The sequence below is a fragment of the Bufo bufo genome, chromosome 1, assembly GCF_905171765.1.
Source record: "Bufo bufo chromosome 1, aBufBuf1.1, whole genome shotgun sequence".
Lineage (NCBI taxonomy): Eukaryota > Metazoa > Chordata > Amphibia > Anura > Bufonidae > Bufo > Bufo bufo.
In genome coordinates this window covers 83433882-83542323 of record NC_053389.1, presented here as the reverse complement: position 1 = coordinate 83542323, position 108442 = coordinate 83433882, and the positions used below count along the sequence as shown (strand labels likewise).

At 44.8% G+C, this 108442-nt stretch overlaps 1 protein-coding gene across 1 annotated transcript; it reads right to left on the bottom strand.

Annotated features, from left to right (window-relative positions):
• Window positions 1-21840: 21840 nt before the first annotated feature.
• On the bottom strand, window positions 21841-95909 carry LOC120990033. Its single transcript, XM_040418574.1, has 3 exons — window positions 95180-95909; window positions 60123-61265; window positions 21841-22199 (listed from the first exon to the last, which is right to left on the bottom strand). The coding sequence occupies exons 1-3, from the start codon at window positions 95907-95909 to the stop codon at window positions 21841-21843; spliced, it is 2232 nt and encodes a 743-aa protein (XP_040274508.1).
• Between the last annotated feature and the right edge of the window lie 12533 nt (window positions 95910-108442).

Sequence of the window (108442 nt, the reverse complement as noted above, 5' to 3'; positions counted from 1 at the left end):
TAGTAACTAGCAGAAGCACACGGGTATACTTCATTTAATGTTTGTGTGTGTCTTTAAAAGATATCTACAGTATCCACTATAACAGTGACCTCCACAGTACCCCGCCCCCTTAACAGTGACCTCCCCAGCGGCCTGCCCCCTTAACAGTAACATCCACAGCGCCCTCCCTTTTAACGGTGAGCTCCACAGCGCCCCCCCTTTAGTAGTGGCCTCCACAGTACCCCGTCTCGTTAAGTGATTTCCACAATAACCATCCCCCTTAACAGTGACCTCCACAGAGCTCCGTTCCTTTAAAATGTGACCTCCACAACACCCTGCCCACTTAACAGTGACCTCTACAGCACCCCGCCCCTTAACACTGACCTCCATAGCGGACCGTCCCCTTAACTGTGACCACCGTTCCCTGCCCCCTTAACAGAGACCTCTGCAGTGCCTGTTTCTTTAACAGTGACCTCCACAGCATCCTGCCCCTTTATTAGTGACCTCCACAGTACCCCATCTCCTTAACAGTGAGTTTCACAACACCCCGTCCCCTTAACAGTGGCCTCTAGAGCAATCTGCCCCTTAACGCTGACCTCCATAGCGGACTGTCCCATTAACTGTGATCTCCACTGCATCTTGCCCCTAGGGTGGCCAGAGGTCTGGTTTTAGGCCAAAGAATCCGGATTTCAGACTCCCTGTCCTCCGTCAGGCGCAGGGCCTGGACAGACACAGGGATGTTCTTTTGAACAGCTCACTCTCAGACAGCAGCACTGTGCTGTCTGAGCATGAGCTGCAGGGAGAAAGTCACCCACCCTCCCACCCCTGCAGTGGACAGAAGTAGATTTTTACCTTAATTTTCTCTTTCGCCTATGACAGCACCCCTGGAGAGACCACCTCCTCCTCTGGACAGGAAACAGGATCCAGAACGCCTTTTTAATAGAGGGATCCTCCCCTCTACCTCCAGTTCTGCTTCCTGTCCTAAGAGGCAGGAGGGAATCTGATCGCCAATACAATCCTAGAGCTGCGGGGCGTAAGTCTCCATGGGGGATCCACTGCTGCAGTCTCTGTCCCTCACCTTCCGTCCCCTTCCCTGGACCTGGGGAGGTTTTTACCTCTGAGTCTCCTGTGAACCTCTGCGGCCGTGTTCGCATGTTCGGCCGCCGGCCCGCATGTCGACAGTCTACTTCTGGGTTCAGCGGTGGGAGGAATCCGGTGCTTCGGACCGGAAGGGGAGGGAGCCGGCAGCGCGCGCCGAGGAAAAAATGCCCAACCAGCTCACTGCCATGCCGAGTAAAGAGCTGGCAGTTTCCCATTTCGGCTGATTGTGCTGCTAAAGGAATGGAGCAGTTTCAGAACGCTGAGACCAGCAATGATAGTCATTCCCCAGCAGATTTTACATTTTAGTATTGCTAATTGGGGTCATGTTTGTTTATGCCTAGGTGTCTAAGGAGTCTTCCAGGAAGACATCCAGAGCTAAAGAAAGGGGGTGTGCAGTCTGTAAAAAGAAGCTACCCTCTGCATGGGCTAAACCCCTTTGTCAAGGATGTGTCAGCAAGTTAATGGAGGAGGAAGCTCTATCCTTAAGTGTTAAACAAATTCAGGCTGGGAATGTTGCAATGCCACTGCCACAGAGTCCCCCTAGAAATTGAAGATGGGTTACTGCAGGTTCTGGTAGACTGAGAGTGGTTGATAGAAGACATGTCCCACAGTCTGTGGCTCTCCATAATTCATTTGCAGCACTTTCAGATTGCAAGAGCAACATGGAGAATGGCTCAGGCACAGTGGGTGAGGAACAATCATCTCCTATGCCTAAGGTATGCAAGACTGCAGCCAAAGACAAGAAGGATAAGGATAATAGTAAGCAGCTGTTGGTGGGCGATTCTATCATAAGAGGTGAGAAGTTTGAGGAAAATGGTTTTGTGAGATGTCTCCCTGGTGCTACCGCAAGCAGGAACAGACGACGTATCCTTAATATTGTTAAGCAAGCAAAGCAGGAAAGGGAGGTGGATGTTATTGTCCATCTTGGGACAAATGATCTGGCCTACAATGAGGTTTCAAAGGTGAAGGAAGCTTTTCACACACTTGGTAATGATATACGGGAGGTTGCATCGACTGTTTCATTCTCTGCAGTTTTGCCTGTGCATAAACTTCAGCATGACAGGCAAATGCGCATTAAGGAATTCAATGTATGCCTTGGTGAATGGTGTCTGAACCAAGGGTTTGGCTTTGTGTCTCATGTTAGCTCTAGTTGGAATGGAAAAGAACTGTACAAGAAAGATGGTTTGCATCTTTCTCTAAAGGGAACAAATGTCCTCAGTGAACAGTTCAAAGTATTTGCTAAGGAACATTTAAACTAGGAAAGGGGGGCAAAAGAGTGATAAAACAGCAGTCCGACTGCCCCCCAGAACAATGCTAGAAGATGCTAGTAGCACATAGGTTACGAAATGACAAGCTCAGAGTCTTGTCTACAAATGCTCGCATTTTAGGGAATAAGATCAATGAACTTGAGTCTATAATGGCATCTGAGAATATAGATTTAGTGGCTGTTACTGAGACATGGTTCAATAAGAGTAATAACTGGGATATAACAATACCAGGGTTCTCTCTATTTAGGAAAGACGGAGAAGGCAAGAAAGGGGGAGGGGTGGCCCTGTATGTGAAAGATAGCATAAAGTCTAATACAAGTTAGCGAGACCAATTTAGAGTCAGTTTAGGTTACGTTGCAGCTTGATAATTAGGGGTGCACCGAAATTCCGGCAGCCGAAAATATCGGCCGAAAATGTACCTAATCCATTTCGGCCGATTATTGTTACATATCGGCCGAAAATATGGGGTGTAGGATTTGTCACCCACCATCTGCGGGCGGGCGCCGGGCGGGCGGTTTACTGCACCTTTATTTTACCTTACAATCGTGACGCTCCAGTAAGAACTCTGCAGGCAGAGCGGAGGGCGGCGTAACGTCACTTACTCACGTGACGCGCCTGCTCCGCCTCCTTCATTCATAAAGTGGGCGGAGCAGGTGCGTCACGTGAGTAAGTGCCGTTACGCCGCCCTCCGCTCTGCCTGCAGAGTTCTTACTGGAGCGTCACGATTGTAAGGTAAAATAAAGATGCAGTGAGTGATGCTGTGAGCAGCAGGGCCGGGGCTGTTATGGGTAGGGGGATCTGTCTATGGCACTGCTATGGGGAGGGGGGATCTGTGCACTGCTATGGGGAGGGGGGATCTGTGCACTGCTATGGGGAGGGGGGATCTGTGCACTGCTATGGGGAGGGGGGATCTGTGCACTGTTATGGGGAAAGGGATCTGTGCACTGTTATGGGGAAAGGGATCTGTGCACTGTTATGGGGAAAGGGATCTGTGCACTGTTATGGGGAAAGGGATCTGTGCACTGTTATGGGGAAAGGGATCTGTGCACTGTTATGGGGAAAGGGATCTGTGCACTGTTATGGGGAAAGGGATCTGTGCACTGTTATGGGGAAAGGGATCTGTGCACTGTTATGGGGAAAGGGATCTGTGCACTGTTATGCCCATAACAGTGCACATATCCCCCCCCCTCCATAACAGCGCCACCCACAGATCCCCCTCTCCATAACAGAGCCACCCACAGATCCCCCTCTCCATAACAGCGCCACCCACAGATCCCCCTCTCCATAACAGAGCCACCCACAGATCCCCCTCTCCATAACAGCGCCACCCACAGATCCCCCTCTCCATAACAGCGCCACCCACAGATCCCCCTCTCCATAACAGCGCCACCCACAGATCCCCCTCTCCATAACAGCGCCACCCACAGATCCCCCTCTCCATAACAGCGCCACCCACAGATCCCCCTCTCCATAACAGCGCCACCCACAGATCCCCCTCTCCATAACAGCGCCACCCACAGATCCCCCTCTCCATAACAGCGCCACCCACAGATCCCCCCTCTCCATAACAGCGCCACCCACAGATACCCCTCTCCATAACAGCGCCACCCACAGATCCCCCTCTCCATAACAGCGCCACCCACAGATCCCCCTCTCCATAACAGCGCCACCCACAGATCCCCCCCTCTCCATAACAGCGCCACCCACAGATACCCCTCTCCATAACAGCGCCACCCACAGATCCCCCTCTCCATAACAGCGCCACCCACAGATCCCCCTCTCCATAACAGCGCCACCCACAGATCCCCCCTCTATAACAGAGCCAACCACAGATCCCCCTCTCCATAACAGCGCCACCCACAGATCCCTCTCTCCATAACAGCGCCACCCACAGATCCCCCTCTCCATAACAGCGCCAATCATTAAAAAAAAAGTATTTTAAAAGTATTTGGGCAAAAAGGCAGTTTCGGTTTTCGGTCAAGGGCATCCTGAATTTTCGGTTTCGGACCAGAATTTTCATTTCGGTGCACCCCTATTGATAATCATAAGGTAACTCGTGTAGGTGTGATATATAGACCACCTGGCCAAGTCAAAGAATTAGATGATCTACTAGTTGAGGAAATAGCTAAAATGACATTGAAAGGGGAAGTTATCATTATGGGAGACTTTAATCTTCCTGATGTAAACTGGAAAATCAAAATAGCTAGTTCTGCCAGGAGTACAGATATTCTAAATTCCCTACTGGGATTATCTCTACAGCAAGTAGTTGAGGAGCCAACCCGGAAGGAGGCCATTTTAGATTTAGTATTCACAAATGGGATTTTGGTATCTGATATTACTGTAGGGGAAAGCTTGAGATCTAGTGATCACCAGTCAGTGTGGTTTACTATAAGTACAGTGACTGAGTCACACCGCACAAAAACAAAAGTTTTAGATTTTAGAAAAACTGACTCTTCTAAAATTAGATTAGTGGTATACGAGTCCCTATCAGACTGGAACAGTTTTAATGGAGTCCAGGAGAAATGGGACTACTTAAAAGTAGCACTATTGAAGGCAACAGATAATTGCATTAGGCTTGTCAGTAAAAGCAAAAAAAAGGAAGAGACCACTGTGGTACCCAGCAGAAGTGGCCAAAATCATTAAAAACAAAAAGATAGCATTTAGTAATTATTAAAAAAAAAAGAGGATGACAGGGAAATTCATAAGATTAGGCAAAGAGAGGGCAAGTTATAAGAGCTAAAGCACAGGCAGAAGAGAAATTAGCTCAGTAAGTGAAAAAAGGTGATAAGATACATAAGATACATAAATGAAAAAAGGAAATTAAAACAAGGAATTACCAAATTAAAAACAAAAGAAGGAAGGTATATGGAAGAAGATAAAGAACTAGCTGACTCAATGAATACTTCTGTTCAGTTTTTAGAAAGGAAAAGGAAGGAAAATGAAGGAAAAGGACCTCAGGGAGGAAGACTAATGAATCTTTTGATGCATGTGTCTTTACAGAGGAAGAGGTTCTAAGTCAGCTGTCTAAAATTAATACAAATAAGTCACAGGGGCCTGATGGGATACACCCAAAGCTATTAAAAGAACTTAGCGGTGTACTAGCAAAACCATTAACAGATTTATTTAACCAATCACTGGTAACAGGAGTCGTCCCAGAAGATTGGAAATTAGCAAATGTTGTGCCTATTTACAAGAAAGGTAGTAGGGAGGAATCGGCAACTATAGGCCAGTAAGCCTGACATCAATAGTGGGGAAATTAATGGAAACCATACTTAAGGAAAGGATTGTGGAACATCTAAAATCCCATGGATTGAAAGATGAAAAACAGCATGGGTTTACTTCAGGGAGATCATGTCAAACTAATCTTATTGATTTTTTTTGATTGGGTGACTAAAATAATAGATGGCGGAGGTGCAGTAGACATCGCTTATCTAGACTTTAGTAAGGCTTTTGATACTGTCCCACATAGAAGGCTTATCAATAAATTGCAGTCTTTGTGCTTGGACATCTATATTGTTGAGATTAGGCAGTGGCTGAGGGACAGACAACAGAGGGTTGTAGTCAATGGAGTATATTCAGACCATGGTCTTGTTACCAGTGGGGTACCTCAGGGATCTGTTCTGGGACCCATATTGTTTAATATCTTTATCAGTGAAATTGCAGAAGGCCCCGATGGAAGGTGTGTCTTTTTGCTGATGACACAAAGATTTGTAACAGGGTTGATGTTCCTGGAGGGATACACCAAATGGAAAAGGATTTAGGAAAACTAGAGGAATGGTCAAAAATCTGGCAACTAAAATTTAATGTTGATAAGTGCAAGATAATGCACCTGGGGCGTAAAAACCCAAGAGCAGAATAGAAAATCAGTGATACAGTCCTAACCTCAGTATCTGAGGAAAGGGATTTAGGAGTCATTATTTCAGAAGACTTAAAGGTAGGCAGACAATGTCATAGAGCAGCAGGAAATGCTAGCAGAATGCTTGGGTGTATAGGGAGAGGCATTACCAGTAGAAAGAGGGAGGTGCTCATGCCGCTCTACAGAGCACTAGTGAGACCTCATTTGGAGTATTGTGCGCAGTTCTGGAGACCATATCTTCAGAAGGATATTGATACTTTGGAGAGAGTTCAGAGAAGAGCTACTAAATTAGTACATGGATTGCAGGATAAACTTACCAGGAATGGTTAAAGGACCTTAACATGTATAGCTTGGAAGAAAGACGAGACAGAGGGGATATGATAGAAACTTTTAAATACATAAAGGGAATCCACACGGTAAAAGAGGAGAGAATATTTAAAAGAAGAAAAACTGCTACAACAGGACATCGTTTTAAATTAGAGGGGCAAATGTTTAAAAGTAATATCAGGAAGTATTACTTTACTGAGAGAGTAGTGGATGCATGGAATAGCCTTCCTGCAGAAGTGGTAGCTGCAAATACATAAAAGGGGGTACCCCTAGGGAGCAGTTGCTCACCTCCTTACCCATTATAAATAATACCCTAAATTTCTTGGCTGATGCCTTTGCGGATTCCTTAAGATTCTCCACTGGGGCTTCGGCCTTATCTAATTCTGCCCGTAGGGCGATTTGGTTAAAGGGCTGGAACAGGGACGCTTCCTCTAAGGCAAAGCTTTGCGCTATCCTGTGTCGGGGTGAATTTTTGTTTGGTCCTGTCCTTGACTACCTTCTAGAAAAAGCTTTGGACAGGAAAAAAGGTTTTCCCTCTGCTAGTTAACCCCCTAGCAGGTCTTTCTGTCCTAGATTTAATAAAGAAAGATTTAAAGAGAACCTGTCACCGGGATTTTGGGTATAGAGCTGACTCATCTCAGGTTACTTTGCATATGTAAAAAACCGATTTTGATACATATGCAAAGTAACCTGAGATGAGTCAGAGCTTGAAAATATGACTCTTCTCTGGTCACACAAGTAAGATATGACTCTTATGTTAATTTGCATATGTATCAAATCGTTTTTTTTTACACAATAAAAGCACACAGAGCTTTGGAGACTGGGTATTGCGGATGTGCTAGTGGCCATCTAGCAACCCATGTCCTCAGCTCTATACACAAAATCCCGGTGACAGGTTCCCTTTAAGGGGAAGGAGAAAGCAAAGCAGTTTTCTGGTGCCACTAAGAAAAATAAGGGGTTTCTTTCATTCCAGGTCAGATGCCTCAAAAAAACAATCCCAATGACACCAGGCACCCTGTTGGCAGGAGATCTCAGACAGCACCTGGATAAACTCGGTGATAAGGGAAGGTCTAAAATTGAACTTTTAGGGCATTCCAGAGGGGAGGTTTGTGGTCACAGATTACCGGTCAGATAGCAGTCAGCTATCATTACAGAGGTCTTTTCCCTAATAGAGAAAAGAGTGTTGATAAAGGTCCCAGAGCAGGAAGTGACAAAAGGGTTTTACTCTCCCCTGTTCCTTGTCAAAAAACAAAATGGTTTATTCCGTTCCATAATTAACTTAAAATGCTTAAATCAGTATCTGGTGTGCGAGAGGTTTCGTATGGAGTCTATCAGGTCAGCAGTGAGCAATCTTTTTCCGGACTGCTTTATGGCCACAGTAGACCTGAGGGATGCTTATTACCATGTCCCTATCCATCCCAGCCATCAAAAATTTCTGAGGGTAGCAGTACAATCAGGGCAGGAGGTTCTTCAGTTTCAGGCCCTACCCTTTGGGCTTTCACAGGCTCCGAGGGTGTTCACGAAGATCGTTTCAGAGATGATGGACCACGTGAGAGAGAAAGAGATAGTCAGTCATTATACTTTCTTCTTGTGTCTCAATCGTATCAGGCTCTTCAGAGGCAGATTGCCTGGTTGAAGGAGGTTCTAAAAAAACTAGGTTGGGAAATAAATTTAGAAAAGTCCAGTTTACGTCTAAGCCAGAGCTGCAGCTTCCTAGGGATGATTCTAGACTCCAGAGTCCTGAAATGTCTATTGCCCCTTCAGAAGGTCTTACTAATCAAGTCCAGAGTCCAACAGATTCACTCGCACCCATCTGTCACCCTAAGAGAAGCCATGTCTGTTTTGGGTCTCATGACGGCTGTGATTCCCAGAGTAGAATGGGCCCAATATCATTCAAGAAGTCTACAGCTTCAGATTCTGCAGGAATGGGACAGATGTATACTCTCTCTAGATTCCGAGATCTCTCTATCCCCTCGGAATCTGAGCTCCTTGAGGTGGTGGATGGATTTACAAAATCCTCAAAAAGGGGTTCCGTGGATCAGAGAATCGGTTCTTCCTTTGACTACGGATGCAAGTCCATCCGGTTCCGGTTGGGGAGCCCATGTGGAGTCCCTTCTGTTGCAGGGGAGCTGCAGTGAGTTTTAAGCCGGTCTCACAATTTCATTGAGTTTAATGCGATCAGGCTAGCCCTGAAACAGAGCCTTCCCGTTATCAGGGGCTGAAATGTAAAGATCTACTCGGACAACACGACAGCTGTAGCCTATATCAATCGGCAGGGAGGTACAAGGGCTAAGGGCCTCCTGTCTCTCACCCATCAGATATTCTATCTGGCAGAAGCTTCTCTATCTTCTCTTGCTGCGGTGCATCTAAAGGGCTCGGACAATATGAAAGCGGACTTCCTTAGTCGTCATCATCTAAGCCAGGGAGAGTGGTCCCTAGATCAGAGGGTTTTCAACCAGGTCACAGCATTATGGGGGTTTCCGGAGATAGATCTCTTTGCCACCAGATCAAACAGAAAGGTAGAAGTTTTCTATTCCCTATCTCCGGGAGAACATCCGAAAGCAGTGGATGCATTGACACAATCTTGGAGGCAGGGACTTCTCTATGCCTTTCCCCCCCTAAAGAGGTTACCGAGGGTGCTCAAAAAGATCAGAGAGGAGGAAGCCACGGTAATAGTTCTAGCCCCCTTCTGGCCGAAAAGAGTTTGGTTCTCCTGGCTCCGCTCAATGTCAATTGCAACCCCATGGGTGCTTCCGGAGTCTCAGGAGCTTCTCTCTCAGGGTCCAGTCTTTCACCCAGAAGTAAGAAATCTACATCTGACTGCTTGGCTCTTGAAAGGGAGATTTTAAAAAGAAGAGGTCTTTCTGATGAGGTAGTTAACACGCTGTTGGCCAGTCGAAAGAGGGTTACTTCTGAAATCTATCTTAGATTCTAGAAGACCTTTTTAAGATTCGCCAATAGACCTGTGGATGTGTTAAAGTTTCCCTTACATTCTGCTAGTGCTAGAATTCTTACCGGAAGGTTGGAAGAGAAAGCTCAGGCCTAGTACTTTAAAGGTCCAAATATCTGCTTTAAGTGCCTTGTTTGAGTTTAGACTAGCGGAGCATCCCTGGATCAATAGATTTGTTACAGCTGTGTCCAATTTATCCCTGGTCTCTAAGGTCAGAACCCCTCCTTGGGATTTAAGCTTGGTCCTTTCTCCTATCTCTTCTAAACCCTTTGAGCCGATTGATGGCATCTCTTCAAAGATGCTCTCCCTAAAGCTTGCTTTCCTGCTTGCTATTACCTCTGCTAGAAGAGTTAGTGAGATCAGTGCACTCTCTGCTGATCCCTCCCTATTTGGTAATCTTGGAGGATCGGGTAGTGATTTCTCCTGATCCTTCTTTTTTACAAAAAGTCTCTTCTCATTTTCACTGCTCTCAGGAGATATTGCTACCTTCCTTCTGTGCCTCCCCTAAGAATGAGAAAAAATCTGAATTCCATTGCTGTTAGAAGGTGTATTTTACAATTTCTGAAGGTTACTCAGCCTTGGAGGGCCTCCTCTCATCTGCTTTTATTTCAGGGAGCTAGGAAGGGTTCCGCTGCCTCTTCTCAGTCTATTGCTACTCCACGTCATGGGTAGAGATAGCTTCAGCTTCAATTGAGCAGATTTGTAGAGCAGCTATCTGGAGTTCTCCTCGTACTTTTTTTAGGCACTATAAGCTACAGCTACCTTCCAATGAAGGTCTTTCCTTTGGCCATAAGGTGCTGCAGGCTGTGGTCCCGCGAAAGAGAAATATTGGATTACACTTACCGGTAATCGTTTTACTTTGAGTCTATGATGGCACCCGGTTAATTTCCATCCCAAAAAGAAAAAAAAGAGGAAGCATTAGTTTTTAAGATGTTATGTTTCCTAGTTCTTGAGAGAGAGGACTGGAGGTAGAGGGGAGGATCCCTCTTTAAAAAAAGGCACTCTGGTTCCTGTTTCCTCTCCAGAGGAGGCGGCGGTCTTTCCAGGGGTGCTGTCATAGGCTGAAAGAAAAACGATTACTAGTAAGTGTAATCCAATATTTTTCAATCCCCATCGGCTGTGGAGTAGGAGGGGCGTGGCCTAACTGGATCGGGCGTGGCTTAACAGGTCATGGGGCAGAGTTTTTAAGTCTGTCTTTTGAGGGTGGCTGAATGGCCTCCATACCTACCCCCTGAACTGTGACCTCCACAGCACTCTGCTCCCTTAACAGTGTCATCCACAGAACCCTGCCCCTTTAAAGCTGACCTACAGCAGTGAAGAAATATGGCTGGGTTTTTATGAAAGGCCTGGGCTGCAATGATTATGATGCTGGTTCTCTGCAACCTCTTACTTTTAGCTCATGAGTGACACACCGCTGAAATCAGCATTTCTGTCACTATTTTCTGCTGCCCACAGTGAGTGAGGTCAGCATAAAGTTGATGACAGGTTCCCTTTAAAGTGGAACTACAGCAGTGAATAAAAATGGTTGGGGTGTTATGGAAACCTGGTGTAAAACTGTGTGTATGTGGAGAATAAGGCATGCGAGCTTCTATTGGCTGAAAAGGGTCATGTGACCAGGCTTCTATAGGCTAATGCATTTTTTGGTAATATCTCAGGAACAGCATGTTCTAGAGACCCTAAAACCTTCCCGGACACCTGATGTACCTGTGTGCCAAATTTCGTGATTGTAAATGCAACGGTGCGGATTCTTTTAGCGGACATACATACACTCAGCTTGATATATTAGGTCACAAAAAAATGTAAGAGCTAAAATACGTTTATTGTAATTTTCTTTTTTTTGCTTAATTACATTTTTGCCATTACTAAATACATTAAACTTTTGCTGCTATCCCAATGCCCTGATATATAGATATGTACACTGCTCAAAAAAATAAAGGGAACACAAAAATAACACATCCTAGATCTGAATTAATTAAATATTCTTCTGAAATACTTTGTTCTTTACATAGTTGAATGTGCTGACAACAAAATCACACAAAAATAAAAAATGGAAATCAAATTTTTTAACCCATGGAGGTCTGGATTTGGAGTCACACTCAAAATTAAAGTGGAAAAACACACTACAGGCTGATCCAACTTTGATGTAATGTCCTTAAAACAAGTCAAAATGAGGCTCAGTAGTGTGTGTGGCCTCCACGTGCCTGTATGACCTCCCTACAACGCCTGTGCATGCTCCTGATGAGGTGGCGGACGGTCTCCTGAAGGATCTCCTCCCAGACCTGGACTAAAGCATCTGCCAACTCCTGGACAGTCTGTGGTGCAACGTGACGTTGGTGGATAGAGCGAGACATGATGTCCCAGATGTGCTCAATTGGATTCAGGTCTGGGGAACGGGCGGGCCAGTCCATAGCATCAATGCCTTCGTCTTGCAGGAACTTCTGACACACTCCAGCCACATGAGGTCTAGCATTGTCTTGCATTAGGAGGAACCCAGGGCCAACCGCACCAGCATATGGTCTCACAAGGGGTCTGAGGATCTCATTTCGGTACCTAATGGCAGTCAGGCTACCTCTGGCGAGCACATGGAGGGCTGTGCGGCCCTCCAAAGAAATGCCACCCCACACCATTACTGACCTAATGCCAAACCGGTCATGCTGGAGGATGTTGCAGGCAGCAGAACGTTCTCCACAGCGTTTCCAGACACGGTCACGTCTGTCACATGTGCTCAGTGTGAACCTGCTTTCTTCTGTGAAGAGCACAGGGCGCCAGTGGCGAATTTGCCAATCTTGGTGTTCTCTGGCAAATGCCAAACGTCCTGCACGGTGTTGGGCTGTAAGCACAACCCCCACCTGTGGACGTCGGGCCCTCATATCACCATATCACCCTCATGGAGTTTGTTTCTGACCGTTTGAGCAGACACATGCACATTTGTGGCCTGCTGGAGGTCATTTTGCAGGGCTCTGGCAGTGCTCCTCCTGTTCCTCCTTGCACAAAGGCGGAGGTAGTAGTCCTGCTGCTAGGTTGTTGCCCTCCTACAGGCCTCCTCCACATCTCCTGATGTACTGGCCTGTCTCTTGGTAGCGCCTCCATGCTCTGGACACTACGCTGACAGACACAGCAAACCTTCTTGCCACAGCTCGCATTGATGTGCCATCCTGGATGAGCTGCACTACATGAGCCACTTGTGTGGGTTGTAGACTCCGTCTCATGCTACCACTAGAGTGAAAGCACCGCCAGCATTCAAAAGTGACCAAAACATCAGCCAGGAAGCATAGGAACTGAGAAGTGGTCTGTGATCACCACCTGCAGAACCACTTCTTTATTGGGGGTGTCTTGCTAATTGCCTATAATTTCCACCTGTTGTCTATCCCATTTGCACAACAGCATGTGAAATTGATTGTCACTCAGTGTTGCTTCCTAAATGGACAGTTTGATTTCACAGAAGTGTGATTGACTTGGAGTTACATTGTGTTGTTTAAGTGTTCCCTTTATTTTTTTGAGCAGTTTAGATACTAGTGCATTGTACATTAAAACTAGTGAAATGTTTTAGTTAAATTCCATCAATTTACAACAGGGTGCCCTGAAGCACACTGGTAAGGTGTCTGTCTTCCATACAGAAATCATGAGTTCAAGTCCCAGCAAAAGACCAATTATTTTAAGTCACAAAAATGTAATATAACAAAATAAATATAATATAAAATGTGTTTATTGTAATTTATTTTGCTCCATTACATTTTGTGATTACTAAATAAATTAGAATTTTGCTGTCTCTCAATGTCCTGATATACAGAGATGTATCTATAGATATCCGTGCAGTGTGCTAGTGAAGGTTCTTAGTGAGAGAAATTCCTCTCACTCAAGACAGAAGGTCCTGGGTTTGAGACACAGTAATGACAATTTGGATAAAAGGGGAATAAAAGTTGTTAAATACACAGGGATGTTCTTAAGCGCTATTATAATGATGACAGTCCTTGTTATATTGGGTACTTACATTTATTTTAATGACTTTCGTTATACATGTACAGTGGAAGCTGGGACTTTAAACATGGCGCCTGCTCAGAACCTGAGCATGTGCCATATCTACTGGATGCCAGACACCAAGAGGCATTGTCTGCGATCTGCAATAACGCCGATCATGGATATTTAACCCCTCACATACTGTGGTCAATTGTGACCACGGCAAATGAGACATCTTTTCCTGGAGCTCTGCTCTTCTGGGGCCCTAACGGGTCTCCCATGCCAAGATCAAGGTTGCTATGTCAGCGTTGGGCATTTGGAAGACTCCGAGGTCTGCCACAGTGATGTTTCTAAGCAGGCCTGCCTGCATGTTAAAGTTTTATGAAAAAGGTTTTTAAAACGATAAAAAAAAAATTGAAAAATACAAATCAGCCCTTTTCCTCATATTAAAAACAAAAATAAACAATGAAAAATAAAGATCATTGTTATTGTTGCGCACAAAACGTACTATTAAAATATAAACATTCATTCTGTACGGTGAATGCCGTAATGGAAAATAATCATAATAAAATAAAAAGTTATATAGAATGAAGCTATCAAAAAGGCATATGCATTCCAAAATGGTATCAATAAAAACTACAGATTCACCACAAAAAAAACTGCCTACTTGACTTGGCCACATCTTCTACCAGTTTGGTTTCCCCTTCAACATGGGGGCCACTTTGAGTTCCAAATACGCCCCTGGTTCCATGGATTAATTCTCTGTCTGTCCATTACTCTGTGGGTGATATGCTGAAGTAAAGTTCTGAGAAATCTTCAGTAATTTACATAGCGAGCTCTAGACCTTGGAGACCAACAGAACTCCATGACCAGAAACAATAAGAATAGGGAAGGATATGGAAATAAAAACCTTTTTTTTTTTAAAAAGGCCTGGGACCTGGTAATGGAATGAAGTGTGCCATCTTGGAGAATTGGTCCTCTGCTACCCAGATAGTAGTGAAAGCTTGGGCTGCGATTAGATCTGTCACTAAGTCCATCGATAACTTGGGTAGTTGTGGGTTGTATAGAACCAAGAGGTGTCTGATGGGAGGCTTTGAAAAGAGCACATTAAGTACATTTAGCAACAAAGTAAAAGTCCTTTACATTTAGTTTGATCTGCCAGGTCGGGCTACTTTCACATATGCATTAAAACTATCTAGCAGGCTGTTCAGCCGGAGTTCATTGTATCCATAGCCGGATAGGACCGGAGCACCGCCAGACTCCATTGACTGTTTCCAGCATTAGGGCTGGGATTTGGACTGACTATAAACGGTGCTTGCACTATTATTTGTCTGCCCAAATCCTGGCACTTATGACAGAACCCGGCGTGGTCCCATTATAGTCAATGGGCTCAGGCGGTGAGCTCTGGCAGGCTGTTCCTCTGCCAGATAACTTTTAACGCATATGTGAAACTAGCCTTACCATGGTCTGTGTGACCCTTGTCTGTCTCTGTACCCTGTCTGCCTGTGATCCTGAGCTATTTGTCTGCCTGTTGCCTGTATTCTGGCCTAGTTTCATCTGCCCTGGCCCCGGGACTTTTCCTTGTATTTGCATGTACTCTGTCTGCTTGATCTCAGCCTGGTTCTGTTCTGGTGCTTTGCGCTGGTGTCTCTGACCTCCGTGGGTCAGCTTTCAACTACACTAGTAGTATTCCAAGAGACAGCAACCTGGTGGATCCCCTGCAGCATAGACCAGGGGATAAAAAAGGGTGAAAACCAGGGGACCGCCAGGATAACAACCTAAGCAATAGCCCAAAGTCAATCCTGTTAGTTGGCACATTGGTTTAACAACCATTGTCCATAACAGTATGTATTCACGCTTAAACAAGAAAGGCTGTCAATGATTATGACCAGCTACTGGACTCCTAGACCCAGAGTGAGTATGGAAAAACAATAAATGCTGAGAGTAACATACCTAACAGCGTGCTCTTGAAGGCCTACTATAGGCACATCTAACACAAGCATTGAACATGCATGTACTTTTCAATACATTGAGATGTTTTGAGTTGTTAATGAGCCAATGAGAAAGGCAAGGTACTAAATAAAGTGAGGAGGATCCGCGGCTCCTAGGTCGCAAAGTGCAACCAGCAGAACAGGTAAGGCAAACGTAATAAAACAATCCTAGCTTGTGTATTTGCTGACTGCATAAGAAATGTTTCGGCAAAGGTGGAACTTCACATAATGGATAATCGGGAGACACCAATTATACTATATATTATTTCGTTTTTAAATGCTATGTCAACCTATGCAAGGAATGTTGTTTTTTGTTCTAAATGCATTTAAGTTAATATAATTCCGATTATTTTGTTCAGTTCTATATGTTTCCTTGGTAACCGACCACAAACAAGCCCGAAGTAGACTGGTCCTACAGTGCATACTACGTTCCGTTGTCCCCTATGTCTTAAAGGGAATCTCTCACCCCAAAAATATCTACAGTAATACATGCATAGTACTTCAGATAAAGACTCCAGATCGCTATTTTTTTATTTTCCTACTGCCTCCAGATTCTCCACTGTCTGCACTCAAAGCTGCACTGAAATAGACATTCCGGACTGCATAATGGAGAGGACTCCTGTGCGCACAGCAGTCCTGACAATATATTTCAACGCAGCTCTGAGCACTGACAGCAAGGGAACGGTAGGGAGGGGAAAAAAAAAATATGTAGACCCCATGACAGATTCCCTTTAACATATATATGGTAAGTTAAGAAGCAGTAAGGGACAGATAAATGGAAGTATGACTATAGGATCTGACTGCGTGCATCTAGTCTGTTAACATGTAGGCACAGGAGCTATGGACGGGGGAATTGAAACTATTAAAAAAATTATATATAATTGCTCATGAAGGTGGGCAAGCCATTTAAGCTTCATAAAAAGGTCAAACTGTAATACACATTTGTACAGACAACTTTATTGTTTTTGAAACCGCATATATATCTTTAACTTGTACCATTTTACATGTCATCATCTGCATCCTGGCCCCTCTGGTAAAATAGCAATCACGTGAATAGATCCACATTGAAATGTTGCAGATGATAGAAATGTCTAAAGAATGCCTTATTATATATTATATACATAACATCAAAACCACCAGCCTAATAATTTGTAGGTCTCTCTTGTGCTGCTGAAACAGCTGTGAGCCATCAAGGTTTGGACTCTGAAGGTGTCCTGTGGTATTTGGCACCAAGATGTCAGCAGCTGGATATACTGGAAAACAAGTCTGATTCATGGAAGCTTCCCCTTGTACCTTCAGGAAAAGGAACCTGCCAGAGGGTTTAGATTTGTAGCTGGGGGTCAACAAAGAGAGTGGGGTAACAGATACAAGGTCTGTGTGGGCCCCCAACCCAGGTAATGTCAAACTATGACCAATACCACTAAATGGTGACTTAAAGACCATTATTACAAATATTACCTCTATGCTGTGCTATGTTCACCTCTTTGGTAACCTGATCCGGCAGGCTGTTCTGCAGAGAACATCCTGTTGGAGTTCACATGCAGCCAGAACCTGGTACTCATGCTGGAAAGTGGTCAGATCCCATTATAGTCTATGGGGTGGAGCGGTGAACGGCAATGATCAGCCTGCCAGATTAGGTTACAGGAAATGTGAACTTAGCCTTACTGAATAAAAAAAAACTGCAGATGGCATAAACCAATGCAGTACATTCAAACCCAATGACTTATAGTTGATGTGTTCTTTTCCAGTCTGTTCCATCTAGCTGAGACCACCCATAATGACTTCTTTCAGCCATCATTTTTGTCTGCCGTGTGTGCAACAGAGACATCTTGGGCTCATCACTTTTCCAGCATCTCCCGACTGTCCCCCATACTATAGAAACTCACAAATTCTGGGACAGTTTTTTTCTGTCCCATCTGCCCCTAGAACTATGCTTTATTGTGTGGCACAGAGCCTCCAAATACTGTACTGCAGAAATAATGTCATAATTACCCCTCAAAAATTAGTGACCGTACCCCTGAAAAAAATTGTGTCCCCAAAAATAATATTGGCATACATAGTGCCCGGACTGTTTTAGCACACCACATAGTAAAAGTGTCCCCTTTAGTTCCCCAGACAGTAATAAATAATTCCCTGTGTGCCCCCTTAAAAAGTACTGATGTCCCAAAAATGACCACACACACAATGAAAATTGCAACCTTTATGCCCCAAAAGTAGATAAAACCTCAACTTATCCCAGACAAGTGTCAGGAGATTACATGGCAAAAAGTCTATGCATGGCTGTGCTGGAGGGGTTGTCAAGATTCAGCTGGCTGTCCAGTCCCAGAACTAAGTGGGTATTTAAGTCTCTTGCCCAGCCATGGAAGCTGCTGTTGATTATGTACAGGTTCTTCTCAAAAAATTAGCATATTGTGATAAAGTTCATTATTTTCTGTAATGTACTGATAAACATTAGACTTTCATATATTTTAGATTCATTACACACAACTGAAGTAGTTCAAGCCTTTTCTTGTTTTAATATTGATGATTTTGGCATACAGCTCGTGAAAATCCCAAATTCCTATCTAAAAAAATTAGCATATTTCATCTGACCAATAAAAGAAAAGTGTTTTTAATACAAAAAAAGTCAACCTTCAAATAATTAAGTTCAGTTATGCACTCAATACTTGGTCGGGAATCCTTTTGCATAAATGACTGGCGTGGCATGGAGGCAATCAGCCTGTGGCACTGCTGAGGTGTTATGGAGGCCCAGGATGCTTCGATAGCGGCCTTAAGCTCATCCAGAGTGTTGGGTCTTGCGTCTCTCAACTTTCTCTTCCCAATATCCCACAGATTCTCTATGGGGTTCAGGTCAGGAGAGTTGGCAGGCCAATTGAGCACAGTAATACCATGGTCAGTAAACCATTTACCAGTGGTTTTGGCACTGTGAGCAGGTGCCAGGTCGTGCTGAAAAATGAAATCTTCATCTCCATAAAGCTTTTCAGCAGATGGAAGCATGAAGTGCTCCAAAATCTCCTGATAGCTAGCTGCATTGACCCTGCCCTTGATAAAACACAGTGGACCAACACCAGCAGCTGACATGGCACCCCAGACCATCACTGACTGTGGGTACTTGACACTGGACTTCAGGCATTTTGGCATTTCCCTCTCCCCAGTCTTCCTCCAGACTCTGGCACCTTGATTTCCGAATGACATGCAAAATTTGCTTTCATCTGAAAAAAGTACTTTGGACCACTGAGCAACAGTCCAGTGCTGCTTCTCTGTAGCCCAGGTCAGGCGCTTCTGCCGCTGTTTCTGGTTCAAAAGTGGCTTGACCTGGGGAATGCGGCACCTGTAGCCCATTTCCTGCACACGCCTGTACATGGTGGCTCTGGATGTTTCTACTCCAGACTCAGTCCACTGCTTCCGCAGGTCCCCCAAGGTCTGGAATCGGTCCTTCTCCACAATCTTCCTCAGGGTCCGGTCACCTCTTCTCGTTGTGCAGCGTTTTCTGCCACACTTTTTCCTTTCCACAGACTTCCCACTGAGGTGCCTTGATACAGCACTCTGGGAACAGCCTATTCGTTCAGAAATTTCTTTCTGTGTCTTACCCTCTTGCTTGAGGGTGTCAATGATGGCCTTCTGGACAGCAGTCAGGTCGGCAGTCTTACCCATGATTGCGGTCTTGAGTAAGGAACCAGGCTGGGAGTTTTTAAAAGCCTCAAGAATCTTTTGCAGGTGTTTAGAGTTAATTAGTTGATTCAGATGATTAGGTTAATAGCTCGTTTAGAGAACCTTTTCATGATATGCTAATTTTTTGAGATAGGAATTTTGGGTTTTCATGAGCTGTATGCCAAAATCATCAATATTAAAACAAGAAAAGGCTTGAACTACTTCAGTTGTGTGTAATGAATCTGAAATATATGAAAGTCTAATGTTTTATCAGTACATTACAGAAAATAATGAACTTTATCACAATATGCTATTTTTTTTTTTAGAAGAACCTGTATATGTATCCTGGCTCTGAACCCCTGTGCTTTGTGCCTGAACTTTAGTCCTGTTTGTCAACCCTCTGTGTACCAACCCTCGTCTGCTGAATTGGCTTCTACTGACGTTCTTGATATTTTTCTGGGTTAACTCCTTGTCTGCTTTTTGAGCCCTATCCATCTCTCCTGGTTTTGAGCAAGCTTGTCTACTACTCTTTTCAACCCGGTCATTCTGGTTAGTCTGCTTGTAGTGAGCTTGAACCCATTTTCTGCTACCTTACTCCACAGATGTAACCTGGGTCCTCAGCAGCCAAGTTCATCCAGCCTTGTGGCAGGCTCTGGTGAAAGACCTAGGGGTAGCCTTAGTTTTCTACCATCCAGAGTGGTTAAGGATGAGTGGTAGCAGTTTCTCAGTTTACTGGCTGTAGTTCTGGATAATGACAATAGTATTTATTTACAGTAAGTGCTCCTTTTGTCTGCACAGTTAGTGTCCTGGAACAGGTGGCACAGTTCTGTAACATCATTGTGCCAACTGCATGGGGATATAATATGTCTGATCCCTGTGTTCTGTAGGCCGCAGGCCAAAAGTGGAGAATGGTAGGGAAGAGTGCCTTTTGCCCTACAGATGCTAAACTAGTTGAGGATGGAGCATGTTCAGGGATCACTAATTCACACATGGTGGGCTACACCATGTACAAGAACCCAGAGCCTTGACCTCTCCTACCCACAGCTATACTCTGAGTAGATTGATGCTGACTTAACCAAAGAAAGCATGAAAACCTAATAGGCTCTCTTATTACAATGAATTGTGTTTTGTAAGGGCCAGACAGTGAGAATATTTCTCCTTTTTGATTTCTCCCAACCTGATTCAGCTTGATTGACAGGACTCTCCTATAGAAAAAAAATTACCCCAAACCTGGCACTTTTTAAAGCTGTGTTTTTTTCTGGAAATAGTATTACAAACTAAAACAAAGTTCCTTGTAGTGAGGGAGTCTGTCAGTATATCATGGTGTCCGTGGTTACGGCAGCATGAATCTACTAACAGTTGCCCCCATAAGTCAGACTTATTTTTCCAGCACATCCCATAAATGTTTGATTATATTGAAATCTGAGGAATGACAGCACCTTAAACTCTGTCGTGTTCCTCAAACTACTTCTGAGCCATTTTTGTGCATTATCCTGCTGAGAGCGGACACCAAAAATAGGGACTACCGCTGCCTTGGAGGTTCAGTGAACCCTGGACCTTATCGCCCCGATGCTAGTTCTAATCTACCTGGAACACCCCACAAGGCCCATCATTTTGGAGATACTCTGACCTAGTCTTCTGGCCATCACTATTTGGCCTTTGTCAAAGTAGCTCAGATTCTCATACTTACACATTTTCCCTGCTTCCAAAGATGAAGTTCAAGAAATGACCATTTACCTGCTGCCTAATGTCTCCCACTCCTTGACAGGTGTCATTGTAATGAGAAAATCTATGTATTTCACCTGTGGTTTTAACGTAATTACTGATCGGTGTATACTGTATGAGGTTGTGGGGGGGAGGTGACTGCAGAACATGGCAATGAAGTTCTTAGTTCCTTCTCCTCATTTTACTCAGAAGGTATTAGATAATACTAAATGGGTGAGATTTATCAAAAGTGGTGTAAAGAAAAACTGGCTTAGTTGACCATAGCAACCAATCAGATTGATCCTTTCATTTTCCAAAGGTGGAATCTGATTGGTTGCTATGGTCAACTAAGCCAGTTTTCCTTCACCCCAGTTTTGATAATTCTCCCCAATGTGTCTGAAAATTGGGTTAAAGGGTTATTTCAGACAGCAAAATGTATTGCCTATTCCCTGGATGGGAAATACATGTTAGATCGGTGTGGGTGCAACTGCTGGAACCTCCACAGATTACTGAAATGGGACACCTTGTTCCTAGGCCCTCCTTAGACTGCAATGAGGAGGAGTGGAATGGAGAGGTGGCTGGCCCTCGTTCTAGGGATTGTGAGGATCCCAGTGGTCAGATTGGTAGCAATGTAATAAGTTCACCTATACAGAATACTCCTTTTTATTACCTTTGTGGTGAAAAGAAACAGATAATGGAGTAGAATTGCCACCGCATCTTGGAAGTTGTGAATATATTGCTACTGATATGTGTGATCTGCTGATATGATGGAGGATTGGAGACAAAATGGCAGACGTTACTTGAAAAGGCATAACTGAATGAACAGATAGGGGAACATCGAAATGAATAAGAGGATATTACACAGCCTTCACTTTGGAATATGAGTTCACTTACCCATGTAACAATAAAAGACACTTGGAATGAGAATGTAATGACACAATAATCAAGTTCTGGTGAGAACAATTTCATTAGAGGACTTCTTACTATAGAACCACAGTTATTTATAATGCCTCCCTCCCGTCAATAGTCAAACATTGGCAACTGAGCAGTCTTCTATCAAACATGAAGATCATTGCTGTCACACTCTCGGCTTCCTTCAGCAATGCTGGGAAAGTCCATTCTGTTGTGGTTCTCCTGTGAACCATCCGCAGATTCCATATTTGGATCCTCTGGGATACCGGTCTGAAACATATTGTCCCAGCAGAGGCTGAGAGTAGACCTGTCATTCTGTTCATTCTCCTTGAGTTCATGCATCTCCTTAGCACTTGCCCATGGCGTTTGGACATCAAATGTCTTATCAAAATGGCTGTAGTCAACACGGAATGCTCCTTTCTCCAGGGTCATGCAAGGCTCGAACCTGTGACCCCACAGAATCTCATCTTCCGTGTAAGAAGTCTTGGCTTGACATGTCATACCTTGTTTAAATGAGACATTAAAGAATTGGTTAATGCAGCGCTCAAAAACATTTTTAAATGGTGAAAAACATTTATTTCATTTGTAGATGGCAATTATGAGCCGTTTGTGAGTTATAGAACATACTGGATCATATTCATATATTTAGGTGGAAATTGGCTGTTGTTGGCCTGCTGAGCCTAAACTTCAACCGAGCAGCATTTTTTAAACTTTTCAAGCGATGTTTCACATCAACCTACAAATAGGCGACATCTCTTGAAAATAATTCAATTCATGGTTCTAGATTTAATGAATCGTCCACAGAAAACTTGATGGTTTTTGGTTCACCTTCTGATATTACTTGCTTCCTCACATTCTCGCCTTGCTCCACAGTATTTTAGATTTTTCCAACTCCACCAGCTGTCCCTATAGTCTATACTGTTGGCTGTGTACTGCAGTAGCATAGTAACATTATAGTTAGTAGCATTTTTATTTGCCCACAATAGACTTTTCTATGAGTAATGTAAGTCATCAGTATTACAGACCCGGAAAACCCTTTAACGTCCTTACAAATAAGACCAGTACCTGCCGTTACTTCCCGCTGTGTAGCTGGAGAATGAAAAAAAGGTCTGTGCGCTATTCTTATAAATGTTTTTTATGGATAATAACATAACATGTTTCAGAGCTGCACCAGCTCCTTCATCAGATCACATTTGTAACCGTTACTACATACTGACACTTTTTAAAAAACCATGGAGCGTCCAGGCATTTAAATTTGTACATTTACATTGAGTTAAAAAAGTGGATACAGCCAACATATTAAAACAGACCATAGTCAGTTGGGTTAGCCAGGACTGCATTAAAGTAGCCCATAACATAAAAACATAGAATTACTTACATATAGTTATATGAAAATTAAGATGAAGTTCATAAAGTTGGCCACAAGATGGTGCCATATTTCCTAGAATATCTACAGAAGGAGATTCGTAATTATAAAAAGTCAAGACATGATGGTGAATAATAATGCGTAAAATTACAGTTAATCTTAAATTATTAAATAGTAAACTAAAGGTAAATATTTCTGTGTAACACTGGAAGTATCAGAAAATATGAATGGACCTGCAGACATATTATGCGATTGTTTCAGTGATTTCATTTAGGCCCCGCGGACTAACAGTTTGAAGTTTATAAATCTAGAACACTTCCTTCCTTCTCAGCGCGTCAAATCTATGATGTGTTCACTATAATTAGAGATGAGTGAATTTCTAAATAAATTAATTTGGCCGGTTCGCTGAATTTTCCGAAAAGATTCAATTCGATCCAAATTTATTTGCCACGAATTGCGTTAAAAAAACAGCTATTTTGTGGCTGCAGAGAGCCTGTATAGTGGTGTAGAACACTGTGCCTTGCAGTAACATGCATACGGAGTCTGCTGTGGTAGTGAAATAATACTGTGAGTCAGTATGACATGCAGATGACAGGCGTCGCTCTTAGAATCTCTGCACACTTCACTTATTTGGGCAGTCACGGGGCCAAAACTGACCAAATAACTCAAGTGTGAACTCAGCCTTACAGGTCGATGTTAGCGCAAGGTATAAAGAAACGTGCAGAGGCCCAAGATCCTACTGTAGCGTGAAAGCGCACTCCTTTTAAATTGTCGTCAGCTGATTCCACATAGATGTCTACAGAACTTGTTCTATTAAACACTTATACAAGTAGAGCCCCCCGACAGAGTGGAGAGGGTGTCAGCAGTTAGTTTGTGTTGACGTCACTGATTATTTTGCCCTTCCTTTGATCCGTCAGAACAATAACCCCCAAAAAAACGGATCCTGTCTGTTGAGCATCCGCCTTTACTCAGTCAGCATTTGGTTAGTAATCCATCAGTATTGCTAAAGCCCAAAAAAGGAGTGGATCCAAAACAGAGATGACACGTGAATGGAATATTTGCATGTCTTCTTTGTTTTGTACCCACTCCTGCTTTTGGCTACCAAATCCTAAGCAAATTCTGATAGGACCATACAGGCCTTACAGCTGCTACACAGACAGGATCCGTTGTGCATCTCCTTTTTCCTTCCTTCTGACAGATCAACAGTAGGATCATATAAATGATGATATCAATCAGGCCAAAAAGGCAAAACAGTGGCCCAGTCATGGAGTGGGAAGGGTGGGAGAACAGCTTAAGAAGTCCACAGTGTGGCCCAATGACATAGTGTTTAGGTAGCAGCATGAGGAGACCACAGAGTGGCCCAGTGACAAAGTGTTGATTTAGCAGCAGCATGAGGAGACCACAGAGTGGCAAGGGGACAGTGTGGAGGTGGCATCAGCAGCATGAGGAGACCTGAGTGTTGAGGTGGCAGCAGCATCAGGAGAGACCGAGTGACCCGGTGACAGAGTGGGGAGGTGGGTGGCAATAACAGTACCCACTGGCGATGGTGGGTATAAGAAAGAGCACTTAGCATCAGGCGGGTGGCAGCATCAGAATAGTAGCTGAGGCAGGTAGCCAGAAGAAAACGGTCTCTTTTGTCAAGGTTTGGGTTAGGCAGCATAGATGATGATCTAATCTGATGCATCAGGCGTTGGGTTGAAATTCTGGCTGATCCACGCCTGATTCATCTTGACAAAGGTCAGTCTCCACATTTTGCGTGGACAGGCAAGTTCTTCATGGGTTAACTATGGCCCCTGCCACATTAAACACCCGCTCTGATGCCACACTACTGGCCAGGCAAACTCGTCAGTTGCGCCACAAATCGAGTTTGGCTGCACAGTAGTCCAGCGGATCTTAATGACGGCTGGCAGGGTGCTCTCCAAGTATGCCACCACCCTGCTGGTTCAAAAAGCTGCTAATCATCGACTCTAGACTCAAGCTGCTGCTGATGAGCTGGTACTGCTCCTACCAAACCAACCCCCCCCCCCCCCCCCCTCACAGCAGCAGCCATGGCAGTGGAAAGAGAGCGCAGAGAGCCCCCCTCGTCAGACCTGCGAGAGGATGGACGATGGCGCAGATAGGCAGCGGCCAACTGACTACATAGGATGTCTCTATAGTAGTTCAGTTTGTCCTCCCTCTCAGCGGATGTAAAAAAAAAGGCCCCCATTTTGGACCGGTAGTGAGGGTCCAACAAGGTGGAGAGCCAGAAGTCATCCCTCTGCTGAATGGTGACAATTCGGCTGTCACTAGCCAAGCAAGTGAGCATGCAGCAGGCCATTTGTGCAAGTGACTCGTAGGGACTCCCTGCCTCTATCCACTGCATACTGCTACAGTGTGTCTGGGTCCTCTGCCTCCTCTTCCTTATCGCCCTGTAGCTCCTCTGGCTGCTTCTGCTCTTCCTCTCCTGTCACCTGTGTTATAAAAAACACCCATTTCGCTACACATTGCTTGTGCTCTCAATCTCCTCCTCTCCAGTTCAGCACCCGACCGTGCTCATGGGCCGTAAGATCTAGGCGCCACATCTTCCAGTCCCCTGACCAGGCAGGTGGCATGCATCAGAATAGTAGCTGAGGCAGGTTAGTCAGAAGAAACCTGTCTCTTTGTCAGTGTTGGTGTGGCACCATGGATGATCTAGTCTGAAGCATCAGGCATTGGTGGGTGGAAATCCTGGACTGATCCACACCTGATTCATCTTGACAAAGTCAGTCTCCACATTTTGGGTGGACAGTGCGTGTTCTCATTGGAGTAACTATGGCCCTCGCCACACTAAATGCCCACTCTGATGACACACTACTGCTGGACAGGACAGCTTTTTGAGGGCAAATTCGGCCAGTTGCTGCCACAAATCCAGTTTGGCTGCTCAGTAGTCCAGCAGATCTTCAATTGGGGGTGGCAGGTGCTGTCCAAGTATGCCACCTGCTGGTTCAGGTTCTGCTCCAGGTCTAGCTGCTGCTGGTGAGTAGTTTCTTCACTAGGCGGGTGAAGAAAGCTGCTCATCATCGACTCTAGACTCAAGCTGCTGCTGATGGAGCTGGTACTGCTCCTACCCCCCCTCCAATTTGTCCTCCATCTCAGCGGGTGTAAAAAAAGGCCCCCATTTTGGACCACTAGCGAGGGTCCAACAAGGTAGAGAGCCAGAAATCATCCCTCTGCCGAATGGTGACAATTTGGCTGTCACTGCTCAAGCAAGTGAGCATGCAGCAGGCCATTTGCGCAAGTGACTCGTAGGGACTCCCTGCCTCCATCTCCACTGTATACTGCCACGGTGTGCCTGGGTCATCTGCCTCGTCTTCCTCATCTCCCTCTTGCTCCTCTGGCTGCTCCTGCGCCTCCTCTCCTATCACCTGTGTATAAAAACAACCCATTTCGCTACACATTGCTTGTGCTCCAATGTCCTCCTCCAGGTCAGCCCCCAAAGGGCTCATGTGGCCGTGAGATGTGGGCGCCACGTCTCCAGTCCTCTGACCAGCCAGATGTACCAGCATCTGTTCCAGGACATGAAGCAGTGGAATGAATTTGTTCATCCCGTAGTCCTGGCGACTGACAAATAATGTGGCATCCTCAAAGGGCCTGAGCAAATGGCAGGTGTCACGCATGAGCTGCCACTGGCTGACATCGAAGTTACACAGGGGAGTACTTCTGTCCGCTTGGATCATCAAGAAATTGTTTATGGCCTTTCTCTGTTCGTATAGTCAGTCCAACATATGGAGGGTGGAATTCCAATGGGTGGAAACGTCGCATATCAGTCTATGTTGGGGGACTCTGTTCTGCTGCAGCTTAAGGAGGGTGTGCTTGGTGGTGTACGAGTGGCTGAAGTGCATGCAAAGTTTCCTAGCCATTCTTAGGATGTCTTGCAGATGGGTGGAAGACTTAAGGAACAGCTTGACAACCATATTTAACACATGCGCCATGCAGGGTGCATGGCTCAGCCCTCCTTGACGCAGCGCCGACACCATGTTCTTCCCGTTGTGGGACACCATGGTTCCGATTTTGAGTTGTTGCAGAGAAATCCAGGATTTGATTATTTTTTTTAGGAAGGACACAGAGCAGTTCCTCCCCTGTGTGACTCAGTTCGCCCAGGCAAACGAGGTGTAGAACAGCATGACACCGCCGTGCCCTGCACATGTGGTATGCCGAGGAGCACTGTGAATTGTCCCTGCAGTGGAGGATGAGGAGGAGGATTGTCGCAGGCCAACGGCGTGAGAACGTGGAGGCGGAAGCAGCTCACCTGGCCAAGTTGCTAGTTTGGCTGGGCAGCAACCACATTTACTCAGTGGGCCATAAAGGACATATATTGTCCTAGACCGTAGTTACAGCTCCACACGTCGGCGCTGCCGTGCACTTTGGCAGACACCTACAGGCTCAAGGACTGGTCCACCTTCTGTTCTACATACAGTTGTGTTCAAAATAATAGCAGTGGTGTTTAAAAAAGTGAGTAAAGCTCAAAATCCTTCTAATAGCTTTTATTTCCATACACACAAATGCATTGGGAACACTACACATTCTATTCCAAATCAAAACATGAAAAAAAATATATCAAATTTATGTTGTTCCTCAAAAACAATTGAAGAAAAGTGAATATTCAAAAAAATAGCAGTTTGTATTCTTCTTTACAAACTCAAACAATCACTATATAAACTGAAAAATGTTTGAAGATGTTGCTTTCCTTTGAATCACCTAACTAATATTTAGTTGTATAACCACTGTTTCTGAGAACTGCTGTACATCTGTGTTGCATGGAGTCAACCAACTTCTGGCACCTGTGAACAGGAATTCCAGCCCAGGATGATTGGACTACATTCCACAGTTCTTCTCTGTTTCTTGGTTTTGCCTCAGAAACTGCATTTTTATGTCACCCCACAAGTTTTCTATTACAGTCGTGGCCAAAAGTTTTGAGAAGTACATAAATATTGGAAATTGGAAAAGTTGCTGCTTAAGTTTTTATAATAGCAATTTGCATATACTCCAGAATGTTATGAAGAGTGATCGGATTAATTGCATAGTCCTTCTTTGCCATGAAAATTAACTTAATCCCAAAAAAAACCTTTCCACTGCATTTCATTGCTGTCATTAAAGGACCTGCTGAGATCATTTCAGTAATCGTCTTGTTAACTCAGGTGAGAATGTTGACGAGCACAAGGCTGGAGATCATTATGTCAGGCTGATTGGGTTAAAATGGCAGACTTGACATGTTAAAAGGAGGGTGATGCTTGAAATCATTGTTCTTCCATTGTTAACCATGGTGACTTGCAAAGAAACGCGTGCAGCCATCATTGCGTTGCATAAAAATGGCTTCACAGGCAAAGGATATTGTGGCTACTAAGATTGTACCTCAATCAACAATTTATAGGATCATCAAGAACTTCAAGGAAAGAGGTTCAATTCTTGTTAAGAAGGCTTCAGGGCGTCCAAGAAAGTCCAGCAAGCTCCAGGATCGTCTCCTAAAGAGGATTCAGCTGCGGGATTGGAGTGCTACCAGTGCAGAGCTTGCTCAGGAATGGCAGCAGGCTGGTGTGAGCGCATCTGCACGCACAGTGAGGCGAAGACTTTTGGAAGATGGCCTGGTGTCAAGAAGGGCAGCAAAGAAGCCACTTCTCTCCAAAAAAAACATCAGGGACAGATTGATCTTCTGCAGAAAGTATGGTGAATGGACTGCTGAGGACTGGGGCAAAGTCATATTCTCCGATGAAGCCTCTTTCCGATTGTTTGGGGCATCTGGGAAAAGGCTTGTCCGGAGAAGAAAAGGTGAGCGCTACCATCAGTCCTGTGTCATGCCAACAGTAAAGCATCCTGAGACCATTCATGTGTGGGGTTGGCTTCTCATCCAGGGAGTGGGCTCACTCACAATTTTGCCCAAAAACACAGCCATGAATAAAGAATGGTACCAAAACACCCTCCAACAGCAACTTCTTCCAACAATCCAACAACAGTTTGGTGAAGAACAATGCATTTTCCAGCACGATGGAGCACCGTGCCATAAGGCAAAAGTGATAACTAAGTGGCTCGGGGACCAAAACGTTGACATTTTGGGTCCATGGCCTGGAAACTCCCCAGATCTTAATCCCATTGAGAACTTGTGGTCAATCCTCAAGAGGCGGGTGGACAAACAAAAACCCACTAATTCTGACAAACTTGATTATGAAAGAATGGGTTGCTATCAGTCAGGAATTGGCCCAGAAGTTGATTGAGAGCATGCCCAGTGGAATTGCAGAGGTCCTGAAAAAGAAGGGCCAACACTGCAGATACTGACTCTTTGCATAAATGTCATGTAATTGTCGATAAAAAGCCTTTGAAATGTATGAAGTGCGTGAAATTCTATTTCACTACATCACATAAACAACTGAAACAAAGATCTAAAAGCAGTTTAGCAGCAAACTTTGTGAAAACTAATATTTGTGTCATTCTCAAAACTTTTGGCCACGACTGTAGATTAAGATGCGGGGATTGGGCTGGCCACTCCATAACGTCAATCTTGTTGGTCTGGAACCAAAATGTTGCACGTTACTGGTGTGTTTTGGGTCGTTGACTTGTTGGAACACCCATTTCAAGGGCATTTCCTCTTCAACATAAGGCAGCATGACCTCTTCAAGTATTCTGATGTATTCAAACTGATCCATGATCCCTGGTTTACGATAAATAGGCCCAACACCTTAGTATGAGAAACATCCCTATATTATGATGCTTTCGCCACCATGCTTCACTGTCTTCACAGTGTACTGTGGCTTGAATTTAGTGTTTGGGGGTCATCTGACAAACTGTCTCGGCCACTAGACCCAAAAAGAGCAATCTTACTTTCATCAGTCCACAAAATGTCTCTTTAGGCCAGTCAATGTGCTCTTTGGCAAATTCTAACCTCTTGGGTTGCTGGTCATGACACGACTGCTAGATTATACTGGGAGATCAGGCCTCTGGAAGTGACCCCTGTTGTCACGCCCCCTTACTCTGCTGCGACCTGTGTCTGAGCCAGAAACATTTTTGCCTCTGCCCCTCCCCTGTGCAGTGCCTGTCACTTATCTGTCTGACATACTGTTAGATCAAATAAGTAAATAAAAAGGAAATTATTGGCACCCCAAAAAAGGCAGTAATTTTGTCACTTCACCACACAATGGCAATAATACTTTTTTTTGCCACTAATACATGACAAAAAAGCTTTAGAACATATAACTGCACCGCAGAACGGCCAAAAAAAGCTTTAGAACATATAACTGCACCACTGAACGGCAAATAATACTTTTTTTTGTGCCACTAATACACTCCAAAAAGGGCTATAATTTTCTCTTTTCACGACACAATGGCTAATAAGCCATTTTTTTACCACACTTATACACACCAAAAAAGGCTTTAGAACATATAACTTCACCGCTGAACAGCAAATAAGCCCTTTTTTTCCCCACTTATACACGCCTCAAAAAAGCTTTAGAACATATAACTGCCCCACACAGGGCAAATAAGACATATAAATATTTCCTAGTAATACACCCTGTTAATGGCTATATCACACAACACTTGCACCCAATAAAAAGAACGGTTTGCTGGAATTACAAAAGTATCATTTATTGCAAACCTGAAAGCAGCAGTATAATGGCAATTTGGATCCCCAGTCAGTGCAGCAAGGTGTAATAGGATGTTCCTATTACCTAGGCTGTACACTCCCCTATTGCACCCTGTTCTGCTTCAATACTGTGGAATAATTCCTCCCTATCCTTTCCTACACTTCTAATGATCTTTCCCTGAACATGGTTATAACGGAAAATCCATAAGTCGGAAGTCAAAACGGAAGCCTTTAAGAGGCATTCCGTTTTGATCCGTCATAATAGAAGTCTATGGGAATCATAACGGATCCGTCTGGTTCCTGTTATGCAAGACTGGAAACAAAGTCCTGTTGACAGGACTTTTTTCCATTCTGCATAATGGAAACCAGATGGATCCGTTATGATTCCTACAGACTTCTATTATAACGGAAAACAAAAACGGAATCCATAACGGTGATGTGAACCCACCCTTTGTCTGATCTGCAGGCAGCATGGGAGAGAGCTGGAGGAACTGAGCAGCTTAATATAGAGACTTATGGGAAAACATTCAGTAGGTGGACTCTTGAGCATAGAAAGAGCAAAGTTTTATATAAATTTTTTAAAAAAGTAGTACTGAATCTTTTCCTAGTAAACCATACATAAATATCAGCTCCTCAGATTTGTATATGTTCAATGTGACAGGTTCCCTTTAAAGCAAGTTAGGGAATGGCGGCCATAAAAAGCAGTTGCCACCATAGGATCCAATGCAGGGCTCTCCTATTCAGTGGTAGTTCTTAATCTCACCTTGACTTTGGCCTGTCTAATGTCACCCCAAGAAATAGGCATATTTCCTCCCTGTTGAATTAGTCAGCTAAGCGCATCGAGGCCCGAAGGGTAAGACTGCGTGTACACAAGGCTATACATCATCATCATCATCATATATTTGTATCAGTCCTCAGTGGACTTTTATAATACCACTTGTTTTCTTCAGGATGACTCTAAATAGTTAATAATTCTTCCTCCACTGCCTACTCCCAGGTGACTCTTCTCTTAATTTAGCTACCATCCGGGAGACTCTTCTTATCCCTGAGCAGTCCATGGTCATAGCTATACCTATAGCAAGCATGACACTCTTTAGAGACTCAGGGACCAGTCTTAGGCTACTTTCACATCTGCGTTTTTCTTTTACGTTATTCTTTTAACGGCTTCCGTTTTGTCTCCATTCATTGTCAATGGGGACAAAACTGAACGGAATGCACCAGAATACATTCCGTTCCGTTTTGTTGCGTTCCCACACCAGGCACAAGATCGCTGCAAGCAGCCTTTTTCTGTCCTGAATGGGATGCGGAGCATGACATACAATGTAAGTTGGTGCCGGATCCGTTTTCTCTGACACAATGGAAAACGGACCTGGCGCCCATTGACTTACAATGGTGTTAATGCTGAATTCGTCAATGCTACGTATTTCAAAGCTAATACAACCGATCCATTCATAATGGATGCAGCTGGTTGTGTTATCAAAACTAAAGCGTTTTTGCTGATCCCTGCCTGATCAGACAAAAACGCAAGTGTGAAAGTAGCCTTAGATTTGTATTACATGTGTATAAAACCTGATCTGTTACACTACTATCTATTCCTTAATTGCTACAAGTTATGCTGGTGACTGTAGTAAAATTTAGTATCAACTAGATGGTGGGGGACTATCCTGCCTTTGCTATGTGGTCCTATGAATTCTAGTTTCATCCTTGAGAGCACCCTTTCCCTCAAGGACACATTTCCCACCAATTCCACTCAATCCATTTTGTGCATGTGTATGATCCATAGTTGTCTCCTGATAGTTATTGGGGGGTGACTGGCACCTGCCAAAATCTGCAGCAAAACTGCACCAAGAAACACATAAATCCACACTATTTATTGCAGTTTTGGCATGTTTTTGTGCGTTTTTTTTAGATGTTTTTGGTTCAGATCTCATGAAGTTTTGCTGCAGATCTCACCCTTCCATTCAAAAGCAAAAAAAAAAAGCAAAGTCTACATGAGATTTGTACCCTAAAGGGACATTATAGTCCAGAACCCTGGTGATAATCTGCAATGATACATGAGTAATACTGCAGGTAAGGAGTGGCAGAACTAAATATATATATATTTTTTCTTGCTGAGCCCCCCTGTTCACGTGCTTTCTGCACTCAAAGCTGCGTTGAAATACACAGCCCAGACTGCTGTGGCAGCTAACACAATTTACAAGACTCTTGTACACATCCACACCAGTCCTAAAATTATACACTGCTCAAAAAAATAAAGGGAACACAAAAATAACACATCCTAGATCTGAATTAATTAAATATTCTTCTGAAATACTTTGTTCTTTACATAGTTGAATGTGCTGACAACAAAATCACACAAAAAAAAAAAATGGAAATCAAATTTTTCAACCTGTGGAGGTCTGGATTTGGAGTCAAAATTAAAGTGGAAAAACACACTACAGGCTGATCCAACTTTGATGTAATGTCCTTAAAACAAGTCAAAATGAGGTTCAGTAGTGTGTGTGGCCTCCACGTGCCTGTATGACCTCCCTTCAACGCCTGTGCATGCTCCTGATGAGGTGGCGGACGGTCTCCTGAGGGATCTCCTCCCAGACCTGGACTTAAGCATCTGCCAACTCCTGGACAGTCTGTGGTGCAACGTGACGTTGGTGGATAGAGCGAGACATGATGTCCAGATCAATTGGATTCAGGTCTGGGGAACGGGCGGGCCAGTCCAGAGCATCAATGCCTTCGTCTTGCAGGAACTGCTGACACACTCCAGCCACATGAGGTCTAGCATTGTCTTGCATTAGGAGGAACCCAGGGCCAACCGCACCAGCATATGGTCTCACAAGGGTTCTGAGGATCTTATCTCGGTACCTAATGGCAGTCAGGCTACCTCTGGCGAGCACATGGAGGGCTGTGCGGCCCTCCAAAGAAATGCCACCCCACACCATTACTGACCCAATGCCAAACCGGTCATGCTGGAGGATGTTGCAGGCAGCAGAACGTTCTCCACGGCGTCGCCAAACTCTGTCACGTCTGTCACATGTGCTCAGTGTGAACCTGCTTTCATCTGTATAGAGCACAGGGCGCCAGTGGCGAATTTGCCAATCTTGGTGTTCTCTGGCAAATGCCAAACGTCCTGCACGTGTTGGGCTGTAAGCACAACCCCCACCTGTGGACGTCGGGCCCTCATATCACCCTCATGGAGTCTGTTTCTGACCATTTGAGCAGACACATGCACATTTGTGGCCTGCTGGAGGTCATTTTGCAGGGCTCTGGCAGTGCTCTTCCTGTTCCTCCTTGCACAAAGGCGGAGGTAGCGGTCCTGCTGCTGGGTTGTTGCCCTCCTACGGCCTCCTCCACGTCTCCTGATGTACTGGCCTGTCTCCTGGTAGCGCCTCCATGCTCTGGACACTACGCTGACAGACACAGCAAACCTTCTTGCCACAGCTCGCATTAATGTGCCATCCTGGATAAGCTGCACTACCTGAGCCACTTGTGTGGGTTGTAGACTCCGTCTCATGCTACCACTAGAGTGAAAGCACCGCCAGCATTCAAAAGTGACCAAAACATCAGCCAGGAAGCATAGGAACTGAGAAGTGGTCTGTGGTCACCACCTGCAGATCCACTCCTTCATTGGGGGTGTCTTGCTAATTGCCTATAATTTCCACCTGTTGTCTATCCCATTTGTACAACAGCATGTGAAATTGATTGTCACTCAGTGTTGCTTCCTAAGTGGACAGTTTGATTTCACAGAAGTTTGATTGACTTGGAGTTACATTGTGTTGTTTAAGTGTTCCCTTTATTTTTTTGAGCAGTGTATTTCAGCGCAGATCTAAACTCTGACAAGGGGCAATAGGAAAATAAAAAATGTATTACAGCAGATAATATCCGAGATCTTTTCAAAATTTTCTAGATTGTAAAGTTCTAAATTTTGTATCACACATGTAAGCAACCTCCAAGTATTCAACCAGTCACAATATCGCTAGGATATGCCACCATTGTCTTATAGCTACTGTCCCACCGCTCGACACCAACACCTATATTGAGAATGGAGCCCCAAAAGTGGTGGAGGGTGTACTGCACATCGCAGCCACCCTCCATTCATTTCTATAGGGCTGCCGCAAATAGCAGAGTGCTGCTCTGCTATTTCCATCCGGCCCATAGAAGTGAATGGAAGCGGTGGCCAGTCATGTGCATTGTGCTCCCATTCACTTCTATGGGGAGAGCGCTTTGTGGCAGTGGGACCCACACCTATAAGATAATGGGGGCATATCCTAGTGATTGTCCCCATTGTCTGAGATGAGACAACCCCTTTAAGGGTCTAATAGACGGAGTGATTATAATTAACATTTTCATATATTTGAGGATGAAAAATTATCGCCACATGTAATAGTGTGGAGCGATCGATAAAATATTCATTTTCTGTGGATTGTAAAAATCTGTACAAATCTGCTTGAAGGGGTTTCTCTGGGAATTACTATAAATATCTTGCCAAATACCTTTCATTTTTTATAATGGCATGTATTGTCTAGGGAAAAATCATTAGGAGAAATAAAATGGCTGGCGTCCTATTAGTACACACGAAACCTGTCCTAATCACACAGCAGGACATGTTACTTCACAGTACTGAGCTAAAGAGCTGCCTCATCCTCCTCTCTGCTCTGCTTGTCAGGGATTATGGTCCTAAATACAGATAAAAAGAACTTCAGGTGAGTCTCTGTATGTTTTAAAATGTGAATTCAAAAGATTTGAGATTAATAAGCTTACGCAGGCTAAGTGAATAAATATGTTTACTAAGTGTGATTAAATATAAGGGTAAAACAGACAAATCACATACAGAGTAGTAAAAAGTAAATAATCATCACAGGCCTATACATAGAGTAGTGGCCAAAAGTTTTGAGAATTACATAAATATTGGAAATTGGAAAGTTGCTGCTTAAGTTTTTATAATAGCAATTTGCATATACTCCAGAATGTTATGAAGAGTGATCAGATGAATTGCATAGTCCTTCTTTGCCATGAAAATTAACTTAATCCCAAAAAAACCTTTCCACTGCATTTCATTGCTGTCATTAAAGGAGCTGCTGAGATCATTTCAGTAATCATCTTGTTAACTCAGGTGAGAATGTTGACGAGCACAAGGCTGGAGATCATTATGTCAGGCTGATTGGGTTAAAATGGCAGACTTGACATGTTAAAAGGGGGTGATGCTTGAAATCATTGTTCTTCCATTGTTAACCATGGTGACCTGCAAAGAAACGCGTGCAGCCATCGTTGCGTTGCATAAAAATGGCTTCACAGGCAAGGATATTGTGGGCTACTAAGATTGCACCTCAAACAACAATTTATAGGATCATCAAGAACTTCAAGGAAAGAGGTTCAATTCTTGTTAAGAAGGCTTCAGGGCGTCCAATAAAGTCCAGCAAGCGCCAGGATCATCTCCGGGATCGGAGTGCCACCAGTGCAGAGCTTGCTCAGGAATGGCAGCAGGCAGGTGTGAGGCGAAGACTTTTGGAAGATGGCCTGGTGTCAAGAAGGGCAGCAAAGAAGCCACTTCTCTCCAAAAAAAACCATCAGGGACAGATTGATCTTCTGCAGAAAGTATGGTGAATGGACTGCTGAGGACTGGGGCAAAGTCATATTCTCCGATGAAGCCTCTTTCCGATTGTTTGGGGCATCTGGAAAAAGGCTTGTCCGGAGAAGAAAAGGTGAGCGCTACCATCAGTCCTGTGTCATGCCAACAGTAAAGCATCCTGAGACCATTCATGTGTGGGGTTGCTTCTCATCCAAGGGAGTGGGCTCACTCACAATTTTGCCCAAAAACACAGCCATGAATAAAGAATGGTACCAAAACACCCTCCAACAGCAACTTCTTCCAACAATCCAACAACAGTTTGTGAAGAACAATGCATTTTCCAGCACGATGAGCACCGTGCCATAAGGCAAAAGTGATAACTAAGTGGCCTCGGGGACCAAAACGTTGACATTTTGGGTCCATGGCCTGGAAACTCCCCAGATCTTAATCCCATTGAGAACTTGTGGTCAATCCTCAAGAGGCGGGTGGACAAACAAAAACCCACTAATTCTGACAAACTCCAAGAAGTGATTATGAAAGAATGGGTTGCTATCAGTCAGGAATTGGCCCAGAAGTTGATTGAGAGCATGCCCAGTCGAATTGCAGAGGTCCTGAAAAAGAAGGGCCAGCACTGCAAATACTGACTCTTTGCATAAATGTCATGTAATTGTCGATAAAAGCCTTTGAAACGTATGAAGTGCGTGTAATTATATTTCACTACATCACAGAAACAACTGAAACAAAGATCTAAAAGCAGTTTAGCAGCAAACTTTGTGAAAACTAATATTTTTGTCATTCTCAAAACTTTTGGCCACGACTGTACAAGGGGGGGGGGGGGGGGGAATTCGAGTTGCAATGTCGTAGCACATGGCCAACACCCCATGGTGATACAACAGATAAGGTTATCAATTCATCCAACCTGGATGATTTCTTCAATGGAGTGCCAAATAAATGTCTTTGCCAGATTTACACCTTTCAGTCCCTCCTCCAGTGTGCAGCATGCATGTCTCTGAGATAACCAAACAGGAATTTCTATTTCTCAGCACAATTGGGGTTGGGTTGGGGGGGTTGTGTATGTTCAAGGAATATCATTACACAGAATATAGAAAATAATATAAAGGGACAAAACCAATCAGTACTTAAAAAACCCTTACAAAACACATTGTGGGAATGGAGTTCATGAGGAGACATGAAGTACAGAGGACGGACAGAACAGACTGTGGTAATGTGGGGCTGTGGTAATGGAGACTTCGTACAAGTGCTGCTGCTCATCAGCCACATCCCCACCTTTCTTTCCGTACTTCTCCTCATGAACTCCTTTCCTACAGAGATTCATCTGAAGATCATATCATCTGTACTCAGGATCATAATCCCTGACAAGCAGAGCGGAGGATGAGGCAGCTCTTTAGCTCAGTGTTGTGAAGTAACTTGTCCTGCTGTGTGATTAGGACAGGTTTTATGTCTACAAATAGGACGGCGGCCATTTTATTTCTCCTAATGATTGCACTGTAGACAAAACAGGCCATTATAACTGATGAAAGGTATTTGGCAATATATTTATAATAAAGTAATTAATTTATAATTAAAGTATTTTCATTTTCTTAATTCCCACAGAACTTTTTAAGGATGTAAATGGGCACTAATTTTACAAACAACTTATTCTCAATGGTCACTTTAGGTGAAAAATAGCAAATTACTTTGATTAAAACTTTTCATGCTATTCACCCTAAAAGTTTTTTAAATCCCTGCCACTAGTGCTGTCCATTCACTGTTACTAAGTGAATCCCATCCTTAGCAGCAGAGAGAGAATTAGACGGACTGAAGTGGTTTTGTCTTTCTTCACTGGCTCGCTCCTGAGCTCAATGAGAGTCTGCTTATCTGCAGTTAGGTCCATATATATTTGGACACCGACATAAATTTTGTTTTTATTGCCTGTTTTCTAAAACATATTCAAGTTATAGTTATATAATTGACATGAACATAAAGTCCAGACACTAGCTTTCATTTGAGGGTATCCACATTTAAATTGGATGAAGGTTTAGGAGTTTCAGCTCCTTTACATGTGGCACCCTGTTTTTAAAGGGACCAAAAGTAATTGGACAATTGACTCAAAGGCTGTTTCATGGGCAGGTGTGGCAATTCCTTCATTATTTCATTCTCAATTAGGCACATAAATGGCCTGGAGTTGATTTGAGGTGTGGTGCTTGCATTTTGAAGATTTTGCTGAGAAGTAAACATGTGGTCAAAGGAGCTCTCCATGCAGGTGAAACAAGCCATCCTTCATCTGCGAAAACAGAAAAAACCCTTCCGAGAAATTGCTACACCATTAGAGTTTCAAAATCTACAGTTTAGTAAATCCTGAGAAAGAAAGAAAGCACTGGTGACCTCAACAATGCAAAAAGACCTGGATGCCCACGGAAGACAACAGTGGTGGATGATCTCAGAATAATTACCATGGTGAAGAGAAACCCTTCACAACAGCCAACCAAGTGAACATCACTCTCCAGGATATAGGCGTATCAATATCCAAATCTATCATAAAGAGAAGACTGCACAAAAATAAATACAGAGGGTTCACTGCACGGTGCAAGCCACTGATAAGCCTCAAGAATAAGAAGGCTAGATTGGACTTTGCTAAAAAAAAAAAAAAAAATCTTAAAAAACCAACACACTTCTGGAAGAATATTCTTTGGACATATGAAACCAAGATCAACCTCTACCAGAATGATAGAAAGAAAAAAGTATGGCGAAGGCATGGTAGAGCTCATGATCCAAAGCATACCATATTAATCTGTAAAACACAGCGGAGGCAGTGTGATGGCTTGGGCATGCATGGCTGCCAGTGGCACTGGGTTCCTAGTGTTTATTGATGATGTGACACAGGACAGAAGCAGCCGGATGAATTCAGGGGGTTTTCAGAGAAATACTGTGTTCTCAAATGCAGCCAAACTGATTGGTCAGCGTTTCATAATACAGATGACAATGACCCAAAACATAAAGCCAAAGCAACCCAGGAGTTTATTAAAGCAAAGAAGTGGAATATTCTTGAATGGTCGAGTCAGTCACCGGATCTGAACCCATAGAGCGTTTCACTTGTTAAAGACTTAACTTCAGACAGAAAGGCTCACAAACAAGCAGCAAATGAAAACTGCTGCAGTAGAGGCAGAGCATTAAAAAGGAGGAAACACAGCGTCTGGTGATGTCCATGAGTTCAAGGCAGTCATTGCCAACAAAGGGTTTTCAACCAAGTATTAGAAATTAACATTTTATTTTCAATTATTTAATTTGTCCAATTACTTTTGAGCCCCTGAAATGAAGGGATTGCGTTGAAAAAAGGCTTTAGTTCCTCACATTTTTATGCAATCATGTTGTTCAACCCACTGAATTAAAGCTGAAAGTGTGAACGTCAACTGCATCTGAATTGTTCAAAATCCATTGTGGTAATGTACAGAACAAACATTTGAAATTTTTTGTCTATGTCCAAATATATATGGACCTAACTGTATACACACACACACACAGGCTGATTATAACTGGATATACCGGAGGGAAGAAATGTACTTTATTTATGAACCACTTGTGCCTGGGATTCTATCTGTGCTCTCCTCAGGCTGGTTATGTCACGGAACCATGAACCAGACGTACAACAAGAGATAAGTGAAAATAGAAGGCTTTATTGAAAATAAAGCTGTAAAGCAAAAGTCCAAACGGATGGTGAAACCGAGCAGAGTCTTTGCGAAGCCAGAGGTCAGGGAACCAGAAGGGTAGTCAGACGAAGCCAGGATCAGGAACCAGCAGGTAGTCAGACGAAGCCAGGATCAGGAACCAGCAGGGTAGTCAGACGAAGCCAGGATCAGGAACCAGCAGGGTAGTCAGACGAAGCCAGGATCAGGAACCAGAAGCAGCAGCAGTCTTAGAAGCATGTGAACACAAGAGGACCAAGCAAGGAACTGAAGCCACAGACCTCCTATATTATATGAGCTAGGCATCCAGCTCCTCCCAGGGGAAGGAGGAGCCGCAGGGTGGAAGGCTACAAGAAACCCAGGACCCAAGATGGCCGCCAGCACATGTCAAACGAAGGAGAGCAGCAAGCAGGTAAGACCATGACAGTACCTCCCCCTCAAGGGCCCCTCCTCCGCGGAGCACAAAACGGTTTCTGAGGGAAGCGTGCGTGAAGGCTCGGAGCAAGGCAGGAGCATGGACATCTGCGGAGGGAACCCAGGAACGCTCCTCTGGACCATAACCACGCCAATGGACCAAAACTGCAACCGACCGCGGACCAGGCGTGAGTCCAGGATATTGCTCACCTCATATTCCTCACGATTGCCCACTTGGACCGGACGAGGCCGAGGAACCGAGGAGTGAAACGATTACACACCAGTGGCTTCAACAGGGAGACATGAAACACGTTGGAGATCCGCATGCCAGGAGGAAGCGCAAGGGCATAGGCTACCGGGTTTACCCTGCGAAGCACTCGGAAGGGACCAACAAAGCGAGGCGCCAGCTTGGGAGTGGGCACTCGAAGGTTGAGGTTGCGGGTGGACAACCATACACGGTCTCCGACCTGGTAGGAAGGAGGCAGGCGCTCGTCTTGCGATCAGCCCTGGAATCTCTGGCGCTGCGCAGAGACCTCAAGGGACTTCTGGATCTGTACCCAAGAAGCACGTAGGACGGAAAGGTGATCCTCCACAGCCGAATATCCTGGGGAGAGAATACCTCCGGTAACACGGCAGGTTGGAACCCATAATTGGCCATGAAGGGAGACGTCCCAGAGGAAGAGTTCACCGCCGTGTTCCTGGCAAACTCAGCCCAAGGCAGGAGGTCAACCCAATTGCTTGGTGATCGAGACATAGCAACGAAGGAATTGCTCCAAGGCCTGATTGGATCGTTCTGCGGCCCCATTGGACTGAGGGTGGTAGGCCGAGGAGAAGGAGAGATGAATCCCCAACTGGGAGCAAAAGGCGCGCCAGAACCTGGACACAAACTGACTCCCCCGATCCGACACAATCTCCTTAGGCAAACCGTGCAAACCGGAAGACCTCCCTGCAAAAAATCGTGGCCAACTCTTGTGGCAGAGGGTAACTTCTTGAGAGGAACACAGTGGCACATTTTGGAAAACCGATCCACAATCATGAGAATGACCGTATGGCCTCGGGACGCAGGGAGGTCCACAATGAAAATCCATCCCCAGGTGTGACCATGGGCGCTCCCGGTGGCTATGGGTTGCAGAAGGCCCAACGGAAGGTGCCGAGGGACTTACTCTGGGCACAAACGGAGCATGCCGCTACATATGCGGCGATGTCGGAACGTAGGGAAGGCCACCAGAACAGACGTGAAACAGCCCAGGACAGCTGATTCTTTCCAGGATGCCCCGCGGTCTTGGAGTTATGGTAGGTCGCAACAACCGAGTGCGCAACTCCTCAGGCACAAAACATCTGCCGTTGGGTCTCCCAGAGGGAGCACCAGATTGAGCCGCCAAAATCTGCTCACCCAGGGGAGAGGTCAGGCTGGTGCGAATGGCGGCCAGGATCTGATTCGGAGGTATGACCGAAGTCGAATCGACTCCTCCCTGGACAGCTCGGAGTACTGCCGTGATAAGGCATCCGCCCTGATGTCTTGGAACCGGGTAGGTAGGAGACCACGTAATTAAAACGTGACAAGAACAGAGCCCATCTGGCCTGACGTGGTGTCAATCTCTTGGCCTCTAGAAAGGTAGGTCAGATTCTTGTGGTCCGTCAGGATGAGAAACCGGAACCTACCGAACCCTCGAGCAAGTGCCTCCATTCTTTAAGGGCCTGCACGATGGCCAATAACTCCCTGTCACCATCTGATAGTTGCACTCCGCGGAAGACAGTTTCCGGGAGTAAAACCCACAAGGAAGCAGAGGACCCTCTGGTGTTCTACGCTGAGACAGAAGGGCGCCTACTTCCCGTCTCAGACGCGTCCAGCCTCGAGGACAAAGGGCAACCGCAGGGTTGGGATGCGACAGAATCGGAGCCGACACAAAGGCGGACTTTAGGGCCTCAAAAGCTCGGATGGCCTCGAGCGGCCCAGACCTGGGAATTACTGCCCTTCCTGGTCAGATCCGTGAGAGGCTTGGCCAGCATGGAAAAGTCCTGATGAACTTCCGATAATAATTGGCGAAGCCCAAAAAGCGCTGCAGGGAACGAAGACCACTGGGCTGGGGCCACTGTAAGACAGCCGAAACCTTCTCAGGATCCATGGAGAACCCCTCAGCGGAAATGATGTAACCTAAGAAGGTTACCTGGGATCGGTGAAATTCGCATTTCTCAAGCTTACCGAACAGCTTGTTCTCTCGTAACCGTTGCAACACTCGTCTGACATCCAGAATGTGGGCCTCCATGGATTCAGAATATACCAAGATGTCATCCAAATAGACCTACCACACACTGCTGCAACAGGTCACGGAAAACATCGTGATGAATTCCTGAAAGACTGCGGGCGCATTGCACAACCCAAAGGGCATAACCAAGGATTCATAATGACCGGTCCTGGTGTTAAACGCGGTCTTCCACTCATCGCCCGCCTTGATCCTTACCAGGTTATATGCCGCCCTCAGGTCGAGTTTGGTAAAGACCGTGGCCCCTTTAAGGCGATCGAACAGCTCGGAAATCAAGGGTATCGGGTAAGCGTTCTTGATCGTGATGCGATTGAGACCCCTGTAATCGATGCAAGGCCTCAACTCACCGCCCTTCTTTTTCACAAAGAAAAATCCAGCCCCTGCGGGACGAAGATTTGCGAATGTGTCCGCGTGAAAGCGCCTCCCTCACGTACTCCTCCATGGCCTCATTCTCCGCTACCGACAGTGGATAGACTTTGCCACGAGGAGGAACGGCACCAGATTGTAACTCTATGGCACAATCGTATGGGCGGTGCGGAGGTAGGGCAACCGCGCGCACCTTATCGAATACATCCCGGTACTCCTCGTATTCAGGAGGCAACAGAGAGTCCGAGGAAGTACACAGCAACTTGACAGACCCATGGATGCAACTAGCCCCACACTGCGGTGACCACGAGAGGATCTCGACCGATCTCCAATCGAAAGTCGGATTATCTTCTTGAGCCAGGGTACCCCAAGACCACCGAGTAGTGTGGAGACGAAATAACCTGGAGGCAGACCGACTCTCTGTGACGGCACCAATGGCTATCCCCACTGGAAGGGTCTCATGAGTCACGTGTGGCGGCAGAAGGGGTCTGCCGTCTATCGCCTCAAGAGCCAGTGGGGAACCTCGAGCCCTGCAGAGGAATGGAATTGGCGGCAGCGAACACACTATCAATGAACAAACCACCAGCACCAGAGTCCACCAACGCCTGGGTCGTCACCGAGCCCCCGACCCAGGAGAGGACAACAGTGATCAGTGGTTTGTCAACACGGGAAACCGGGGACGAGGAGACTCCACCCAAGATCTGCCCCCGACAGGATCTCAGGGTACGAGCGTTTCCCCGGACGGTTCGGACATGCCAACCGAAAATGCCCACCGAGACCACAGTACATGCATCGGCCCCTCGCGTCTCCGGAGTGCCCTCTCCCCCTCGGACAGGCGAGCAAACCCCAGCTGCATGGTTTCACCCCCAGACAAGTCATCCCCAGGAGGCGTGGGAGGAGAGGGAGGCACGGGTGGGACAGCAAACGTAGGCACCAATCTGTTAGAAGACCTCCGCAGGTTCTCCTTAAAGAAGGTCTCTCCCTGAGTCTGGTGTCAATCAAAATCAGGAAAGAAATAAGAGACTCGAGCTCAATTGTAGGTCCTTAGCTGCAACCTCATCCTTCAAGGCATCCGAGAGACCATGAGAGAAAGCAGCGACCAGAGCCTCATTATTCCAGCCCACCTCTGCTGCCAGGGTACGAAACTCAATGGCGTATTCAGCTACGGATCGTGAACCCTGTCTGATGGACATAAGGAGCTTCGCAGCAGAGGCAGCACGAGCCGGCACATCGAATACCTTCCGAAGAGAAGCAACAAAACCGGAAAACTCGGCAACCACCGGATTGTTGTTCTCCCATAAAGGGCTGGCCCAGGCCAAGGCCTTGTCCGAGAGCAGCGAGATCAAGAAGCCCACCTTTGATCTCTCAGTAGGAAAGGCATGTGGCAGCAACTCGAAATAAATGCCCACCTGGTTAAGGAAACCTCGGCACTGAGTTGGCTCTCCCCCAAAGCGCTGTGGAAGAGGGGCAGAACTGGTCATACCCCGAAACACCGCAGGCGCAACAACAGGTGTCGGGGTAGACTCTGGCGCAACAACCGGAGCGGCAGTAGGAGCGAGCCCAGGAGCGACAACCGACCCATCGGCAACGGGAGCGAAATGAGCCGTGCGTCAAGCAGGGTTTGCAACGCCACAGCGAACCGACCCAACAGGTGATCCTGCTGATCAAGTCTGGCAACCAGCGTGGGTAGCGAGGATGGCCCTGTACCGTCAGAATTCATGGCTTGGTCCTAATGTCACGGAACCATGAACCAGACGTACAACAAGAGATAAGTGAAATAGAAGGCTTTATTGAAAATAAAGCTGTAAAGCAAAAGTCCAAACGGATGGTGAAACCGAGCAGAGTCTTTGCGAAGCCAGAGGTCAGGAACCAGAAGGGTAGTCAGACGAAGCCAGGATCAGGAACCAGCAGGGTAGGCCAGACGAAGCCAGGATCAGGAACCAGCAGGGGTAGTCAGACGAAGCCAGGATCAGGAACCAGCAGGGTAGTCAGACGAAGCCAGGATCAGGAACCAGAAGCAGCAGCAGTCTTAGAAGCATGTGAACACAAGAGGACCAAGCAAGGAACAGAAGCCACAGACCTCCTATATATATGAGCTAGGCATCCAGCTCCTCCCAGGGGAAGGAGGAGCCGCAGGGTGGAAGGCTACAAGAAACCCAGGACCCAAGATGGCCGCGCCAGCACATGTCAAACGAAGGAGAGCAGCAAGCAGGTAAGACCATGACAGGTTACAAGTTTCTGAAGGGAAGTCTAGACCAGTATAGTACTGGCAGACTGCCTGCATGTGGACACACCCACCAGCTCTGAGAGGAAAGCAGAATGCTGCTTTACAACAGCAGAGCAATTAGCAGCCAAAAACACAGCCCCTGGAGAGGCTTGACTATAAACCAACCATGTCCCCAGTCAGAACATATATATTTTTTTGATATTTTTGAAAAGTCTGTTACCTTTTAAAGATTATTGTTAGTCACTAACACATCCCCTTGTCTAATAAGAAATCTGCCAGTCAATGCTGGTTGGTTCACTTGCTGCTTGGGAGATGTCATTGTGCAATGAAGAGAGGTGGAGACTCACAGATCTGGAATTTAGCTGCGGGGAGCAGGTAAGTATGCTCCCCTTCACAAATCATGGTAATCATGATTAAGTGTAAAATTTAGTAATTGTATCTGCGCTATCAAGATATGTCCTTTCTCTGTGGACAGCTGTGCACAGAGCCGCTGCTGAATACCTAAAAGAAATCGGTTGCCTCGATCCACAAAATATATATATATCAAATACAAAGGTATGGTATCCGCGCTGAAAAAAAAGAGACATGGGGCACAATCGAATAATAAATACCTGTTCAGCTGAATGTAGGTTTGGAGATGCTCCTAGTGCAGGTTCAATCTTCATAGCACTAAACAGTGCGAGATGGGTAGCAGTTCTTCGTGCTCAACTTCAAAAAACGCGCGCGCCGCTCCGGACGGCAGCTGGCGCGCGCACGAAGGAGCGTGTTGGTAAGGGAATCCGAAATCGTAGCGTGTGACGTCACAGCTGTCGTACGGATACTTCTGAGTACCAAAAAAATAAGCCTACGCGTTTCAAAGTCAGCGGACTTCTTCGTCAGGGACGGTTATTGTACTCAGTCCTATGGAGTAAATAGGATCCCGGTTCCCATGGTAATTGCTATCCATTCTAGCACTATTGTTCCAAATCTGCATGTCCGAAGGAGATATGAGGTGTATTCCGATAGTTTAAGGGTTCCTTTTCCTTCTCTGTGAGAGGTATGTTTTTTTAGGGGTATTCTATTAGGGGTGTTTTATTATTAGAAAGCAAATTATTCCATTTCTTGATTCAAACCCCTTGGGGCTAGGCTGTTCAGTCTGAAAATTCACTTGCTCTCACAACGTGATATATGTTGGATAAAGTCTCCGCCTCTTATATTAGGTTTAACCTTTTCGATACCCCCAAATGTCGAGCCAGAAAAGGTTCCTCCGTGATATTCAGTGTAGTGGCGGGACAGGGGGTGGCCATCATATTTTTTATTTATGTTATTTAGATGTTCACCCATTCTGATTTTAAGTTCCCGTTTAGTTCTACCTACATATAGTTTCTGGCAAGGACATTTAATGAAATATACTACTCCCCTGGTGGTGCAAGAGATATATTGGTTGATTTTATAGGTGTGATGGGTATCACCGATCTCTGTTATAGGATATTTGATTAGACCGGGTTTTTTTCTTTTTGCAATTCTTGCATAGTTTTACAGGGAAAAAAAACCTCTGTCCTATCTGGGTAGTTTTAATATTTTTCAGATGGCTGGATGATTTACATGAGGGTGCTATCATGTTAGCTAGGTTCGATGCCTTCTTAAAAATAAATATCGGATGTGTCGAAATTTTCTCCCCTATCATTTTGTCTTGGCGTAGCATTTCTCAATGCTTCTTGACGATCTTTTTCAGGATAAATGATCCTTCACTATATGTTGAGATGATAGGGATTTTAATGAGGATATTGGTTGGGTCAGTCTCCTCACTAATTTGTTTTTTCTCTCTAGCGTCCTGCAGGAGTGCATTGCGGTCAACTTCTCTAATCTGGTCCACAATTGTTTCTAGGTCTTTACTATTGTATCCTTTTCCATAAATTTATTATTTAGGCTCTCTAGTCTCTTCTTCAAAATGAGTGATCTCAGAGCAATTCCTGCGTATCCTTATATACTGACTCCGGGGAATATTTGTCAGCCAGATGGGCAGGTGGCAGCTGTTCAGTGGGATAAAACTCTTACAGTCAGTAGGTTTATGGTATGTTTTTTGTTTGAATGATTCCTTCGTTAATAAATATTGTTAGGTCCAAAAAATTTACTTGTTCCTTACTGTAGTGCGGCGTAAAATGTAAGTGAAACTCATTTTTATTTAAATAATTTCAAAACTTCTTAAGTTCCGTTTCTCCATCTTTCCAAATAAAAACAATATCATCCAATAAAACGTTTCCAGAGGACCAGACCCGCACCAAGCCCGCCACAGGGGAAGATGGCTGACTCTTCCCATCGACCCATGTATAAATTTGCGAAGCTTGGTGCGAATCTGGTCCCCATCGCTGTACCCCATGTCTGCAGATAAAAATCATGATTATATTTAAAATAATTATGGGTGAGGATAAACATGATGCAGTCCCCAATAAAAGTGATTTGATTTTTTGGCATCTTTCCATCTTTTTCCAAGAAGTATTCACTTGCGGATCTTCCTTTGGAATTTTCTATAACGGTATACAGTGAAGTTACGTCTAGGGTACCCAGGATATAGCCGTCCTTCCATTCAATGTTTCCCAATAGTTGCAGAATATGTTTTGTGTCCTTAAGATAGGCTGTGTCATGGTCTTACCTTCTTGCTGTTCTCCTTCGTTTGACATGTGCTGGCGGCCATCTTGGTTTCTGGGTTTCTTGTAGCCTCCCACCCTGCGGCTCCTCCTTCCACCGGGAGGAGCTGGATGCCCAGCTCATATATATTAGGAGGTCTGTGGCTTCAGTTCCTTGCTTGGTCCTCCTGTGTTCACATGCTTCTAGACTGCTGCTGCTTCTGGTTCCCCTGATCCTGGTTTCGTCCGACTACCCTGCTGGTTCCTGATCCTGGTTCGTCCGACTACCCTGCTGGTTCCTGATCCTGGCTTCGTCTGACTACCCTGCTGGTTCCTGATCCTGGCTTCGTCTGACTACCCTTCTGGTTCCTGACCTCTGGCTTCGCAAAGACTCTGCTTCGGTTTCGCCATCCGTTTTGACTTTTGCTTTACCAGCTTTATTTTCAATAAAGCCTTCTATTTTCACTTATCCCTTGTTGTACGTCTGGTTCATGTTCCGTGACATTAGGACCAAGCCATGAATTCTGACGGTACAGGGCCATCCTCGCTACCCACGCTGGTTGCCAGACTTGATCAGCAGGATCACCTGTTGGGTCGGTTCGCTGTGCGTTGCAAACCCTGCTAGAACGCACGGGCTCATTTCGCGCTCCCGTTGCGATGGGTCGGTTGTCGCTCCTGCCCGCTCCTACTGCCGCTCCGGTTGTTGCGCCCAGAGTCTACACCCCGACACCTGTTGTTGCACCTGCGGTGTTTCGGGGTATGACCGGTTCTGCCCCTCTTTCCACAGCGCTTTGGGGAGAGCCAACCTCAGTGCCGAGGTTTTCCTTAACCAGGTTGGGCATTTATTTTCGAGTTGCTGCCACATGCCTTTCCCACTGAGAGGATCAAAGGTGGGCTTCTTGATCTCGCTGCTCTCGGACAAGGCCTTGGCCTGGGCCAGCCCTTTATGGGAGAACAACAATCCGGTGTTGCCAGTTTTCCGGGTTTTGTTGCTTCTCTTCGGAAGGTTATTCGATGTGCCGGCTCGTGCTGCCTCTGCTGCGAAGCTCCTTATGTCCATCAGACAGGGTTCACGATCCGTAGCTGAATACGCCATTGAGTTTCGTACCCTGGGCAGCAGAGGTGGGCTGAATAATGAGGCTCTGGTCGCTGCTTTCTCTCATGGTCTCTCGATGCCTTGAAGGATGAGGTTGCAGCTAAGGACCTACCAGTGGAGCTCGAGTCTCTTATTTCTTTCCTGATTTTGATTGACACCAGACTCAGGGAGAGACCTTCCTTTAAGGAGAGCCTGCGGAGGTTTTTCTAACAGATTGGCGCCTAGCGTTGCTGGTCCCACCCGTGCCTCCCTCTCCTCCCACGCCTCCTGGGGATGACTTGTCTGGGGGAGAACCCATGCAGCTGGGTTTGCTCGCCTGTCCGAGGGGAGAGGGTACTCCGGAGACGCGAGGGCCGATGCATGTACTGTGGTCTCGGTGGGCATTTTCGGTTGGCATGTCCGAACCGTCCGGGAAACGCTCGCACCTGAGATCCTGTCGGGGGCAGATCTTGGGTGGAGTCTCCTCGTCCCCGGTTTCCCGTGTTGACAAACCACTGATCACTGTTGTCCTCTCCTGGGTCGGGGGGCTCGGTGACGACCCAGGGCGTTGGTGGACTCTGGTGCTGGTGGTTTGTTCATTGATAATGTGTTCGCTGCCGCCAATTCATTCCTCTGCAGGCTCGAGGTTCCCCACTGGCTCTTGAGGCGATAGACGGCAGACCCCTTCCTGCCCACACGTGACTCATGAGACCCTTCCAGTGGGGATAGCCATTGGTGCCGTTCACAGAGAGTCGGTCTGCCTCCAGGTTATTTCGTCTCCACACTACTCGGTGGTCTTGGGGTACCCCTGGCTCCGGAAGCATAATCTGACTTTCGATTGGAGATCGGCCGAGATCCTCTCGTGGTCAACCGCAGTGTGGGGCTAGTTGCATCCATGGTCTGTCAAGTTTGCTGTGTACTTTCCTCGGACTCTCTGTTGCCTCCTGAATACGAGGAGTACCGGGATGTATTCGATAAGGTGCGCGCGGTTGCCCTACCTCCGCACCGCCCATACGATTGTGCCATAGAGTTACAATCTGGTGCCATTCCTCCTCGTGGCAAAGTCTATCCACTGTCGTAGCGGAGAATGAGGCCATGGAGGAGTACGTGAGGGAGGCGCTTTCACGCGGACACATTCGCAAATCCTCGTCCCCGGCAGGGGCTGATTTTTTCTTTGTGAAAAGAGAAGGGCGTGAGTTGAGGCCTTGCATCGATTACAGGGTCTCAATCGCATCACGATCAAGAACGCTTACTCCCGATACCCTTGATTTCCGAGCTGTTCGATCGCCTTAAAGGGGCCACGGTCCTTTACCAAACTCGACCTGAGGGCGGCATATAACCTGGTAAGGATCAAGGTGGGCGATGAGTGGAAGACCGCGTTTAACCACCAGGACCGTCATTATGAATCCTTGTTATGCCCTTTGGGTTGTGCAATGCGCCCGCAGTCTTTCAGGAATTCATCAACGATGTTTTCCGTGACCTGTTGCAGCAGTGTGTTGGTGGTCTATTTGGATGACATCTTGGTATATTCTGAATCCATGGAGGCCCACATTCTGGATGTCAGACGAGGTGTTGCAACTGTTACGAGAGAACAAGCTGTTCGGTAAGCTTGAGAAATGGCGAATTTCATTCACCGATCCCAGGTAACCTTCTTAGGTTACATCATTTCCGCTGAGGGGTTCTCCATGGATCCTGAGAAGGTTTCGGCTGTCTTACAGTGGCCCCAGCCAGTGGTCTTCGTTCCCTGCAGCGCTTTGGGCTTCGCCAATTATTATCGGAAGTTCATCAGGGACTTTTCCATGCTAGCCAAGCCTCTCACGGATCTGACCAGGAAGGGCAGTAGTTCCCAGGTCTGGCCGCTCAGGCCATCCGAGCTTTTGAGGCCCTCTAAAGTCCGCCTTTGTGTCGGCTCCGATTCTGTCGCAATCCCAACCCTGGGTTGCCCTTTGTCCTCGAGGTGGACGCGTCTGAGACGGGAGTAGGCGCCCTTCTGTCTCAGCGTAGAACACCAGAGGGTCCTCTTGCTTCCTTGTGGGTTTTGTACTCCCGAAACTGTCTTCCGCGGAGTGCAACTATCAGATTGGTGACAGGGAGTTATTGGCCATCGTGCAGGCCCTTAAAGAATGGAGGCACTTGCTCGAGGGTTCGGTGGGTTCCGGTCCTCATCCTGACGGACCACAAGAATCTGACCTACCTTTCTGAGGCCAAGAGATTGACACCACGTCAGGCCAGATGGGCTCTGTTCTTGTCACGTTTTAATTACGTGTCTCCTACCTACCCGGTTCCAAGAACATCAGGGCGGATGCCTTATCACGGCAGTACTCCGAGCTGTCCAGGGAGGAGTCGATTCCGACTTCGGTCATACCTCCGAATCAGATCTTGGCCGCCATTCGCACCAGCCTGACCTCTCCCCTGGGTGAGCAGATTTTGGCGGCTCAATCTGGTGCTCCCGCTGGGAGACCCAACGGCAGATGTTTTGTGCCTGAGGAGTTGCGCACTTCGGTTGTTGCGAACCTACCATAACTCCAAGACCGCGGGGCATCCTGGAAGAGAATCAGCTGTCCTGGGCTGTTTCAACGTCTGTTCTGGTGGCCTTCCCTACGTTCCGACATCGCCGCATATGTAGCGGCATGCTCCGTTTGTGCCCAGAGTAAGTCCCCTCGGCACCTTCCGTTGGGCCTTCTGCAACCCATAGCCACCGGGGAGCGCCCATGGTCACACCTGGGGGGTGGATTTCATTGTAGACGTCCCTGCATCCCGAGGCCATACGGTCATTCTCATGATTGTGGATCGGTTTTCCAAAATGTGCCACTGTGTTCCTCTCAAGAAGTTACCCTCTGCACAAGAGTTGGCCACGATTTTTGCCAGGGAGGTCTTCCGGTTGCAACGGTTTTGCCCAAGGAGATTGTGTCGGATCGGGGGAGTCAGTTGGTGGCCAGGTTCTGGCGCGCCTTTTGCTCCCAGTTGGGGATTCATCTCTCCTTCTCCTCGGCCTTCCACCCTCATCCAATGGGGCCGCAGAACGATCCAATCAGGCCTTGGAGCAATTCCTTCGTTGCTATGTCTCCGATCACCAAGACAATTGGGTTGACCTCCTGCCTTGGGCTGAGTTTGCCAGGAACACGGCGGTGAACTCTTCCTCTGGGACGTCTTCCCTTCATGGCCAATTATGGTTTCCAACCTGCCGTGTTACCGGAGGTATTCTCTCCCCAGGATATTCCGGCTGTGGAGGATCACCTTTCCGTCCTACGTGCTTCTTGGGTACTGATCCAGAAGTCCTTGAGGTCTCTGCGCAGCGCCAGAGACTCCAGGCTGATCGCAGACGAGCGCCTGCTCTTCCTACCAGGTCGGAGACCGTGTATGGTTGTCCACTCCGCAACCTCAACCTTCGAGTGCCCACTCCCAAGCTGGCGCCTCGCTTTGTTGGTCCCTTCCGAGTGCTTCGCAGGGTAAACCCGGTAGCCTATGCCCTTGCGCTTCCTCCTGGCATGCGGATCTCCAACGTGTTTCATGTCTCCCTGTTGAAGCCACTGGTGTGTAATCGTTTCACTTCCTCGGTCCTCGGCCTCGTCCGGTCCAAGTGGTAATCGTGAGGAGTATGAGGTGAGCAATATCCTGGACTCACGCCTGGTCCGCGGTCGGGTGCAGTTTTTGGTCCATTGGCGGTGGTTATGGTCCAGAGGAGCGTTCCTGGTTCCCTCCGCAGATGTCCATGCTCCTGCCTTGCTCCGAGCCTTCCACTCATGCTTCCCTCAGAAACCGTTCTTTACTCCGCGGAGGAGGGGCCCTTGAGGGGGAGGTACTGTCATGGTCTTACCTTCTTGCTGTTCTCCTTCGTTTGACATGTGCTGGCGGCCATCTTGGTTTCTGGGTTTCTTGTAGCCTCCCACCCTGCGGCTCCTCCTTCCACCGGGAGGAGCTGGATGCCCAGCTCATATATATTAGGAGGTCTGTGGCTTCAGTTCCTTGCTTGGTCCTCCAGTGTTTCACATGCTTCTAGACTGCTGCTGCTTCTGGTTCCTGATCCTGGTTTCGTCCGACTACCCTGCTGGTTCCTGATCCTGGTTTCGTCCGACTACCCTGCTGGTTCCTGATCCTGGCTTCGTCTGACTACCCTGCTGGTTCCTGATCCTGGCTTCGTCTGACTACCCTTCTGGTTCCTGACCTCTGGCTTGCAAAGACTCTGCTTCGGTTTCGCCATCCGTTTGGACTTTTGCTTTACAGCTTTATTTTCAATAAAGCCTTCCTATTTTCACTTATCCCTTGTTGTACGTCTGGTTCATGGTTCCGTGACAGGCTGGTAGTTTTTGTACGTGACTTTGTAATAGGGTGTCGACATATTTGGGATAAGTTCGCTGTTAGACTGTCGATACCCGAAAATGATGGGGCGTCCAGGGGATTGGTTTGATGTTTGTGGGATTTTCGGCAAGTAATAAAAAAATGGGGATTTTTAGGGCATTGATTGTTCATGTATGATACCTTCTTCCATGTTTAGTATACCTTTCAATTTTCCCTTTTTCATTAGTTGGTTCAATTGGTTTTTGTAGTTATTAGTTGGATCCAAGTCCAATTTTTTGTATGTTTTTTTTCTCACTCAGGTGTCGATAGATTCTTATGGTAGGACTCCTCATCCAAAATACTATTCCCCCTCTTTGTCCGCAGGTCTGATTACTATATCGTTATCGGTTTGAAGTGAGCGAATAGCCTTTATTTCTTCTGGTGATAAATATTCTGCGCCACCCTGCGTTTCTTGTTTGGGTTGATCTTACTAGGGTCGCGTATACTAAGGTCTGGAATGCTGTGAAGGCATTAGAATATTCGCTCAGAGAGGGTTAAAATGGGACTTGGGTTTAAGGTCCTGTGTGTATGGGAGCTTCTGTCATAATATTAGGACCAGTGACATTGATTTGTGTAGTGTATATCTGTGAGGCAAATGGTTGCTCAGTTGGAGTTTTGTAGAGACTATTTGTGTCACTATCCTTTTTATTTTTTATTTTTATGTTTTTCTTTGGGGCTAATTACTTTATTAAGTTTTTGAGTATTTTGAAGATGGTTCGGGTTACATAATGTCTTTTCTTTTTCATAATTTTTTTTTAAAGCAAGGTTTCTCAAAACTTTTTACCCCTATAAAGGCATTAAAAGGGCAAAATTTAGAGGTGGGGGCAAATTTCAGCCCCTTCTCCAGGAGATCAAGCTCATTCTCTTTTAGGTTATACCTACTGAGATTATGAATACCCTGTCCTTTGGTTGTACAATGAATAGCTTTTTTCTTTTTAGTTAGTCCTTTCCCTCTGGACCCTCTTTTGGTTTTTTTCTGGACGGTCGTGCCTGAAAAAATTCCTTTTTTTACTAACTTTTTTGTTATTGTTCTTTTGGCCATTTTTTGTGGTATCACCCTTTGGACGTGGAAGGATTTTTGGTTACCGCACTGTAGCTGATATTTTTATCCAGATTTCCAGAGGTCATAGAGTGTGGGTCGGTCTGTGGAAGCATTGTGATCTATGCTCTCTGTATCATATGAATATGAAGATTGAACCTGCACTAGGAGCATCTCCAAACCTACATTCAGCTGAACAGGTATTTATATTCGATTGTGCCCCATGTCTCTTTTTTTCCAGCGCTGATACCATACCTTTGTATTGGATATATAATCATGATTAAGATCTGATAGATCGAAACGCATTGGTAGCGTTACCACTGTCCATGTGAAGAAGTGTATTCTTTTAAATTTATGGAATAAAGATTGAAGACTTTTATTCATCTCAGTGCTGGACATTTTTCATTGTTTTCCTGTATTTGAAGACACCCTGAGGTACCCCTACAGTGGACACCTCCAAAAAGTGACCCCATTTTGGAAACTACTCGCTCCTTTGAATTTTAAAGAGGTGTAGTGAGTACTATGGCCCAACTGGCATTTCATGAAATTTAGGCACACTTGGCTGTGAAAATGAAAATGATGCTTTTAGGCCCAAGTTTTTCATTTTCACAAGGAGTAAGAAGAGAAAATGCACCCCAAAATGTGTTACTCATTTTCTCCTGAATATGGCAACACCCCATATTTGGTCAAACTGCTGTATGGGCACACAGCAGGGCTCAGAAGGGAAGGAGCACCATATGGCTTTTGGAGTGCAGATTTCAACTGGAATTTTCAGCCAACATGTTGCATTGTATAGATTTTGAGGTACCCGCTTCAGGTCAGACGTCATTTCGGAAACTAAACCCCCAAAGAATTTTTAAAGGGGTGCAGTAAGCACCTCAGTCCAACAAGCATTTCATAGATTTTAGAACCGGTGGCTGTGAAAAATGAAAAATTATTTAAAAAAAATTGCAAGAAAATATAACTTTAGGACCCAATTTTTTATTTCTGATAGGGGTAACTTTCACCTGAATACAACAACACTCCGTAAGCGATCGTAAAGTGCTGTATGGAGGGGGTTCAGAAGAGAAATAGTATAATGTACACTTAAGGCCTAGTTTGCTGATTCATACAGTACTTGGCCGACAACTGCTGAGCTCTGAGGTTAAATATAAAAAAGATACCCCCAATTCTCATACACATGAGATTTATACAGCGGATCTCTCCTTGCAGATTTCACCCCTGTTCAATGTAGGGTGAAATCCGCTAGCCTTTACATGGCAAAAAACTACATGTAATTGCGATTTTTGCTGAGGAAATGCAACAAAAACCTGATTCGATTTTTCATAGAATTTTCAGTCACTTGCGAACCCAGCCTTAAAGGAACACTCCAGGTAAAACCTATATAATATACACTTTGTTATGCCCAGTGCAGGGCCTAAGGGGGCCGAGCATGACACAGATAAAGAACTCCAGAAAGATAAAATCCTGTACAGAAGAAAGCAGCATTTTTCTGGGTGTTCTCTGCACACCGTGTGATTGCCCACTAGTGTTTTCTTCATGGCAAAGATGTGAAAAACTTGAAAAAACACCAAAAGCTCCAGCATGCCGTTTTTGAAAAATAGCAAAACAAAAAAAAAACTCCACCTAATGATCAAATATGTCAGTAGCAACAAAAAGTTTGCATGTCCTATGATTAAGATTTTCCATAGACCTTCAGCTAACTACTGGAGCTGGTATTTTTGCAGCAAAAATAAATGCACCAAATACCACAGGTGCGGAAAAACACAAAAAAAAAGTGTGAAAGCAGCCTTAATCCCATCCTGACCAGGTCCTCCTCACAGCCGATGAATTTGTTGCAATTCATAAATGTACATAATGCTTGTCTCACATAGAAAAGCTATTTAAAAGAAACAACAGTTTTTGACCCCAAAGCTAGAAATGGATCCAATAGGAAAGAGACGTAGGAGTTCTTCATTTATATTTCCCATTCCTTTTCAATCCACTTCTGGCTTTGTCAAAAAGAAAATGAATAAAAACTGCTACAAAAACTATGGCGTTTAAAAAATAAAATAAAAAAAATTGCTCTGTGTAAACCCTAAGGCCTCTTTCACACGGGCGTCATGGATTTGGGCCGGATAAGATGCGGGTGTGTCGCGCGAGTGCAAAACATTTTAATGCGTTTTGCACGCGTGTGAGAAAAATCGGCATGTTTGGTACCCAAACCCGAACTTCTTCACAGAAGTTCGGGTTTGGGTTAGGTGTTGTGTAGATTGTATTATTTTCCCTTATAACATGGTTATAAGGGAAAATAATAGCATTCTTAATACAGAATGCATAGTACAATAGGGCTGGAGGGGTTAAAAAATATATTTTTTAACTCACCTTAATCCACTTGTTCGCGCAGCCCGGCTTCTCTTTCTTCTTTCTTCAGGACCTGGGTAAAGGACCTTTTGATGACATCACTGCGCTCATCACATGGTCCATCACATGATCCATCACCATGGTGATGGATCATGTGATGAGCGCAGTGACGTCACCACAGGTCCTTATCCTCCTGCACAGCAAAGAAGAAAGAAGACGAGCTAGGCTGCGCGAACAAGTGGATTAAGGCGAGTTAAATTATTTATTTTTTTAACCCCTCCAGCCCTATTTTACTAAGCATTCTGTATTAAGAATGCTATTATTTTCCCTTATAACCATGTTATAAGGGAAAATACAAATGATCGGGTCCCCATCCCGATCATCTCCTAGCAACCATGCGTGAAAATTGCACCGCATCAGCACTTGCTTGCGGATGCTTGCGATTTTCACGCAGCCCCATTCACTTCTATGGGGCCTGCGTTGCGTGAAAAACGCACAATATAGAGCATGCTGCGATTTTCACGCAACGCACAAGTGATGCGTAAAATCACTGCTCATGTGCACAGCCCTATAGAAATGAATGGGTCCGGATTCAGTGCGGGTGCAATGCGTTCACCTCACGCATTGCACCCGCACGGAAATCTCGCCCGTGTGAAAGAGGCCTAAGGGTATGTTCATATGTCCGCTAAAGGTAATCTGGTAGTCTGTTCCGGCAGAGGAACAGACTACCAGAGTTACTGTATCTAGCATAGCTGCACACCGCCAGATCCCCAGAAGTTTCAAGCTAAATTATGGCATTTATGCCAGAAACCGACCAGATCCTAATTGGATCCCATTATAATCAATAGGGATCCTGGTGTGTAGTGGGCAGCGCTATGCTGGATGCGGTAACACCGCTAGTGTGTTCCTGTGCCAGAACATATTACCAGATAAGGGTAGTTTCATACTAGCGATTGTTACATCCAGCAGACTATTCCGGCACCCCTGCCAGCTCTGTCTGTATCTGGCATTGCCGGAAGCTACAATGTTGACGTCTGACCCGATTAAATATTATGTGGACTGGCAGAGATCTGGCCGCAGCCCGGCAAATATTCTGAGAATCGGCCGGACGAATACTGCTGCACGAAGAACGGCAGCACTCCAAAAATAGAAAACCATGTTTCTATATTCACCGATTGTTGCAATAATGGGTGAATAAAGGGATACATTTTTTCTATTTTTGGAGTGGTACAAGTTTTCATTTTTAATGATGGATGAAATGTAATAAATATAGTCGTGATTTCATTTTGCTAGTTTTGGGCTAAAAATAAATTTTTAAATTGGTCTTCATTAAAAAATTTCTGTAGTTTTTGTGATATACTGATTTTAAATCACATATACAGTGCTGCCCATAATTATTCATACCCCTGGCAAATTTTGACTTAAAGTTACTTTTATTCAACCAGCAAGTAATTTTTTGATGGGAAATGACATAGGTGTCTCCCAAAAGATAATAAGACGATGTACAAGAGGCATTATTGTGGAAGAAAAACATTTCTCAGCTTTTATTTACACATGTTCCGCACTGTGGAAAATCTCAGAGGACGTGGTCGGAAGCCAAAAGTGACACCTGTGCTGGCCAGGAGGATATTTAGAGAGGTAAAAAAGAATCCAAGGATCACCACCAAGGCCATCCTGGTGAATCTGGGCTCTGCTGGTGGCAATGTCTCAAGGCAGACAATACAACGTTCACTGCACAATGCAGACCAAGGAGGACGCCACTTCTCCAGATAAGGCACACTAAAGCTCGCTTGGCCTTTGCCAAACTCATCTGGACAAAGAAGATGAGTTCTGGTCTTCTGTGTTATGGTCAGATGAAACAAAAATTTAATTGTTTGGTCACAATGATGTTTCCTTCATTTGGCGTAAAAAAGGAGAAGCCTTCAACCCAAAGAACACCATCCCCACTGTCAAACATGGTGGTGGGAACCTAATGCTTTGGGGGTGTTTTTCAGCCAATGGACCAGGGAACCTAATCACAGTAAATGGCACCATGAAAAAAGAGTAATACATGAGGATTCTCAACGACATCAGGCAGTCTGTAGAGAAACTTGGCCTTGGGCACCAGTGGACATTTCAGCATGACAATGACCCAAAACATACAAAAATTTGTTCGCAAACAGTCGGTTGCTGCTGTATATAGGGTTCCCACCCCAAGTAATATTTTTTCAAAGATAACAGCAGATAAACAAGGTATTCTCTGTGTTTTTCTTTTATTTTGTTTTCAATTAGAAGCAAAGTAACATACAGCAGTGCGTGTTAACGTTTTCGGCTATGCAAAGCCTTCCTCAGACACTGTGAAGTTGTAGTAAAGAAAGTAGTGAAGTCACGCCAGGACCCAAAATGACCCAAAACACACAGCAAAAGTGGTGAAGAAATGGTTAGCAGACAATAACATTAACGTTTTGGAGTGGCCTAGCCAGAGTCCAGACTTGAATCCAATTGAGAATCTGTGGAGGGAGCTAAAGATCAGGGTGATGGCAAGAAGACCCTCCAACCTGAAAGATTTGGAGCTCATTGCTAAAGATGAATGGGCAAAAATACCTGTGGAGACATGCAAAAAGCTGGTCTGCAATTATAGGAAGCATTTGATTGCTGTTATAGCCAATAAAGGCTTTTCTATTGATTATTGAGAAGGGTATGAATAATTTTGGACTGGACACTTTTTGCTCAAATGTAAATAAAAGCTGAGAAATGTTTTTTTTCCACAATAATGCCTCTTGTACATTGTCTTATCTTTTGGGAGACACCTATGTCATTTCCCGTCAAAAAATTACTTGCTGGTTGAATAAAAGTAACTTTAAGTCAAAATTTGCCAGGGGTATGAATAATTATGGGCAGCACTGTATATTTTGCAGATTGTCCTTACTGAGCCTTATCTCTGATTTCCTGACCTCATAAACACTCATTTAAGCCATGTTCTTATCATATGCTATAATGAGGGTTTGTGAGTTCAGGAGATCAGAGATAAGACTCAGGAGGGACAGTCCGCAAAAAGACTGATTTTTAACCGCATATCACAAAAACTTGAAAATATTTACTAACTAATTGAAAAAAAGATTTTTAGCCCAAAGTGGGTAAATAAAATCCTATAAAAATTTTTAATACAATAAAAAAAAACAACAACACGACAATAGGCATTCAGTCTAGAGAGGCAGCAGTGTCAAATTTGTACCGCAACATAAATTTAAAGTGGTTTTCTAGGGCCTATCTTTAGGATAGGTCATCAATATCAAATAAATTGATCGGAACCTGAACCCCAGCACAGCCACCTATTAGCTCTTTTTAAGTGAATGGGAGAAACGTTGCAGTAACCCAGCAGGGAAAGTGTACGTAGCTGTGTAGTTTGGGAGCCTGTTTCCAGCTCCACAGTTAGTGAACACAGCTGTTTGGTCAGAGTTAGTCAAACCCTTGCCAATCTGATATTGATGAGTTGTCCTATCCTAAAGATAGGTCATCAAGTGGTAAGTTGGGGAAAAACCCCTCTAACCTCTTTTTAACTTGTTTCTTACCTGTGGCTTCAACAATGCCTTCAAGTATTACAATAATTTCAAACTCCTCCCGCTTCAGTGCTTCTGCAGACATCTCCCAGAATGGACTGTGATCATTGATAAAATGACAGATTATCTGAGGTTCAACCAGGAAAAGTCGGTCCTCTCCAGTATCATAACCAAGGTTGATTTCCGACTGCTCCAGTGGAATAAACTCCCCTTCTTTTGTCTGTCGAGATTTGATGAGTTTAGCTCTTATTTTGGCATCAACCATGTGGCTGTCTCGTAGATCTCCAATTCTGAACATCAAGCAAAGCTTTTCATCTCTATGGGACACCACACATTTCTTACTGAAAATTAGCGTCTCGGCTCTCTTTTTAGGGCGAGAAATTTTAACGAACATGCAGCCTACCATGAGGGCATCAATCACTGAACCTATTATTGACTGAGCCATAAGCAAAATTATACCCTCTGGGCAATATGCAGTTACCATCCTGGTGCCATAGCCAATTGTCCGTTGGCTTTCCACAGAGAAGAGTAAGGCCGAAAGGAAGGAGTCAACATTGTCAATGCAAGGCTTCCACTCAGGATCCCCAACGTGATTTACGTCATCTCTGATCAAGGCGTCCACAAAATAAATAACTCCAAATCCAACCCAGGTGACAAGATAACACAGCATAAATACAAATATGAACCAACGATACTTTAGATCCACAACAGTGGTGAAAATGTCTGACAAAAACCTCTTCTTCTCGTGAATGCGTCCAAGGTTGACCCTACACTTGCCATCCTTAGTGACATATCTCTGACGTGTCTGTCGATTAGTTAGATTGAAGAGCTGACGGTCATCGTACATGAGCTTACATCGAGCTCTGTTGGATTTTGTGGTAACTGGAGCAGAGACAACACTCCGGGTTGGGGTTTTACTTCGCATTGGGATATTTGGAACACTTAGGGCATGTTTTGGATGCCACTTAGAAACGGATTCCCTTACAGGTGTCTCCAGCTTGGCAGATCGTTGATAACGAGGCAAGTCCTCTGTGTTAATAGTCACACTAGGCCTATGTTTGGCAACGGGGAGAACAGCACCTGTGGTTGTTTGTTCTACCGCACTGAATCTCCTAAAGCTTGAGATGATGCTGCTTTTCTTGGGTTGAGGGAAGTCTAGTTTTTGATGATAACCATCACAGGAAGTCACAGACATAACCATGGTTTCAGGCTGTTTAAGGACATGTAAAAAAATAAACAGAGAGAAAAATAAGTAAAGAGCAGAACATACCATAAAATTATTTACAAGAATTAAATGGCTTGTCATAAATGGACAACCACTTCTCATGATGAAGTTGTCTTGGCTGTCCGCTGACTGATGTGGGTCTGATTTCTCTTATACCCCCATTAATTAGCTGAAAATGCTTGTCGATTGTAGAGGTTCCAAGTAGCCATAAATAAAGTGGTGACTACACCACTAGTGACTAAAGTGACTAAAGTGGTCACTACAAATTCACCATAGCAAGATTTTTGTAGAGGCTCTATGGTGTTTCTTTTAGAGAAAGATCTTAATCAGGTGCCTGTCATCATCTCCATATTCCCTAATAAAGCATATTTACAGTGAAACTCTAAGTAATTATTCGTAAGTAAAATTTACCATACCATGTTATTATTATTATTTTTACTCTGGTCCCCCAAGTGCTAGTTTCCAAGGTGCTCTGTACACTCTCTTTAACCCCTTATTGACCAGACCTGAAAAGTCCTTAAAAAGGTTTTCTGGGAATTAAATATTGATAACTTATTCTCAGCATAGGTCATCAATATCTGACCCGTGAAGGATCCCAGCAACCTCTGCTGATCATCTGTTTTGAGGAGGTCACAGCACATCAACAAATACCACGGCCCTTTCATGGTATATCAAGCAGAGCTCTTTACATTGTATAGTGGCTGAGTTTAGTACTGCAACCTAATGCAAAAGGCCATATGACTGATGGATGTTACGTCACAAGCTGAGGTATAGTCTGCAGCACTCGCCTGATTCACCCGTGATCACTGCTGACTGCTAATCGGGGAAGACAGGGGCCGGGAGTTGAATCCCCACCTATCTGATTGCTGTGATGGCTAACCTCCGGCACTCCAGCTGTGATAAAACTACGACTCCCAAGATCTACACTTGCTTGGCTGTTCTCAGAACTCCATAGAAATGAATAGAGAATTCTGGGAGTCGTAGTTTCACCACAGCTGGTGTGCCGGGGGTTAGCCATCACTGACCTAATGCATTAAAATAAAAAAATGATTATATAATAACTTATTTTTTCCCTGCTGTTCTCAGTACCACCGCCACCAGTCTGGTCCTCCTCCCACCATATACGGAAGGATATAGACGTATATAGCATGTGACAGCCACAGCCAATTAATATTCTCAGCAGTCTTGTGTCATATTCTGCTTAAGACTGCAGCGGTCACATGACACTTGTCACTGCTGCAGCCTTATGTACAAACAACGGAAGAAGAACTGGACTGGTCGTGTTGAAAACAGGGGAACAGAAAGAGGTCAGTATATAATTTAAAGGAGAAAACTTCTTTAATGACCAGCCACTTTTTTTTAGGGCATGTGGTGGTTTAATGACCCTAACTTTTTAAATTGTTAGGCTACATAAATAATTTTTGCTTGGTTGATGGGCTAACCTTTATAAAGATTATGGATACTTTGGGGATTTTTTTTTTTTTATAGATTTGCATGCATTTTTATCTAAAAATATTTTTTTTCTAATTAGGTATTATTAAAAAATTTACAGCACACAACAAACAGCAGAATGCCATTCTGTGCTAAATCCATCAGACAAGCTTTCTCATGGCTCGGTCTCCAGCCTCTCCTGTGTTCTCCTGAACAATCATCTAAGCTGAACTGTGATAAGATCATAATTGACTGTTCTGTAACATGGACTTTAAAATTTACGTAAACTTCTAGATTGATTTTTATTTTTTATTTAAATGTCCTACCATTTCGTTTCTGTAAAGTCTGGACAACTCCTCAGTGCTGATATCATCTATAGGTATCTGCTTTAATGGGAGTCTATTTGCTGTGCTCTAATTCTATGTGCACCTTTTGGGGGCAATTATTATTATTATTATTATTATTATTATTATTATTATTATTGCATTGTACTCATTTTGAGCTAGAAGTCATTTTTTTAATTGGTCTTTATTAAAAATTGTTGAGCGCCTTTCTCTGTACAGCTGACGGTTTTCTTTTCTCTGCTCTCTGACCATATAAATAGAGATGAGCGAAGCGACTTCTTTGAATAACTTCGGTGTGACGGTATCATCCGTGTCACCGTCTAGTATTCCCTTCTCCCCTTGAAATAGCACAGCCAAATAATCCACAGAGCAATAAATCGCTATTATCGCTGGTATCGCCGGTATCGCCAAATAAGTCTATACATTAGCCCAAGCTGAATGCTAGAAATACTTTACTGGAAAACTCCACATTGAAAAAATACAATTGCTTTTATCTCCTGCTCCCATGCAAGGGAGACACCCACAACAAACATACATTAACCCATAACACAAAGGTTACAACCCACATAGACACCATGGTTAACATAATCAACACAGGCAGGAGAATACACATTGCCCTCTGTCCTGAGAGACAATCGAATTGCAACTCGGTTGTCTCCAGGACAGAGGACAATCGCCAATACACACAGAGAGACAATGGAACAGACATCACTTACTCAAACATACAATGTCCCACCCTTTACAATACACATAGACATTAAACACATCCCAAAATGGCACGAATTAGACCAGGAATTCAAAAGTTAGTACAAGTCTCTTTGGCCTGGCTGTACTCATGGCTTTTCTGCACAAAACCGGTGCATTCAACATGGGACCATAATCGCATGGTAAGAGGCTGTCAAGTAGTCCTCTCCAAGCACTCGTGGCAACCTCAAAAGAGGGGAGTTTGTCAAATTCGGTAATTGATTATTACAGTGAAAAACCTTGGAACCGAACTCTGCTTCGTATCCAAGGTACCACTCAGAACTGAAGCAGAGTTCAGTTCCAAGTTTTGAAGTAGTTTTTCACTGTAATAATCAATTACTGAAGTTATTCAACAAAGTCTCGCGCAACTTCGTGAATAACTGACTTTGGCTCATCGGAGTCCATACATTCTAATACTGTACGGAGATGAATCTCCATACAGTATTATAACAATTTTTTTTAGCGGCTTTGGATGTGGCATCCGAACCTTGCTTCATTTATCTCTACGTATAAACAAACACTCATTATAGCTCAATTCTTATCTTACTGATATGAATGTGATTTAAATAAGTGTCTATGACCTCTTAGTAATTTAGAGATAATGTTTATTATATGACTGGCACAAACTTCACACAGCTAGACAAACAGGTACCCTTTGTCACAGAATGTCTCAACATTTTTAATAAACACCAGTTGAAAAAATTATTTTTAGCCCAAAATGAGTAAAATGCAATCATTCCACCCCACCCCTGAAAGTGTACATAGCCTTGAACCTCCCCTCCATTCAGAGTAGCACAGTTTAAAGTTAGCCATGCGCCCTAGTTAGATGTCAATCAAACGCTTGTTTGGCTGACAGTTATCTCCCCCACCACCACCACTCACGTGCATGCTCGACTTGGCCGAGTATGCATGTGTTTTTGATAGGGAGAGTAGAGAAAGGGCAGCAGCTCATCTCCCAAGAAATAAAGGATTGGGTAAGTTGCAATCCAACAGCCTGATCATTATCACCCCCTAGATCTGACAGTAGGGTTAGTCAGAAGACACAGGAGATACCAGCAAGGAGTGGAGGAGGTTGTATATAGCAAAGAAAACTGAATCAGAGTATACAGGGAGATATATCACCCGCATCTTTGGGGAGAGGGATAACACAGGCTGTATCAGAGTTTATAAAGGGGTGTGCATTAGGAAAAAGCAGTTGTGCTACTACATGAGAGTTGTTAAGCCAGCAGCATCCTGGACACACGGACCTCACATCCAATTACTAAGAGGGACACATCCACATGAAAAATGTCTGAAACTAGGAGCAAGAGAAGGTTCTCAAGGTAATCACTAACATATGTAAAAAAAATATATATAATTTCTTCTCAGAGGTGTCTACAGTCATTAGGCTCAGATTATTGAATTTTAACAATTACCTACAGTGGTTCAGTTATTCTCATTAATAATCCTTTCCCAATAAAACCAAATATGTCCAATGATCGATGAGGCCCTTGTTTGGTACCACAGAAAGAAAAATTCACGACTTTTCCTGTAAAACAGTCTCACTTTGGGCTAAAAATCATTTTTTCAATTGATCATTAAAAATTTTCACGTTTTTGTGATATGCGGTTAAAAATCAGTCTTTTTGTGGACTGTCCCTCCTGAGTCTTATCTCTGATCTCCTGAACTCACAAACCCTCATTATAGCATATGATAAGAACATGGCTTAAATGAGTGTTTATAAGGTCCGGAAATCAGAGATAAGGCTCAGGAAGGACAGTCTGCAAATATACAGATTTTTAATCGCATATATATCACCAAAACTACTGAATTTTTTTTAACAGAAGGCTTACTATACCTTTTGAGGGAATGTTCCATATTTGTTGTTGTCTGTCGGTGGCCTGGGCAGATAGGCTAGCATGTGCTTCGCTGTGGGAGCTTGAGCTGGAGGAATGGAGTTTCTCCTGATTCTAGGGTCATCTACTTTTAGCCTGGACTCATTGATGTGATTTCGCACACAGGGCCCATTATTCTGATGTAAGTCCATGCTGTTACTAGGAACAGCCAACGCCATCGTGGCTCAGATGATGACCATGTAGGTTTATGAAAGAGCATGGCACCTTCTAGCTCTGTTCCTAAAATAATAGACAAGAGAACTTATGATTGACACACTCTAGGCATTAGAGAGGATATTTGCTTTGATACCATACCAAACAATACTTTACCCACAAATGGTATTGAGCTTATTGTGAAATTTCACAAGACCTCATGCACACCAGGTCCAACATTTCTAAGGTAATTCTGGCATACGTGAAAAGTCAAAACTTTGAAGTTTCATTAGAGACACTTTTAAAGCATAATGGGGCAAATTTATCATAGACTGGTGGCGTACACCAGTCTATGATAACCAGGCTCACTGCCAGATTAGGAGCTTCATCCAGCAGTTGGTGCACCTATACTGTTATCTGTCCCAGCCAGGGGCTAGTGTAGATTTCAGTGTCCTGTTATGTCACAAAACTGGCATGAAAGATGATAAATGTGGCAGTGGGTGCTAGCCCTGTCCCCTACCTGCCCTCATCACGCCCCCTTTTCAGTGGCGGAGAAACAACACTTTGTACAAGTGGTATTGAAAAAGTCACAAACATAGAATTTGCGACTTTTTCACACCAGAAAACTGGTGTATAATTCTGATAAATTAGGCCCTATGTGCACATAAAAAAAAAACACAGGAACCACTTACGCATTTCAAACTTAGAGAGTTTTCTATGATTAGGACCTCTCTGTAAGATCAAAACATGTGAGTGGTTTCTGTTTTTATTTTTTTCAGATGTGCATATCATGTGTCTCTAATAAAGCTACAATGTTTTTATCTTTTTAACGTATGCCTTATTACCCGATGCATTTTGGACTACTTGTTTAATCTGACCGGTGGTGCAGTGTTATTCCGTGCATCGGGTGTCTGCTATAGGATGGTGATCTGGGAACAGTTTGTAGTAAGAAGCCCAGGAATGTGAGATCACCCATAATGCCATAAAGCCAATCCTCAGATAGCCATCCCCTGTGATTTCACAGCCCTATAAAACCCTCATCCCGCGCGGTCTCCACCATTGTCCTGTGAGCTGGGCATAGGGAGAGACGTAGCAAGCACTCATGCGCTAGGGACAGTGTTGCTAAAAATGGTTAATGGAAGAATATTGGAGAGGGAAAGTGAAGGGAGAGTGCAGAGACAGAGAGTGCATCACTGTGTGCATCACGTTCTAGTGCGCCGACATTCAGATTACCGTGGCAGGCCAGGAAGGCTTCAGAAGTGTCCAGGCTGCCATGGTAACCGATCTGAACCCTGCAGTTTAACTGCGGGGGCTCAGATCGGAATGCAGAGGGAGTCGCATCCCTGTGCCTTACCTCACAGATGCCGCGATTGGCGTTCAATGCGACATCCTAGGAGTTAAATGACGTGGTTCGGTGAGATCTCTGCCCCCTGTCATTGCGGCTGGGTGTCTGTTGTAATATACAGCTGGCACCTTCCGTTTATGGAGCAGGCTCACTGCAGCAGCCCGCTTCATTCATTCCCTCAGCCACCGGGATATACAGGTATATCTGATTTATAGTGATACGTGACAAATTAATTCGGAATGTATCGAACTTCTTGGCTAACTTCCTGAATTGAATTTTTTAAAACTTTGCTCTTCTCTACTCCCCTTTCTTACCAGGCCAACTTTTCAGTTTTAGCAATAGACCTATCTAATTGAGAATAACTAATTAATTTCTGAGCCAGCCTATATGTATTTGATATTATTTTTCACAGGACACCTTAGACTTTGCTTTTGTGCCATTAGATGACAGATATAATATATATATTTTAAATATATCTAAAGACAAACTGTGGAAATTATGAAAAAATAAATATTTTCTTTTCCTTGTATTTATTTTTCTTATCAATTTTTTTCTGTTACAAAAGACAATACATTTCTAAAACCATTACTGTATATTTGTACTGTGAAAATGGACACGATTTGTGTAATTTATCTACTGGCTGGGCTTGCTGCAAGACTTCAAAGGACTAGAGATCATTTTGGATTTCTAACCTGGTGTATCCTCCCACTGCCCCTCCCGGCAGTGCTGCTCCATGCCCAACACTCCTCTTTCTCTTCTTCCTCCCCGCCTACTACTCCAGCTCAGCCTAATAGCTACACCCCATACATCATCATTCAGAGCCCAGTACTCCAGGGAGCATGCTCAGTTTGTTTCCATGTACTAGACAGTACACTTCCTTCTTGCCAGTACTCTAGCTGTGTTTTTTTACCTCCTCCAGAGCCGTATTACAGTGATACACAGAGCACTATTCCAATCACAGACATGGTAATCATGATTATGTTAGCAGATAAGGCTTTTGATTCCCAGCATTGCATAGTAATATAGAGTTATAAAGTAAATTATATATGCACGTATATTATACAGACTGTATATGAGCTACACAGTTCTCTTTGCACACTTTTTCATGCTACAAATTGTTGGATACACACTCATCTCTGCTATCCCTCAGTGAATCACAGTAATCAAAATGATCTAATGCACATTAGACTATGCTATCATATTGTATATCACTTTTTATTGATATCACAAAATTCAGATCCACACTGGTCTCAGGTAGAAACATTGTTTTCCCGGCTATATGTCTGATACACACTTCGCTCTAGGCACCAGACTTAAAGAGCAGCCAACACAGACAGTGCATATGCATTGGGGACCACAAATTCACAGGCAGCATCCATTTGTTTGCATGAGGCCATATATGGGCACCATCTGCTTTCCATGGATCGGAAGCACTACAAAGCACTGGTAGTAAACTGCTGTATGGGCACACCGTAGGACTCAGAAGGAAAGGAGCTCCATATGATTTTTGGAGGGCAGCTTTTGCTGGGATGGTTTTTGGATGCCATGTCACATTTTAAGAGACCCTGAGGAACCCCTCAAGGCATTCATTGAGGGGTGTGGGTAGTGTATTGACCTAACAAGCGTTTCATAGAATATAGAAACTTGACTGTAAAAATGAATAATTAAATTTTTTCCAATAAAATGTTGCTTTAGCCCCAAATTTTTCATTTCACCCCATAATTTGTTACCCATTTTCTCCTGAATACTGCAACACCCCATATGTAGTAGTAAACTGCTGTGGGACTCATGGCAGGAAAGAAAGGAAGGAGCGCCATATGGCTTTTGCAGCGTCGTTTTTTATTTTTTTTATGCCGTTTACTGCACGGAAAAGTAACGTGATCATTTTATAGATGAGGATGTTATGGACGCGACAATACCAAATGTGTTTATTTTTTTAAACCAATTATAAATGTGTGGCTATAGGAAAAAACATATCTGTAAAGAATAAATCAAGGCAACTGGACGTACTGTAGATTTCTTGAAAACGTTTCACTCGTTCTTCCAGCGAGCTTTCTCAATTCTGAGTGACCGCACAAGAATTCTCTGGGAATAAATATGTAACTGAATCAACATCTGGTAATTATACCCAGCATGGGGTCAGAGGTCATTATACCCAGCATGGGGGTCAAAGGTGTTGATTCCATTATCCTAATTGGAGTCAGTAGGTGATAAAGACTTCCCAGAAAAAGGTGTCAAGACAGAATTGTATGTGGCAGACAATAGATGTCTAACCCCCCAAATAGATGTCTAACCCCCCAAAATCATTGATCGGGCCATGTATCATCGCCTCTACCCTGGGGAAGCCCCTCCATGTATTTATAGACTTACTAAGATACATAAGGACGGGACCCCTCTCAGGCCAATTGTCAGCAGCATCAACTCTGTGACCTACAATGTGGCAAAATACTTAGCCAGAATCCTAGCGCCCTTGGTTGGAAACAAACAACATCACATACAGAACTCTCAGGATTTCACCACCAAAATACAGAACTTGGTATTGGGCACAGAAGAAACAATGGTCTCCTATGATGTTACATCCCTCTTCACCTGCATACCCACTACAGAGGCAATTGAAACAGTCAGGAAACAGTTGCTACTAGACAACACCTTAGGCTGCAGAACAGAACTTAACCCAGACCAAGTGTGTGCCGTACTCGACCTTTGTCTGAGTACCACCTACTTCAAGTATAAGGACACCCCGGTACACGGCTTACAACTTGGCGTAGTCGGCAGGATACAGCGACCGTTATGGACGGGAACGCAGCGGGAGATCGTCCCCCGGCGCCAGTGGTGCCGGATCAGGACCCAGCCCAGGGTGCACAGGCGCAAGTTCAGCTTGACCCCAACAATATGGCTACCCCAGTAGGATACATCCCTGTAGGGGCACTGCTGCGTCATCTGCCAAAGTATGACGGTAGCAACATGACATTGCAGGACTGGACTGAAAGGGTGCAAAGTGCGGTTAAAATGTGTAACCTGACACCCGAACTGAGGGCCGAGGTTGCTTTGGGAGCCCTAGAGGGTGACGTCAGGCGGACAGTGATGGTAAGGCCTGACTCCGAGAGAGATACCCTAGAGAAGATATTCTCCCTGCTAGAGAGAGCCCAAGGGGGCGGGCCAAAGTGGTACAGTTACGGAGTCACTTCTTTAACCGACCCCAGCAAGAGGGCGAGACTCTGATGCAATATTCTAATGCTCTACAGGAGACACTGAATGAGATACAACGACGAGACCCTGAGGCTATGGGTGCCTTCCGGGAGGTGGACCGGCTTCTACGAGATCAGTTCATAGTGGGGCTCTCCAATAAATTCCTACAAGATAAATTACAAGAGATGACCCGAACAACGGCCGATATGACATTCTACAGCGTTTATTTAGCCGCCGTAGAGAGGGAGGAAGAGCCCATACCTACGGCAGCGAGAGTGGTGAATAGCGCGAATGTTACAAGGGACTGGCCGGGATCTGAAGAATCAGAGTCCTTAAAGGATGTGGTCCAGGCCCTGCGGGTGGAATTGAAAGAGCTTCGGATGGATGTGTCCCAGATGAAGGTAGAACCGTCCCGGCCTCTGCAAACTGTCCCCGCACCTCGTGTCACTCCACCCAGAACAACCCCGGTGAGGGGGCCGGGCAGAAGAGGGCCCCTCTGTTGGGTTTGCCGAAAGTATGGCCATATGGCCAGAGAGTGCCCAGAACAGGTAGCGTCAGAGCCGACGTTAAACTTCCGACCGCTGCAGTAGCTGGGCGTCCTGCGGAGGTGCACCAGAAGTTAAGCCCTCTGCGTAAAGAATGTGATCTGTATGCCAGCAGCCCACATATTAGAAGCCGAGCTGGAAGGCCTAAAGGTTTGCTGCCTAGTTGATACAGGGTCAGAGTGCACTCTAATGCCTTTGGAGTTCTTCGAGAGGCACTTCGGGCATATGATGGAGCCCGAAGATGGGAGCGTCATCAGGCTGACGGCTGCTGATAATAGAGAGATGGATGTTCGAGGGATAGTCTGGATGCGGGTCCGACTGTTTTGGCAAGACATCGGCAAGAAAGGGGTCGTGCTGGTGGACCATTCGTCCCGGAAAGGAATGGACGTGACCCTGGGCATGAATATACTGAGAGACCTAGACCATCAACTCTATGCCAAGGAAGGGCCGAAGTACTGGCAATGGGCCACCGCACACCGGCCTACCCAGAAGGTCTTACAACAAATGGTGAGGAGCTGTAGCCTGCAAAAGAGTAACCTGTCCGGACTGTTGTGCCTTTTCATAGGTAAATGCATTGATATCCAATTCATTATTGTCAAAATGGATGTTCATTGCCTTTAAGAGCCATGCTCGACTATAGTTGCAATTTTGTATGTCTTGAGTAGGCCAAATTAAGGTCACACAAAGTTTTAGTGTTATTTTTCTCATGAATGTACCAGTCTGAGAAGAGGCCTCTCCTTGTCTACTTTTAAATTTATGACGGGAGGTAAAGATAAGCTCTGTGCAGCTGGTGATAATTACCTATACAATTAGGCATTTATAAATGAAGCAAAGTATATAATATGTATGTATTCATTTAATGATCCTTAGTTAGTCCTTTGCATAAAACAATCAGTAGGACATATATATATATATATATATATATTTATATTATATTGTTATATGTTACGAAGACAACATGTATCCAGTATATTGTATATATTTCTCATTAGAAGAGTGTCTGTGAAGATGTGTGTTTTGTAACAATTAATCACATCTTTGGTATGACAGAGGAGGTACTGATATCTCTGTGAGAAAACACGGCTATTTACGAGCCATAAATTAGCAGTGTGAGAAACGTTTAAAGAGACGCCTAGAGGTCTGTCTCTAATTGCTACAAGTGTCAGAATTAATCCCTATAGCTTTGAATTAAAGCTTCTAAGGTCAAAATGTATATTCAGACTTACATAAGTTAACCCTTTATACTATGATGCAAATAGCTTATACAGCAGTGCCACCTAGGTATCAGTAGGTGACATTACAACAGTAGCAAAAGTGCATTCTGGGTAAGGTTATGATGTCACATTTTTATCAATGGTCACGCCCATCCGACAATGATTGGAAAGTTCCCAAACTAGGAAGGCGTGTCTAACTGATAAGTTTGGGATCATAAGCCATACACAGGAGGTAAAGAGAAAGAGTGAGAGAGAGGAGAGGAGAAGTTGAGGTCTATCAAGATGAAAGCCATGGTGAGATGTGCTATGATGGACCACCCAGCTTTCCTAGGAGCAGAAGTGAGATTCCTACTAGGACTTGGTAAGAGGCACAGAAAATGATATTTCATTTTATTAAGACTAATTTGATAGTGTGGGTGAAATTATACCATCTAGATTGGCGAATAAATAAATAATTAAATGAATTGATCATCTCCATATTGAGATGTAGTCTTAGGATATTGTGAGGCTTCATTCTACCTGCAGAAGAATCTAGACTCATAATCTAGCAAAGCATTAAATGATTGCTTTTATATATATATATATATATATATTGATAGAACATTCTTCGCCAAGCTAAGTGATGGATTCCCTTCCGGAAGGACTTATTTCAAATCCTTCCCATTTAAGATATGGTCTAGCAAAATCCTAGATCCCTGTTATTTGTCTTAATAGTCTTACCAAAGTCACATATATTTGAAAATAGTCCAGGATGGGGCGGAAGGATACAGTTGTCTCTTCTAAGTTATATCCTTGGATGGATTTGCCCATCCTGAAGCCATGTGATGTGTAGTTGGTTAGAGGGGGGTGGAATGTATTTAGCATTCTATAATGATGTCTAGGATTAGACATGCCCGTCCTGATATCATGAGGTTTTCTCTGAACAGAAGTAATGTATATAACTTATGTTCCTACTTTGATATCCTAACCTGATAATAGCTTGGTTATAAGGTGACAAGTTATTTCCACTCACATGTATTGTTAAGCTTGTAATGCTTTATATTAATATATATATATATATATATTCATTTGCATGTATCATTATGTTTATTTACTTATATATGTTTATAATCTTGTAACCAATAAATCTGCATATTTTTATAATACCTGTGTATCATTGTATAATGCAAAACTACATTTTATCATTAACATCATCTCACGTCAAAAAGAACTTATTTATCTGAGGAAATAGTCGGACTCAGATGTGAATTGTATCAATTAGGTTGTCTACAATTCACCAGGTCAAGATTTTAAGAATTTATGCCAATTTTTATATATTTTTTTTTTTTTATGGTTAATAATGTTTATGACCATAATTAATAATTCTTAATTGAATTATTACCCACCGACAGGACGGGCCATTGGAGACGTGAGGGTGCTACGGAGGACTCCGTTGAAGATCCCACCTCGACAGGAGCGAATATTGATGCTGCCAGTAGGGGCTGGACGACGAATGAATGGACTGGAGGTCCTGATCGAGCCCGCTTATCAAGAAGAAACGCAGATTCGCCCACTGGTAGCCCGGGCCCTTGTGTTTGTGAAAGACGGATGTGTGCCTATACGCTGCTGTAATGTTGAGGACTGCGAGTCAACCGTCCCCGCAAACACCCTGCTGGCCAAAGTTCATGTGTCCAAAGGGGGTATCGCTCGACGAAGGGGCTTTATGCTGCAGCCGGATAGGAGATCAGCCTGGACCTATGCTGTGGAGATCCATTCAAGGAAAACCCAGACAGCGGAGTGGAACGGTCGAGTGAGCATGGCCCGTATGGGAGTGGACTGCAGAACCCTGGCCCCGGGGGAACAAAAGCTGCTGGAAGACACCCTCTGGGAATTTCAGGAGGCCTTCTCAAGACATGAGGACTTTGGGTGTGCTACTGCCATCAAACGTGAAATCCCAATCGGCAATGCTGCGCCGATCAGGGAACGCTATTGGCAGATCCCACCTAAGATGTATCAGGAGGTGAAAGATATGGTGGCCAGCATGTTGGAGAACCGGGTGATCCAGGAGAGTCAAAGTCCGTGGGCTTCTCCGGTAGTCTTGGTGCGGAAGAAAGATGGGAGTCTCCGGTTCTGCGTGGATTATCGGAAGCTGAATGCTCAGACCGTCCGGGATGCCTACCCCCTTCCGCGGATTGAAGAGTCATTATCGGCCCTAAGCCAAGCTAAGTTCTTCTCAACTCTTGACTTGGCTAGTGGATACTGGCAGGTGCCGGTGGCCAAGAAGGATAAAGCCAAGACGCCTTCATTCTACCTATGGGACTCTACGAGTTCAACCGGATGCCCTTCGCCTTCTCCAATGCTCTGGGGACATTCCAGCGATTGATGGAACACTGTCTGGGGGACCTCAATTTCGAATCAGTGTTGATATACCTGGATGACATAGTAGTGTTTGGGGCTTCCTTTGAAGATCACCTCCAGAAGCTGCGGCAAGTCTTGGGACGGCTACGAGACCATGAGCTCAAGATCAAGCCAAAGAAATGCCAGCTGTTCCGACAGCAGATAGAGTACTTAGGACATGTGGTCACCCAGGAGGGGGTAAAACCGGCCCTCAGCAAGGTGGAGGCTGTTCAGAAGTGGCCCCGGCCGGGTACGCTACGGGAGGTACGGGCGTTCGTGGGACTGGCCGGCTACTACAGGAGGTTTATACCCAAATTCGCTCATCTGGTGGGCCCGTTAAACGAGTTGCTAAAAGGCACGGCTGGGGGCCCGAAGAAACGCCCCGTCAACTGGGGGCCCCGGCAAAAAGAGGCCTTCGAATCGGTGAAAGAGGCGCTGACCAATGCCCCGATCCTGGCTTACACTCGGTTTGATATCCCATGCTGTATACTGATGGAAGCCTACATGGTCTGGGGGCCGTATTGTCCCAAGTCCAGGATGGACGGGAGAGAGTCATCGCCTATGGGAGCCAGTCCCTAAGAGAATCAGAACGCAACCCTGATAACTATGGCTCATTTAAACTGGAACTACTGGCACTGGTGTGGGCCATGACTGAAAGGTTTGCAGAATACCTGACTGGTGCAGAAGTGACCGTGATGACGGACAACAACCCATTGGCACACCTGGAGAATGCCAAGCTCGGCGCATTCGAGAAAAGATGGTTGGTCCGCCTCTCTAAGTACCAATACCGCATCAAGTTCCGGTCCGGTAGGGAGAACGGCAACGCCGACGCCTTCTCTCAAGTTTCAGTAGGACAGTCGACTTAGAGAGCCGATGAGGAGTTAGAGGATACTGAAACTCCTGACCTTGGTCGCTTACCTCTGTTCCCGGATGTGGCACATTCAAGTGGGGTGGCGTCTGGAATGACGCTGGTGCTGGGAAAAACGTTGACTGATTGGGAGAGAGTCCAGGATAGCTGCCGGGATTTGTGGAAAGTGAAAGAATAGGTTCGGAGCAAGATCTGGCCTCGGCCAGAAGAACGAGCCCTCCTGACCCCAGAGGGTCAGAAGTTGTTAAGGCAGTGGGACAAGCTGACAATTACTCAGGGCCTCCCCTGCCGGATCATATACTTACAGTCAGAGCTGCAGTACCGGCAACAGATTGTCATTCCGATGTCGTTGGGACCGGAGGCCGCCAGAGAAGCTCATGAAAAGGGAGCTCATTTTGGGAGCGACAAAACGTTCAAGTGGCTCCAACGGCTGGTGTACTGTCCAGATCTGGCCGACATGGTGTCCGCGGCATGTCTTAAGTGTCGATCCTGTGGGTTGAGTAAGAGTACTGAACAGCGGGCTCCTGTGCAGACCATCCACACCTCAGCGCCCCTAGAACTTCTGATGATCGATTATGTACAGATCGGATATTCTACCTCGGGACACTCGTACTGTCTAGTTATGACAGATCACTTTACCAAGTATGCGGTGGCTGTGCCCACCAGAGACCAAACCGCAGAGTCGGCTGCCGAAGCTGTCTGTAAACACTTTATACAGGTGTTCGGGTGTCCACGGAGGATACAGTCTGACCAGGGAGCATGCTTTCAGGGTACTCTAATGAATGAACTGTACCAACTGTATGGGATTGAATGCTCACGAACCACTCCATATCACCCACAAGGAAACGGGGCGTGCGAACGCTTCAATCGCACCTTGCTTCAGATGCTGCGGACTCTGGAAGACAGTCAAAAAGCCCAGTGGCCCACATACCTACCTGAGTTGATGTGGGCCTATAATAACAGAGTACACAGTACCACCAGATACTCTCCACATATGCTCATGTTTGGACGAGCCGGACGGGAGATTGAAGATCTCCATATGCCTAACCCAATGGAGCCCCCACTGAGAAGTACCACTGCATGGGTGCAGGAGCACCGCCGCCGGCTGAGAGCGGTATACAAGGTTGTGGGGGAGCGACTGGGACAGGTGGTACACCCTAACCCAAGACCAGTGCAGAAAGATGGGTATGTCCCTGGTGATCGGGTGATGGTCAAAGTCAAACGGCCGTCAGGGAAGTTGGATGGACGGTGGGAGGCAGTTCCATACACGGTGAAGAGAAGGGTAGACCCCGCTATTCCGGTCTATGAGGTAGAGCCAGTAGTGACAGGGGGACCCTCACGGAACTTACACCATAATATGTTGAGACGTTGCAATTTTGATGAGCCTGTGTGCATAGAGGGGGTGCCTCCTCATGCTCAGGGTATGGAGGAAAGTCCCTCAGACGAGGAAGAGGAGGAATGGTCCCTGCTCAAGTGTCCACAGAGGTTCTGGCCGCGGCAGGTTTGCCACCCAGATGCAATGCTGAGCAATCAACAGCTCCTCTCTTGTCAAATAGGCCTGATGTCCCCAATATTTCTGAAACCCCCAATCTGAGAAGGTCAGCGAGGTCCAATGCTGGTGTGCCTCCACAGCGCTATGCTCAGCATGAGTTTGTATGGGGAGAGTTGCCGAGGGCGACAACTTCTAGTGGGGTGGTATGTGAGATTGTGAAACAGCTATTTCTGCATAATGTCTGTATTTAAACTGTCATTTGGCATTCTGGGCACTAGAGGCCACTGTTTTGCAGCTACAGCCAGCACACTCTGAGATTTGAATATGTAAACCAGATGATGACTCATGCTGCTGCCTGTGAGTGAACTAGGAGGTGTTGATCTGGCATGGAGGAAGGATTGTGCTGTGAGGGACTGAATCCGATTCCATCCTGGCTTGCAGATGTCCGGCAGTTAATGGACACTCAGAAGGAGGAGAGTAGCTGTTATATCCTTTCTGTATCCAGCTCTTTTGAAAGAGAGGTTGTCCCAGGAAGACCAGTCCAGTGTGTGGACAGAAGGCCTCACTATCAAGCAAGGCTGCACGGTTGCTGAAAAGTTGGTGGCCATCTCTGGTAGGCTGCATCCTCTGGCCCAGAACGGACACAGGTCAGTACACCTGGTTACTGATTGCAATATATTGTGTGGCGCCTGAAGTTACAGAGACTAGCCTAGGCCTAGCATTAGTTAGTCAGTTAGGATTTATATTGTTTTGCTAGGCTGTACTGTACTGGACTGCAGCGCAGTTATTGACTTGCAGGCTCTGCTGCGTTTAACACCAGCTAGGGGTGTCCTCTGTAGCGGCACAGCACGACTTGCAGGCTCTTCTGTGTCCGCCATCGGCTAGGCCTGTCCATTGGGCAGGGACATTTACTGTGGGTCCTGGATATAGCGTTTCTATGCATGTTTGTATTGCTTTGGTGATGCTTATGTTATTACTTGTTGTTTAAGTAAAGTTTTCTGTTCTTGCATATTAAGCTGATGTCAGTGTCGCTTTCCTTGTCTGTGACTCTGCTGTATTCTGGGGAGCCCACCCCGGTACACGGCTTACAGTGCCAGCACCGATATCGGCTGTTTCAAGCAGAGTGTTAGCTGCATATTACAGCTGACACTCTGCAACTGCTGCCGCTCTGCCATAGTGAAGGGGGGGGCTGCACCGGGCCATCCTGTAGGGGGGAGGGGTTTGTGTCCACCGGCAACATTGAGAGAGTGGAGGGTTGGAGGGAGGCTTGGACCACTGCGGCGGCTATCCTGAAGGGGGGGAGTGGTGCTTGTATTTACCAGTAAGATTGAGAGGGCAAAGGGCGGGAGGACCACTGTGCCAGACATCTTGAAAGGGGGGGGCTATCCTGAACACAATTGGAGGGTGGGGACACGGGGGGCGGGGTGACATCAAGCGCCACTGGCTGGGGGAGAGCAGGGGGCAGTCAATGTGGTCATTGCTTGACTGACACGTTCATGGTAGGTGGTACTGAAGCTCCCGGATCACGTGCACAATGAACGGCACGTCTTCTTGAAGCAAGGAGGAGGTGCAGGGAGGGCACCATGTGACTAGCTTGCTGAGCTCAGCCCCGGAAGGAAATTTTTAATAAATGTTATTTAAAAACTTGCAGGGTGTGCTGTTGTGGCAAACATCAGATAGAAAAGTTTAATGTTGGATAACCCCTTTAGGCCTCATGCACACGACCGTTTTTTTTAAGGTCCGCAAAAACGGGGTCCATAGGTCCGTGATTTGTGACCGTTTTTTCGTCCATGGGTTTTCCTTGATTTTTGGAGGATCCACGGACATGAAAAAAAAGTCGTTTTGGTGTCCGCCTGGCCGTGCGGAGCCAAACGGATCCGTCCTGAATTACAATGCAAGTCAATGGGGACGGATCCGTTTGACGTTGACACAATATGGTGCAATTTGAAACGGATCCGTCCCCCATTGACTTTCAATGTAAAGTCAGGAGTCCCTTTTATACCATCGGATCGGAGTTTTCTCCAATCCGATGGTATATTTTAACTTGAAGCGTCCCCATCACCATGGGAACGCCTCTGTTAGAATATACCATCGGATTTGAGTTAGATCGTGAAACTCAGATCCGACAGTATATTCTAACACAGAGGCGTTCCCATGGTGATGGGGACGCTTCAGGTTAGAATATACTAAAAGAACTGTGTACATGACTGCCCCCTGCTGCCATCACTATGGGAACGCCTCTGTGTTAGAATATACTGTCGGATCTGAGTTTTCACAAAGTGAAAACTCAGCTCTGAAAAAGCTTTTATGCAGACGGATCTGCGTATCCGTCTGTGTGAAAGTAGCCTACGGCCACGGACGCGGATGCCAATCTTGTGTGCATCCGTGTTTTTTCACGGACCCATTGACTTGAATGGGTCCGTGAACCGTTGTCCGTCAAAAAAATAGGACAGGTCATATTTTTTGGACGGACAGGAAACACGGATCACGGATGCGGCTGCAAAACGGTGCATTTTCCGATTTTTCCACGGACCCATTGAAAGTCAATGGGTCCACGAAAAAAAACGGAAAACGGAACAACGGCCGCGGATACACACAACGGTCATGTGCATGAGGCCTCATTGTGACAGCAGCTGCCTACCGACAGGGCAATCTCGGAGATCTGCAGCGCCATGGGGCAGATCGCAATGTGACCTGACGCTTTTATACGTGGGGTTACAGCTAAGAGCTTACCGCCACAACATATAAAGTTGTGCGGCGGCAAGCAGGTGGTTAATCTTAAAAGGCATATGCTATTAAAAGCAGAAATGCAAAAAAAAAAAAAAAGTACAAGCACTGAAGCAATCTAATGGACTCTTTATTAATCCACCCTCAGGGAGCAAACTAGCTCAATTCACTACAAATTTTATAAATCAATTAAAGAACACCTAAGGGCTCTTTCACACCTGCGTTCTTGTCTTCCGGCATAGAGTTCCGTCGTCGGGGCTCTATGCCGGAAGAATCCTGATCAGGATTATCCTAATGCATTCTGAATGGAGAGTAATCCGTTCAGGATGCATCAGGATGTCTTCAGTTCCGGTACGGAACGTTTGCTGGCCGGAGAAAATACCGCAGCATGCTGCGCTTTTTGCTCCGGCCAAAAATCCGGAACACTTGCCGCAAGGCCGGATCCGGAATTAATGCCCATTGGAAGGCATTGATCCGGATCCGGCCTTAAGCTAAACGTCGTTTCGGCGCATTGCCGGAGCCGACATTTAGCTTTTTCAGAGTGGTTACCATGGCTGCCGGGACGCTAAAGTCCTGACAGCCATGGTAAGTGTAGTGGGGAGCAGTGTACTTACCGTCCGTGCGGCTCCCCGGGCGCTCCAGAGTGACGTCAGGGCGCCCCAAGCGCATGGATCACGTGATCCATGTGATCACGTCATCCATGCGCATGGGGCGCTCTGACGTCATTCTGGAGCGCCCCGGGAGCCGCACGGACTGTAAGTATACCGCTCCCCCGCTCCCCGCTCCTACTATGGCAACCAGGACCTTAATAGCGTCCTGGGTGCCATAGTAACACTGAAAGCATTTGGAAGACGGTTCCGTCTTCAAATGCTTTCAGTACACTTGCGTTTTTCCGGATCCGGCAGGCACCTCCGGCAACGGAAGTGCATGCCGGATCCCAACAACGCAAGTGTGAAAGAGGCCTAAGACTGGGTTCACGTCACATTTTTGTCTTATGTTTAACATATGCAAAAAATGCATATCTTAAACAGGTGCCTCCATTGTAAAAAGAAATGGGCAAAAATGAGATGTGAACAAGCCTAAATCTAATCCATTGTAATGCAGCATAGTGAATCATGGCTCATAGGTTTCATATACCCTAAAATACAGAGACGTAACTTGGAGCTCTTGGGGCCGATGTAAAATCTGTAGCAGAGCCCCCACCTATCAGATGCCTTTTCTAATATTCTGGCAATAAAGCCTGGGTGAGACTGCTACTTCTTCCTTCCTTTGGCTGGGCCTCTGCTTTCCCAAGTGCATGCAATAGTGAACAATGATAAGCAAAATGTTCTGATCTCCCCGCGCCCGAGTAACCTTTTCTGTTCTCTCTTACCAGGATTTAATAGGATTACCTGCTTAGCAGTCTGGGAAGGAACATCAGAGAAAGCACTAGAAGTGTAACCTCATTTACATGTGATATCGGCACTGACTGGACAGTGTTGGGATGCACCTAAATGAACCTTTATTGCAGACTGCTGGCATTTCATTCATGACTTCGAGCAGCAATAATAGAGGAATGGCACATCATAGAAAAGGTAAAGTCTATACAATATTTGGAAGAAAGCAAAAGGAACTATAATTACCCTCTCAGTGCAAACAGGACACAGCTCCATACATGAGGCACTATGTCTTATAATTTATATTCCATTTATCAAGCTTATTGACCACAGTTATTTCCAGCAGAGTAACAATATCGTCAAATGCCATCAACAGATCACTAGAACTAACCCCTTCTAATTCTGAGATCGCTAACTGCAAAACTCAAAACATTATATTATGTAGGTAAATTAGTCCCTTCGAAACAGAAGGAACTTCATGGACCAATGGCATAGATGGCACCTCTCCAACCATCCCCTTTTCAGGTAGACTTCTTGGACACGGCAATAATTTTTCCCTGATTACACATAAGATCCTCGTGGGTGGCGAATTGGGATGTATATATGTTTAATATATATGCACAGGATAACCTTGAAAGGTGGGAACCCCAGGTCGTGCAGTAAACACCCCCCAAATAAATAGTTACTGTCAATGGCATTACTAGAAAATGTTGGGCCCCACAGCAATCTTTTGATGTGTGAAGTTACAACTTCCACTAGGGCCTGGACGTGGTAAAGGTGTTCTGGATTAGAAGAACTGGCCAGGCAAAGACCAGGAATGGTGAAGGTGCTGTAAGTTCCCATGGTGGAGGAAGCCCAAGGGCACACACCCCTTATGTCTTCCCTATAATCCTCCTTGTATGCAGTGTTCTATAATATAGGGGAAGTTGTAATTTATCGACCAGTCATCGACTTAAAGGCACCATGTCCTAATGGCAAGGCCCAAATGCTAAAAAGTCTCATGTTTCTAGCTTAGAATCTGACCAAACTTCCGTAAAGAGTAAGCCCACTGTTGCTATATAATGCTGCAAAGCAGATAAAATGAATACAATCCACATGGTATTGGAAAGCCGTACTGTACATAACTATCCAGATCTAATAAACTACAAAAAATAATATTCATGAAAGCATTTTTTTTTTTGTTAAAATAATAGCCAACGTGAAATAATGCCCAACATCTGTGCTTCAACGTCTAAGCCGCCTTTTACTGGAGAGAGGGTCTTCATTAACACAGAGCGGCTCTCTGTAAATGACGCATGCATAATCTACGCAGAAAGCGAACAGGTTTAGGGCCCGGATTATTGAGACCTATAATCCTCAACAAATGAGGCCTGAAGCTCATCAAAAGCTAAGATTACTTTGCAGATAAGGCAGGAAAACCCGTGCTGGTGAACGGCAGCCCCTTACAATCTCTAAGATTTTCTCTTGTACATGTGATTTCTTAAGGATTTTCTGTAAGTTGCCATGTTTCGCAGCTGAAGGTGCATTTGATTATTTATAGATTCTAATTTGTAACTGGTAATGTCTAAGCTGGAATCCCTGACCGGATCTCACGTCTCTACACAGTATGCAGAAACCAATGTCCCCTAAAGGTTTTTTTCTGACCTTCTGAGGGACAAGTTTAAGTGTTAAATAAAATATATAGGTACAAATATAAAAATAATACATTATTTTGGTCATGTTACAACATATGTCAAAATAGATGTTCCAGAATGGTGGACAGAAATCTAATGGTGAGGTTCTTCTATGTGATTTAACCCATACAGTACAGTACCAGCGCCATACATGTATGGCGCTGGCTACTGTGTTTAAAATACCAGTATGCCGTAGTCAGCGCTGACCGCGACACCTGCAATGTCCATGCAGGGGGTGAGCTTCCATCGGGTCCCTGCGCTGCTGTTACGGGGACCCGATGGCTGGGACAGCAGCCCGATGCCTTCCTTAGACATCGTGGCTACCTTCCTGTAAGTCTGTGAGACCCAGCCCCATGGATCTCACAGGAAGCAGGCTGTTAGTGTATTACACTGAGTAATACACTTACAGCCAATGCATTAAAATACAGATGTATTGTAATTCAGTGTACAGGGGATCAGACCCCCAAAAGTTGAAGTCCCATAGTGGGACAAAAAATAAAGTAAAAAAAAGTAAAAAAAAAATTAAAAGTTTCAAGCAAAAAAAAAGCGTCCTTTTCCCAAAATTTATAAAAAATAAAAATTTACTAAAATTTATTAAAATATAAAAATATCACATGATCCACCCTGTCAGGTGAACAGCATTAAAAAAAAGCTGCCATTTTCTGGTCACCTTGCCTCACAAAAACTGTAATACCAAGCGATCAAAAAGGCATACTTAGCCTAAAATGGTACCAGTCAAACTGTAATCTCATCCTTCAAAAAATGAGTCCCTACCTAAGACAATCGCCCAAAAAATTAAAAAAAATATGGCTCTCAGAAAATGGCAACACAAAAACAAGATTTTATTCTGTTCAAAAGAGCTTTCACAGTGTAAAACTTGACAAAAATAAAAATAATAGACACATTGGATATCGCTGCATCCAGAACAACCGGCTATATAAAATATCACATGAGATGCCCCCTCAGGTGAATGCTGTAAAAAAATATAAAAAAAATGCCAAAACAACCATCTTTTGTCACTTTGCCTCACAGAAAGTGTAATACCAAGCGATTAAAAAGTCATATGCACCCCAGAATGGTACCAATAAAAACGTTGCCTCATCCCGCAAAAAATTAACTTCCACATAAGACAATTACTTAAAAAATAAAAATCTGTGGCACCTATAAACCAATCCATCAAAATCTGCACTGCAAAAGCCATATGATGCTCCTTCCGTTGTGTCTCCACAGCAGTTTACCACCACATATGGGGTATTGCCGTGTTTAGGAGAAAATGAGTAACAAATTTTGGGTGTTTTTTCTCCTGTTACCCCTTGTGAAAATGAGAAATTTTTCGAGGGTTTCTACTGTAGGGGTAAGTCAGGGTCTCTTCAAATACAAAAAGGTACCCAAAAAGCATTCTAGCAAAATTTCCTCCAAAATCCATATGGCGCTCCTTTCCTTCTGACCACTGCCACATATGGGGTATTTTATGTAAAGTGCAGGATCAGAGTAATGTATATTGAGGTTTATTTTGCTGTTAACCCTTGCTGTGTTGCAAGAAAAAAAAAGGATTAACATAAAAAAATCAATCAGTTTTGAATAATTTGAGGGGTGTAGTTTCTAAAATGGGGTCATTTATGGGTGGTTTCCATTACGAAATCCCTTCAAAATCAATTTATAACTGAATTGGTGCTTTAAAAAATGGTTTGGGAAATTTTGTTGAACATTTGAAAAATTGCCTCTAAATTTCTAAGCCTTCTAACGTCCTAAAAAAATAAAATTACATTTACAAAATTATGCCATGCTGCGGTATTTTCTCCGGCCAAATACCGTAAGAGTGACTGAACCAAAGAACGTAACGGAATGCTTTCCATTCAGAAAGCATTAGAATAAAACTGAAGCGTGTTTTTTTTTCAGTATTGAGCCCCTGTGATGGAACTCGATACCGGAAAACTTTAAGGCAAGTGTGAAAGTACCCTTACATGATGGATTAAAAGCATTATAAAACTTTTTGATGTGCATTGAAATGAAATCACTTTAATAGCATAAAAATAAAACAGTGTTTCAGATTTCCATGAATAACCCTAGCCAGTGGCGGATCCAGGGGGGGGGGGCAACGGGGCAATTGCCCCTCCCGAGCTGGCGGCGGCGGGGCACAGGGAGGAAGAGGCCTGCATCGCATCGCTGACATGGAGGTAAGTATGTGTTTTTTTTTATATATACAATGCTGTTATTACTGGCACAGAGGGGCTGTTATTACTGGCACAGGGGGGCTGTTATTACTGGCACAGGGGGGCTGTTATTACTGGCACAGGGGGGCTGTTATTACTGGCACAGGGGGGCTGTTATTACTGGCACAGGGGGGCTGTTATTACTGGCACAGGGGGGCTGTTATTACTGGCACAGGGGGGCTGTTATTACTGGCACGGGGGGGCTGTTATTACTTGCACGGGGGGGCTGTTATTGCTGGCACATGGGGGGCTGTTATTAATACTGGCACATGGGGGGCTGTTAATACTGGCACATGGGGGGGCTGTTATTAATACTGGCACATGGGGGGCTGTTATTAATACTGGCACATGATTGGGGCATCTACTGAGGGGACATCTACTGAGGCCACAAAGAAGGGGTATTTTATATGGGCGCTCTGTACAGTACAATTTTATACTGGGACACATTATGGTGGGTACTATGGGGAAGGGGGGAGAGGAGTACTATGGGATCATCTACGGGGGGCACTAAGAAGGGGTATTTTATACTTGCAAATTATGGGGGACACTGATGGCATCTACTGGAGCATTTTATACTGGTACATTATGGGGGACACTAGGAGGAAGGAGGGTGTGGAGCACTATGGGGGCATTTACTAGGAGCACCATATAGGGGTATTTTATACTGGGACAATTAGCTCAACTGGGGGCATTACAAGGGGGTATTTTTTGCACTGTCACATTATAAGGAGAATTATTTCTACTGGGGGGGGGCTTTATTACTCCCCCATGGAATGACCCCCTAGTAGCAGCACCAGCCTCTCCCTGCTCTGCTATCCCTCTGCCCCTTCTCCAAATCCTTATTATGAAATCTTTCTCATTAAGATAAAACACAACATCAGCTCCGCCGAGCCCCCCAGCCAAAGTGTGGAAGTGGCGTCCGAGATCCCCAAGGGCCAAGTCAAGTAATTGTAAGTTTTCATGTGAAATATGTTTGTTATACACATATAGCCTACACTGTGCCACACAATATACAGTATACCTCTACACTGTGCCACACAATATACAGTATACCTCTACACTGTGCCACACAATATACAGTATACCGCTACACTGTGTAATCTGTTCTATAAGCACCATTGTTTTGTGGCGGCGGACAGAAAAAAATCTGAAAGTGCCCCTCCCGAGACCAGGCTCTGGATCCGCCACTGACCCTAGCAGCTATATATTTCATGGATATCCAATGAAAGTGTATGTTTAGCAGTCTCCTGAAAACGAGCAGTGTATAATGTGATGGAAAAATGAATCCAGCCAACAAAGGAGGCAATATAGACAATCACAATACATTAGTAAGTTCTCTACATGATAAATGTCATTTGAAGAAGTGGCACAACCCCTTTAATGGTTTCCAGGTAGCAACAGATTAAAAAAAATTAAAAATGTATTAAACATGTACTATAGGGATGGAATGTATTTGTTGGCTATATAGTGGATGTGTATCAGGGGTGGAGATTAAAGGGTTTGTACAGGATTAGAAAAACATGGCGCCTTTCTTCCAGACAGAGCGCCACACTTGTCCACATCCTCACTGATGAGCTATCCTCAGGACAGGGTGAGAAGAGTGCCCTATTCCATGGGCTAGCCCTGTCCAGATGTCCTTGTGTGCCCTATGCAAATGTCCAACTCATTTCATCACAGCTTAGTGGAATCAGATGCTATCAAGTTCAAACACAAAGATTATGGCTAAACTCTAAGGTCCCTTTCAGACGAGTGAGTCTCATACATCGGACTCGCATAATGCTGTCAGTGTTATCCAATATATTCCAGACCTCTAAGGGTTATATAGCATCATACATCAATATAATGCTATGCAACCCCGTCAGTGCTGGAAGGTCAGGACAGGAGCTGTCTCATACTCACATTGCGAGTCCGGAGTGTGGAACTCGCTCGTCTGAAAGGGGCCTAAGGCTAGTCTCAGATGAGCGTATTCATTCTGGAAAGCACGCTCCGCGTGTGAGTGATATTTCCCAAACAGAACGTTGCTCCTGTCAAGTGACCTCACAACATTATAATTAGAGATGAGCGAATCGAATCCCACGAAGTGGAATTCGATCCGAATTTTAGGATAAATTAGATTTGCCTCGAAGCCGAATTTCTTCTTGCTACGTGTCAGCGAATCGATTTAACCTGAAATGGTGTAAAAAACTAAAAAAATCATACTTACCTCCTCCATTTGCTTGCGATGGGCCGCGCAAGATTTCGCTCCAGATCTTCAAGCAAGATGGTGGCGGCCGGCCCGTCACGAGCAAATGGAGGAGGCAAGTGTGATAAAAAAATAATGTTTATGTTAATTTCACACTGTTTTTACACTCAGATGAGGAGTCATCTGAGGGGTACAATGACGGGGGGCGGCGCTATCACAGCTCCATGTCATTGCACCTGCTACTTACAAAAAATGCGCTTCATGTTGATCGCGAATATTCATAATGCGAATTTTAATTGTGAATATCGCCACAGATTTAGAATATAGTGCTGTATATTGGTATTTGCGAATATTCTAGATTTTTTTTCATCTCTACCCATGATCCCTCCCTGCTTCTTGCTTGTGGGCCAATGAGAAGGCTGCAATGTCTTTGTCTGAGCTTAGCAACATCCCTAGCAACCAATAGGAAAGTTGCCCACCCCTTACTATATAAGAACCTCCCCAGCGGCCATTTTCTGTAGTTTTATGGAGTTCTGAGAGAGACAGCAGTGACATTGCTGTGCTCTGTGCTTTAGGCTGGGTTCACACGAGCGGATGCCGTGCGTGGCATCCGCTCCGTGAAATAGTGCCAAGACCCGATGCAGACTGCAGAGGCACGAAGCATTAACATGACTGATAATGCTCCGTGCCTCTCTGTGACCTCTTTACTACGAAATCACAGTGACTGTGATTTCGTAGTAAAGAGGTCACAGAGAGGCACGGAGCATTATCAGTCATGTTACTGCTCCGTGTCTCTGCAGTCTGCATCGGGTCTTGGCACTCTTTCACGGAGCGGATGCCACGCACGGCATCCGCTCGTGTGAACCCAGCCTTACTGTGTCATTACATTAGTTAGTTAACTCATATATATACTACAGATAGTTAGTGGTAGATCAGTATAGGTTAGATAGTTAGTTAGTAATAGTTAGTAAGCTCATATATATATGATACAGATAGTTAGTGGGAGATAGTCAGTGTAGGTTAGATAGTGATATAGTGCAGCTGATAGGTTCCAGTGCAGGGTGTTAGGTAGTGTGATAGGTTCTGCTGTCCATACATACATGCTACAGACATAGTGCTGTGATGTCACAACAACACTTAGTGCACCAATCAGTAATATGTAGTCAGACCTGCTAAAATGTGAAGTTGCACGTATCGTGCCAAAATATGCGCAATCACGAATATATTGGAGCACTGTATCTGCATATAAAGCTATTGTAATGTTCTGCCGTGCCAACCATTTTCTCCAGTCTCAGGAAACTTCTAGCAGCTTGAAAAATATATTGTATTGATTTTCACAATCAAGAAAATAATCGTGAATTCTCTAATTTATGAGCAATATTTACCCAAAAATTCACGAAATATCGCAAATTCGAATATTGCCCCTGCCGCTCATCACTATTCATGATGAAGTTATTCGGCACAAAGCAAATATAATTTTTTTTTATTTGGCGAATCAGCCAAATTGAACTTTTCATAAATTCGCTCATCTCTAATTATAATAATTTATGATGTTGTGAATTCCAGTCTCACCGCCGATCTGCTGAACTGTAGTCATCGTCTTAGACGCTTAGATGCAAACATTATATATAGACTAAGCCCTCATTCTGAAATGATAAAATCTGAGACTCTCAACCAATATATTTTGATCAAAACACATCTGTGCCCACCTACCCCCGCCAAGGTGGTCTCAGTCAGACAGGTCCTACGCTAAACCTACCTACGGTATGCCGTTGGGCATCTACAGTCAGGAGAGCAGACCCTACGCATATACTGTGCTGCTCCTAGTCACCTCTGTGTGCACCCAGCAACCAATAAGAGGAGGAGCCCGCACAGCTATATGTACCACCTAATCAAGGTCGACTGTGGTAAAGACGGGGCAAAAGTGCACAAAAATGCTACTTCCAGGATAAAATAGCTGTCCATGCTCCTACTCTCATTACAGATCCTGAAAAAAAATAAATGGAAAAGTTTGGCACCCATTTGAGCCATTTCCGCCTGAGATCCTTTTTTTTTCAGATGGGAAAAAAAGTACTACATGCACAGGATCCTTTTTATTTTATTTTTTATTTTATTTTTATACAGGATCAATCAGTTTTTTTCCTTTTTTTCTGATCTTCTGACGTTTAACAGTAATGTGAACTCTTCCTTAGGCCTCTTTCACACGGGCGAGATTTCCGCGCGGGAGCAATGCGTGAGGTGAACGCATTGCACCCGCACTGAATCCGAACCCATTCATTATTATGGGGCTGTGCACATGAGCAGTGATTTTCACGCATCACTTTTGCGTTGCGTGAAAATCGCAGCATGCTCTATATTGTGCGTTTTACACGCACATAGAAGTGAATAGGGCTGCGTGAAAATCGCAAGCATCCACAAGCAAGCGCGGATGCGGTGCGATTTTCACGCACGGTTGCTAGGAGATGATTGGGATGGGGACCCGATCATTATTATTTTCCCTTATAACATGGTTATAAGGGAAAATTATAGCATTCTACAGGGTGGGCCATTTATATGGATACACCTTAATAAAATGGGAATGGTTGGTGATATTAACTTCCTGTTTGTGGCACATTTAGTATATGTGAGGGGGGAAACTTTTCAAGATGGGTGGTGACCATGGCATTTTGAAGTCGGCCATTTTGAATCCAACTTTTGTTTTTTCAATAGGAAGAGGGTCATGTGACACATTAAACTTATTGGGAATTTCACACGAAAAACAATGGTGTGCTTGGTTTTAACGTTACTTTATTCTTTCATGAGTTATTTACAAGTTTCTCTTTGTTTACAGCCATTGACATGTCGCCGAGGTTAACACGTGAGGAGCGGATAGAAATTGTGTTGATGTCTGGTGAACGCAGTAACCGGGTCATTGCAGCAGATTTCAATGCAAGACTGTGAAACTGGTTCAGTGTTGGATTTGCCAAAATGTGGACGCATGAAATCTGTCTCTAATGAAGAAACATCAGTGGCTGTCCTAGCCAGACGCTTAGATGCAAACATTATATATAGACTAAGCCCTCATTCTGAAATGATAAAATCTGAGACTCTCAACCAATATATTTTGATCAAAACACATCTGTGCCCACCTACCCCCGCCAAGGTGGTCTCAGTCAGACAGGTCCTACGCTAAACCTACCTACGGTATGCCGTTGGGCATCTACAGTCAGGAGAGCAGACCCTACGCATATACTGTGCTGCTCCTAGTCACCTCTGTGTGCACCCAGCAACCAATAAGAGGAGGAGCCCGCACAGCTATATGTACCACCTAATCAAGGTCGACTGTGGTAAAGACGCATGTGGACGCATGAAATCTGTCTCTAATGAAGAAACATCAGTGGCTGTCCTAGCTTCATTCAGCAAGAGCCCACAGCGTAGCACTCGGCGCATGTCACTGGAGAGTGGCATTAGTCGAACATCCCTTCGGCAGATATTAGCTACTCACAAATGGCACCCTTACAAACTCCAGCTACTGCAGCATCTCAACAAGGATGACTCAGATCGGCGCACTGAATTTGCAGAATGGGCAAAACAAAAATTGGAACAGGACCCTCAGTTTACACAGAAGATTTTGTTCAGTGATGAGGCAAACTTTTATGTGAATGGTGAAGTTAACAAACAAAACCACCGCTATTGGTCTGACACTAACCCACATTGGATAGATCCCTCCAAGACTGTTGGAACAAAAAAATTGATGGTATGGTGTGGTATTTGCGGTACAAAGATAGTGGGGCCATTCTTCATCAATGGAAAAATCAAGGCCACTGGATATGTGAAATTGCTACATGATGATGTGTTTCCCTCTTTATGCACTGAAGCTGGCACATTCCCTGAGTTTTTCCAGCAAGATGGTGCACCACCACATTATGGGTGTCAGGTCCAAGCATTCCTAGATGAACAGTTTCCTGGAAAGTGGATTGGTCGTCGTGGGCCAGTTGAATGGCCCCCAAGGTCTCCCGATCTGTGCTAGCATTTCTCCTGCGGTGTTGCTATCAGTGTGTGAAGAGTGGGAGAAGAGGGTTGCATTGACAATCCAACACAATGGGCAGCACATTGAACACATTTTATAAGTGGTCAGAAACTTGTAAATAACTCATGAAAGAATAAAGTTACGTTGAAACCAAGCACACCATTGTTTTTCTTGTGAAATTCCCAATAAGTTTGATGTGTCACATGACCCTCTTCCTATTGAAAAAACAATAGTTGGATTCAAAATGGCCGACTTCAAAATGGCCGCCATGGTCACCACCCATCTTGAAAAGTTTCCCCCCTCACATATACTAATTTGCCACAAACAGGAAGTTAATATCACCAACCATTCCCATTTTATTAAGGTGTATCCATATAAATGGCCCACCCTGTATATACAGAATGCTAAGTAAAATAGGGCTGGAGGGGTTAAAAAAAATTAAAATAATAATTTTACTCACCTTAATCCACTTGTTCACGCAGCTGGCATCTCTTCTGTCTTCATCTGTGAGGTAAAGGACCTGTGATGATGTCACTGCGCTCATCACATGGTCCGTCACATGATCCATCTCCTTGCGCGAACAAGTGGATTAAGGTGAGTTAAATTATTTTTATTTTTTTTAACCCCTTAAGCCCTATTGTACTTGGCATTCTGTATTCAGAATGCTATTATTTTCCCTTATAACTATGTTATAAGGGAAAATAATACAATCTACACGACACCTAAGCCAAACCTGAACTTCAGTGAAGAAGTTCGGGTCTGGGTAGCACATTCATTTTTTTATCACGCGCGTGCAAAACACATTGCACCCGCGCGATAAAAACTGAACAACGGAACGCAATCGCAGTCAAAACTGACTGCAATCGCGCGGGTTTGCCGCAATACATCCGGGACGCATCCTGAACAAATTCGTTACGTCTGTGTGAACCCAGCCTTAAAGTAATAGAGTAAAACTTTTATTGTGGCAATTGTGTGTTTTGACCTTAACCCTTTCGGGACCCAACCTATTTTAAATTTTTCATTTTTGTACTGCCTTCCAAAAGCCTTTTTTTTTCTTTTTCTTTTTTTCGGTTTTCTGCTCACATAGACATATAAGACCGTGTTCACATCTCAGGCTTGCCTGATCTGGCGGGCTTTTCTGGCATAAATGCTGGCTGTCGGCCGGACCAAAAACGCTGCATGAGAGGTATTTTTACGGCTGAAATCCGGAATTTATGTCGGAAAGCTGCCAGATCACCGCCTGATCCCATTCTAGTCAATAGGAATCTGGTAGTGATCTATAGAATCCAGCAATGCCAGATCCAGTGAACTCCGGCAGGCTGTTCTCTGCTGGCACAGCCTGCCGGAAATGTTTACCAGATATGTGAGCGTGGCCTTATGACTTGTTTTTTTTTGCAGGACAAGTTGAAATTTTTCTTCAAAATCTTATTTTATTGTTATGACAGACATGTTACAACAACAAAAGAGAACAACATAGTACTCCATATTCAAACATTGGTCGATAGGCAAGATTACATTGAAAGATAATAAATTGGGTGTAATATGCAAAGTGACAGCTTAGCATTATACATGTGGAAACAGCTTCTATGTATTTAGTCATGGTATCGCACACCTAGTTCCACAACTTTGGCTATCCATACGATTTAACATTAAAGTAATTCCTCTTGTTCCTTAAAGTAACTCCTCCTGTTCCTTACCCCTAATGTAACTTCCCTTATTTATTGCGTTCCTTATGCCAGTCCACCCATTTCACCCAAGTCAGCAAAAACCTGTCGTGAGACAATGACTCCCAGCTTGTCAATTCCTCTAGTTGACATATCTCCTGAACCTTATTGACCCATTCTTGAAGGCTAGGAGTTTCTTTGGATAGCCAATATTTAGGTATGAGCAGTTTCGCTGCAGCTATGAGGTGCGCCGACAATGAGTGTCTGGCAAGTGGATAATTGCAATCTGGCAGGTTCAAGAGTGCTACGGTCGGGGATATAGGTGAGCCCACCCGGCAAATCTCCTGCACTGCTTTACTAATCCTATCCCAATATTCTGATATAATAGGGCAAGACCACCAGATGTGATACATAGTTCCACTATCTCCGCCACATCTCCAGCAATCAGCTGAGTATGTAGGGGAAATAGAATGCATTCTCGCTGGGGTCTTATACCATCTGGTTATTATCTTATAGGAATTTTCTTGTAATTTAATACATCTTGAGTGGCCATGTGAGTGTGATAATATTCGGCTTGTGATCTCTTCAGTCAATGACTGCCCTATCTCCTTCTCCCACTGCTCGATGAACCAGGGTCTGGTGTCCGTACTTGACTCCAAAATTTTTCTATATAAAAGTGATATCATGCCTTTCTTACCTATAGATTGGTTCCACACTACATCATACCAAGTGGGAGTATAGCTACTTGGAGAAGTAGATAAATATAACTTACAGTACCAATTAAGCTGGGAATATTGTGGAGTCGTCCAAGGGATATGCTCAAATCTAGCCTTCAAATCCGATACTTCTGGTACTTGACGCCCTATAAGGAAGTCTCCGACTGCTACATCGCCTAGCGCAGCCCATAGACCTAAAGCATCTTGAAAATCAGCATTTAACAAGTAGGGTAAATGCCGAACAGGTGTAAGAGGGGATATTGAGGTAGAGGCGCATAAATGACTTGATAGTTTGTGCCAACAATCTGCCACTCCCTTCAATGATGCCGGTAATCTAGAGAAGTGTCGGGAAGGCCCACCCGGATCCCATAACAAGGCCAGAGCTTTTGATCCCAATACTCTCCTAGCAATTAAGCATCCTAACTTATTAACTTTGGGATTTATTATCTCTGCGTGTAACCTCAACTGTATAGCCTTATAATAGCTGCTGATGTCCGGCAAACTAATGCCCCCCTTAGATCTAGAAAGGGTCAACCTCCGGTGAGCTAGTCTAGGACGGGTCTGGTTCCATACAAACGCTGAAAATATTTTCCTAACTTGCGTCAAAAAGTGGTGGGGTAGTTGCACCGGTAACGCCTGCATTAAATAAAGTAGTTTGGGGAGGATATATGTCTTTAAAATATTTTTTCTCCCCAGCCAGGACAGGAACGGTATTTTCAACTCTTTCAATTGAAGTTTAATGTCAGCTAAAAGTTTAGGATAATTCCGGGAGAAAAGTTGTTCCGGATCCCTAGTAATTTGAACCCCTAAGTATTTAATGTGATCTTTTTCCCATTGGAAGGGGTAATTCTTCTCTAATTGGGCTATAATCGCCGGAGGGGTATTGACTCCTAGTGCCACACACTTGGTCAGATTTATTTTAAAATTGGAGATATAACCAAAGACATCTAATTGTCTCAGCAAAGCGGGAAACGCAACCTTGGGGTCAGATAGTAGGAGAAGCATATCATCCGCAAATGCCGCTATAGTATGCGTCTGGGACCCTATACGTAAGCCTTCTATCTCCTTGTCTTGCCTAATAGCTTGCATGAAAGTTTCCAAACAAAGAATGAAAAGTGTGGGGGAGAGTGGGCAACCCTGTCGGGTCCCATTCCTTATCTCGAAGTGAGGAGTGAGGATGCCATTTATGCGGATTTTAGCCGTGGGGCAGGAGTACAAGGACAGCACAGCAGTCACAAACTGAGAGGGAAAACCAAATTTGTGTAAGGTAGCTTCCATGTAGCACCAATCTACTCTATCAAATGCCTTTTCTGCATCTGTACTCAATAGGGCAAGTCTCTTACCATGAGTCAAGGCATATTGTTGTGCTTGCATTACCCTAAATGTGCTGTCCCTGCACTCTCTACCGCTCACAAATCCAGACTGCTCTGGGGAAACCAGGCCCCCCAACCAGGCTGCTATACGGTGAGCTAGGATCTTCGCCCAGAGCTTGATATCAGCGTTAAGCAATGAAATTGGGCGATAGCTAGATGGGAGGTTCAAGTCCTTCCCAGGGTTAGGCAAGACCGTAATGTGGGCCTCTAATGACTGTTTGGGGAGTATCGTTCCATTCATCAGGGAATTGAACAGTGACACTAGTTGTGGGCCTAATATGCTGAAAAATTTCTTATAATATGCAACGGTTAGGCCGTCTGGTCCTGGACTCTTACCTGTAGGGGTCGATTTTAAGACTTTCTTAACCTCATCTAAAGTCACTGGAGCCACTAGCGCCTCTCTGCCGGCGTCTGATAAGACTGGCAGGCTGAGAGACTGCAAGTATGCGGTCGTTTTTTCCCGACGGTCGTTCTGCACTTCTTCAGTATCATTTTTCTGTATATTATACAGATCATGATAGTACGTGGTAAACACTTGTGACACGACTTTAGCGTCAGTGGAGAGACTACCATCTTGAGTCATCATCTGCTTAATATACGACTGCTCTGTCCTCTTTTTAATCAGTGCAGTCATTACCTTACCGCCTCTATTTCCATGTATATAGTGTTTGTGTTTGACCCGCATGTAAGCCTTAGCTACCTTAACATTTAGTACCGACTTCAATTCCTGCCGTAGTGACACAAGTTGTTCTAATTCTCGCTCTGCCAAGGACTTTTTGTGTATTCTTTCTAGTTGGGATATGCGGGTCAGGAGTTCAGTGATGCGTTTTGCCCTTTCTTTCTTGATATAAGAGCCCAATGCAATGAATTCCCCTCGAATCACCGCCTTATGCGCCTCCCAAGAGATAGCTGGGGAAGTAACAGAATTCACATTAAGTTCAAAGTAAGTTTGTAATTTCTTCGTGATGGTCTCTGTATGCGCTTGCGTATCCAGTATTGTGTGATTCAGTTTCCAGGTCCACTCTCTCCCAACTAAGTCAGGAATCTGAATGACACAAGACACCATGGCGTGGTCTGACACAGTTATATTATCTATGTTGGCAGATTTCACTAGAGGTAAGCTATTTTCTGGTAACATGAGATAATCCAGCCTCTGGTACGACCTATGTGGGTTGGAATAAAAGGTGTAATCTCTTCTGCTCCCATGTACAGACCTCCAGATATCGGCTAATCGTAGTGCCTGTAATCTGACTTGCATGGATTTCAGGGCCCTAAAGGAGATAGCTGAACGCTGTGTCGAGGAATCTAACAAGGGGTTCAAGGTTAAATTGAAGTCGCCTCCTATTAGTATTTCACCAAATGCAAAGGCTGAGATTTTATCTAGCATCTCCAGTAGCCACTGGACTGTTCTGACATTAGGGGCATATAAATTACATAGCGTAAATTTTTTATGACCTATTTCGCAGTTTACTAGTAAGTAACGCCCCTCCGGGTCAATCAGCTGGGAGTGCAAAGTAAAGGGGACATGTTTCCGTAGCCCAATACTAACTCCTTTGGACGCACTCCTATCGGAACAGGAATGGAGCCAATAATGAAAGTTGGAATTACCTAAATTGGGAATATGATTAACCGAGAAATGTGTCTCTTGCAGCATAATAATGTCCACCGATGATGTCTTGATAGTTCTGAAAATCCTACCCCGTTTCACCGGGCCCTTGCAACCGTGGACATTAAATGTCCCAATGTTAATAACTAATGGCGCCATTCCTATTCCTTATAGAAGAAGTCACTCTGCCTTTGCCTATTAGGACCAGAATTAGAGTACATAACATAAAACATTTCAAAATAACAGTTAAACGTACAATATAAGATACAAGCAAAAATACTCTTGGGCCAGGCTTTTAGGCATGACCCTGTATCTTGGGGGGTGATCGTCTGTAACATGAACAAACCCTGATCGGCCTAGATCCTTTTTAGAATACCCGATAGGCTAAATCAACTCCATCAGGAGTAATATATTATTTTGCTTACAAACCCAAAACCCCATATTTCGGTAACATATATATAATAGAGTGGAATTATAAGGTGCTATAGCACGTCCTGCGGTTCTCTGGTGCACAGACTGATACTAGTGGGTAATGGGAATAAGATATAAACAATATGTGCAATACTTTCTTGATAAACAGTCAGAAATAAAAGGGAAAAAAAATGAATGCTGTCCTTCAACAGGCACATACTCTGATTAAGGCTGATTCTATTGGCATCAAATCTCCATATCATTCCTGGCCGCTTTCCTATATCTCCCGCTCCTTTGCTGCTTAGGCTTCAGCCATGGAGATGTCTCTGGTAGAGGTGGCAGTTCTTCTTCTGCAGGAACCGGCAACCAGGAGGCGATCTCTACAGGTGCTGTATCCGTCATATTCCAGAAGGGTACCAAATCTGCTGGAGATCTTACTGTAAAACGGCGATTTCCAGCTGTAATCAGGATTCCAAATGGGAATAACCACCGATACGGAAACTTCAAGGTACGCAGCAAATCCGTTAATGGTTTCAATATTCTCCTTTTTTGTAAGGTAGATGCTGCCAGGTCTTGAAATAACTGGATGCTCCTGCCCTGCAGTGTTACTTCTTTTAGCTCTCTGGCCTTTTGCAATATTTCCTCAGTGTCCCTGTAGCTCAATATGCCACATATAATGTCCCTGGGGTTCTCTGAGGTATTTGGCTTGGGTCTCAGTGCACGATGCACCCTTTCTATAATTACACCCTGGGCTCTCTCTGGGCCTAACAGAGTGGCGAACAATGAGACCATTACTTGTGTTAGGTCCTCTTTATCTGCTGCCTCAGGAAGGCCCCGTATTCTGATGTTGCAACGGCGGCTCCTATTTTCCTGGTCTTCCATTTGTAATAGCAGGCTGTTCATTGCTCTAGAATGAGAGCTTAGTGAGTCCTTGACCGCTGTGTTAAAAGTGAGCAAGGAATCTTGTACCTGCTCTAAAGACTCCACTCTGTCCCCAATATGCCGGACGTCCGTCTTTATGGCGGCTAAATCTGCAGCGATAGGTGCCAGGGCTCTTTGCAATGCCTGTTCAATAAAATCCCTAGTGAGCGCCGCTTTCCCCGGCTCTGCCTGCTCCCCGCTCACCTCGCTCGCATCGTCACACTGGGCTCCAGGGCTTGAGGCCTCGCAGGCGTCTCCTTCACCCTGCCGCTTCGGCGCCATCTTAGAAGTGCGTGCTGGAACCTGGGAAGCCGGTTTCTGAAGGTATTTCTCCATATCCGACTGGTGCGGTGAGTCCCTCCTTTGCTCTGAGGTGATTCTAGACTGTTCCTTGGACTGGATCTTCATTTCTGTGGTTCGGGTATCGCTGTTACAAGGCGTACTTAGGATCTAGTGGCGGGAGCTCCGCTCTCACGCAGCCACCATCAAGCTCGGTCAGGCCACGCCCCCCGACAAGTTGAAATTTTTAATGGCACTGTTTATTTTACCGTTACTTGTATTCGAAAAAGAAAAACTAAATATTTGTGCAATGAAACTGGAAAAAATTCTGACATTACTTTTTGTTTTTCATGTTACAGCGTTCACTTTGCACTGAAAATGACATGATGTCCTTATTCTGCAGGTCAGTATGATTACGACGATAACAAATTTGTTTAGGTTTTATTTAGTTTTACTACTTTAAAAAAAAAAACATTTGAAAAAATATATACAGTATATATTTTTTTTTGCATTGCCATATTCTGACACACATTATTACTTTATAGAATTTTTTTTTACGATTTCCATCTACAGAGCTGTGTACAGTGTTTTGTTTGAGGGATGAACCGTATTTTTTTTTGGTATAATTTTTGAGGTACATATGTAGTACCCCAGCGTGGACACTAGAATTCCTACACCCTGCTACTGTCTCTAATGGCTAACCAATAATGTAATCTGTGCATTTATTCCAGGTCCTCTAACACTGTGCCTAAATAGTATTGCTATGAAACTGTTATATTCATGTAATGTGCCTGGTTCACCAGCAGATGGCAGTGTATCTGGCAGAGACAAATCTTTAGATATAATGGAACTTACCATTCCATTCTGCCCCCCGTTCGGCAGCAGTGGGCAAGTCCTGCTTCCTACCAAGGGAATGGTTGCAGCAAGCTACAGTGAGTTTAGAGTCAATATTAGAGCTGCAAAGACACAAGAGATGGCACAGTGAGGGGAATGCCCCCCTCCTCCTGCAGCAAGAGTCCCTAAAGTGAAGCAGCTCATAAAGCACCATGACTCCTTGCTGTATACAGACAGACAGCTGCTGCCAAGGCCAATTAGATAATTTGTTGCATCAAAAGGGGTATAGATGCCCGTGATGAGAACATAGCCCTGCCACTTTACAAATCACTAGTCAGACCACATATGGAGTACTGTGTACAGTTCTGGGCTCCTGTGAACAAGGCAGACATAGCAACTAAAGTAATAACTGGAATGGGTGGACTACAGGACCCAGAAAGATTATCAAAATTAGGGTTATTAACTTTAGAAAAAAGATGAGTGAGCGGAGATCTAATAACTATGTATAAATATATCAGGGGTCAGTACAGAGATCTCTCCCATCATCTATTTATCCCCAGGACTGTGACTGTGATGAGGGGACATCCTCTGCGTCTGGAGAAAAGAAGGTTTGTACACAAACATAGAAAAGGATTCTTTATTGTATGAGCAGTGAGGCTATGGAACTCTCTGCCTGAGGCCTCATGCACACAACCATATGTATTTTGCGGTCCGCCAAAAAACAGATCCGCAAAAAATACAGAACGGACACAGAAAGAAAATACATTCATGTGCATGAGGCCTGAGAAGGTAGTAATGGTGAGTTCACTAAAAGAGTTCATGAGGGGCCTGGGTGGATTTCTGGAGTGTAATAATATTACAGGTTATAGCTGCTAGAGAGGGGTAGTTGATCCAGGGAGTTATTCTGATTGCCTGATTGGAGTTTAAAAGGTATTTTTTCCCCCCTAAAGTGAGGAAAAATTGGCTTCTACCTCACAGGGGTTTTTGCCTTCCTCTGGATCAACTTGCAGGATAACAGGCTGAACTGGGTGGACAGATGTCTTTTTTAAGCCTTATAAACTATGTTACTAGAGTATTACAAGGGGTCAACAGCCAAAGACTCAAAGGTACTAGAACTGCTACAAAGTCCAGTTACCAGACCAAAGCCAGACTCTAGCACAGCAGAAAAAGATAAAGCAAGGTATCCAAGTTTGCCTGCCAGTTTACACTAGAACCTGCTGGAACCAAGAGAGAGAGACCAAATATTGTCTGGATGCAAGGTTATTCAAGTAAAGCTGTTATCAAGTCTGGACTCTTACTCCACCAACTATTAACTATCTCCTTTATTGCAGCGGAGCCTAACCCTGGGGAGCAACAGTATCCAGGTAGGAGCACCGTGACACACACAGAACTAATAAGGCTGCAACACCACTCGGCATTCCTAAAAAAACTGAGATGAAAGTCCCCCCCCGAGGGACTTGAACAGGGGCGGACTGACCATTCGGGCACTCAGACATGAACCGAGGGCCTGCGACCACTAGGGGCTCGCTCACTCATGCAGCTAGAGGTCACAATAACTTTTACTCATGGCGTACTAAGGGGGGCACGGTGGGAGGTCCGCCCCGGGTGCCGGCTCTCACGAGGGTGCCAGAAGCAATGAGCACTTCCATCAATACAGATGGAAGCGCTCATTGCTGGAGCACAGGGAGCTGGGTCCTGTCACTCACTGCTCAGCTCCCACTGCTCCTCCCCTCCTTCAGGCCGGCGGCGCTCTGAATGGTAGAGCAGGAAGACTTCTCCCCGCTCCACTATTCAGCCTGCAGGCACGGATCACGCTGCCAGCCTGTGTGGGCGGAGCCTGCAGCCCTGGAAAATGCATAAGCTCCACCCACACAGTGCTGCAGAGCAATCTGTGCCTGCAGGGGAGAGAGGACTGTGAGCTTCAGGAACCGGATAAGGTGAGTAGTTACTGTGTTTTTTTTTTTTTTTTTTTGTTTTTAATACAGAGTGGGCACAATGGTCATTGCTAATGTAAAGGGGGCACAATGGGCATTTCTACTCTTGAGGGGGCACAATGGGCATTGCTAATGTGAAGGGGGCACAATGGGCATTTCTACTCTGGAGGGGGCACAATGGGCATTTCTCTGGAGGAGGCACAGAGGGCATTGCTAATGTGAAGGGGACACAATTGGCATTTCTACTATGGAGGGGGCACAGTGCATAGAGGGCATTACAACTCTGAAGAGTGCACAGAGGGCATTATTACTGTGAAGGGGCACAATGGGTATTACTAGCACAGAGGGCATTACTACTATTAAGGGGGCACAATGGGGATTTCTACTATGGAGAGGACACAGAGGGCATTATTACTGTGAAGGGGCAAAATGGGCATTATTACTGTAAAGGGGGCACAATGGGCATTATTACTGTAAAGGGGGCACAATGGGCATTATTACTGTGAAGGAGGCACAATGGGCATTATTGTGAAGGGGGCACAATGGGCATTATTACTGTGAAGGGGGCACAATGGGCATTATTACTGTGAAGGGGGCACAATGGGCATTATTACTGTGAAGGGGACAATGGGCATTTCTACTATTAAGGGGCATTATTACTGTGAAAGAGGCACAATGGGGATTATAACTGTGAAGGGGCACAGATAGGGCATTACTACTGTCAAAGGGCCACAGAGAGGGCATAACTACTGTGAGAGGGGCACAATTAGGGCATAACTACTATGAAGGGGGAACAATGAAAGGATAAGTACTTTAAGAGGGCACAATGTGGGCATAATGAGTGTTAGGGGGCACAATGTGGGCATAACTACTGTTAGGGGGCACACATCTGTACAAAACTACTGTGAAGGTTGTACAATGAGGGCAATACTACTGTGAGTGGGTACGATTTTTTTTTAAGTATTGGGGAGGGTGACAGAGAAAGGATCCGCCCCGGGTGCCAAACAACCTAGGCACACCACTGCTTTTGCTAAATAATAATTTTTACTCCCTCGAAAAAGTCCCCCACATTCATCAGCTCAGTGAGCGCTGTGAATAGCACGGGCATCGCAGCGATGCTGCCTGTGCCTGAAATAACCAATAACAAAGCTCCATACAGCAAGGAGCTTTGTTATTGGTTTGGTATTGGCGATACAGGTCGGGTCAGGCACGGGAAGCCGGCGAGAGCTGGAAGGAGGAGGGGCCGGCTCCCTGAAGTGCCTCCGACCGTGTTGTTGTGGCAGTGAAAAGCCTGGCCTGTCAGTCTTCAAGTAAGTAATCCCCCCTCCCCCAATCATGGTTCCGTCCAGTCTCACAGTTCTCTGCTCCCGTAGAAGGCTGGATCTCCTCGGCTCCCGTAGAAGGCAGGTCCCGATGCCGTGCATGGCATTGGGCAGCCTCTGCTCGGCATCGGGCTGCCTTCTGAGACATCGAGTCCCCGCCACAGCAGCGCGGGTACTCGATGCGCTCACTCAAACACAAACCCCTTCTATGCCTCGGTCAGCCGCATAGAAGGGGTTAATCTGCAGCGATCGCCAATACGGACCCCCAGGGTGCCTGCTGATTGATTTCAGCAGGCACCCAGTTACCTGTAGACCCTGTGTGCTTAAGAGGTTAAATGACCGGGATGGGCATCATCACCGATCCCAGTTATTGAGGCTGGGTGCCAGCTACGTATGGAGTGGGCTCAGCACATAAGCCTGCTCCATACTCCTTACAGTGCACCATGTTGCAACTCTACGTTGTGGTGTGCGTAAGGGTTAAAGGGCATCTTATAGTTGTCACCAAGAAATTCACTTGTAAACCGGGCACAATGTCCTGTAGAGCTAGCTCAGCTGAAAGTAATGATGCCTCCACTGCTTCATTCTGGAGAAAAGTACTTATTATCCATATGCAAATGAGCACTTAAGTGCAATGAGGGCGGGCCCAATCCACTTGGCACACCCTAAGCTCCTCCTACTTCCTCTGCCTGACCCCTCCTTCTCCTTTTTGATTGGTAAGGCCAGGTTCCTGCATAGTTGTCTTTCCTGGCCTTGGCAATCAAGAGGAAGTGGCTAGTAGAGGATGTAGGAGGAGCAAGGGTGCACGGAGTAGCTTGGTCCTGCCCTTGGTGCACTTACCTGCTCAGTTGTGTATGGATTAAAAGTACTTCTTCTTCAGGATGGTGGAACGGACACTAAGTGAAAGGTATCATTACATTCAGTTGAGCTGGTCCTACAAGACATTGTGCCTGGTTTATCAGTGAACTTCCTGGTACCAACTACTATAACATTTGGGTGCAGTAATATTGGGGGTTGTAGCTGACCACCGCCAGGCCCGCTTGTATCCTGCAGTTTACAGCAGTGTAAGTGACTGAGCTAATCCTTTCTATTCCTGTCCAGGGCTTCCTCTCGGCCTCCCTGGTGACCCACATTACCCGGCAGTCATCCTCCTCACACACAGCCTGCTGGGTCAAATTAAATGCTTTGTATTGTGATCGGAATAAATCTCCACTCCATTTGATTAGAGTTATTGCGGCGAGCTATTCTTCTAGTGGCGGTTAAATGGAGACATGGCGATCATCCCAAGAACACGTGTCTACTCATTGTTGATAAAATGCTTATCAACAATTTGTATTATCTCTTCCTAGGTTATTAAGCCGGCCATCATTCTGGCTTAATGAGGACACGTCGGCTCTCCTCCGCTTTTGTAAACACTTGCATTTCTCATTAAAAATATAAATACATTTAAAAAAAAAAATGGAAATCAAAATTGTACTCTGTTCCTCTTGGAAATGTGAATAAATTGACATCTGTTTCTGTTACCATTTTCCTTGTATTTCCTAGTATTTCTACAAAGTCAGATACTGTAAGTGATGATTATTAGACCTTGGGGACACATTCCATAAAGTTTTCACTTTATTTACACATTTGCAGGTGGAATAACAGAGGAACAGCACAACACAGAGTTCCAAGAAAAAATACATGCACTGCTGTTCTGTGGGTGATAGAAATATTCACTAAAGACGTATCCGGACAAGCAGACAGCTCCTCTTTAATAAAGAGCTTTGTCCTGAGCTCGCTGGGATTGGTGGCCTTCATTGCACTTTTAATACTGAGGTTTGGATTCTAGGATAAGCTAGTCATAGACGGTAAGAAACAAGAAATGCATTATCTGAATGTGAATGGGCGAAATCTGTTCTTGGCTGAAATAATTGTTGCATTTGATGGTAAAATTATAAGATTTCTGCAGTAAATTTCATAGTTTTAACGCATAAAGCCTCATTCACACGTCCGTGTCAGTGCTTAAATCCATGAAAAGGTGATGCCTCCTGGAAGATGTCCGTAATGGATCCATGTTTGTTCCGTGTGTTCAGTTTTTGATGTCCGTGCGACACTGAACATCTGAAGAATAATTTTCAAAGCATCTGTTCCTAATGATCCTTGAAACACGGATGGCATCCGTGGCTTTCATGGACCCACAGACTACACTGCGTGCAGAATTATTAGGCAAATGAGTATTTTGACCACATCATCCTCTTTATGCATGTTGTCTTACTCCAAGCTGTATAGGCTCGAAAGCCTACTACCAATTAAGCATATTAGGTGATGTGCATCTCTGTAATGAGAAGGGGTGTGGTCTAATGACATCAACACCCTATATCAGGTGTGCATAATTATTAGGCAACTTCCTTTCCTTTGGCAAAATGGGTCAAAAGAAGGACTTGACAGGCTCAGAAAAGTCAAAAATAGTGAGATATCTTGCAGAGGGATGCAGCACTCTTAAAATTGCAAAGCTTCTGAAGCGTGATCATCGCACAATCAAGCGTTTCATTCAAAATAGTCAACAGGGTCGCAAGAAGCGTGTGGAAAAACCAAGGCGCAAAATAACTGCCCATGAACTGAGAAAAGTCAAGCGTGCAGCTGCCAAGATGCCACTTGCCACCAGTTTGGCCATATTTCAGAGCTGCAACATCACTGGAGTGCCCAAAAGCACAAGGTGTGCAATACTCAGAGACATGGCCAAGGTAAGAAAGGCTGAAAGACGACCACCACTGAACAAGACACACAAGCTGAAACGTCAAGACTGGGCCAAGAAATATCTCAAGACTGATTTTTCTAAGGTTTTATGGACTGATGAAATGAGAGTGAGTCTTGATAGGCCAGATGGATGGGCCCGTGGCTGGATTGGTAAAGGGCAGAGAGCTCCAGTCCGACTCAGATGCCAGCAAGGTGGAGGTGGAGTACTGGTTTGGGCTGGTATCATCAAAGATGAGCTTGTGGGGCCTTTTCGGGTTGAGGATGGAGTCAAGCTCAACTCCCAGTCCTACTGCCAGTTTCTGGAAGACACCTTCTTCAAGCAGTGGTACAGGAAGAAGTCTGCATCCTTCAAGAAAAACATGATTTTCATGCAGGACAATGCTTCATCACACGTGTCCAAGTACTCCACAGTGTGGCTGGCAAGAAAGGGTATAAAAGAAGAAAATCTAATGACATGGCCTCCTTGTTCACCTGATCTGAACCCCATTGAGAACCTGTGGTCCATCATCAAATGTGAGATTTACAAGGAGGGAAAACAGTACACCTCTCTGAACAGTGTCTGGGAGGCTGTGGTTGCTGCTGCACGCAATGTTGATGGTGAACAGATCAAAACACTGACAGAATCCATGGATGGCAGGCTTTTGAGTGTCCTTGCAAAGAAAGGTGGCTATATTGGTCACTGATTTGTTTTTGTTTTGTTTTTGAATGTCAGAAATGTATATTTGTGAATGTTGAGACGTTATATTGGTTTCACTTGTAAAAATAAATAATTGAAATGGGTATATATTTGTTTTTTTGTTAAGTTGGCTAATAATTATGCACAGTAATAGTCACCTGCACACACAGATATCCCCCTAAAATAGCTAAAACTAAAAACAAACTAAAAACTACTTCCAAAAATATTCAGCTTTGATATTAATGAGTTTTTTGGGTTCATTGAGAACATGGTTGTTGTTCAATAATAAAATTAATCCTCAAAAATACAACTTGCCTAATAATTCTGCACTCCCTGTATAATGGGCGTGATGGATCCGTGAACAAAATGTATCATGCATCCATGCTAAAAAAAACGGACCTACGGACCGTGCTAAAACACTGATGTCTGAATACACACATTAAAAAGAATGGGGATGTGTGCCGTCCGTGGAACGCTGATGTGGGAATGAGGCTTTAAATGAGGCCGTTTTCACACAGTCCAGTGTTTGATCAGTGATCTCCATCAGTTATTGTGAGCCAAAACCAGGAACCAGGCAAAATCACAGGACAGGTGCAGATCTTTCCCTTATACCTTATCTCTGTGGATGCTCCACTCTTGGTTTTGGCTCACAGTCACGGATGGAAATCACTTACCAAACACAGGCCTCCTTCACATTTCCGTTTTTCACTGATGTGTGCTATCCGCATTTTTCATGTACGTATTGATTTTAACGTGTTTATTCACACATCAGTAGTTTTTCATGGAGACATGCACTTACTTTGGTCCGTGATGCAGACCAAACGCGCACATTGAAGTCTATGAGTCCGTGAAAAACCACCAACACACCACAGAGAGCGTCCATGTTTGGGACATTTTTCACTGTCTAATGGATCCTTCATGGACATCTTCACAGATGAAAGACGGACAGATTTTTTTACGGACGTCAAATGGACATGGAAATGTTAACAATATATTAAAGGGCATCTGTCAGCAGATCTGTACCTATGACACTGGATGACCTGTTGCATGTGCTCTTGGGAGCTGAAGGCATCTGTGTTGGTCCCATGTCCATATGTGCCCGCATTGCTGAGAAAATGAAGTTTTCACAGTGGACACCTACAGCCACACGTGCAGGCTTTCAGCTGTCAGCCAGAGGTGAAGGAGACATCAGCAAGCCACCATACCAGAGGTGCATTATCAGGGACTTTGCCAGTCACCATACATCACCATCTGAAGATAGAAATTGCACTGTATACAACTCCTGCTGGATCTACTGCAACTCCTATTTTTCACTTAGTAAAAAGAGACTTTTATTCTTCTACTTCTAGCCTGATTCCTAATATTTCTTTTTCACTGCACCAATCCCCAGGGAGCAACCAGAATGAGTACACCGTGACACATCATCTCATCAGGGCCACTACTACTTATTTTTCACTGTCATCTATAATCCAAACTCAAATGACACTGCCAATATAATAAATGTTACAGATCAGCAAGTATGGACCCACTGCGCCAACCCAACTAACCAGCTTCGCTTTGGGCTGAACCCTAGGGGCATTATCCCGATGCTCCCCTGGTACTCACCCTTAAAGCCCGATACAGAGATCTGGAATTTGCTGCAGGGAATCAACCAGACCACTACCTCCTGGGATAGTCCCAGTGTAGATCGCAGCTGACCCACTGGGGTCAGGGACTTTGGTGCAAGCACCAGAAGCTCAGGGTACAGAATATGCACCAAAAATGCAGGAAAACCGCAGGTATAGTCTAAACAGTCACCAAGACTAGAATGCTAGTTTTTAGAGATCCAGGCAGCTCACAGTTAATGCAGGCACAGGAAAGGCTTGCGGGCGGTGTAGAGATTAGTGATGAGCGGCAGGGGCTATATTCGAATTTGCGATATTTCACGAATATTTGGGCGAATATTCATCATATATTCGCAAATTCAAGATTATTTTCTTGATTGCGAAAAATCAGCAATGTAATATTAACACGAAAATACAGGCGTGGGTCACTTTTGCTACATTTTCCAAGCTGCTAGAAGTTTCCTGAGACTGGAGAAAATGGTTGGCACGGCAGAACATTAAAAATGGCTTTATATGCAGTTAGAGTGCTCCAATATATTTGCGATTGCGCTGATGGGCACTAATGATGCGAATATTTTGGCGCAATACGTGAAACTTTACATTTTAGCAGGTCTTCATGTATGTATGGACAGCAGAACCTATCACAGTACCTAACACCCTGCACTGCAACAGCTACACTATATCAGGATATAACCTACACTGACTATCTGTATTATATACAGTCAGGTCCATAAATATTGGGACATGGATTTGACATGAAACGACAATGGATTTGACATGAAACGAACAAGATGTGCTTTAACTGCAGACTGTCAGCTTTAATTTGAGGGTATTTACATCCAAATGAGGTGAACGGTGTAGGAAGTACAACAGTTTGCATATGTGCCTCCCACTTGTTAAGGGACCATAAGTAATGGGACATAATGATCATAAATCAAACTTTCACTTTTTAATACTTGGTTGCAAATCCTTTGCAGTCAATTACAGCCTGAAGTCTGGAACACATAGACATCACCAGACGCTGGGTTTCCTCCCTGGTGATGCTCTGCCAGGCTTCTACTGCAACTGTCTTCAGTTCCTGCTTGTTCTTGGGGCATTTTCCCTTCAGTTTTGTCTTCCGCAAGTGAAACGCATGCTCAATCGGATTCAGGTCAGGCGATTGACTTGGCCATTGCATAACATTCCAATTTTTTCCCTTAAAAAACTCTTTGGTTGCTTTTGCAGTATGCTTTGGGTCATTGTCCATCTGCCCTGTGAAACGCCGTCCAATGAGTTC

Coding starts and splice junctions, on each gene's coding strand:
- LOC120990033 (XM_040418574.1), bottom strand. CDS start 95,909: ATGGTGTCTTGTGTCATTCAGATTCCTGACTTAGTTGGGAGAGAGTGG. Junction 61,266..95,179: donor CTTAAAATCGACCCCTACAG/GTAAGAGTCCAG, acceptor ATCAAAAACTAG/ACTTCCCTCAACCCAAGAAA. Junction 22,200..60,122: donor AGGCATTGTTGAAGCCACAG/GTAAGAAACAAG, acceptor CATTTAAACAAG/GTATGACATGTCAAGCCAAG.